At 38.0% G+C, this 123,281-nt stretch overlaps 2 protein-coding genes across 3 annotated transcripts; both read right to left on the bottom strand.

Moving 5' to 3' along the window:
- Positions 1-18,506: 18,506 nt before the first annotated feature.
- On the bottom strand, positions 18,507-44,026 carry LOC145775474 (atrial natriuretic peptide receptor 3-like). Its single transcript, XM_082586768.1, has 10 exons — positions 43,757-44,026; positions 33,118-33,344; positions 31,948-32,091; positions 30,731-30,930; positions 26,766-26,957; positions 25,340-25,547; positions 23,856-24,024; positions 21,237-21,378; positions 20,852-20,924; positions 18,507-18,652 (listed from the first exon to the last, which is right to left on the bottom strand). Exons 1-10 carry the CDS (start codon positions 44,024-44,026, stop codon positions 18,637-18,639), a joined length of 1,641 nt encoding a protein of 546 aa, XP_082442894.1. The 3' UTR covers positions 18,507-18,636.
- Positions 44,027-60,524: 16,498 nt separating this feature from the next.
- On the bottom strand, positions 60,525-92,747 carry LOC145775913 (atrial natriuretic peptide receptor 3-like). 2 transcript variants are annotated; one of them, XM_082587315.1, is made up of 9 exons: positions 92,669-92,747; positions 91,461-91,609; positions 88,624-88,823; positions 80,856-81,047; positions 73,251-73,458; positions 67,454-67,622; positions 64,458-64,599; positions 64,083-64,155; positions 60,525-62,171 (listed from the first exon to the last, which is right to left on the bottom strand). In XM_082587315.1, the coding sequence occupies exons 2-9, from the start codon at positions 91,574-91,576 to the stop codon at positions 62,156-62,158; spliced, it is 1,116 nt and encodes a 371-aa protein (XP_082443441.1). In that variant the 5' UTR covers positions 91,577-91,609; positions 92,669-92,747; the 3' UTR covers positions 60,525-62,155. The 2 variants fall into 2 exon arrangements, with proteins under 2 accessions (XP_082443441.1, XP_082443442.1); XM_082587316.1 differs by having other exon boundaries at positions 91,466-91,609.
- Positions 92,748-123,281: the final 30,534 nt, after the last annotated feature.

Here is a 123,281-nt window from a genome sequence, read left to right as displayed (position 1 = left end):
ATTATTGTTTTTTATATTACCGGTTGTGGTTTCATATTTTAATTGGGCCCCCTCATGGGTATGCCCTTTTTCAAAACTACAAAATTTTCAATTTTTTTAGTTCAAAGGGCCCGACAAAATGTTTTAATTTGCATGCTCAGGTCGATTTTGTATAATATAGCCTATTTTTTTTATATTAGCGGTATTTTCATATTTCGATTGGGCCCCCTCATGGGTATGAATGAATATTTTAGTTTATTTCAGTGTTAGTGTTTTAATTTCAGTGTTAGTCTGGGTGTTTTAATGTGAATATTTGGGTACGTGTACGGCATGTTTTAATAAGCAATTGATTGATCAGGTTAGGTTAGTCATACAGAAGGTATTCTATGCATTTGCTGACATCTTGTCAATTTATGACACAAGCAAGCAGTGACTGTTATGTGTAGGCTGATCATGTTGAACTGGTACAATTTTAGTTGTATATATAATCTTGTTTAGCGTGATATTTTAAGAGTTCAGAAAATAGTAAAAAGTATTGAAATATTGTTAAAATACTTAGCAAGAAGTCGTTACTGTCACTTTTTCAGTACAGAAATGCTCAAGTATTTTTTGTTTTGGATATGATACTAATTACATGTACTGAAATCATGGAACTTGTCTAATATAGCCTGAGACAATTACAGTATTTTTGAGTTTTTAGGACTTGTTGAATGATTTTGCTATATTGGAATGCAAGCAAGTTTCATGGAGGCAGTGCTGGAAAATAATTTTGTCCTTGTAGCAGGGCCAAATGTCATAACAGTCTAACAAAATTCGAAAAAAAGTTAAAAGATTAGTGGAAGTGTGATTTTTTGAGTAAAAATCATAGATCTTTACTTCTGTTGAAGTGCAGTTTCTTTCAACTATAGACAGAATCAGAAGTGTCCTAATTGCAATGCAGCTTACTTTTTCCAGCACTGCAGAAAGGTGTTGATTTTCAAAACTAATGATTAGTATATAAACAAACATTTGTTTCGAAGAAGTTTTGCTTTTCGTTTGTTTTCACTATTTATTTTTTTAGCAGTCTTCTCCAGCCAGGCCAAGCCAATCTTACTCTTGAATTTCAGGAACAGTGTCAATATTGACTCAAAACAGCCATTCTGTCATTATGCAGCGTATTTGTAAAGGTCTCGATACATAGTATAGTGATAGATGTAGGTGCATTTATATTGATAGGACTTAAAAATAGAAATATATTCAACTTTGGTTTCTCCTGACCACTTGCTGTAGAAATGAAGAGAAAGTGACCCTCAATCATGCGTGAATGCAGTTTCACTCAAACAAGCAAAGAAAACTAAAGGAGTAAAAATAAGAAGCTGCCTATTGATCCTGAAATAAAGTTGGTATTTCTTAATGTCATGAACAATAGCAATGCATTCATCCAAGTTTGGTCTCCTAGTCTTTGCTGATTTTAAGGTCAGAAATGATATTGTACGGTATGTTAATGTAAAGGTGTATGCACACAAGTACACATATGCAATGCTACTTGTATGTCAGCCATGCCGGATAGTGTTGCCATTTTTATCTTCAAAGTGGCTATTTTTACCCACTTTTTGCCATGGTTACAATCAGGTGTTGCCAGAGTTAGGATTAAAGTTAGGAAGGGGTAAGGGTTAGAGTTAGGAATAAGGTTAGGGTTTTGATCTTTGACCATGACTAAACATTTTTTCCAAAATACAAGTTTTTGTTTTCAACAGCTATAAACATTTCCTCAAATTAAAGCAGAATTCCTTATCTGGCAACGCTATTGAGGCTATAGTTACACTACATAGTGTAACTATAGCCACAGCCTTTTATCTTTGTATAACTAGTGTGTATCGGTGAATTTAAAGTCATAAACACCACTACAATACTGCATTCTTTGTGAAATAGTGGAGTGGTAATACTTTAACCTAATGTATTCTTTGTAGTATTTTTAAATAGGTCTGGTTTTAAAATAAAAACACTGTGCGGAACACCATGTATGCATTGGCCTTGTGGATTAACGCGCACCGCAAATTTTGCTTGTGATTTGTGAGATATCACGCGACATGTTGCGCTGGGGGGCCCGGCAGCAAGATCTGCACCGGGGCCCGGCAGGGCTCTTGGAGGCCCTGCCTGTAAGTCGATAAATGAACTCTTCCAGTCCAGAGACCAAGAGTTGCAACAAACGCCTGGCCATGGGTACCGTATCTGGAGGTATCACAACCACTGTTGCCACTCTCTTGTCATGGAAAAGTACTAGATTTGACTGAAAAAAAACACTACATTAACAAAAAAAACACTAGTATCATAAATACACGATCATTTACATGCATAATGTACAAAAATGAGAGCCAATGGCGTTAGTGAGTGTTAAAAGTCCTTAAAATTTCAAAGTAGAACTGAATTTCCTTGAAAGTGAGAGCCTGAAGTCATAGCCGTAGGAAAGTAAAACATTTTGGGGGGGCAAACAAAATTTTCCAAAAATTGGCCTTTGCAAATATATTGTCAAAAACGCCATATTACTCACAATCATCTCTGAAGTAGTATAGTCTAAGAACTCCACACTCATCAAATGTAAGCTGACAAAATGTTTGTTTGTTTGTTTATCTTTATCCTGCATTGCGGGAAAGCGGACATGAGCGCTATGCATCGGTGTACGCCTTCCGACATACACCTGACCCACGCTGCAGCCGACTGCAATGTCTGTTTCCGGTTGTCTACTCTACTTATGACTTAAATTTGGTACTACCCATTACTCGAAATCGATCACTGGGTAGAGGCAATTATCGTAAAGTTTCTTGCCCAGAGAAACAACAGCGGGTGGCTGGAGTCGAACATGCAGGCCCTCGACTGCGAGCCCAACGCGCTAACCACTCGGCCACGGCTGCCGACTAATGTAGCCTAAGCCTCCGGTACCATATGGTAGGCTACGCTACCTACTTTAGTCTACTTTGAACACTTTTTACAGTCATTTGTGTGTATTTTTTAAAGTATATATTTATGCTAAATATCTCAAATTTGGTCATTATTGGGTGTAACTAGACAAAAAACTCGAGTCCACTTTGAAAAGCACTACAAACACATTGATGCAGCCAAACAAAAATAGGTGGGGCTACTTTGAACACTGTCCAAACTTATGCACACCAACATAGCGGTAAATCGCTAAAAAAACACTAGATAACAAAAAAAACAATAGAAAACTAGATGCAACCCAAAAACACTAGATCTAGTGGAAAAACACTAGGAGTGGCAACACTGATCACAACAAACTGAAGCGTCGTCGTAACAACCTGTGTTGCCAAATAAAAAATAAACCATTAAAATTAAAATAAACACAAAATTCAATTTAATTACAGTAGAATTCGCATATAGTGACACCTGAAGGGACCGCGGAAAATTTGTCACTATAAGCGAAGTGTCACTATAGACCAGGGGTCACCAAACTACGGCCCGCGGGCCAGAACCGGCCCGCGAACTGATTTCATCCGGCCCGCCACGTGCTGCGGAAATTACAACTGCACTACAATTCTGTACATGTGTTTCCCTTGGCATTAGCAACCGTCTTTGGCTTTGCCTTTTTGTGTAATAGAGACTTCTTTGTTAAAATTGTTCGTTCTTGTAGGCTGGTTTATTGTTGTAACCTATGTTGAATTTGTACATTTTTCCACCAGGCAGCCTACATGTTGGTGTTCTGTTTTTATTATTAGGCCACCACAAATGGGCAGGGTATGGGATGGAATGGAAGACGTTTTTTTCCATTTTCCATCCTGAGATTTTCTTCCATTCCATCTTAGAAATCTTGTATTCCATCTCAGAAATCTCTTCCATCTTCACATTTTGTGATCTCCACGTTGAATACCGGTATGCCACAAATAAACGTAAAAACCACGGCTACATTTAAGCTAAAAATTTAACAGCAGTATTTTCCTAAGGATTACTTAACCGTTTGGTGTTAGGCGTTGGTTTAATACGAACCGAAAATCGAATTATTTCAGCAAGCAACATAATATTTTGCATGTCTTGATAAAGCGTTAGAAAGTTAATGATGGAATTGGGATGAAATGATAGAAGATTGTCTTCCATCCCATCATCAAGATCTTCCTTTCCATCATTGACATTTTCCATCCCAAAATCTGTCTTCCATTCCATCTCATTCCCTGCAAATGGGGATAGCCTGGGCCAAATTTGGAAAGATGTAATGTTTTTTCAAGAGCACGATGCCCTGTACTGTATCAAAGCAGGGAATAACTTTTCCAGCAACCTTTCGATTTTTATCACAACTTTGCTATTCTACCGCTGACTTTGTTATTTATTGTTCTCAATTCAGATCAATGGAGATTCTAAATAGTTGTATATCTTTTCGCAATTTGCGTCCGGCCCGCAGCTGTTAATTTCGCAGCAATCCGGCCCTCAGAGAAAAAAGTTTGGTGACCCCTGCTATAGACGAATGATGACGTCGTTGATAACGTCACTTGTGCAGTATCTGCGCATGCGCATCCCATGTTGGTTTAATTCAAACCCAGTCAGCAAATCAATCCTTTATGGTTCAACCTCAGCATACGTTAAATCAATGTAAAAAGATGGATTTGCTGGCTGGGAACTGGCGAATGCTGATAGGCTAAGGACAAAATATGATTCCAACTTAAACTGGAAATACACCGTAAAGTGTCCTTATGCGAAAATTTTTGAGCCCAAGGGACAGAAATGTGGTGTCACTGTAAGCAAAGTGTTCTTATACACGAAGTCTCTATAGGCGAAGTCATTTCTATGCAAAACATATGGTTTGCAAACGGGACTTTGCAACAGGTGTCACTATAGCCAAAGTCACTATAGGCGAATCACTTCAATATCATGTTCAATCAATAATTAAAGTATATTCCTGAACCCATCAGTTATCGATTGATATATTAAAACTGCGCCACTGTCGTTGCTGCGAACACTTCACTTCATTTTATTTAAACACGAAACACTGTAGGCTACATACTTTTTGTGCAGTGACGATCGGTGAGGGAAAGCAAGGAAAGCAGTGCTTACCTGAGCGAAAACTATGCAAAATATAATGACTGAATTCTAAGTTTAACTTCTTATTATTGTTATCACGTCTATTTTAACTTGAAAATTACTGTATTCGTGACTAGAATTACTCGTAACGCTTGTGAGTAGTTTAAGTCCTCACCAAACCGCATGTCTTGCCTATAAATGCCAATTAACGCAAATGCTTCTGTCAGAAACAACCACTGAGGCTTCAGGGAAGTAACTATCAAAGTTGTTTTCCCCAGGTTCAAAAATGCCAAAAAACGCCTTCGTTTTATCCAATCCTCACCCGTTTTGCAAAACGTCACCAGCTGCTTAGCCAATCAGATGTGTTATGATTAGAGTTGCTTTCCCAGTGACGTCAATGCGTACATTCGCTAGAGCGGCTAGACTAACTCGTCAGAATGGTCTCTCGTCACGGTAACACAGCACAGCATCATAACGCCGAAAAGATTGTTGCTGTTTTTTTATGTCTCCTCGCCATGTACTTTAGCGTACTACTGTGGCCTACTAGCTTTCATATTCATGCCTTTGCCCTTTTTACAGCGTTGATATAACGTTACTTCGCCAATGAACGTTCAGGTGCGGATGCAATATTTAGTTCGTTAAGCTTCTATACGCAGGAGGCAAACTTATCCAGCTTTTTGTACAAATTGCTTGCGGTTGTAATGTTTAGGCCTAAGTGTTAGTTTTTGTAGTGTAGGCCTAACTGAATATCTGAGAATGAACATTCATGACAAATTAAATATTTAGGCAACTATTAAGTTATTCCATGTCTAACACTGAATTTTGGTCCTGCAATGTTAAAATTAAGATTGTTCATGACTTCTAAACATTAAATGGATGTATGATCACAACATGGGCGAAGCACAATTTGACAGATTTTTATTTTTGATTTGTTTTGGAAATGCTCTCAGAGCGCACCAAATTGGAAGTGTTTTTTATAAAAAATTTGCGGGAGGCCCCCCAGACCCCCCGCTGGAAGTGTTGCCTTCGTGCCTTCTACCTTGCTGCAGCATATTTCCAAATTGCTTTCCCAACGGTAAGCCACCGAACGTCACTGTTTTTGTGTAATAAGCTCACCGTACGTTTATTCTTAAATGTTCGTGTTTTTGATTTTTCTTTTTTTTGTAACTTATTGGTTGTAAAGTTCAGTCGTCGCCGCATGGCTTCATCAACTGTTAGAACTCCAGTTGCTTTAGGTATGTGGAGGCAACTGATTCTTTCAACTAATTCATCTATTTTAAACTGTTATATTTGGTGGCCCTGCTTAAATTTACTTTCATCGACGTATCCTTTAAATTTACATCGCATGCAGATGCACGTTTTAAACTTCTTTGGTTTTGTCGCCGTTTCTTTTGTTGGTTTTATTCCCGTAAACTATTGGTAACTTTATCATTGCTGTTGTTTTCCGACAAAAAAAATAAATTGAATTGAATTCTTAACTAATTCATCTCTTGTTTAAAGTATCAGGTTTGGTGGCGGTGCCTAACTATATTTATCGATGCATATAGGCTAGGCTACCGTAGAATTAGTTCTTTTCATACACAATAAAAACAATTGAACTGAACTGTTTTGCCACCTTTTTCTTTTGTTGGTTTTGTTACTGTATTTCTTTTCCACAATATCATTTCTTCTGTATTCTGACAAAGAAACATAAATTGAATTGTGTCAGAGCTGCATTTGCTTGTAATTGGATGCTTCTTCAACCGATCAAGATCTTTCGATTATCAGCTTCCCTCTATTTATTCTTGTTAATTAGCCAAATAGCCTAAAGCCTATCATTGATGAATTTGAGAGTGGCTGCTTGACTTGAATGATCACTTCACAGCCTCTTGTTGCTGTGATGCTAATTATTGTGCAATAAAATTTTAAAATTTGTGATCTTCTCTGCTGTTAGCCTACGGTAGGTTACCTATATTGTGTTTTGATTTAATAGTAGACTCATATCATATCATTTTATTTTTCGTCATATACTCGTCTGGACAAAAAAGATATATAAGCAATATAGGCCAAGCATGGAGGAACCATTTTAAAAGTAGGTCAAAGTCAAACCAACTTCTGGGGGGCACAGCCGCCCAGACCCCCGAAATATTTTGCATTCTTTATGCTTTAAATCGTTTATACATTGTGTTTTCATGATTGTCTTTCGTGCCAACAAGCGGAAATTTTCTATTTTTGGGTCTAATTTGGCCAAAAAAATTTACAAAATTGTTAAATTGGCTCTATTGCGCTGTAGCCTACACACAAATAAAAAGGCAACAATACACACACAGTTATGATATCACCTGAGAGTAATGATCTATAGCATTATACAGTACGTGCACAGTGTTGTACGTTGACGCCGTCAATTTGACGGCGTCATTTGACGGCGTCAACTTTTTGTTGACGCTGAGGCTAGCGCCGTCAATTTATTTTTCAGTTGACGGAAGTGATAGCGCCGTCAACTATTTTGCTGATTTTAAGCGTCAAGCGCTAAGCGTCATTTTTTGTTTTCATGGAAAATCTCGTTTCACAATAAGAGTTTCACAATGTATTCTGGCCAGCGCGACTCATCCGAATTACCGGCTTTTGCGTTGGTTAGAATGGCTCCCTGGAATACATGCGGAAGAAGTTCGCTAAATGGTGATCACCCTTGTATTGAGAACGAGGGATCAGAGACAGAAAGCGAAAAATCCATGAATGGCATCGTGGACGTTGAATATACTTTATTTCAAGAGCTCTATGCCCCTGAAAAGAGCGATGTTGGTGCAGTGGACCTCGTTAAAAGAGTTATTCATGCTAAACTATCACAGCACGCTTGGAACAGTGATACCTTTCCGACTAAACGTTTTCAACTTGTTTTTGAAATACAACACACCAATACCAACCAGCGCTGCTGTGGAACGCATGTTTTCACTTGGAAAGGACAATATGCGCAGGGGCGCCGGAAGCGGGGGGGAGCAGGGGAAGCGGATGCCCCCTGCCCTCAAATTTCTGTGGATGGGAAGGGAAGAGGGGGCAATGGTGCCCTTTTAAGGTCATGTAAGCTACTGCACACTTTGCAATATAACAATTTATGCTATTCGCTTTTAGCCTAATTATAATAGGCCTATTCTACTTTTGCCTCAAAATAATATTCACGACACAAAATTCTCCATCACAGTAAGTTATATTACATCATTATAAAATAGCATGATGCCCTTCCGTGCCATTGTTCTTTGTACAGCGGACACTTGTATCATTACTCGATAATGAGCTGATAGATGAGCATTATCGCTATATCTTATCTTAAAACTTACAAAAAAATTGGCCTTTCAGCAACAAAAGTGCTCTTTTTTCATTCTCCTGCCCATCCAGTCAAAAATCGCTCCGGCGCCCCTGAATATGCGTCCCAAACGCAGCAGATTGTCAGACAAACGTTTTGAAATGCTTGTTTTTCTGCAAGGAAATAACTAATAGGCTGAGCAGCTAATTACAATACAGTCTTAAAACATAATCATCATCATCATCATTTTCAGCCTGTGAGAGCCCACTGCAGAGCGTAAGCCTTCCTCTTTTCATGCCAATTTACACGATTATGTGCTAGTTGGTACCAATTGGTTGTATTGCATTGTTTGTCAATGTCGTCCCTCCATCTCACTTTTGGTTTTCCTTTCTTTCTTTTGGTTTCTCGTGGTGTCCATGTTGTTAATTTTTTAGTCCATCTATTGTCCTGATATCTTGCTATATGACCTGCCCAGGACCATTTTAGTTTCTTGATTGTGCTTAATAGGCTATATCTCCCCGCACAGCAAACAATGTCGGCTGATCGTTGGCCAACGGTCGCGAACGTCGCGGTCGGCTTTTCGCCGCAAAACAACCATTTGCCAACTAACATTATTTCTTTAACTGGACAAAGAATCAGTAAAAAAGGGTACAACATGTTATAATTTGGTGATATAAACCACATAAAACATTTTTTTTACCAAATATATATTGTGTAAAACTTGGTTGTGGACACAATGCTAAGACAATGGTGGGCCAACGTCGCATTTGTCGTCGTGGGCATTCAGTTGAAAACCAACCTCCAGCCACCGATTGTTTATTTTGATATTCCGGGTAAAATAATCTTACATAATGAAAAGTACCCATTACAATTCTGTGAATTGAAGCTTTTATAAATTTTTATTTCAACAAACGTCAATATCATAAATAGGTTGTTAACACAACGTTGAACCAACGAAGAACCAACGTCACGTACGTCACCATGGGCATTCGGTTGTCAGCCAACCTTTTGAGAATAAATCTCAATTTTGGTGTTTCTGGCAAACGAATTAAGAGATATGGCAAGTATGTATTATAATTCTGTGAAATGAAGAATTTTTTAAGTTCATTTCAACAAAAATTTAATATGACTAATATAGTTGTTGACGCGACGTTGTGGCAATGGTGGCCCCACAGCGCGTTCGTCGCCGTGGGCATTCGGTTGTGAACCAACCTTTCTACAACAAATATCATTTTTCGTATTCACAACAAAATAATTCGAAGTATTGGCCAGTATATGTTACAATTTGACGAAATTAAAGTGAACAAAGGTTTATTCTAACAAAAACGCTATATAAAAAATATTTTGTTGACGCGACGTTGAGCCAATGGTGGGCCCCACAGCGCGTTCGTCGCCGTGGGCATTCGGTTGTGAATCAACCTTTCTACAACAAATATCATTTTTCGTATTCACAACAAAATAATTCGAAGTATTGGCCAGTATATGCTACAATTTGACGAAATTAAAGTGAACAAAGGTTTATTCTAACAAAAACGCTATGTAAAAAATAGTTTGTTGACGCGACGTTGAGCCAATGGTGGGCCCCACAGCGCGTTCGTCGCCGTGGGCATTCGGTTGTGAACCAACCTTTCTACAACAAATATCATTTTTCGTATTCACAACAAAATAATTCAAAGTATTGGCCAGTATATGCTACAATTTGACAAAATTAAAGTGAACAAAGGTTTATTCTAACAAAAATGCTATGTAAAAAATAGTTTGTTGACGCGACGTTGAGCCAATGGTGGGCCCCACAGCGCGTTCGTCGCCGTGGGCATTCGGTTGTGAATCAACCTTTCTACAACAAATATCATTTTTCGTATTCACAACAAAATAATTCGAAGCATTGGCCAGTATATGCTACAATTTGACGAAATTAAAGTGAACAAAGGTTTATTCTAAAAAAAACGCTATGTAAAAAATAGTTTGTTGACGCGACGTTGAGCCAATGGTGGCCCCACAGCGCGTTCGTCGCCGTGGGCATTCGGTTGTGAACCAACCTTTCTACAACAAATATCATTTTTCGTATTCACAACAAAATAATTCGAAGTATTGGCCAGTATATGTTACAATTTGACGAAATTAAAGTGAACAAAGGTTTATTCTAACAAAAACGCTATATAAAAAATATTTTGTTGAAGTGACGTTGAGCCAATGGTGGGCCCCACAGCGCGTTCGTCGCCGTGGGCATTCGGTTGTGAATCAACCTTTCTACAACAAATATCATTTTTCGTATTCACAACAAAATAATTCGAAGTATTGGCCAGTATATGCTACAATTTGACGAAATTAAAGTGAACAAAGGTTTATTCTAACAAAAACGCTATGTAAAAAATAGTTTGTTGACGCGACGTTGAGCCAATGGTGGGCCCCACAGCGCGTTCGTCGCCGTGGGCATTCGGTTGTGAATCAACCTTTCTACAACAAATATCATTTTTCGTATTCACAACAAAATAATTCGAAGCATTGGCCAGTATATGCTACAATTTGACGAAATTAAAGTGAACAAAGGTTTATTCTAACAAAAACGCTATGTAAAAAATAGTTTGTTGACGCGACGTTGAGCCAATGGTGGCCCCACGGCGCGTTCGTCGCCGTGGGCATTCGGTTGTGAACCAACCTTTCTACAACAAATATCATTTTTTGTATTCACAACAAAATAATTCGAAGTATTGGCCAGTATATGTTACAATTTGACGAAATTAAAGTGAACAAAGGTTTATTCTAACAAAAACGCTATATAAAAAATATTTTGTTGAAGTGACGTTGAGCCAATGGTGGGCCCCACAGCGCGTTCGTCGCCGTGGGCATTCGGTTGTGAATCAACCTTTCTACGACAAATATCATTTTTCGTATTCACAACAAAATAATTCGAAGCATTGGCCAGTATATGCCACAATTTGACGAAATTAAAGTAAACAAAGGTTTATTCTAACAAAAACGCTATATAAAAATAGTTTGTTGACGCGACGTTGAGCCAATGGTGGGCCCCACAGCGCGTTCGTCGCCGTGGGCATTCGGTTGTGAGCAAACCTTTTGCCAAAAAATCTTAATTTTATTTTATTTATTTATTTGCAATCAGACTCAAAGTCCATAGAATTCAAAATGCTTAGCCTACGCAATTGAATCAAATAGTTTTCAATTAGAGAAAACACAAGTCTCACGAAACAAAGTGTTACAATTACTCATACAAATAGCCTATATTAAAATGTTGCATGACCAAATGCTGCATAAATTTGATTAAAGAAATTCATCTTTTGATAAACGTTTTTACAGCTTTTCAATAGTTTATAAGTCAGTAAATCGGTTGGATATCGGAAATTTTTGAAAATGAAATATAAGCCGTCGACAAAAATTCATATAAAAATAATATTTTGTTGAAAATACAACCAAGAAAACTCAAAATGCAAAAATTTTGTCTTGTTTGAGGATAAGGATTTTCGTTAGCCTACATCTGCCGTATTTAACGTTTGACTAGAATTAACTACATCAAAATAAAATAATTTAATTTGGACCAAAAAAATGATTTCATCATGTTTTTACAGTAACCGCAAATATTCCCCATAAAGTAGCCTACAAATGATCATATGAATGTTTGTGGTGGGCAAAACTATTTCTCAACCATTCAGACTTTCGAGTGTTCAATACAAATTACTTCCTTTAGCCACAAAACTTGTTGTTCTCATCTCGTTTGCTTCGAATTTTCGAAGTATTTCGTTTCGACCTAAAAGTTTCTATTGAAAAGCAAAGTCCAATTTTTTCACATTCATCCAATGTTTGAAGATGTTGAATCAATGTAAAATGCCTGATTTTGTTCGCCAGTGATTTAACCCAAATAGAATTGTGGTTTAATTAAATCCAAAGTTTGATTGAATTGAATTAAGTTTAACTACTAGATTCACCCGGACAACAGAGCAGAAATTGATTTTCATTGATTCAACGTTCACAGATGTTCATACAAAAGCATGCTTTGCTGGCTGGCAATAAACAGCTCTTTGTTAATTAGGTCATGCATTGGTGTTAATTAGGTCATTCTCTTCTTTTTTGATTTTTTTCCCATGCTGCCCTGCTTTCAAATTTATTCACAGTGAGTTGTGACGGCTTGAGGGCTTGTACGAATTACAAAGATAATATTGCGGTGCTTTGGTATGTCAGCAAGGTCCAACCAATGAAATTGCGAAAGATTTTAAGCCTACAAGCTCCAGCCTCGAATACTATCATTAGTCGCCTGGAAAAGCATTGGTGAGTGTATACTAGGTACTGCATATCGCTGTTTTTATTGTTGTTAGCATTTTTGATAAAGCATGAGATGGTTCAATTAGTTCAATGTAGTAGCCTACTATAATTAATTATAATGCAATACCGATACATAATTATTCATAAATTTAGATTTTAGGACACACCTGGGTGACCTGGGTGTGTACTGTGCAGTGCATTGATTTTTGTGTTAGTTTCGATAATACTAAATAGCTTATCTGTTTTTTCGATGAAGTCAACTTTTTGTAGCAAGCTTGCGCGGTGCGTTTTTTGTAAGGATTCTGAAAGTAACGAAAAGGTTCCAGATGCTTGTTTAATAGATCAATGAAAAGTCAATTCAATACCATTACTTATTTTAAGTCAGTTTGTTTTAAATGGACACTGGTAAGCAAAATGTTTCCTCCTACATTGATAAAAAAAGCTCACCCTCAATAATTTGTTTATTTTTATGTCGCCAGTTTTGTGGCTCAGACTACTGTCTTGTTTCGCAATTTTGCAACTTTGGTACGATCTAATTGATTAAAAGCAATTAGTTTTAACATAAAATCTAAAAAAACACTAAATTATTGGGTCAAGTTTTTGTTAGGTCATTAAGGTCATTTTCACATTTTAAAGTAAATTGTTTTGAATATTCAGGTCGATGAAAACTTGCTCTATTTGTGAGGAATAGGCTGATGATGATGGATGATGGTGATGACGGATGATGATGATGCTACATCAGATTTCGATAATCCTTTTTCACTACAAGCACAAGCATGGTCAGCTTAAGCATTTACCCCTTTACCTTATGTTTCTTTTTCAACAAACTCTCAGTTTTTAATGAATAATAACTACAGACAAAGCTTCTATAGTTAATTTAATGCAAGGTTGCATGAAAAAGGTGTTTATTACAGTGACGAAAAATCATAATTTTGTATTTGTAATAGAAGTAATTCGCAAAATCTTTGAAGAAATGATTTCAAAGTTTATTTGTAGCAGGATAATTCTCATTTTCTTTTCCAGACTGTTGTAATCAATGTAATTCTGAGTTTATCCATGGGAGATACTTTCAGAACTTTTTCAGTGTGATTAGTTCATTGCTTTATGGGAAAAAGTTGCTTGTTAGAGTTAGTTACGCGGCTTCAGCAACCAACCTTTTCCACTAGACATATTGGTTTGGACCAGCTATTGGCAATTTATCCCAATGACATTATTATTTTTAGATGGAGTACGAAGAACCCATAACTTGTCCACAGCAACAAATTCAAATATCCATGCCGCTATTTCAGACTGGCTGAAATACGCAAAAGATAAGGACTGAGAAGTTTGAGAAGAGGAAGACAGGAAATTTGATTTAATTTGCCTCATGCCCTTTTCTAGACCGCTGTTATATTTAGCATGTTCTTTGTTTTTGCTGTGATGGTTAGAAATAAAAACAAACTTAACTGCCATCTGTCCTACTCTTTGCTTGTATAAATGTATGAGTGCCTTTTCTAGCAATGTTGTACCGAGTGGAATGCTAGTATGGTAAGTGATAAGGTTTACTGCGAATTGAGGCCTCGATCCCACGTCTTTGTGGTCATCATTTTCAGCACAGATTAACTCGAAAAAAGTGAGTTAACAACACGCCACCATGTGGTCAAAGTTAAGAAACGTTTTCGGTTTGGTGAGGTCGTAATGTCTAACCCTTGTCAGAGCAAAACGTGAGCGTTTGGTCGTAGATTAGCAAATGATGGCCAACGCTAGGCCCACGAGTAACCAAATCGTTTTCGCCAGAGGGGATGATAGTAAATTGCGTCTTCCACGTCGACCCAACGAAAGCGTTTGGTCGTAGGTTGGCCAACAGTGCACTATCGTTGGTTCTACGATTAAACAACTCTTTTTTGCCACAGTGAGGATAGTTGTAGGCTAAATTGCGTCGTGGATCCCACGTCGAACCAACGAAAGCGTTTGGTCGTCAGGTTGGCCAACAGTGCACCAAAGTTGGGTCTACGATTAGCCAAGCATTTTTTCGCCATAGTGAGGATAGTTGTAAATTGCGTCATGGATTCCACGTCGAACCGACGAAAGCGTTTGATCGTAGGTGGCAAATGGTCGGGAAAGGGTTGGCCAACAGTGCATCAACGTTGGGTCTACGATTAGCCAAGCCTTTTTTCGCCATAGTGAGGATAGTTGTAAATTGCGTCGTGGATTCCACGTCGAACCGACGAAAGCGTTTGGTCGTCAGGTTGGTCGCAGGTGGCAAATGGTCGGGAAAGGGTTGGCCAACAGTGCATCAACGTTGGGTCTACGATTAGCCAAGCCTTTTTTCGCCACAGTGAGGACAGTTGTAAATTGCGTCGTGGATCCCACGTCGAATCAACGAAAGCGTTTGGTCGCAGGTTGGTCGCAGGTGGCAAATGGTCGGGAAAGGGTTGGCCAACAGTGTGCCACCGGGGGATCGACGTTTAACCAACCGATTTTTGTGACTGACGATTCGCCCAAGGTGGCCCGCTGGCCAAATTTGTTACGCGCCAACGTCGGAAACCAACGGAGGGCCCACGGGACGTTTCCGATGGTCTAACGTTGGACCAACGACACGTTGTTGTGCGGGATCGTAATTTCGTTTGGTTTCTGATCCATTCGGCAAAACATAATACCTGCTCTTTATTTATAGCTATTGTTAGCCTGAACTTGGTTGAAATATTTCCGTTTTATGAGACGCTGGCAAAAAATAGCGCTAGAAATTAGCGCTGACGCTGACGCCGTCAATTTCTTTAAGAGCTTACGCAGTCCTTTACGCCGTAAAGTTTTTAGGCAATTCGCGCTGACGCTGACGCCGTCAAATTATTTCAATGACGCGTACAACACTGTACGTGCATAATGCATAATTATGTAATGATATGATTGTTTTAACCATGCAGAATAATTAGATTCCTCCACCAACTACACTCACACGTGCTGCCCATCAACAGTGGGCTTAACAGAAAAGTTTAAAGATTGGATTTCATCATTGAGCTATCAAAGATATCATCGAACTAGTGTGTATCAAATGAGTGAAGAACTTTTTTGAAACTTCTTCTCTGATTTTCCGTTTTCGCTACCGTTTCAAAAAAATGTGGCTTTCTAAAGTGGGTGGGCCAGGCCCACCCAGAAATTGTAGTATAGGTGGGCCAGGCCCACGTGGTTCCTCCATGCCTGATATAGGTCAATGATGACCAGCACGTCAATGAACGGGAAAAGTTTTAGGTTTCTTTACTTTTAATTTACTCGCAGCAACCAACAAATAGCCTACCCATCTATCTACATAACTGCACAAACTTGCTTACGATACCTATACCTGTGTGGTTATATTTTATTTAGGTTATTTAAGTATAAGTTTAAGTATGAGAATAGTTTGTTTATGTCTTGAATTAATATTAAGGCTGTCTAACTGCTTGGTGAAATTTCTATCTATCTAATTTATCTAGTTTGGCTATCTGACTCCATGAACTGATTTCCACACAATTGTTATTCGAATTATAATTTTAAGTTATCAGAAGGTGTTCATATAATATTGTAGGTCTCTAACACAATTTGAATTTATACATTACAGAATAGTGAAATTACAGAACAGGGAAACATTATTGTAATTACGGAACAGGGAAACATTATTACAAATCATTACATTTTTAACTAAACAATCAATTTAATGTTTTCTGAGAGCTGAACTGGTCTAACTGAGCTGGTTTGATGTGAGCTAGTCCGATTTGATAGAGCTGGTCCGATTTGATAGAGCTGGTCCGATTTGATAGAGCTCTTTGTCTAATTGAGCTGGTTTGATGTGATAGAGCTCGTCCGATTTGATAGAGCTGATAGATTGTGATAGAGCTCTCGTCAAAGGACGAATAAACCATTTTATTGTGTGCGCCCTTTTTTCTATTTTCTTTGGCAGCAGTTGCATGGAAAATTACAGAAACTTTAGTAAAAGGCAGGAAAACTTATATGTTGAAATAATGGATCGCTACACCTGCAGGGCCGTAGCAACAAAGTACTTGGCTCCCTTCGAACATAAGTCCGGGGGCCCTTGCAACGCAGAAACTAGAATGCGGTATTTATTTTACACAACATGCAGGGTTCATGTTATGTATATATACAAAGTAGAGGGTACAATTCTGCTAACCGCTAATTAGCGAAGCTAACGCTTTGGTTAGCGGATCAGCAGTTTCGCTAATATGTAGAAATTTTAGCGGACTCGTTAGCGAAAGTAAATTTATTGGGAATCCGCTAACTTCTTTGTTGAAAGCTAACTTTTTCGTTAACCGTGTTTAAAAATTTACGAGCCACTTCAAATAAAGCAGCACAACCCTAATCTAAACAAGCAATTATTCGCTATAGTGTGTCATCTTTCTTGTTAAATTTGTACTAAATTAAGTTTGTTTTATGTTGTTTTATCTTGTCTTGTGACCACACTCCCAGAACGTTAACACCTTTTGTGTTTGTTCTTCAGTTGTGTTTGTACCTAGCTCCGAAAACGTTTGAATTTATGTAGTTATCTTTTATTTTATGTATTGTTTTTGAATTCAATTCAATCCTATAAAGTTGCAATCAATTACCCACAACTTTATCCCAAAAAGTCCAAACTTTTGTCCAAGACGACACTGCTTGCATGCTTCAGTGCTCATAGTAGAATACACTAACCCGGAAAATGGAAAGTTATTTTGAACGACAAAACATTAAAAAAACGACATAATTGATGATGCTACATTTTGATTTTATTTACTTCGAAAGACATGTACTAGCCTACATTACACCTTAATTGTCTAAACAAATTGGTTTGATTAAACCAGAATTCGAAAAGTTATTGTAAAACTAGCTCTTCACAAAGTGTTTAAAGTAACCCTGGTTTACGCATCGAAACAAAGCTTTATGTTTTCCTTAACTTCGATGACAAAAGCATTACTAATTTTGTGCTATCAAAGAAAAATACATAGACTACATGACAAGTTGTATAACTAGCTCTTCACAAAGTGTTTAAAGTAACCCTGGTTTACGCATCAAAACAAAGCTTTATGTTTTCCTTAACTTCGATGACAAAAGCATTACTAATTTTGTGCTATCAAAGAAAAATACATAGGCTACATGACATAGGCTACATGACTACTTGTATAAAAGCCATAATAGCAATACAACGAAAGAAAAGTTCCAATATCACCCTCAATGGGTGGGGTTGAGTCTAAAACTAACGAGGATTAAGATTTTAGTGATGCAGAAGCTTATAAAATAACTTTTTTCTTCAAATTAGCAAAGTAGACACATCCCCAAACAATTAAACATCTCCTCAACTGCTTTTGTACTAAATGACTTCAGCTTACATCTAAAAGACAAAATACGAAAAAAAAAACTTTGATGTGACGAAAAGACGATAATGATGATGTCATACATGCGTTTGTAAATACTTTATTGTAACAATGCTTTTAAAAATATCAACTTTATTTATTATTGTTATTACTTGTTGTGTATTAGTGACCTATACTTGGAATATCACTGTTATATGAAAAACAGAAAAGTTTGAAATACATGAATTGCGCGATTAAAGTGACCAGGACCTCCTACCCCATGGTACTTCGACAGTTCAGGAAATTATCATACCAACCTAATAAAAACATCTTTGAAATAATAATAAAACATTTACTACAACTTCAAAAGGATTGGAGGGCATGTATTGTACCCCCACCGTGTACCATTGACGCTATGATAGGCCTACTGGCTCCAACTGTAATCGAATTTCTGCGGTCAATCACTTTATTCAAAATACAGAGCAGTGACTTAACATTGTACAACATTGGATCAACGTCAATATCAAACACTATGCAAACAAACTTGTGCCAAAAGAGGAGTCTCATAATCGAAATTGAAAATAACTTAATATTTACGATGTGTTTATGAGATAAATAAAGCAGCAGATATAAGATCAGGCTCATTCTCAACTGATATTGATCTATTTCTTCTTGCGGTACCAGCTCACGATAAATTCAGTTCTATGCAACATCAGAGCGGTTTCCAGTTTTGCATCACAGAAACCACTGTTACCCGTTGGTTGTAGAGAGATGCTAACTTGTCTTTGTGACTTGACCAACTTAACAAACTTGAAGTCTAAAAATGTGAACAAGTTTTTAGGAGATAGATTAGAGCAGCCTTCTGTAAAACTTAATAATCGTTGCAGGAAAATGGCAGGAAACATGGAGTTCATAAATCTAATTAGTATACTTCAATCAACCTTCCCATAATTAATTTTCACAACCTAATTCTGTACTCAAGCTACATTATAAGTGGGCATTCCGAAAAATGCAGAGGATTTCCTGGACTGACAGAAAAAGCAACCAAACTGTTTTAAATCAAGTCAAACAAACAAAGAATCTACTAAAACATATCAAAAAAAATCAACTTCAATTTTTAGGACACGTGCTGCGAAAAAGAAAGTTAGAACCTCTCTCTCTCTCTCTCAGGAAAAATTGAAGGGAAGCGTGCCCAAGGCAGACAAAGATTAACCTACTTAAACCAACAAACCGACACAACTAACACCAACATACACCTAATACACAAAGCAAACAACAGAGAATCTTGGAAACTTTTCATGCAAGAGGCAGTCAATGCTTGGAATCAAGTGCGACAATAAAAAGAAGCGAGCAGCGGAAGCGCTGCTCTTCTGGCATATTATAGCGATAACGCGCTGCTTTAATGTATCGTATGCCCACCTCTGATAATACTATTGAGGCCTTGCCATAAAATTGATGTAGCATTAAGTTTAAGGATGTTTATACCAACGAAAAAGTTAGTTTAGAACACCGATTCCAAAGCGATAATAGTTTAAACCAGGGCTTCCCAAACTGGGGGTCGCGACCTCGCAGAGAGTGTGCCGATTTTGCTCAAAGTACTGCACATTAACACTTCTGTGCAAGTTATCAACTGTAACCAAACACGTTGAAAGTAACGCACCCAGTAGGCTACGCGTATTTTCGCAAATTGGTATGGTAAAACGGAATCGGAATTCAAAACCCTTTTATTGCAATGTGAAGTGAAATGGCTTTCAAAAGTTGAAGCTAAAAAGGTAACCGGTAATATAGCCTACTGTTGAAAATTGAAGTCGTGATTTTTCTTACGAAAAAAAATGCAGACTTTGCCCACCATTTTCGCAATGACATCTGGTTCTTGAAATACGCTATTTATCAGATTTTCTTAGAAAAAACAGAACAAACTTAATTTGTCTCTCCATTGAGAAAATATCTATGTTTTTACATTTGTATTACGGTACATTGAAATCTAAAGTTAAAGCGTTCATCAAGAAGTTCAAAATGATTCATTTGAAATGTTTTCATTTACTGAAAAGTTTTTGGTTAACAATAATGTGATATCAAATGTTATTAAACGTTTGTCAAATCTGTTGACAGTTTCAGAAGTATTTTTTTTCCAGAATTGGACAATACCAAATTATATTGAATCCAAAACCTAGTTGCAACGCAAGAAAGAAATTACTGATCTATCTTCTGACTTCAAGTTTAAATTTTGTGGAAATTTATAAATTTTATGCAAAAAACCTTCACACTTTTTGGCTTAACGTTAGAACGGAATATCTGCTATTACCTGATTCAGCAGTAGACCTAACCGCACTCCTGTCGTTTGTTTTGACGTATTTGTCTTGAAAATTTCTAGCAGAGTAAACTGGAGCAAATGCTGGGTACTTGTTGAGAAGATCGTCTCACCAATGACGCAATTACAAAGATCAGTCAAAGTCTCCCTCGACCCAGCAAACATTGATCTAGAATCGTGGGAGCCACATCCGACCGGAAATAAAACCAATGCTCGGACACGAGCTGGAGCCTACGATGCGAGTCAGCGTTTTTAACGTTGATGAACAGACATCATCAAAACCAAGCAACATTGAAACCACCTTGAGCCACGGCTGGAGTTGCTTTAATTGTAGCAAAAAACGGTCGCATCCATCACACTCATATCCATCTGAATAAATGTGTTTGGTTCTTTGTTTCGTTTCCAGTAGGCTACGTGTAAACTGTCAAGTAGCAGTCTTTGAGTACCGTTAGCTTGTTTTAAGTTTTCATTTGAAAACCTTTCCATCAATATCACAAATGTAGGCTATATTTCGCACTGTTTATTATTTTAACCGTGAGGGGGCCGCGAAAATTTTTAGGAGATTAAAAGGGGTCGCGAGCAAAAAAGTTTGGGAAGCCCTGGTTTAAACCATGATTTTTATAATGCTGGTTACTGGTTAGTGCGACATATCCAACGTAGCCTCATAATATTGTGTAGCTTCGACTGGCTTCAAAAAAAACGTACTTGTACATGATGAATATAGCGGCACAGCCTACAAGAAGAAGCCCTGCACACCCTCCAAGAACATAGTAAACAGCTGTAAATACATTCAAGTGTGACTGCTCATTCATTGTCTACAGCTCATCCAGCTTATTTCAATAGAACGTTGTTTTACTTACAACATAAAAAATTACCGGTTGCTTAAATTAACACTTTATTACTTCTAACGATATCATATTAAATCAAATTGAAATAAAAGTAGGTCAACTTAGAATTAAGTACCAAATTATACCAAAAGTTTTTTTGCTGGTTCATTTCCTGAATAATTGCTGTTATATATCGTTTGTTTCTTTCATACATTTCGGACAATGAAAAATAAATTGAATTGAATGAACATTACATCGCTTACTTCTATCAGGCTCAATGACCACCTGGCAATGTTCATTTTCATATCCACACAAAGGCACATTCAAAGGTACCACGCTTCCAGGCCAATCGATGCTCCCAAGCTCATCAAACGTCCCAGAGCTGCCATGATAAGTCAACACAATCTGCAACAGACGAGTGCTATGACATGAAGTCAACAAGAATTTGTCTGAGTCGTTGAATGCATCACTCGGTACCATTGAGAAAGTCGTGGAATCAAGCCCAGCATAGTTCATGCAGTGATTGGAATGTCCTTCTTTCGGTAGCCGGTAGACATGAACGTCGGTAGACATGAGTTCTATAACGGGTCGAGTCATACCAAAAAGCCATAGGCAAATAACTGCCTGTTGAGAAACGGATGATTATGTTTGATACTTAACCGTATCTGTTACTGGCGTAGACCCTATGGTCTCGCCTTCTGCTAATTCAGCAATTTCACATAGAAGCTGTGAAGCTAAAAACCTGAGATTTCTTTACTTACTTTTTTTTCTTGCCCCAAATTTTAATCCCGATTATGTTGGTATCGGATAATTGTGAAGTTCACAATAAACCTTTTGTCACAGCCAGTTATAAAATGCAAGAAATTTGCTGATATTCAATAGCTATGATTGACAGTTTACTATTAGCTTGCGGTTTCATTTTGTGTTAATGCGACGGCGCTAAAATTCCAGGCAGCAAAATCCGTCATTTTACATTGATTCAACAACGATTTTGCTGTCTGGGTAGGGAGTCGGTCTCTGACGCAATATGACTCATTCTTTGCTGGCAGACAATAATTAGGAAGGTAATTTGTTATTTCCGCAAATTGCTTTGTAGTGCAAAAGTGCAGGTAATATTGTTTGCACAGAAACGGAAAAACAAAATTGATAAAATTCTGTGTTCAATGCAAGAGGACTTTCAAAATGAAATGTCAACTGAAAAACTTGATCAAGAAATGGCGAAAATAGGTCTAAAACCGAGTCTTTATCACCTTTTCTACCTAAAATACACAATCACGAATATATTTTGCGAAATAAATTGATTGAATTGGTAGATAAGGCTTTTGACCAACGGCATACTTTTTCCCGGTGTTATTTGATATAAGCCGACGGAGTAATTAGCAATAAGAGAGACATAGACCTGATGGTCTCGGCCAGTAACTCTTGCCGCCAAAAGGAAGCAGTGACAGATACGGTTAAGACTTCCATGATCTCAGTCTCTAATTCAGATCTGCCTCGAGAGATGGTCTTAACCCTGTCTACCGTGGGGTCCAATGGACCCCAAAACAAATTTTGCTCTGCGATTTCTCAGAACATATAGCAGATGCAATATTGATATATCTTGACTTTTCACAGCTTTACTTGATCTTTAGGACAATATAATAATTATTGATCTCAAACAAAATTTGGTAGCATAGAAAAAAATAATAGCATCTTTTACCGTGGGGTAAAAGATGTATGGTAATGGTCCCCAAGCCTGCATCACTCGAAGTAATCTTGTATTACAACAGCACTAAAACAGGAGTCGACACTATTGACACAATGGTTAGGAAGTACACTCCCAAATAAATGACGAGAAGATGGCCGATAGCTCTACTTTACAATATGATCGATGTCACTGCTGTCAATGCTTTTGTGATATGGCACCATTTGCAATGCGAAAATAGCAGCACAACATTCAGCATGAAAGAGAAGAAAATTTTAGACCCAAGTAGGAAAAGAGCTTGCTGGATTACTAGCTTCGACTTCAATATTAACAAAATATCTAAATCTGCAACAAAATAAAAAAACAGCTGTTGAAGATCAGGCGCCAAAATCAAAGAAGGCTAGATGCTATCTTTGCGAAAGACACAAACACCAAAAATGCAGACAATTCTGTACAAGTTGAAAACTCAACGTTTGCCAAGAACATTCGCAAATCATTTGCAATGAATGCGATAATATACTGTATAAACTCACAATATTTCTTGTGAACTAATATGTAGGCCTAATATGCGTTTTTTAGCTAAATCTCGCAATAGTTTGACCATTGCTCAAGAATAGATCAATTTCGTATTAGTTTGGTTTGTGCATGGGCTACTGTATGTCTTTTTTGTTAAATTTCGAGTATGTTTGGTTTTTCTGCAGTGTTTATAAGTTATGATTTTTGTAGTCTGTTACATCCTTTCCCATTGAGTTTTAATTTCATCATCGGAGCTGATTTTTTTTTGTCCAAAACAAGTACTTTGCAATTTGGGGTGCAATGGACCCCAACGGTAAAACTTGCATATTTTTTTTCGGTAGACAGAGGGTTAAATTGGTCAATCGAGACATTGTCAGTGCACGTTTCACAAGAAGCGATGTGCTCTTTAATTGCACTTTTGGTTGTTAAGTTTGGCTGTGCTCCCCGGCCCTTGTGAACAAATGTCTGGTTAACATACCAATGCATGTCTGGTTTGCGTCACGCAAACAACTAAATTTTTACACAACATTCGAAGAAAGAGCAAAGGGGGTAGGCAACTTCAGTTGAAAAGATTGGTGCACATTTCATTTGTTTGAAAACACTCTACTGCGATGACACAATAGACATAAGATATGAAGGAATTTATTCTATGGCACTGAAATTGAGAAATAAAATCACTTACCTCAAATTTCTTTGTTTCGTTATTCATATCCAAGACGGAGTAGTCCATTTCTTGATCTCCTCTCTTTGATATCGTTATATTTCTTCCGAGACTTTCATACTCAATTCCCCACAAACGGCTGATAAATTCTTCTCCGTTGTCAAACCGGTTCGATCCGTTGCAAATTGTTCTGCAACAAAACGCATTTGTTGACAATTGAAATATAAAAATTAAAATGTAGATCTACTGGACTGCTCCTAAGAATGCACTCTAAGTTATCGAGAATCACCGGTCAAGGCACTCAAAACTAGTCAATTGTTTGATAATAACGTCGACTTTTAAATTCTGCTTATCGATTCAATATGATTTCAAACAGCCTAGTTATTCTAAATCATCATCTTTTACCAGTTGCAGCTACTCAAGTCTTGTTAAATTACTTTACCCTTCACTGCGGTTTTCAAAACAGAAATCAACATTTAATGTCAGTATTTAATTTTAATTTCCCTATTTATCTCACTTGCAGTATGTCATAATTATCGAATGGGCTTCTTGATTTTTAAACTCAACTCATTCAAACCCGTGTATCGGTATCTCAGAAATTAAGTTACTAAAAAACACCTCATCAAATTATTTTAAATGGAAGATCTCTTCCTTAGATTTCCAAACATAGACAAAAATTGACTGACACCGAGTCCTTCCAGACGCTACCGTAGGTTGCGTTCTATTCATTCATTATCTCCTTTACGAAATTAAATAAAGACATCTACAATATCTTTCACAAGAATTAAAATTTATACTAAGTTTTCAAAGAAAATGAAGGTGTGTACCAGCAAGCATCTATAGGATTGACCCATGATACAAGAGAGGATCCACAGAGGATACAAACTGATATGCCATAAATCAACAAGTGAATAAAAAACTATCATTATAATAAAAAACTCTCAAGTACATGTAGCTCCACACAAAGTGAAAATTACATGGCTTTTAGCTTTTTTATTTCATGTTTAAATAGACATTGTAAACTGACACTGTTCATTTCAACTTATCATCCTTTAAAGAAATACAAAAGGGTAAAAAGTCATGCAATTTTCACTTAGTAAGTAGCTACATGTACTTGAGAGGTTATTGACATTTTTTTATTCATTTTTAGATACAACTATTTAACAGATCCACTCAATCAAAGAATGAGCAAGTGTTTATCGAATTTTTTTCACCCTAAGCATTTTGTCAAGTAAATTATTTTTTAAATCTTTAGTAGAGAGTTTGCTTTGTTGAACCATAGAGAAATAAAACATTGTAACTTTAGCGGGTTTAGCATACTTTATTTCACACAAAATATAACATAATTAAATAAAATAACGTCGAAAACGTTTGAGTTTATTTTATTTTAATTATGTTATTTTTTGTGTGAAATGAAGTATGCTAAACCCGCTAAAGTTACAATGTTTTAAATTATTTTTCATTTCAAACTGCTTTGTTTGATGTCGTATAATTCAAAAGTTTACCTCAATAACCCGAAAATGAATAGTCGCATGGAATCGTAGTAATAACTAATAAATGGATTGACATATTCATTGTATTCCATTACAGTTCCATTGCTTGTGCTGTTAAGCTCCTGCTTCACCGAATCAGAAAATTGTTTGTATTCTGCGTTGGTTGGTGTGTGTAGGGTAACAACAGTCAAGGCACGGAGGTACTCGTCAGTATGTGGATCTGTATGAGGGTAACAAATAATAAAACGGAATTTAGTGCAAACAGACTTTGCATCACACGAAACATGACGGGTATCCTGTCATTGTACTTGATGGCACTGCTAATGGCAGTGGCGCTGTTGTGGTAATGAGTGAGCACTACGGCGTCAAAACAGATTACAGAAGAAAACAAGTCATCAAAACAGAATCTGTTTATAGGTGACAAATGATAAAATGAACAAAGGTTTTATGTAAACAAACTTTATAGTATAGCGAGAAGTATTTCCAATTGGGGTTTACCCGAACCTGAAACCCGTTTTTTTTGCCTATTTTTCATTATTCGAAACCAGTGTTGTAAAAATAAGACCCGGGTTTTCCAGATTAAATATAAAAAAAATTTTGATCTAGAAAAGTTTCAAATCATTCAATTAAACATTTAAGCAATTATTTCAAATCATGTACAGTTTCTGCCATGTTGGCACAAAAAGTTCCAAGCCAACCTTCTAAGAAGAAGCGGAAGATGCTCTACGTTGAACAATAACTACGCTTGAAGGACATTTGCGTAGAGTACATTGCGGGATGCAAGACAATGGCCATAATTGAGGTAGGTCTGGTGTCGGTCACAGTATTCTCCTTGGAGATGCCTAGGAGAACGTTCAAGTATTACGTAACGCCTTCGAGGGAGAGGGGGGGTTTATGCAAAGCGTTACGTTAGCGTCACATCGGGGGGGAGGGGGTTCAAGCAAAACGTTATGTAACGCTTTCGAATACGTAATGGTAGTTTTTTGTGCTGAATTCGTAGTGAAAAAGCGTTACATTGGGGAGGGGGGGATTGAAAAAAGCGTTGCGTTGGCGTTACATGGGGGAGGGGGGGTCAAAAATTCGGAAAAAAAGCGTTACGTAATATTTGAACGTTCCCTAGTATAAATTATGTGAAAAGTATCTCTTTGAACTCCAAATTCAGCAAGGAAAGGTCATTGTGTCATTTTTTTCAGTAGCCTACCATTTTCTCCGGTGACATTTTTTCAGTGCACCGTTTGTCATAGCCAATGCATTTTATTAGTCAAACAAAGCTTAAAGGTTGTAAACATTTGCTTGAAAAACTCACGGTTTGCATCTCACTTTGAGAAAAGCCAGTCTCAAAAATGCGGTTTGTTTTTCTCATCATCCTAAACTGGATTCATAATGTATAGTGAATAACGTTTACTAAGCTGCATACATTTCAGCCTTCATACTGTACCTGTGAAGTTAGAATCATCTGTGTTTGAAGTATCGAACTCTAACGTATCGTCATCGTCAGTCCAAAAGTAACTGGTATTGGTGTTGTACAAATCCATGTAAATGAAAACGTATTCTCCATTCGTCATGTTCAGTTTGTCTGCCGCAAGCATAATTTTGCGCATTGCCCGACGTCCAATACACCAAATCGACACTAAAATTTCGATAGTAGTTTGAAATTAATTTTAAACTGAATTTTAAGCCATAAGACAACCCAGTCATCAACTTTTTTTTGCATTGCTTTAACCACGACGACCTATAGGCTATGTGACACAATTACACATGCCATGCCAACGTACCGCTTCAAGTTTGACCGCAGGCCGATCAGCTAGTAGCCAAAATCGCCAGTATAAGTTAATAGTTTGAGTAGTAATTAATAAATATCGTCCTTGTGTATACTTTGTAATTTTGAGCTACGTTTGTGCAATTGTTACCATACAGATAATGGACTAGATTTTGCCACTTCTTCTGAAAATCATCTGACAACACTGGTGTTAGGAAATTATTTGTCATTTTTTAACGTAATAGGCTATTAAAAGTTTTGCAGTGATGTGAGATTCAGTGACCACACTATAACAATTTGGATTCTCAAAAGTATCATTTCAAAAGGATAAAAAGTAAATTTAGCTGAGAGTTCTAAATCAAAAGTAGCCTACATCGGCTCCAGTTCACACATGCCTATATAGTTCATGCAAGGCACGTGTAGCCTATACAGCTTAATCGCTACCACATTGTTTCAAGGTACAGCATTAAAACGATGTAAAATACAAATTTTAATGGCTGAAAGGTTATAAATAATGGAGGTCTACTTGTTTTATTATTCATGATTAGAGGTAAGCAGAAGCCCACTAATTTAGCAGCACCACTAGGCTATTTTGTTTGTAACAATAGCTGGAGCGGCGCTACATTTTTGTGAGAGTAGAGGCTGCAGTAGAAACACTATTTTTCCCGCGGTAGCGGATAGGTGCTGCATTTGCTTTAGTTGTACTTCCGCTATCCGTTATTTTTCAATTTAAAGTGGAAAAAATGAATCATTTTCATAAATCTTTGACAAGTTCAATACTTTTTGATGGTATAGCCTAGAAGATGCATAAAAATAAACTTTTACCTTCAACGTTTTTTTCCAACGATTTTGAAATGGATGGCTAGTGTAAGCGAATGCTGTAGTGTAGGCTACTGAAACATGATACCATTCGTTTTCAAAATCATTTTGACCACAAGATGGTTGAATAGACCTTTCTAGTGTCAGCTCAAGACAGAGGTAACGCGTAGAAGCAGGGAGCGCGTGCTACTTTTGATCTGGATAACGGGAGCGGTAACTTTTCATCGACTGATAGCGAGTCGCGTAAGCGCCGCTTTTTTGCATATAGTAGCTGTAACGATTGCGCACTACTTTTAAAGTAGCGGATGCCCCTCTCTTCATAATTAACTGTGAGCTGTCAAAGTTATATGTATAATGGTGTTCCATGTAGCCTAGTTGCTGAAGTCCGTCGTTCAGTTTAGCAAGCCATAGCCCTAAGAAGGTCGTACGTATTTTACTCTAAAACAGCGTACTGAGAAAGCAAGGACTCTAGTCGAAGAGGCGCCACCCCGTTAGGTTTAAGTGTCTTGCCAAACACAGTGCATGCTCTTGAGAGGCGTCGAACTAAGGCTCTCACCACTCTGCTATACAGCCACCTGTAAAGTAGGTTCACTGATATTTCCATAACACACATTATTATTGCATTGAATTGTGTGGACATTTAACATAAGTTACAATAGAGGGCTAGCATTTTTATGTTTTGTAGAAAGTGAGTATTGCTTAAATAAGGTATTGTCTTGTGAAAATGACTCAACCAAATTTACCTTTTATTGACATGAAACAGAAAGGGTAATCTAAATCAGGGGTCCGCAAATAGTGGGTCGCGACTCGAATTTGGGTCGCAAAATGGTTTAAACTTACTATAAATATAAGTTGCATGGCATAAATAAATACAATCATATACTCTTTCATGTGCTGAGCTTCGTACAAGTTTGTACAAGAAAATCTATACTTTCGCTTGTAGTACAGTAGTCCCCGCTTTATTAAACCTACGGTAATAAAGCCTAGAAGACACCTTGAGCCAGGACATGAAAACTCTCTCAGCTTATCTCCAGAACTGGCAACTGAAAGTCAGCGAAACCAAAACTGAGGCAGCAGCTTTCCACAAGATGTGAACTAGCTTGTTCCATGATTGCCTCTGACAAAATAACTGTGACGCCGATTGGGAGCACTTTACCAGTGTTGCTCTACATTCTACTGTACATCACAGGATATGCGGGAAAAACGTTTCAGCAATATTCGCATGTTCACGATGTAAGCAATCGGTTGGTGGCAAAACAGGCCTTTGGACATTGAGGTTGATAACGCAGTCGATCACCATCAACTGCTAGACCGCGAACTGATCTCAAGTCAATCGCGTGATATAAAAATCAAATGTTTTTTCCTACAGTGGCTTCCAATTAATTGTCTGGCGTATTGAATAGGCCTACATCGGCGGGCTCAATGCATTGACTGTAAAGCTAGCTACCAGGTAAGGATAAAAGTGCAGTCAACATGGTGAGTTTCTTGAACATGTTTCAAAGTAAGCTGCAGCTGATGTCAAGCAGGCTGCAGCATTGCAAACTACACAACTTCCCTCACACGCAAGCAAAAGTACAACGTCAAGACAAAGGTGTGACACAGCTTGACAGTGCACGCTGTGATGAGCAAGTGCAGAGCATGTTATTGGAGTTAGAAAAGTGTTTACTGACTTTTAGGCTGTGTGTTATCCATTCACATTGGTGCAAGTAGGTTATTGATGTTGGTGACATTGCTGCCAAAATCACACTACTTTTCGATTTGAACATTCGTCCTAGACTCCTAGAGCATGAGATTCTGAATTTGAAAAATTACAATGGCAGATCAACATTCTTTCAACGTGGAGCGCATGTGGTGTTATCAAAACTAGTGTTGGAGAAGTATCCAAATTGCAGATGCGCCTTCAACCTGAGAGCTCTTTCGAATCGAATTATTTGTGCGAGTCTACTTTTCGAAGATGAATATCATCCAGTCCAAGTACAGATCAACAATGATTGATGGCAACCTTGCAGCCTGCCTACGCCTTTCAATTAGCTTCTACACTCCTGATACGAGAACGTTGCCTTTTCGTCTTAGATTTTGCACTAACGCAGGAAACGATATCCCTTTTTCAAAACTCAAAGATTTATTTTATTTATTTTTTCTCTTTCTATCCTGCCACAGGAGATACCTGCAAGTCCTGCATAACCGAGTGGTGAGTGCCATGGTTCGACGTTCGAAACAGCGCCGGTTCAACATCACTTAAAACATGTGCAATTGTGCATGTGTGTTTGGCAGGACACTTAAAGGCATGCCAGAAAGCGAACGCCAAGATTGGCTTCCCTGCTTTCCCATCCACTTAATCTAAATCTTTAACTGCCAGGCGTAAGCCTGGATACGAAAAAAAAAGAACATTTGCCAGAAAAATTAAGTTTCGTTCAAATGCGCATGTACGACACTGCTGTGGTGTCGACTTCACTGGTTAGTTTTTGGTGAAGCTAAACAACTGGCATGTTGGTATTCGTTTAATTGCATATACCTAAAGAGTTTTCTTGTAGGCTACATATAATCTACTGTATATTACTGGTTTTAGTTTTGCTAAAGAGAAGCAGGTAATCTAATCTTCCCGAATCTTCAATAGATGTAGGTTAGCATATTAAATTATGGTTATCGCTCATGTTGATGATTGTTAACGAGCTGTACGAATTTGCGATGTTGACGCTAATCTGATAAATCTCAGGGGGGTGATTAGGCTACTTACAAAGTACATCTTAGGTCAAAAAAGTTGGCCACCCCTGTTCTAAACCAACCAATCAAACAAAAAATGATAAAAAGGCTTATAGCTTTACCTCGAGCTGACTTCTGTACTTCTTTCAAAACTTCCTCGGCAGAGTTTTCCATGGTGGCGTCTGCACCATGAAAGATAATCTTATAATCTCCTCTAGTGCTTTTCCAACCCGCGGCAATGAAAGCGTTAGTTATTCCTTTCAGTAACGTACCACAGTCGGTATTTAGGTTAAAGTTCAATGACGCTCCGTGTCCGTTAAAGCTACAAAAAGTATGAAAAGTTATTGAAATATATTAGAACTACTCAATAATCTAGTCTGTTGCTGGAAACATGGGGGGACTATTTAATTTTGGTTGAGTAATCATGAAAATGACTTGAACTGAGCCTCCATTAATTTCAATTCTTAAACGTTGCGTTGATGAATATGGCCAAATATAAACAATAGGTTTTAAAACAGAGCTCAGTTGGGCTAAAAATACACAATTACGAAAACTAGGTAAAGGTTGTTTTGCATACGATTACGGATCTTAGCTTCTTTGAATAGAAACTTTTACATTTATCTATCCTTGCAATGGAAACGCAAGAATGGTTACTACATTTGATGTAATTCGCTCTGCTTGGCTTTATGCTAGGCATTGAGCAATTTTTTGTAGCAGCCTATTCATAGTATTTATTGTTCACAAAGTTTCGCAATTTATCTAAAAGCAAATCATGAATTAAAATAGCGCTAAGTGGTTTATTTAGCCACAAAGTAATCTGTATTTATTTCATGACAAATACAAAACAATTTCAAAACATTAATGGTGGTCGCGAGTCATCGTATCATCAATTAGGGGTGCAATGCTACTGAGGGTAGACTGTGCACTGAAGTATCTGTACAGTGTACAACGCTCTCAAAACTTGTGATACTTCACTGCCGAGTACAAACGTACTCGCAGTAAACTTCGATGACGTTTCATTACGTAAGAAATTAGCTATGAACTAATTAAAGATTTGAGTAAAAAAGCAACTTCAACCTCAAAACAGATCCACGTAAAAGATGGAGGTTGAAACTTTAAAACCTAAAACAAGCAAATATCAAACGATGCTGTACAGTTTAGCTTGGTGTGACCAAGTTGATTCGTTTACTTGACACATTATAATTTTAGGCTACATAGGAAGATGATTTCATCATTAAACTGCGCAATTTTGAAATCAACGCGAAGTTTAAAATGGAGGCATAGTGTTTAAACTTGAACTTTCAATTATAGCCTTAGCCTGAAAACGATGAGACCTTACTAAGTGTAAAGTATGACCGAGGTATTCCAATTGTATCTTTTGAACAAAGAACGGATGAAACTCCCGAAGTCTGCTGCGGTGATTCCAGGTCTGACCATTGTGGAACAACATAGCAATCCTTTCTTTTTATCATAAGTGGCTGTCCTGCAGGAAGTACAAAAGCATGAGCTTGGCTGTATAAAAAATACCGTTGTGTGGTGGCATAGAGTAATCGTTGAATTAACGAGCAAATACTTTTTCTACACGTTTAATGACAGATATGTTGCATAATCATAGATGGCTATAATAAACGAAAACTTAGAGAAAATAGCAATTTAAAAAAGTAGATCTATTTCTTCTACTCTTTTAACTATATGCTGCTTATTTGAGATAATTACCCAGACAGAAAATGTGTCATTTTTACATTGATTTTTTACTCAATTTTATTATTTATTAACATTTTGAAAATAGTTGTTTCCGAAAGATTATGTGGCCAATGTGTGAGTTTGGAAGATGGTGATAAATAACGTGTTTACTTCACAACCCATGCACCTGCAACAACCAATGTCGTGTCAATTGTTGCTTACAGCTGAATAAATTATACCCATTGCGCTGAATGACTACCACAGGTTACAGAATTTTGAATAAAATGATTATCCGGCCCACGAGGATATTTTCTTATAGTAACCTGGTCCTTTCTCAAAACGCTTGGTGACCTCTGGACTAGATTAAAAATGACCAGGGAGAGTTCTCAGTTAACAAAATAGTTTTGAAAGTTAAACCCAGCAATAAAAACAGTTTTTACTTTGATTTAACGCCTGCATATGTTGAACCATAGCAAAGAAGATTTAATTTGCTGTCTGGGAATAGATATAATTAATTGTTTAAGTAAATTTATCAAAATTATAAAACGTTTACAAAATATATAATGCAAAACTACTATTAGTTGCAAATACGTAAATTAAAAAAACAAAAACAAGAAAAAATTTGATAGCAGATAAAGCTTGTTGATGCATTTAACGCCATTATATCATGGTTACCATTAAGTTGTCAAGGATTGGAGGCAATGAAGCTGCAGGTTTCTCTGTTGCGAGATGTTTGGATTATTGTATAATAGAGGCAAATGTTTTTGAACTTAAAAATTCGCCATCTTTATGACCTTGTAATTAATTTTATCGTGAAGTAAACTACCTGACACCGGGATATATTAGAGGCCAGCTCCAATGATTTGCTAAAGGAGCCACTCGGCCAGAGGTGAAGTCACATGTCAGGCCAATGATGGCGTCGATATCCAATGTGCTATTTCCAGTGACGTTCCACTGAGCCAACAAGCTTACATCATGAATGTCTGACGCTGCCAGGGGTGCCCAGTCCGGATCACATTTGGTGTCTTGGTAGACAACGTTGATAGCTGATTTCTGTATGTAAGCATAACAAGAAATTATAAAGTTTAATTGTGAATACTAACATGGAGCTGCTCCTATGGGCATGAGTAGAAAACATTTTTCTCTAAATAACTTGCAAACTAACAACTCTATAAACAATTACACAGAAAACAGCCATAAAAGTACAGGTGAAAGGGCATTTAAACCATAATGATAGGGTTTATCTTTTATTTCTGTTTCTGTGCAAGGGGTCGTTTGGTTATGTCTTGCAGCAAAGAGCTGTGATTGTGGCAAAGTCTGGTTAGATTACCAAATTTATATTTCTCGCTTTGTAGTGTAGCTGTGTGGATCGCACATCAGAGAAGACGGCAAAGCGTTGGGAGGTCTGGGTTCGAAGCCCCCAGCTCTTTGGATAATCACAAAAATTGCTTTTCCTTAATGGAAATCTGTTTAAAAAGGCCCTAAAATGTGACAATTAAGTTATTCTTCCAGAACCACGAGGTCCACCTTCAGCACCCAGAAGGTCCGGATTCGGACCGCGGTCCGCCAGTTGAGTAGCCCTGATCTAGACGTAACTTTGTGACCTTTCTTCCAGCATTTTCAAAATTTCTGAAATCCTTGACTGATGAAATTCTTATCGGTCAAGGATTTCAGAATTTTCTTCAGAAACCTTCTGTCCCGAACCAAGGTATCTTGGAGTGACACTAGACAGATCGCTCACATACCATCAACATTTGGTGTCACTGCGCAAGAAACTGACATCCTACGCTACGCTACTGGCAGGCTCCAGCTGGGGAGCGAGAGCTGACACTTTGCGTATAGCAGCCTTAGCCCTTGTCTACTCTTCAGCAAAGTACTGTGCACTTGTTTGGTGCCGCAGTGCTTACTGCCACAACATCGACACTGCCATAAACAACGCCCTACGCACAGTGTCCGGATGCCTGCGTCCCACACCATTGGACAATTTTCCCGTTCTCGCTGGCATCCAACCTGTTGAGCTTTGTCGCGAAGAAGCCACTCTGTCTCTCGGCCGACGGGCACTGGGGTCTAACAATCTTCTCCATCACAAGATCTCTGCTCCTCCAAACAAGCACTCCCATCGACTGAAATCAAGACACCCATTCGTGCCAACCGCTCAACTTCTGATGAACGAAGCTGATGAACAAAACATCTCAGCGGCTGCTTGGGTGGACCATAAATGGAATTCTGAATAGAAGTCAAACACCACCATACTCCATTCGTTCATATCCGACGCCGACACATGCCCCATCGGCCTGACACTACAAAGACAGGCATGGGTGCGCCTCAACCTTCTTCGTAAGGGCTTTTCCGGTCAACCATGCACCAATGCGGAATGGCCTCTTCCTCCTCCTATGAATGTGGTGCCGAGGAACAGACCGCAGACCACATTATCAATGACTGTACCATCTTCAAGCCACCTAACAGAGTGGAAGGTCTACGCGTCATGAATGATGAAATCAAAGACTGGCTGCTATCTAGTAGCCTTCCAGTGTAGTCCGGGAACATCGTGAGTCTGGGGTGGTAAAAGGATAGACCCCTCTGCTCAGGACGACGAAGTCCCACGATTAATAGGTCCCTCCGCTTATTAAGCCCAATTTTGTCCATTCCGGAATTACTGAAGGTATAGAAGTGGTAGAAAATTGTCCCCGGCTTAAACTGCCTCTGACAGGTAAATAAATTGGCTAAATTTAACTAAGACACCAAAAAGATGACACTAACAAACTTGCCTGACTAGCAAATCGAAAAAATACGAACAGGCTACTAAGTTACACGCTTGCAGACTTTCGTTCACTATCGGCGAATCTGGCACTCATTCAATTGCGAAAATAAAAACGACAACACCGCTGCGACGTTGTTACGGACAATTTTCAAATCAAACGTCACATAGAACCGTTGTCTACTGAACCTGACGTCTTACGTCATGGACTGTTGCTAGAAATAAGCAAAGATTGCATCACCTTTGTCACACCTGTTGAAACATTACATCATCGTTAAATCTTGAATTACGAGATATGGTGTAAGCCAGATTTAACAGGTGCTTGAATAGCTTCATAATGCTTATCATTATTACGTCACAGTAGCTGCTTACGTGCGTTTGAAATATTGCAATCTATTCTCTCATTCTTAAAGTTGTTGCTTGAAGAGTTAGTCGCATATTTAACTATTTTGCTTAGTGCTTACCAGCTGGACGAAATTTCCGTCTTTTTCTCAGTAATTTGTATTGTAGTGACAATTTTTAGTGGCGTACGGTGTTGCGTCCCAATTTCGACAGCCTTGAGGCTATTTTTACAGAAATACAATTCTTGAATAGACGTTTTCAGAAGAGTGTTTCTTTCGGTCATTGCATACAGACGAACGGATCCGGGAATTTTATGTTACAATTTTCCCACGAAGAGATTATGGTTTACCGTTGTGACCATAAATAATTAAGACGTTTTGTTGTTGGTTGGTAGGCTACAGAAGCACAAGAAACAATAAAGACGATCTTGTTGGTTGCTAGGCTACAGAAGAACTTAAAGCACAAAGAAAAAATAAAGACGTGTTGTTGTCAGTTGGGACAGAAGCACAAAAGAAAATTAAAGACGTTTCTTCTCAGTTGGTACTGAAGAACTTCAAGCTGAAAATTAAAGACGTTTCTTTGTTGGTTACCAAGAAAAACAACATTAACGTCCATTGGCAAGAAAAAAGATTAAAGACAATCGATCTGTGCTTGAAGATTCAAGTGGACGAATCCAAGCAAGTTTTGTGGAACTTTCAATAGCCTAGATTGGAAGTCTCCGGAAGTGGTAGGACTTCATATACCCTTACAACTACGATATTGTTCATTTGTTTTTTTACGGTCTTTGCAGTTAAGTTTTTTATAACTACTGTAATATTTTGTGTGTTTGTGTAACTTAATTTTTTAATGTGAAGAGAGGGGCGTTCTTCCCGGCTATCAGCACAAGGCTGAGCACTCGCTAGTACAGCGAGCAGCTGCGATTCGCTAACCATAACGGTGTAGCTTCCACGCAAGCCATTCAGACTTTCCAATCAACGATATGTGGCGACAAGGACTCGACCGCCGTCGACTCGACTGAGTTTAAGCCTGATGACGTTCTTTGCGGTCAGGCAGGCCATTCTGGGGAGGGACCCAGTAATGATGAAGCTAAGTTAGTTAGAGAGGCCCGGTATCTTGGAAGGGATACTTTGACTCAAATTGGAAAGCTTTCTGTAGCCCTAGGTTCTTTAGGTGATAAGCGGGAATTGTTAATTTTTAGATCTAAGTTTTCTACTTTGAAAAAGGATTTACGCATTTCCATGCACTTTTGAGTGAAATTTTTAACTCTGCAATTTTGGTAGAACTTCGTGATAGGGTAGATCCCGAATTTAACTTGTTAAAAAATAACTTTGAACAAAAAGAAAGTGAGTTCTCAGATATGTTGGATGCTGACATACATCCTGAGGATAGCGCCTCAAATGTAAACACTAGGATGTCTAGGAGTTCGTCTCGGATAGTGGCACAAAATAACCTACAGCTAAGACGAGAGGAGCTCCAGATACAAAGCGAGGCCGAAGCGAGAGCTGCTGAGGCCGCCGTCAGAGCTGAGACCATACGAGCTGAAGCTGCCGTGAGAGCTGAGGCCAAAGCGAGAACTGCTGAGGCCGCCGCAAGAGCTGAAGCCATACGAGCTGAGGCTGCCGCGAGAGCTGAGGCCGAAGCAAGAGCTGCTGAGTTCGCACTCAAAGACGCCCATTTGAGGGCTGAAAAACGTAACGAGGTAGCTTTAGCTGAATATCGATCAGAGGTGGGTTCCTGGCGTAGCTGTAAAAAGGGATCTTCTAGGCATTCCAGAAGTGAACATCAATCGCGGTTAAATTAACATAACCTTTTCCAGACGCCTGTTCAACCTGTAAGTGGACCAGTACAATCCACATGTTTTCAAGCTGTTTCAGCAGGTCTCCGGGCCGCAGCTAAGGATCTTCCGAAGGATCTAAAGCCAAGGCCAGCGAATTTTAGCCGAACTCCTCCCCTAAAGCGTACAGGTCACGGGCCGCTATTAGAAGTAATGTTTTGCCCCCTTCACAGTTTTCTGCGCCGCTAGTTTTTGATCGCCCAGCTACACGTAATTTGAGTGATTTCGAGAGGCGTGTCGCGTCTACTGATTTTAACGTGTGTGAGGATCGTGACGGTGCTGTGCACGTGACTAAGCCCCCTCAGCCCCTTAAGGGATATAGCTTGTCTTCTCCTGCTAAATCGAGTTCTCAGCAGCAGGATTGCTTTTTTGAATACCAAAATAGTAGGACGTTTTTCGATAAGGCGGCCTTGATTGGTTACGATGGTAATAATATGCCATTTGTCTTCTTTAAAAATGGTGTTACGGCCTTGATGGCAGCTTCGCCCTTTAAAGGAACTCGTTTGACTTTGTTACAAGCAGCTTGTGTTAGGACAGCTGCTCAAACGATTGCTAATTTGGTTTCTGACACTCCTGGATTGTCAGAGGAAGACAGGATAGAAATGTCGTTAGATCGCTTGTCCCAACGTTTTGGAGTTCGTGGAGGTCTTTTTGCCGAACCGGAAATTAGGAAGTATGGTAGCAAATTGACTTCGATCTCTTCTAGTGATTTAAAAGAGTTTAAAGATGAATTGTCGCAGTGTCTGCTTTACGCGCAAGCTTATGGTCAGCGTGATAAATTGGAAGGACGTTTTGTTTTGGATTTAGTTAAGCCACTCCCGTTTGACGCTAAGCAGCGTTATCTTGACTTTTTAGGTGACCAGTATGGTAGCACTAATGAGTCTACTTGTCAGAGTTTGTTCGATTTTGTAGTATGGGAGGAAACGCGTAAGTCGACTGATTTTAGCATTATGCTAATGGGCGTTTCTGGTGAGTCGCAGCATTTAAAAAAGTTTGGCAAAGGAAAATTGCTTTCATGTCCGGTTAGGCAGACGTCGGTAAAACCCCATGATAATGTGATGTCGGGGAGTTCGCAGTACTCAACTGCTTTTGGTGGTGTGGCCAGACGCGCGGTGGTGTGGCCAGACGTAGAGACCTAACGGCATGCATTTATTGTTCGTCACGGGGTCAAGTCGAATATCATTTTTTGTCTAACTGTAAAGAATTTTTGCGCTTGACACCTAAAGATCGGAGAGAACTTATTGTAAAAACTGGCAAATGTTTGAATTGTTTGCGCCAGCAAATGGTTAGGGACTGTAATCATGCAAACAACTGTCGTCAATGTGGGCCTAACAACGATAGGAAACACTGTTTTCTTCTGCATGATTTTTATGTGACGTCACGTGATTATCTGGATTCGGTCGGCAAAAATGATCTACTTGTGCCAGAGTTCCTGTGCGTAATGTTAAGATTGGAAATGTTAAAGCAGCCTTTAACCGCATTACTGCTGCTCGTGTTTTGAATCCAATAACTGGCAAATCGAAGTTGGTGTATTGTCAGCATGATCTCCTGGTTCGCAGTTGACATTTGTTTCAAGTGACTTGGTGTGCGAACTTGGCGTTAAACCGTATGATAAAGCGTCGTTTAGAATGAATACTCTGGCTGGTCAGAAAGCTACTTGTGCTGACCTTGTTAAACTCAACATCAACATCCAGAGACGGATGAACTGTTTTGTGATATAACTTCGGTTGTTCACCCAGCTTGGTCTGACAATGTTAAAACTTTACCGTATAAGCAGGATTTAAGTGGTTTCCGTCATTTTCATGACGTGAATATGTTTTATTTGAATGATTGTAGTACTGTAGATGTACTAATTGGCAACGACAACGCTTATTTGATGTGGGCTAAAGAAGAGCGTGTTGGTAAAAATCGTAGTGAACCACATGCTTCACTCACTCCTCTCGGTTGGTTGGCTTGTGGTGGTAAGTCACCTTTAGATGAAATCGTTGCTAACGTGTGCAGAGTGCAGACGTCTTCAGGGTCTGATGTCATCTCTGGCCTTTAACCCTTAGAAGGTTGGGCTCTCTGGAGGCTTGCTCAGTTTGGGGGGGGGGGGGCTGTCGATTCTTCTTATGCTTTAGGAGTGATATCTCTGTTATTTTTTAAAGCACGGTTTCAAAACTTGGGATTCACTTTGTAAAACTATTCACGCTGAGCATATCCGAAAATTAAAACTATGTGAGTTTTAGAATTGCTCATATACGTTGAAATGTTGAGGTGACTTATGACGTTTGGGTTATTTGGTATTTTTTGGTAGAGTAATGAAAAACATGCATTGCAATGTTGTGATTAAATTTTTTTTACATAATCTCAATTTGAATCATTTGATTAACGAATCATTTGATTAACGAGGCCAAATTAATTACTTTCATCCAGCTGGTGGGAAAATTTTGATCAATAGAATATGAAATATTTCAGAGGATGTGCTGAGAAATGCCTTATATCTCTCAATTTATAACCTTTATTCGCTCAAAATTTCAGCTCAATAGAGGTGAATAAAAGTTAGGAAAAGTCAAGAAGTCTCATAGTCGCAGCCTCAGTGGTTTTGGAGATACAAATGTAGATACAAAAAAGTTGAATTGACAGCCCCCCCCCAACCTTCAAAGGGTTAACGTAAAATTGAGTCTCGTGATATGGAAATAGCAGACCTGAACAAAGACATTCAGGATTTATCCTTGCAAAATGAAACCTGTGAATTGTCTCGCAATGACATTTTGGCTAGAAAGCTTGTTGAACCGAATATTGAGTTGAAAGATGGTCGATTTGAGATACCTGTACCGTTGAAGGAAGATATTGATCTACCTAACAATTTTGTGTGGGCGTCAGATAGAGCTGCTGCTTTAAGAAAGAAGGCTTTGCAAAAGCAGGAAATGTAAAGGGATTTGAGTGGTATTTACCATACTTTGTGACGTCTCAATTAAAACAGCGCATTGTTTACGATGGCAAGTCTGAATTTCGAGGAACTTGTATTAATGATGTAATGTTTTCGTGTCCTGATTTCTCTCTGGCAGATCTCTTGGCTAGATTTCGGTTTAGTAGATTTGGTTTCGTGGCCGATATGACCAAGTAGCCTACCTTTTTCACATTTTGGACACTTCAATATGCAAGCCCAATTTCATTGAATTGCTTACGTACACGAGCAGTGCTGTTCGGATCGTGAACGAACAGCCTTTGGTACCTTTGAGTGACGACTCTAAGAATTTTACTGTCATCACTCCTGCCTCACTGTTGACCCCATATTTAGACCCATACTGTGCTGTTGGGCAATCACATGATCGTGACCAGCTAAGAAGGGATTATCGGTTCAATTAGGCACTTTCTCAGCAGTTTTGGAGTAAATGGATAGATTTTGACTTGCCAGGGCTTCAGGGCCGGAAAAAATGATTAAAAATGGCCGAGAATTTGGAGCCTGGTCAACTTGTAGTGGTGGGTTCTCTCCAAGACATTGGTAAACGTGGGAAGCATCAACTTGGGAGGGTACATGAGGTAGTCCTACAAATTAGGAAAGGGAAGCCTGTGGTTCGTGGAGCTAAAGTTGCCGTTTGCAACGATGATGACAGTACGGGGGAAGTGAAAGTAGACTATGTGTTGAGGGATATTTCGAGCCTCGCCACGGTAAAGAACACTTAAGTGTTAGGGTTTGAGCCTGGTTCTGTCTGCGGTGGTCGACCCTTGTCTGAGCCCAGAACAGTCGGTTATTATCGCAACCATTGTATATAGCGTCATTTTAGCGTGTACCTAGGGTACCAATTTCATGTATCGTCGCGTATTATTCTTATTGTTGTTCATTCTTTGCATGCCCTTTGTATTTGCGTATTAACTTAAACGTGAGTGATTCAAACAATTTGTGTATCGTGTGTTTTTATTTATTGGCTCATGATTGTCCTTAAAATCTTTTTTAGTATGCCATGTTAGACTGTCATAACTAGGGGTCGCTATGTTACGGACAATTTTCAAATCAAACGTCACATAGAACCATTTGTTGTCTACTGAACCTCACGTCTTACGTCATGGACTGTTGCTAGAAATAAGCAAAGATTGCATCACCTTTGTCACACCTGTTGAAACATTACATCATCGTTAAATCTTGAATTACGAGATATGGTGTGAGCCAGATTTAACAGGTGCTTGAATAGCTTCATAATACTTATCATTATTAAGTCACAGAAGCTGCTTACGTGCGTTTGAAATATTGCAATCAATTCTCTCATTCTTAAAATTGTTGCTTGAAGAGTTGGTTGCATATTTAACTATTTTGCTTAGTGCTTACCAGCTGGACGCATTTTCCGTCTTTATCTCAGTAATTTGTATTGTAATGACAAGTTTTAGTGGCGTACGGTGTTGCGTCTCAATTTCGACAGCTTTGAGGCTATTTTTACAAAATAACAATTCTTGAATAGACGTTTTCAGAAGAGTGTTTCTTTCGGTCATTGCATACAGACGAACGGATCCGGAATCTTATGTTACAATTTTCCCACGAAGAGATTATGGTTTACCGTTGTGACCAGACGTCACAGTAAGTGGGAAGGATACATTCTTTCTCTGTGGTGATTTGGTAAGGTATCGTACGACTACTGCAAAACTTGAATGTGTGGGACTCTGTAGGTCTAAAGTATGCGCAAAATAAGAAATACCGAAATGAAAGAGTGAACTTATTATTACTATCAGGTTTTGATCAAATAGGTTGAGTTTATTTTTATCAAACAGCATCTCAATTCAATTGAAATTGCAGTTTCTCAGGGCTACAATTTTGATAATTTTTTATTTGTCTTGATCTGGCTATAGCCATTTGCAGTGTAACAAGAGTATCTCACAAAAGATGTTCAGATGTCAGTTATGAAGATTTTGCTGAACTTGCTTCTTACCTTTTTGACCCAGAGTATTCAGAAGAAGAAATCTTGCTACGTAATACCGTGCAGGTAGCTACCATATCCTATTAAACATTTTGAAAAGCTATGTCACTGTGACATGTTTGAATAACTGATAATTTTGTTTGCAGAGTCACCACCAACCCGATATGGATCTTCCCAGCAATGAGTGGCGTGCTGGAAACTCTAGGTGGTGCGTTTGCCACAAGTGCCAGTCTATGCTCCAGCCCAGGGGTCACCAAATTTTTTTCTCTGAGGACCGGATTGCTGCGAGATTAACAGCTGCGGGCCGGATGCAAATTGCGAAAAGATATACAACTATTTAGAATCTCCATTGACTTAAATTGAGCACAATAAGTAACAAAGTCAGCGGTGGAATAGCAAAGTTGTGATGAAAATCGAAAGGTTACTTGAAAAGTTATCCCCTGCTGTGATACACTACAGGGCATCGTGCTTTTGAATAAACATTACACTGATGAAACATTGGTGTTTTGAACAACAAAGTTTGTGATGTCATAAGAAGAAACAATATGGAACAATCATTAGCAGGTTGCGTATAGCTCAACAGCAACGTCAGTCCTTTACAAAAAGTGTGGTAGCTTTTTTCCTTAACAGTTGTATTGCAGTTGTTATTTCCGCAGCACGTGGCGGGCCGGATGAAATCAGTTCTCGGGCCGGGTCATGCCCGCGGGCCGTAGTTTGGTGACCCCTGCCCCAGCCCAATAAATGTGTATGTTGCCATGAAGTGCCACAGACGAAAGAACTTTTGAAGAAAGACGCATCTAGTTGTGTTGCAAATTCGACCGATTTTGAGGCACACTTAGCCTACATCCTGCAGTTCTGATGATTTTTTTTTATGAGGAGCAGGAAGAACTGGAGAAAAAACAATAAATCGAAAGGAGAAAACGGAGACCTATCAAACGAGTAAGGATGCTACATTAGGCTAAAATACCCTAAACGCTAAAGAATGCACACTAAAAGAAGTGATTTTATTTCCTTGTAGGCAGTTGCCTACAGGCATGTGTTGGAGTGAATACTACAAGGTGATGCTTTCGGAAGCAACAATCGGATTGTGCTGCCGTCATGCATTGTTTGGCAAATCCGAAACAATTTTCCAAGTCCAGATGGCCGTTACACCGGATTTCAATGGCCAACTGTAGGCACATTAGTAGAGAGAAAGAAATTTTATTTATTTATGAATAGTGATGCATGATGATGACTTAAGTATAATGATGATTCGTGCGATTTCTTCATTTTTCACTTCAAGTATATTTTAGGTTTTGTAGGAACGTATCCAGTACAGTTTTATTAAACTGCAAAAAACAATAAATGTTTGAAAAAAGCAACCGCTTGTATCGACGCGTTAGCAACTCAAGCTTTGAATTCTACGCATAAAAATACATACAAAAAAGTCTTCCTTATTTTTTCTAATAAAAATGTCATTAAACGCGTTTAACTCCTAGACTCTTCTATAGGTACGCACTTAAGTTTTGTTGTATCTCATTTCAAAAGAGCATGATAAGATATTTCATGATACCTTTATGTGAATCAGGAAAGCTAATCAACGAAATCCTTTATGCATTTTAGGGTTCACTATCCAGGTAATAATTATACAGAGTCTTACGTCAAACAAAGCTGAGATGTTCCAGTTATGGACCTGAGATGCATCATTCCAAGAATCATTCAAGGCTCTTTCAATTGCTGGCTTTATTCGTGGTTGAGAGAACTTGTAGAAACTTTCAAACGGGACCAGAATCCATACATTGAACTTGTACGTGAAAGGACTGGCTTGAACAGACTGACAGTTTTCAAACAAGTGAGAATTTTTGCTCAAAGTCGACGCAGATGCCGTCCAACAGACACAAACAAACGTTAGACCTAAACCCAATTGCATTTCATCACTGTATTTGCACAGGTTTCAAGGCTTATATCAGGCTAAGTATATTCATAAAAGCAAGCGATAAAACGTTTTTATATGCCAACTTACATTGCAAATTGTACAAACTGAAGTTGTAACAAGCTGACATTATTATTATTATACAGTATACTGCCGGAACGAGGTATAACGTTTTTTTGATTTTCCAATAAGAATAATTATTTTTATATGCGTGTTTTTACATAGCGCTGAACCCACTGCAGAATGCGTTGCTCATCAGCGCTTTAAAAAACAGACAGTATCAATACACTGAATACAGCAGTAGCCTACCAATTTTAAAATGTTTTTAGTATGACCGATATCGAACACATGTCTACCGATTCAGAGGCGGATATTTATTTTATTTTAATTCGTATCAGCAGCGTGCAGATTGGCACTGAGCCAAGAGTGTGGATGATAGTTCCGTTTCTTTATTGTAGTCTTATAAAATGGCGTCAAGTGTCAATTTCCAGTCCAAAAATGGATAGGCAAAACTCATATGAATTAGCCTAAAATTTAAGGTAGCCTACGGCTTTTAAGTTATAGCCTACTGTGTACTCATGTACTGTATATTGTTACATTGTATGTGGCCGTTTTCTAGACCTCTGCTATGTTTGGCATAATTGTTTTTTTTGCGATGATAAGAAATAAAAACAAACTAAACTGAACAGTAACTGGTGATGTACCCTTTGAAAGCCAAACGGAGCCTTGGCTCGAAAAGCTTGCGTTTTTTCTGGTGCGATGTCTCGTTTGTGTGTATGCTTGCATGTCTGTCGAACATTTGTATATATTGATGTTTTTGCGCACCAAAATTAATCTTTATGACTTTAAATACTACGTCCAACAAAGCGATCACATTAATGTGTGACATCAATTCTCTCTATTCCTCAGTTTCAGTTTGAAATTCACCCAATTTCACTATGTGCTAGGAGTAGGACAGAACCGAAACGTACAAAAAATCCAGCAATCAACGCCCGTGTACCTACACCGTATTCTTGTTTTGCAAAATTGAGCCTACGAATTATTTTGAAGTGAAATATTTCGCACTTACCGAATCATCAAAAAACGAAGTTTTGTTTTGTTTCATCACAAAATTAATTTTGCCACAGTGTTGTATTTTTCAAGGGTTGCCAGTTCTGTTGTTTTCCAGCAGAATTTGGCTTGATTGGTTTCAAAATTGCGAGAAAATTTTAGCAGTCACGGATTTTTTGTTGGTTGGTTTCGTTTAATTTCAAACAAAAATTTACAAAATATATACCATTTCACCCATTTGGTGCTACTGTAGAATCGGCCGCCTTGGTCAGTGACGTCATGACAAAGTGTGACGTCATGCAAAAAACCGCAAATACAGTAGAATTCGCCTATAAGGGATTTGCAAAAACTGACGTTATAGCCGAATTGACGTTATAGAGTAGACGAACTACCGCAAAGTATTCCACAACTGTCTTTTGATTAAAGAAAGAGGTGTATAATCCAATCAGGGTTACTGTGTACCACCAAACTGACAAAAGGCACGTAGAAAATACAGTAAACAAAGAAATTGTTTTAAAAAAAATAACCTACAGCGAAAAGTAGGCTACAGGAAATTTGCGCAATACAGCTCGTTACATACAGTAGTAGAGAAGTTCATTGTTTATTAGCAAAAAAGGCATTGATCTTGAGTTGTTTCGGATTTGACACAGCTGTAGAGCTGCTTTTTACACGTGATAGTTTTTCACGCGGGAAAAAAAAGTTAATTAATTTATACAGTAGCCTACTCGCAGGGCTTCTCAAACGTTTTTGTTCTGCGACCCCATTTTGAAAAATATATTTCTATGCGACCCCATTTATGTATTTATTTATTTACATCAGACTCAACATGGTCCATTTTACAATCAAACATAAAATGTAGAAACAAAGCAGATACTCAACTCCGAAGAGCTGAGTTGCATTGTACCACATACAAAGATTGATAGTAACAGTCTGTTGGCATTATTTCATAAATTTATTGATTGGAAAACAAGTTACATCGTGTTACAAACTGGTATAATTTTTTACGAATGAGAGCTTGAAAAGTTGTGGTATTGTTATCAACGAATGCAGAGGTGATGCTTCGTCGTCTCTGCAGATTAAACAACATTCTGCAACAATTATTGTATCCAACACGTAAGCGATTATTACTGGATGAAAGATAGTTGCACCATAGTTGACAGGCATAAAAAGGCATACAATAGGAACGAAACAACACATTTTTAACAGCAATCGAACATTTGGAAAACCTTGCTTTTAACATGTTTCCAGCACAATACAACGACCGTAATTGCCGTTTCGTGTCTTCATCATCGGATAGCAAGTCGTTAATTATTACTCCTAAATATTTCACTAGGTCTCAAAGCAGATACGTTTTTCATTTAAATATATGATCGGATTAAAGTCAAGTTTCAACATCTTGGATTTAAATAAAACACCAACAGTTTTGTTGCAATTAAAGTTTTGTTGCATTATGGGGACATCCACGTTAATGACATTAAAACGGATCATTTTGATCATTATATTTTCTTTTTCTTTCTGACTTATCAATTGTTTTCTTTGTGCTTGCAATTGTTACCGCATGAATCTACGGAACCTAACTACTGATCCATAGTCAATTAATCTTGTAACTGCTTTAAACTTTAGTCTACGTTCCTTCAGAAACTAGTTGATAAGCTACTCTGAAATCATAATGCGAGCGGTAAGGTTACTTTTGGTCAGCACATTACAGCAATGATAGCGTAACAATGCATCAATTGTTGCGATTGATTATATTTTATCGTTCGACAGTTCGCACCGACGGTTGCGGTCAATTGACATCATGGCAAGACTACAACCCACCGGCACTAGAATTTCATTACGACCCCAAAATTTCATTGTTTGACGAAGTTTGAGACCCATAGTTTGAGAAGCCCTGCCCTACTGCACGTACAACTGTTGCTTTGAGTTGTTTAAAGGTCAGCTGTAGAGCTGCTTTTTACACGTGATAGTTTTTCACGCGGGGAAAAAATTAATTTAGTTAAAGTCCCTGCTGAAAACGACGTAGCAAAATAAAGAGAAGACATTTTGCAAGCAGCAGCGCTAACTGGATTAAAAGACCGTTCGTGGTGAAGGTGATGGCTTAAAGTGACGTTATAAACGAACAAAAGACGTCTGGGGACCAATGAAGGGTGCTGTTACATGCGAATTGACGTTATAGGCAATGCTGTTGTAGCCGAACTACAATGTACGTAAAAGATAGGAATTTTGCCGGGACCGAGCGAAATGTGACGTAATAGGCGAATTGACGCTATAAACGAAGCCGTTATAGGCGAATTCTACTGTACTTTTTGGAAGGGTACAAAACCACGGAATAGAGGTGAAAGCGGAATGGATATTGATTTTTCGGGTAGATGCAGTATCGTGCTTTCCAACGATGGTAAAATTGCTCAAATCCGAGCAGAAATGAGAAAGCTACAGCACATTTGGTGGAGGCAGTATTCACTGATCACATCGAACTGTGGGCGGTGTTTAATGAACACTCGAAATTGATCGCTTTGTTTGCATTGTTTTGGTAAAAAGCTTTGTCGAGCGGTTACGTTTGAAAAACGATTTCTCGTTTTGTAGATAATATATAAACGTAAAAGTTTTTAGGTAAATAAAACAAGACATACTCTTCTAATTTGTGTTGATTTGCTATTTTTATTGTAAAAAATGAATTGCTGAGAATTGGTACAAAATAGTAAAGTTTAAGTTAGTGCTACATAAATATAATGCATACTTTGGACTGGCAATTAATTCATTCGGGTAGATGAGGCATCATGCTATACAACGATAGTAAGATTGTTACAATCCAAGCAGAAAAGCGAAAGCTACAGCATATTTGGTGGAGGCACTATTCACCGATCACAGCAAACGGGGGGCGGCTTATGATGAACAATAATCGAATCGCCTTTAAGTATGCATTGGAAAAAAGCTTCGTTTGAATCGTCTTTTACTTTGTGTTGGTTTAGTATTTTGGACTGGTAATTAATTCATTCGGGTAGACGAAGCATCGTGCTTTCCAACGATGGTAAAATTGTTAAAATCTAAGCAGAAATGAGAAAGCTAAGGAACTATTCACCACAAATATTGAAAAATCAATATCTATTCCGCTTTCACTTCTATTCCATATTTTTGCACCCTTCCCAAAAGTAGTTGCGTTTTTTTTTGCATGACGTCACACTTTGTCGTGACGTCACTAACCAAGGCGACCAATTCTATCGCAGCACCTACCATTTTTAATCAAAAAATTTTTGTTGAATTTACTTTGTACAAACTTATAAATTTTGGACTAATTTTGGGCTTCTAACTTGTAAATGATTTGATTCCTTTTTAGTGGTAATTGGACTAGAAATATAAAAACTATCTGACAACCTTATATTTTATCAAGTTTTGATATAGGTTTAAACGTTTTTGTGAAAAGTTTCATGTTCTTGTTCATAGAACAGGATTTCATTTTGCTACACCGTAAGAAAACGAGTTTCTAATACTTTGATAGTTGCAACCTTTCAACATTACACTGATACATAGAGTTTGTTTTTTATTTGAGACAACCACTAACCAGGAGCCTTCCCTAACTATTTCCTTTCAGTGTTACCATAAGTGCTTGTTTACATTCAAACATTGAGCTATTTGGTAAACTGCTCATTCATTGAGCCAGCTGCTCTCTGATCAACTTACTTTTTATGAGCATTTCATTTAGATAACAACAATCGTTGTTAAACAGTGACCACTGAAATACTCCAGACCTAGCCTATAAATGAACTTGTTTTATGTAGGCCTATAAATGGACTCTTCCGGTCTTGAGATTCTTGAAACCAGGTAAGGACAGAAGGTTTTGTAAAAAAGCTGAAGAATCGTTGCAACAATCAGAGTTGCCAAATAAAAATAGTTTATTTTACACCAGTTCAATTCAATTTATTTTTTGCTGCTGGCGCAAACATGTACAAACGGCAAAGTAAGCATACGAATTTGACACCAACAAAAGGGAAAGATGGCAAAACCCAAAAGTTTAAAATATACATCGATAAAACAGTGTTACCACTATCTTAAAATTGCACAGCCACCAAACCTAGAAGCGAAATAGAAAAAAAAACTTTATTTTTTGGGAAAATAGTCCTACAAGTTAGGTGCAGTCAATAACAAGCATCAATAAAAAGTCTCAGACAACTTTCGTAGTTCTTCCGGCTGTGCCAGAGATCAAATTTTTCACTTGAAAGTTTGTGTTCGTCTTCCTTGGTTTCCTTTTCTTTTGATCAGATTTGATGATAAGAGAGTTTCATTATACAGTAAACTAAGTTTAGTGGATATTGCATTCGTAGCTTTATGTAAGCTACCAAAATCTTTAGGCGATCAAAACAAAAAAATTGCACAAATGTGCGCAAATTTATTGAAATTTTCCAAATACATATCGAAATCGGGGACTTTAAAAAAGGCTAGCCTATCGACTGAGATTAAGAGCATGCATATTACAAATGCAAGTGGGGCCATTGCGAAACTGGCTACCATCATTGCCGTAGAACAGTAAAACATTTAGGGGGGCAAACAAAATTTTCCCAAATTTTGTCTTTGCAAATATACTGTACTTTCAAAAACGCAATATTACTCACAATCTCTGAAGAGGTGTATAGTTTAATACAGGGGTCGGAAACCCTTGTTGGTCAAAGAACCATAAAAGCTATATTTTTGGAAATGCATTTTCGTAATAGGCTATAACAGGGTTGCCAGGTTGGTTTTTTTGGGGCCAACTTTCAGAAATTTGGCCTTTTTGAAAGCCAGCTGGCTCCCAAATTTTGTGTTGATTCTTTGGCCCTTTTTAAAAACCAGTTGGTTCCTTAAATTTTATTTTGGCCCTTTAGCCTTTTTTAGCCCCTGTTTGGCCTTTTTCAAAGTATATGTATAAAATTTTTGCTTTTAAAATTTTAAAACTCGAATTTCCAGATTTTTTTGAAACGCTTGGTGTCCGAACTACGAATCCTTGTGAAATGAGAATAGATTAATCATTCACGTAATATGATGCTGTGAGACCTGGTAGCCAGTGATTTTTTTTGTCTTGTCTTTTGGAGAAGGTGGTAACCCAATAACACCAATATTGGTACACTATTTTATTTCAATTGTGTTTGTTGACCTTGATCCAGAAAGATTAGGATTCCAAAAAAGTGGAAAGCAGGATATGAGAGCAGTAAGAAATATAATGGTAATTTAGTAGTAATTTGGAAAAAACTTTGGGTAAAAAGAGCTCCAGGTGCAGCAGAAGAATATTTCTGTAAGTTATGCCATTGCACTATTGTTCCAAAGGTCGCTAATTTAGAAAGGAATGAGAAAACTGATAAGCACAACTTTGTAAATATAACTTAAAGTGCCTCTGACAGAAAAATAAATTTGCGAAATTTACCTAAGATATCAAAAAGGTGACACTAACAAACTTCCCTGACCAGAAAATTGTAAAAAATATCAACAGGCTACTAAGTTACACGCTTGCAAACTTTCGTTGACATCGGCGAATCTGACACTCATTCTATTGCAAAAATAAAAACGGCAACATCTCTGTGACGTCACCGTAAGCTGGAAGGATACAATCTGTGGTGACTGGTGACTTGGTCAGAGTACGGCTACTGCAAAACGTGAATGTGTGGGGCTCTGTTGGTCTAAAGCATGTGCAAATTAAGAATTACCGAAATAGAAAAGTGAACTTACTATTACTACCAGGTTTTGATCAAATAGGTTGAGTTTATTTTTATCAAACAGCATCTCAATTCAATTGAAATTGCAGTTTCATAGGGCTACAATTTTGATACTTTTTTATTTGTCCTAATCTGGCTATAGCCATTTGCAGTGTAACAACAGTATCTCACAAACAGTAGGCTACCTTTAATTTATGGTTGAGGCAATGCTTAAAAATTGCTGTTCATGTGTATTGTTGTATTTAAAAATATCTATCCCAAATTTCCTTGCCAACTGAAAGTATTAAATGCAATAATTCTCATTGTTCAGATGCTTCTCATGTTGCCTCAATAGACTCTTTCTATAATATTATAACTGATGCTCTCAAAGCAGCTTCTGATAAAATCTTTGTTGGTGTAAAGAAGAAATGTAACATATTTTCTGTTCCTGGTTGGAATAATCATGTTAAGCAAGCTCATGCTACTGCCAGAGAAAGTTACATCATGTAGGTGAAAAATGGGAAACAGTGAAATGGTTAACTATATGAGTTGATGCAGAGCAAACGAAAGGAGTTTAAAAAAGCCTTTCGCTGTTGTAATCATGCCTCTGAACAACATAGAGCAAATGTGCTTGCCTCAGCACTCAACTTGGACAGCTCACATAAGTCATTTTGGCAGAAAGTAAAAAAGTCTACTTGCAAAAAGAGTTCTCTTCCTGTAAATGTTGGTGGAGCACAAGGTCCTGAAGCAATTGCTGAGATGTGAAAACATCATTACAGCTCCTTGCTAAATTCTAGCAAAACCAACACTGAAAAAGAATTTGTTAACTCATGTATTTCTTCTAGGGATAAATATTACAACTTTTGTTGCAACATGGACACAATTGGTTCCTTGCTTGTCAAACTGCCATAAACCGCGCTGCTGGTGCTGACAAAATTTCAGCTGAACATATTGTTTATGCTGATTATTTGTTTTTATATTAGTGTACTTTTTAATATATATGTGTCTTAGTCATGGCACTGTACCAAATTCTTGCTTGAACACTGTCTTAGTCCCGATTGTAAAGAATTTGAATGGCGACATTCAAGATTCAGGTAACTATAGACTTATTGCTCTAGCCACAGTAATCTCAAAACTGTTTGAACGTTTTATGTGAATCATCTATTGCCTTTCTGGAATACCAGTGACAATCAATTTGGGTTTAAGTCTGGTCATAGTACTGAAACGAGTGTTTTTTAATAAAACAACCAGTGTCCTCTTATATCAGTCATGACATTCCTGTATATTCTGTCTTTTTGGATGCTTCAAAAGCCTTCGACAAAGTCAATCATCATTTATTGTTTAAAACGCTTATCACACGTAACGTGCCTACTGCCTATCTATTTTGTTCGCTTATTGGAATACTGGTGACCTTTGTGCCTTTATAGTAAAAAAACCATGCAAGTGAGGTGGGAAGGTCACCTGTGCCAATCATTTACTGTGTCCAGCGGAGTCTGACAAGGTGGGGTGTTAAGCCCCTATCTTTTTGCCGTATATATATATTGATCAGCTTTCTTATCTCAATAAAACAAAAGTTGGTTGCTATGTTGGCAACTCTTGTCTAAATGATATTATGTTTCCTGATGACATTTGCTGCATCTCGCCTAGTTTGTGTGGCTTACAAAATTTGTTAGATGTTTGCCACAAGTATGCTGTTGAACATGAAATTACTTTCAATTCTAAAAAGTCATTTGGTATGTTATTCTCCCCAAAAAACTTTTATCTTTTACGTGCTCCTCTGCTACATGTAGGTAAATCTGAAATTGTGTTCACAGACTCTGTAAAATATCTGGGTGTATTTATTGATAGTTCTCAGATGAAAATTATATTTCAAGGCAAGTACGCTCTCAGTACTGTGCTGCAAATAATGCAAAATCTCAATTTTTCTAAATGCTCACCCGCTGTAAAAAAACAGTTTATTTCGTTCTTATTGTATGTCGTTTTACTTATCCCAGTTGTGGAACAAGTTTAGATCTTCTAGTTGTTCCCGACAATTTTCACCAAATCAAACGTCATATAAAAACCGTTCAAGTCTACTGAATATTACGTCATGGAAATTCCTAAAGCATGTGCCAAAATTGCACCAGCGTTCATAAGAATTGTGTCAAACCTGTTTGGGCTTGTTTGGGCCTGTTTAAACAGGAAATATTACATCAGCTTTAAACACCTGTTGGAATGACTTCATAATTGCCTTTCATTATTGCGTCACAGTACTGCATACGTGAATTTGAGATATTGCTATCTATTCTGGTCATTCGTAAAATGATTGTTTGAAAGTTGGCCGCACATTTAACTGTTGGCTTAGTGCTTGCTAGCTGGACAAAGGTTCCGTCTTTTATCCAAGTAATCTGTTCTGTAGTGACAGTTTTCAGTGGTGTACGCGTTGCACCCCCTCGTTTTCGGTAGCCGTGGGCTAATTTTTATAGAAATACACTTTTTGAAAAGAAGTTCAAGTGTGTGTTTCTTCGGTCATTATATGCAGACGAAAGGATCCGGGAACTTTAAGTTACAATTTTCCCACGAAGAAATTATGGTTTACCGCTGTGACCACTAGTATAAAACGATTACGTGTTGCTTACAATGACTCTTTCAGAATATTGCACAATTTGCCTCGTTAGGTCAGTGCCCGTGAATATCAAGTAATGAATAATGTAACTACGTTTGATGCTTTATTGAGGAAAAAACATGTTTTCGTTTATTAACCGATTGCATACACTCCTCAAATCGCTTTATATCAGACATGATGTCATCTGATTATTTTTATCGTTCTGAATGCTTTCAATTCTTCCAACGCTCATTATATGTAAATTTGTGACAGTAGATAGCCTATTTAGTGAGCTTTTAAACCGACGGCATCCAAGGTGGCTCTCTGTGATCTTTGTGCATTTTCAGTTTGTGTATTACAGTATTTCGTTGTTTTGTTTTCGATGTGGACAGCTTTGTCTGACGCAAATAAATAATAAATAAATATGTGACAGTGTCAGTGACAAAGACCGTGTGGTTTCTTTTTACGCTTTCCCACAAAACAAGGTGCTGAGAAGAAAATGGTAGAAGTTTTCTTCAAGTGTTCGAAAGTAGGATGGGCCATACAAAACTAGTCATATATGTTCTCTTCACTTCACTGAAGATGATTTTGTTAATACCACTCAAGTAAAAATGGGCTTGAGCAAACTTTACATTTTGAAGGAATTTGCCATAGGCTACCATCTATAACAGCAAAGATGCAACCAGTTGCTGATGATGATTTCAGCACTTCTAAACAACAACGTTTACAAAAACGTACCCTTGTACAGGTAAACTAGGCTTTTACATGTATAGACTCTGCTATGTACGTACTGAGGGCACATTATGAGAGAGAGAGAGAGAACTTTTATTTATTATGAATAGTGATGATGAATTAAATATGAAAGATGATTCGTACAATTTCTTCATTTTTCACTTCAAGTATATTTTAGGTTTTGTAGGAACGTATCCAGTACAGTTTTATTAAACTGTAAAAAACAACAGATCTTTGAAAAAAGCAACCGCTTGTACCAACTCCGACTAAACTGTGATCCAGCAATCACATCTAGGAAACGTATGTTTCATCCGTCGCTAAGAACGCCGACTTACAATGACGTAATACCACCAAAGTCGTCCCAGAGCAGTGAAATATGGAGTTTCGCCTGTGGTGGCGCTGCGGAGCCGTCGTTTGATGTAAATTACGCCCTAACCAGTCGAGCTACGAGGTTAAGGTTAAAAAGTTTGCTAAGTATGATTCTGCGCAAGGAAATGCTTTAAAAAGTTACTATACTTGGATCCAACCTGTCAGGGGCACTTTAACTTACTTCATTTTTGTGTTTTTACTTGGACTTTTTCACAACTACTTTATCTTGCAAATCTAGTTAGTTGACAACATGAAAAAAGCCATTTCACCCGTTTACACACAAACGTGCATTTTTAAATATCAATAACCTTCAATTTTATCAAAGAAAAAAATTAAAACTTCAGTGATTTTTTTTGTACGACAATAGCAATCAACCTAAAAATTATTTTTTTGCAAGATTTGATATCTGGCTAAATGTATTTATTTTTCATATTGTTATGCCACGACTTTGAGTTTGTCACGCAGAACGGGAGTTCCATTTGGCAATGTACAAACGACCTTCTCTATAACCTACCAATACGATTTGACTAAACGATTATGATCACTACACTGTATCAAAACTGTTTGCAAAATGATTTCATTCAAAGTAATCATTGTTGGTAAGTATGGAAACAGAGCACTTTTGTAATGCATCGTGAGTCGTGACATAGTTTACCATTCAGGAGTTCCAGACGCTTTTTGTTTTTGGAGTGCATGCTGAAGGCCTAAGTTGGAATGAGTTCCTATCGAAGCAAGTGACTACCTTTGGATAGGTTGTTCAAATACCATGTGACACCATTACCTCACTTTTCTGTAATCAACCGCTAGCTAGACAGCAAATCAGATACTTTTTACATCGATTCAACGTCTCTAGACGATTCAATCGTCTCTAGACGTTCTCAACGTCTCTAGACGTTGAAACAATGTTAAAAACAAATAAATAGTTTCCTGGGATGTGCTGCGAAATACAAAAGGTTCCAAGCTCATTGCTTGATTTAGTTATAAAATCAAGTGATGACAGTACGTTCGAAAAAATGTAGACTATAACATGTGGCTCAAAAATAACTTGAAACAGTTTTTTTGCGGTGATTTTATCTTATTCTCTGCAAGCGTGAAGCGTCCAGACAAAGCAAAAGATTTTTAAAATGCCTCGGGCAAAACAACAAGAAACGCAAGTCAGACGCAAATTACGATTTCATTGAAGTGTGGTCGACGTCCACGCGTAAAAGAATTAATATTCAACACAAAAGAATTGTCCCGTCACACTCAATTATAAGGTAATTAAGAAGCGATTTCTCAAGCCAAATAAAAAAAAATATGACCAACCATCAAATTAATTGATTTTTCAAGTTACGTTGTTAAACAAATTGCAACAAATTTCGATGCTGTGTTGTCAGATAAATTATCTGCATCATGTGAAAATTTGATTAATCTGTCTTATGTAGTTTTTGAGTAACACGAGCTCAAAGTGCTGGTGTCAAACCGACCCCCCGTCCTCAGGTCAACTGGCCAAAAAACGTCACAGGAAATAGGGTTAATGGATGGATAATTCGTTACTGGACATTTACCACCTGTACATTTTCGGTGTTAGGGATAGGTTAGGACTCCGGGTGGGAAAGTTGAGAGTGGTAATTGGTAAATGATGCCCAGAACTACAGGTGGTAAATGTCCAGAACCGACTAACTGAAGCAGTTTTTGGCTGAACAGTGAACAAAGGAAGTAAACCATGTTATTTTAAAAAAACGTTCTGCTTTTGTGTAGCCTACTGTTCTAATAAAACAACGTTGCATCAACATACCGGTGCTACTGAAAAAAATTGAGATTAATATAACTTTAACTGAGATTAGCCTATAATAATTTTAAAGTTGTATTGGCACCTTTTTTAACTTAATAACGTCAAAAATAACCTCGCCTATGAAAGAAATTTTAAAGAATTTTTGACTGAGAAAAAAGAGATTTTTCAGGACAAAAAAGGAAACTAAAGAGGATTTATCAATTGTCAGAAGTGGAAGCACTGGTTGTAGATACTGTGGTAAAGTCCACGCACCTACACAATGCCCTGCCTATGGTAAAACATGCCTCAACTGTGGTGCGCGTAATCATTTTAAATCTGTGTGTCGAAAGCCACCTACGAAGCCGATGCATGACATCAAAGCCAAAGAATCAGAACCAACGTTTCTACAAGTTTCTACCATTGATGAACAAGAAAGCAGCACGAAAATGCGAACTCGCCTGCTTATTGGTGATTTTGATGGTCGCAAATATTCTGTATTGTGTAAGCTTGACACTGCTGCAGCTGCAAATGTTATTCCTTACAATTTTTTTGCGCAAATCTCCGGTCTTGAATTATAGCAGACGAGTACCAAGCTTTGTGGTTTTGGTAATAGCATTGTTAAGCAGCATTGCACCACCGTAATCAAATGCTATGATAAAAGCGAAAATTGTTTTGACTTGTTATTTTACCTAACTGATGTTATTGATATTGCTATTCTTGGTGAACATGCAAGTGCTATTTTTATACCTTGTTAAACGTGTCGATGCATGCACACAAAATGGCGCTGGTAGCCTACTATTGCAAATATTACCCATAAATATGCTGATATTTCTTCTGATATTGGAGCTTATGATAAAGAATACCACATAATGCTCAAGCCTGATGCCAAAGCTGTAATCTAGCACCCCAGAAAAATCCCTTATGCTATAATATCACACTTGCAAGAGCATCTTTAAAAACTTGAAACACAAAAAATCATTGCTGATGTTGATACGTCAACTGATTGAGTAAATAACCTTGTTGTAGTTGAAAAGAAAGACAAATCGTGGCGCATTTGTTTAGACCCAAAACCATTGAATACTTTTATTAAGCGTGAACGTCATAATATTCCAACACCAGCAGATGTCCAATCCCAACTGTCCTGAAAGAATTTATTTACTGTAATTGACATGAAAGGTGCTTAGGCTACTGGTATGTAAAGTTGAGGGAAGAATCCTCGTACCTCACTACGTTTCACACCCCTTGGGGTAGAAAATGGTTTCTTCGAATGCCTTTTGTAGCCTACTGTCGTCCGCGTCTGAAACAATGCAAAAACGAAATGAAGAGACATTTGGTGACATTTCCAATGTGCATGTAATAGCTGATGACATCATCATAGCAACATCTTCTGCAAAAGAACATGATGAAATTCTCAAAGCTGTGCTAGACAGAGCTCGTCAAAAAGGAGTGAAGTTTAACAAAAAAAAAATTCAACTCATAGTGAAAACTGTTGAATATATGGGCAATATTGTGTCACAAGATGGTCTGAAGCCGGATGAAAGGAAAATTGACGCTATTGTGAACATGCCAAAGCCCACAGATGTCCGTTCTTTGCAACGATTGCTGGGAATGACAAAGTTCTTATCTCAATATATACCTAATGAATCTTCCATTACCGCGCCTTTACGTGATCTGTTAAAGAAAGGAGTTGAATGGAAGTGGTCTGATGCTCATGACGAAGCATTAACTCATCTTAAATTACTATTGACAAGTAACCCAGTTTTATCGTTCTACGATGTCATGAAGCCTGTAACAATCTAGTCCGACGCTTCTCAAAAAGGACACGGAGCGTGCTTACTTCAAGATGGAAAACCGATTGCCTATGCTTTTAGGTCCATGACTTTTGCTGAACAAAACTATGCACAAATAGAAAAAGAAATGCTATCTATCGTTTTGGTACGACCCAAAAAGCAATCGTTTGAAGTCTTCGTGACCCAAACGTTTCGGAAGCACATAATTTTGCGCAAAACACTTTGCAAATTAATATCAATTCCAATACGGTCGTCCCCACTTATTAAGGCCACATCGGGACCGGACGATTTTGACGGCTGGAGACAATTTTCTACCACTCCTATACCTTCAGTAATTCCGGAATGGACCAAATTGGGCTTTATAAGCGGGTGGACCTATTAACCGTGCGCTTCGTCGTCGTGCAAGCCTCTGGGGCCGAGGGTCTACTCTATCCTTTTACCAGCCCAGACTCAAGATGTTCCCGGACTACACTAGAAGACTACTAGAGAGCAGCCAGTATTTAGTTTCATCATCCATGACACGCAGACCTTCCACTCCGTTAGGTGGCTTGAAGATGGTACAGTTATTGATGATGTAGTATGCAGTCTGTTTCTCGGCACCACATTCACAGGAGGAGGAAGAGGCCAATTCCCCAATGGCGCATGGTTGACCGGAAAAGCCCGACGCCCGTACGAAGACGGTTGAGGCGCACCCATGCTTGTATTTGTAGTGTCAGGCCGATGGGGCATGTGTCGGCGTTGGGGATGAACGAATGAAGTCCGGTGGTACTTGACTTCCTTTCAGAATTCCATTTATAGTCTGCCCAAGTAGCCGCAGAGATGAAGTTCATCTGCTGCGTTGATCAGAAGTTGAGCGGCTGGCATGAATGGTTGTCTTGACTTCAGTCGACTGGGGTGCTGGTTTGGGGAAGCAGAGATCTTGTGGTGGAGTAGATGGTTAAGCTTTAGTGCCCGTCGGCCAAGAAACAGAGTGGCTTCTTCGCGACGAAGCTCAGAAGATTGGATGCCAGCGAGAATGGCAAAATTATCCAATGGTGTTGGACGCAGGCATCCGGTAACTGTGCGCAGGGCGCTGTTTATGGCAGTGTGCACTGCAGTACCAAACAAGTGCACAGCAGTACTCTGCTGAAGAGTAGACAAGGGCTAAGGCTGCTATACGCAAAGTGTCAGCCCTCGCCCCCCCAGCTGTGGCCTGCCAGGCGCTTGAGTAGTGCAGCGTGGGATGTCATTTTCTTGCGCAGTGACACCAAATGGTGGCGGTATGTGTAAGATCTATCTAGTGTCACCCCAAGATATTCTGGTTCGGGGCAGAAGGTCAGAGGTTTTCCGTTGTTCTAAACATGTAGCTCACGATCAGCTTCCCGATTGTATAGGTGGAAAGCTGCCGCCAAAGTTTTGTTTTCGCTAAGTTTCAGTCGCCAGTTCTGGAGATAAGCTGAGAAAGTTTTCATGCCTGGCTCAAGCTGTCTTCCAGGCTATTTATATAACTGTGCGCTTAACTACTGTACTACAATCGAAAGTATAAATTTTCTTGTAGCCTACCAAATTGTACGAAACTCAGCACATCAAAGACTATATGATTGTATTTATTTTTGCCATACAAGTTATATTTATGGTAATTTTAAACGTTTTGCGACCCACTGCGAAAGGTCTCGCGACCCAAATTTGGGTCGCGACCCACTATTTGCGGACACCTGTGTTAGAGTACCGTGATACACCCATTACTGGTCTTGGTTACTCACCTGCTCAAATTTTGATGAGTCGTCGTCTTCGCAGTAAATTGCCTATTGCTAACACTTTACTTGTGCCTGAAGTTGTTGATTTGTATGCTGATTTACGCAAACGTCAAAATCGCCAGAAGTCTTATTTTGATCGTCATACAAAACCCTTACCTACTTTGCAGAAAGGAGATAAAGTACGTTATAAAACACGTAATTATTGGAATAATGCTGTTGTTTCGAATGTATGCAATGAACCTCGATCTTACATTGTTCGTAATGAACATGGACCTTTTCGACGTAATCGTAGACATCTACTGCAAATGCCCGCTGATCCGTATTGACAGTGATTTCAATTTTGATCCTGATGAAAACTGTATAGCAAATAATCATGACTTGACTCAAAATGTACCTGATGTTCGAAATGAATCAAGTATGTACTTCTCGACTTGAAAATAGGACAACCCGATCTAGCAGACAAGTTGTCAGTTTGTCACCTGTCACGGTTTCTTTATCTCTTACCAGGAAAGACACTTGGAAAGGTTCAATGACGTAGTCTAATGGGATATTACCGAAAGGCAGTCAATTAAATGTCGAATAGTTCTACTTGTGAAATGATATATGAAAATTCTTGAAGGACTTTAACGAACGGCTCAACACAGCTTCTCATGTAACTCTAATTTCGATCACAATTTATATCAGCACCAACTCTCATCTACTTGTATTCAATTACTTCAAATCTCAATCAACAATAATTTCTGCACTTATTACCTACTATAAACAACAATCTACAACTCATAATAATCATAATACAAATTACACCACTATTTATAGCAGGTTCTTCGGTCTAGTAACTTCGAAAAGGTTACGTAATGTTACATCATAAGAACTCATTGTTCTGTCAAGTTGCACTACACGTAAACAAGCAAGTTAAAGAAGCTTCCAGATTTGCACGAAGGGTAAAATGTTCTAGAAATACGTCACATGGTAAAGATTTCCCAATCAGAGGTTACTACAGGATAGTAACCGATAATAACATATAACATAAGATGTCAACAATAAAAAGAACAGCACGTTCGGTCAAGATACAAAGCAGCCCGTCGCGAGACCTCGCATATTGATTGCGACATCACCTCAAAAAGATATCGTAATTGATTTATTCACTGACTTGTGACTTACAAGCATTTGTGTTACTGTTTATATCTCACGAGTGTATTTTTATGCTGTGTAAATAATGTTGGCTAATTTGAAGAAGGAAGATGTAACAGATTGAACGATTAGGCCTATAGCGCCACCTACCATCTGTATATATGTGCGGTTACCATCGCTATGACGAAATATACATTCTCACGAGTTACTGATGTATGCGCAAGACGCTAGTTTGATGAAGCTATAATTCAGTATAAGAATCAATATATCTTGAGAGATCAAGACGTTACAAAAACATTAATAATTTTGTGCTATTAAACAAAAATAAATGTATAACAATAAGAAAGCCATACTAGCAATACAACGAAAAAAAGTCCCAATATCACCCTCAATGGATGTGGTTGAGTCTAAAACTAATGAGGATAAAGATTTTAGTAATGCAGAAGCTTATAAAAATAACTTTTTCCTTAAAATTAGCAAAGTAGACACATTACACATCCCCAAACAATTAAACATCTCCTCAACTGCTTTTGTACTTAATGACTTCAGCTTACATCTAAAAGACAAAATACGAAAAAAAAAACTTTGATGTGACGAAAAGGCGATAATGATGATGTCATACATACGTTTGTAAATAGCGTACTTTATTGTAACAATGCTTTTAAAAATATCAACTTTACTTATTATTGTTATTACTTGTTGTGTATCAGTGACCTATACTTGGAATATCACTGTTACCTATATGCAAAACAGAAAAGTTTGAAATGCATGAATTGCGCGATTAAAGTGACCAGGACCTCCTACCCCATGATACTTTGATAGTTCAGGAAATTCTCAAACCAACCTAATAAAAACATCTTTGAAATAATAATAAAACATTCACTACAACTTCAAAAGGATTGGGGTTATGTACTATACCCCCACCGTGTCCAATTGACGCTCTGATACTGGCTCCAACTGTAATCGAATTTCTGTGGTCAATCATTTTATTCAGGAGACAGAGCAGTGACTTAATATTGTACAACATTGGTTCCACATCAATATCAAACACTATGCAAACAAATTTGCGCCATAGGAGGAGTCTCATAATTGAAATTGAAAATAACTGAATGTTTACGGTGTATTTATGAGATAAATAAAGCAGCAGATATAAGATCAGGCTCATTCTCAACTGATATTGAACTATTTCTTTTTGCGGTACCAGCTCACGATAAATTCAGTTCTACGCAACATTAAAGCGGTTTCCAATTTTGCATCACAGAGACCACTGTTACCCGTTGGTTGTAGAGAGATGCTAACTTGTCTTTGTGACTTGACCAACTTAACAAACTTGAAGTCTAAAAATGTGAACACGATTTTAGGAGATAGATTAGAGCAGCCTTCTGTAAAACTTAATAATCGTTGCAGGAAAATGGCAGGAAACATGGAGTTCATAAATCTAATTAGTAAACTTCAATCAACCTTCACATAATTAAATTTCACAACCTAATTCTGTACTCAAGCTACATTATAAGTTGGTGTGGGCAATGTGGGCATTCCAAAAAATCTTCACAGTGTAGATTCAAACGATCTGTTATAGCCTGATGCTGCGGGTTCTTTTTGGCAATATCAAATTACACTAGCTTTCGGAACACAGTTCCCTAGTCTCATTCAACTACATTCCAAAAAATGCAGAGGATTTCCTGGACTGGCAGAAAAAGCAACCAAACGGTTTTAAATCAAGTCAAACAAAGAATCTACTAAAAAATATCAAAGAAAATCAACTTCAATTTTTCGGACACGTGCTGCGAAAAGGAAAGTTAGGACATCTCTCTCTCTCTCACAGGCAAATTGAAGGGAAGCGTGCCCAAGGCTGATAAAGATTAACCTACTTAAACCAACAAACCGACACAACTATCACCAACATACAACTAATACACAAAGCAAACAACAGAGAATCTTGGAAACTTTTCATGGAAGAGGCAGTCAATGCTTAGAATCAAGTACGACAATAAAAGAAGAAGCGAACAGCGGAAGCGCTGCTCTTCTGGCATATTATAGCGATAGCGCGCTGCTTTAATGTATCGTATGCCCACCTCTGAAAATACTATTGAGGCCTTGCCATAAAATTGATGTAGCATTAAGTTTAAGGATGTTTACACCAACGAAAAAGTTAGTTTAGAACACCGATTCCAAAGCGATAGTAATTTAAACCAGCGTGGTCCAACTGCAGGCCTGCGGGCCAAACTTGGCCCGCAGTAGGCCTAATTGACAAAAAAAAAATGTGAATGATCCTTTGTGATGCAAAACAATACCACTTTGTTCAAAAAATTTCCCCATGGGCGTGAGAGTTAGTACACAGCCCTCAGAGCTTCAACTCCAATTATGTGAACTTCAGAAAGATTCGTTTTTGCTGTCAAAAAAAAAAAAAGAAAAATCCTACAAGCTTTTGGAAGTTAGTGTCAAAGGATTTGGTTTATCCCTTTTAAAAGATGCTGCCCTAAACCTGTAGGCCACTCGATGTTTGGAAGTACATAGTACATTTGCGAATGTACGTTTTCGGCAATGGTTTGGTTTGGTTTTAAATCTTTATCCTCGGACTGGCAAAGCCTTGATAGGTTATTCCTGATATTTTCGCATACTTGCAGAGGCTCTTAACGCAGGGTCGGTTACCGAGATTGGAAGAGTGAAGTTTTTCGATTGTTGAAGTGTTGTTGCCAGGGAATTATTCCATTCACTAGGTGCTGCTGAATGGAGAGCAGTCCTGAAATGCGTTGCTCAAGCGCACACTTCGAGAATCGAACCAGTGCCGCATGATCTTGAGCCAGGCGCGTAACCACTGAGCTAAGGGGGCGGACGAATGAAACAATGAACAATATTAAAACCAAAAAATGAAATCAACTTGGAAACGAGGCTCTTTGCATGGCCACAACTACGATTCTCGTGGATACCAACGCTATTGTCTAAAATTAAAACCTAAAGTTGATAAAGTTAAAGATGATCCCCCTTTTAGGGCGAAACAAGATATAAAGGTTTTAGAGAGTAGTAACTATATGCCATAGGATATGCATAATTTGCCAGCAATAAGCATATGAATCGCTATTTAAAAACATTGGCCCGTAAGATAAAAAAAAGTTTTTGGCCCGCGATGAATTGGACCACGCTGGTTTAAACCATGATTTTTATAATGCTGGTTACTGGTTAGTGCGACATATCCAACGTAGCCTAATAAGAATGTGTAGCTTCGACTGACTTCAAAAATAACGTACTTGTACATGATGAATATAACGGCACAGCCTGCAAGTAGAAGCCCTGCACACCCTCCAAGAACATAGTAAACAGCTGTAAATACATTCAAGTGTGACTGCTTATTCATTGTCTACAGCTCATCCAGCTTATTTCAATAAAACGTTGTTTTACTTACATAAAAAATACCGATTGCTTAAATTAATCTGATTACTTCTAAGTATATCATATTAAATCAAATTTAAACTACAGCAGGTCAACTTAGAATTAAGTACCAAATTATACCAAAAAGTTTTTTTGCTGGTTCATTTCCTGATTTATTGCTGTTATATATCGTTTGTTTCTTTCATACATTTCGGACAATGAAAAATAAATTGAATCAAGATTACATCGCTTACTTCTATCAGGCTCAATGACCACCTGGCAATGTTCGTTTTCATATCCACACAAAGGCACATTCAAAGGTACCACACTTCCAGGCCAGTCGATGCTCCCAAGCTCTTCAAACGTCCCAGTGCTGCTATGATAAGTCAACACAATCTGTAACAGAGGAGTGCTATGAAGTCAACAAGGATTCGTCTGAATCGTTGATGCATCACTCGGTACCACTGAAAAAGTTATGGAATCAAGCCCAACTTACTTCATGCAGTGGTTGGAATGTCCTTCTTAGTCCGTAGACATGAGTTCTATAACAGGTCGAGTCATACCAAAGGCTTTTTAAAATTAGTACTTCAATCTTTCTTGGGATGGCTCATCAAAGTAATGAGTTTATGGCACAGCCATGAGTTTATGGCACAGTTTATGGCACCACATATACTGTAAATATACACATTATCATTATTATGAAAAAAGCAAAAGTCAAAAAGGTCAAGTTACAATTAGAACTCTGAAGGGGGTGCTTCCAGCAGATGATATTGAAAGTTTTACTTTTTTTTATCGCAAAGCAATAAATTTTACCCAAGTGATGTAGCATGGAACCGACCAAGTGTCGTCACTTGTCCATCTTGAGATTCTTGGAACTAACAAGTAATTGTTCTGTAAAATGATGTGAGCAATCCCAAAACAATATAAGCCGACCTTTAGGAGATACAGCAGTTTTTTGTAGCCTATGCAAAATGGAAAATCTTTTACATTGAATTTTGTTGTTTAGTGATGCACCGGAGGCAACATTTTGGTTGGAGCTTCTGGTTTTAGGTAAGATCTACTTCATATACAATATAGGCCTTACCAATGTTCCAACGGAACAGTTGCATTCCACTCACACCAAGTGCTCTTTGACTTTTGACTTTTGCTTTTGCTAATGTTTTTAATAGGTGATGTTTTTAATTTGCTAATGTTTTAATAGGTGACTTTTGCTAATGTTTAAGGTCCTTTGAAGGATCCATTTAGATTTTAGAAGTAAATTTTTGGTAAATTTCAAATTTGGTATTGTTTTCTATCCACCCGATGGGATAGGCTACTGTCTTTAAGATATTGAAGATTTCCGAATGACTTCCTTGAACCTGTTTTCAATCTTACATTCCCCATAGCGCCCTACGTTCCACATATGCAACAAAGATTTTTGGGAAGTAAAGCAAAAAAATAATTTCATTTGATTCTTTATAGCTCATTGTTGCAAATTTGCATCACGTTGTAGCCTACTGTTCTTTGTACTACGTTGTTGATTGTACGTGGTTTAACATTTAAAATCTATTTTTTTTGCATTGCTGCAGTAACTTACTACAATGATGAGAAAATGTTAGATTTATCCAAGATCATGAACCTGGCCACAGTCACGTACAATACTTACGCATACACCTCCGGTCAAAAGTTAAAAAAATTGGCCGGAGTTTGTGTTATATTTGTAGTGGTAGTGATTGAAACAATTGGCTAAACTATCCGCTTGTGAAGTCGTTTACTGACTTAGCCGGAATGTGACAACAAAAATATCTTAAAAAACATTTCATTTGGTTGGCATCAGACATAAAGCGTCGGACGAGAAACTTGACATGGTCTTAGTATCGTCATCGATGGGTATATCTGTCTTTCGCTTTATTGATGCTACCAGTTGTTCTACATTGCATTTTACATCGTCCAGTTTTTCTTTGTTTGGCAGGATGTGGAGGACTAAGCCGTAACGTAAAAATACTTTCATGTAGGGCTCCTCCTGTTCTAGGCTTCAGACTTTTCTGCTTAGATTGATAATGCAGTTTGGGCTTTTTTTGTCTTTGTTGTCATAAATTTGTGAGTTCTTGTGATGCTTTTGAAAGGTTTGTGTCACCACCTGCTTGTAGTGATGGGTAAGCAGAGAGATCAGACAAGTTCTTTCCAGAAGAGAGAGAAGTGAAAGAGTTCGTTTTTTCATATCTTGGTAACCCATTTCAACAGTACCCAGATCTTTATTAACTTCTTGCAACTTTTTCTGAGGACCAGTTGGAAAATGTCGTCAGATTTCTTGTACACCGTTAGATTAGGTATAATTTACATCACAAAAATTAAATTCGGGGCAGATGTTCAGATATCGTCTATCCAGTCTCAGTTTTGAGACTTTCACAAATTTTCTAGTTTTGCTAATTGACTGAATAAATTCTTCTCTTGTTACTGATGGAAAGGTAAAGCATTGGTAGAGAGTTTGTTTTGTTGAACCATGGACAAAAAAAAACAAAGTAACCTTACAGCGAGTTTAAAATGTTTTGTTACACAGACATACATAATTAAAAAAGAATCAACTCAAACGTTTTCGACACGTACGTGTCCTTGTCAGGAACTACTAACATCTGCAAGATACATAAAATGATAATTGTAAGGTTTGACTGTGCACTATAACTGCAACGACACTCCGGACTGAAAAGCACAAACTGAACAAGTGATACAAGAATGATTTCGAGATTCGAGTAAATTATGCGGCAGGAAACAGATCACATGGGGTGTAAACTACATAGTACAGACATGTGACAAACAATTAGAACACACACAAAAGGAACGATGAACCACAGGCAAATAACTGCCTGTTGAGAGACGGATTATTACGTTTGATTCTTAAAGCTTCCATGATCTCAGTCTGAAATTCAGATCTGCCTCGAGAGATGAGACATTGTCAGTGCACGATTCACAAGAAGCGATGTGCTCTTTAATTGCACTTTTGGTTGTTAAGTTTGGGTTTAAGTGCTCCCCGGCCCTTGTCAACAAATGTCTGGTTGACATACCAATGTATGTCTGGTTTGCGTCACGCAAACAACTAAATTTATACACAACATTCGAAGAAAAAGCGAAGGGGGTAGGCAACTTCAGTTGAAAATACTGGTGCACATTTCATTTGTTTGAAGACATTCTACTGCGATAAAACAATAGACATAAGATATGGAGCAATTTATTCCAAAGCACTGAAACTGAGAAATAAAATCACCTAGGCTACCTCAAATTTCTTTGTTTCGTTATTCATATCCAAGACGGAGTAATCCATTTCTTGATCTCCATGGTCTGATATTGTTATATTTCTTCCGAGACTTTCATACTCAATTCCCCACAAACGGCTGATAAATTCTTCTCCATTGTCAAACCGGTTCGATCCGTTGCAAATTGTTCTGCAACAAAACGCATTATGTTGACAATGAAAATATAAAACATAGACCTACTGGACTGCTCCTAAGAATGCACTCTATTAGTGATCGAGAATCACCGGTCAAGACACTAAAAACTAGTCAATTGATTGATAATAACGTCGACTTTTAAATTCTGCTGATCGATTCTATATGATTTCAAACACCCTTGTTATTCTAAATCATCATCTTTTACCAGTTGCTCAAGTCTTGTTAAATTAATTTACCCTTCACTGCGGTTTTCAAAGCATAGATCAACATTCAATGTCAGCATTTATATTTAATTTCCCCATTTATCCCAATTACAGTATGGCATAGTTGTCAAGTGGGCTTCTTGATTTTTAAACTCAACTCATCCAAACCCGTGTAACGGTATCTCAGAAACTAAGTTTCTAAAAAACACCTGATCAAATTATTTTAAATGGAAGATCTCTTCCTTAGATTTCCAAACATAAACACACATTCACTGAAGCTGAGTCCTTCCAGACGCTACCGTAGGTTGCGTTCTATTCATTCATTATCTCCTTTTCGAAACTAAATAAAGACATCTACAATATCTTTCGCAAGAATCAAAATTTAGACTAAGTTCTCAAAGAAAATGAAGGGGTGTATCAGCAAGCATCAATAGGATTGACCTATGATACAAGAAAAAGATCCACAGAGGATACAAACTGATATGCCATATATCAACAAGTGCAACCATGCAACACATCCATGCAACATATAATAGAAACATTTGGTCTAATTATTATTCATCTGAGGTCGTCGATACCTGGTTCAGGCAAGGCAATTAAAGAAGAAAAAGATTATCCTCTCAAGTACATGTAGCTCCACACAAAGTGAAAATTACATGACTTTTAACTCTTTTTTATTTCATGTCTAAAGAGACATTGTTAACTGACACTGTTCATTTTAACTAGACATTGCTTATCATCCTTTAAAGAAATACAAAAGGGATAAAAGTCATGTAATTTTCAGTTTGTATGGATCTACATGTACTTGAGAGGTTAATGACATTTTATTGAAATTTCCCAAAAAGTTAGAGCATAACCATTTAACCCTTTGTCCTGTGGGGGGGGGGGTCGGGTGGGACTTGGCGCTTTTCAAAGCAATATCACTAAAGAACTACGCAATCCACACCTTTGAAATTTTTTGACTTTTCCTAAAAATTATTCAAGTATTTATTCCGCTTGAAATGGCATTGCTATTGTCTATAGTTTTAGAGATATGACATGATTTTCATAACATACTCGGATATTTTAGCCTGCTACTAGCTAGTCCTTTTGTTTTCTAATTATACGGATTAATAGGATTACTGAGCGCCGTCGTGCGTGGAACTGCGACGCAGATATCTCGTGAGTTGGCTTTGTTGTAAAGCATTCGACCGTAATGATTCCGCCTTTTGTTTGCAAACTCGAGTTTTGAGTTGCTTTGATTAATCTTTTAATTAGATCTGGGTTTCTTTGAAATTATATCAGAGAGTAAGTATACGATAAGCCATGCTGAAAAAGATGTAATTTTACATAGTTTTCTATGGCCAATACCTTTTGTTTCTAACTTATAACAAGAAGCCGTACGAAAATTTCTTGACAAAACTCAGTCTATCTCACAAAACAAACAAAATGATGTGGGAAGTTTTTTGTTGATTTCTTGTCGGAAAGCAACAAGGAGTGAGTTTTTGACCCGCCAATAAACTTCTGCATGTACCTGTACACTTATATTCACATAAATATTTATGGATGTTGTTAAAACGTTTTTATAAAAACGAGAGATTGAAGGATACTGAAAAGAACTTGACATCGTCTATCTAAACTGCTCTGCTTTTGTGGAAAAACACGCGCAGCGAAATTGTTGTGCTTTGACAAACATTGCACATACTGTATTGTCAGCAATGAATCTTTACCTAAATGGTAATTTTGCAGTTGCTTGAGAGATTACAAAATTATTTTTTCTCTACGAGGATTGAAAAGTTTTGATATATCTCAGCAGAAACACTATTAGGACCAACTCAATAATTTCAAACTTTGTTTTCAAATGTTGATCTTCAAAAGCTTATTTTCACAAAAGCTTACCTCAAAAAGGTGTAGGCATATATCATTTTCCCAATAAATTTGGATGTTTATGTCATTTGGAGCAAAGTTGTTTGCTTGGTTGAAAGAATCTGAAATCAATGCCTTGTTTTTGTAACGTATCGCAACGTAACCTATCAGTCAGCCGCTTTTGAGCCTTTTTGTTTTCGAATACATTTCCGTGACAAAAGATTGGCTTTTGTAATAACGCCATCAACCGCGAAGTTGCATTCTCTGACTGCATCTAAAACGCGATACCATACTCAGCAATTTTTCTAAAAAATTGTTGCACGAAATACATATCTGACAAAATAAGGGAAATATGTTGAATTGAATTATTTTTTATACGAATTGTTTTCCTTGTCTCCTAAAAGTAACTAAAAAAAAATAAAAACGATTTTTATCGTTTGGCATAAAAATATGATATTGAGGTTCACCTTGGTTTGCATGATGAAAAATGAAAATCATAACAAACAATTGCTCGAAGTGATTTTCACAGCTATTTGATCCTTCGCGATGATATCAATTGTAGTTTCTATTACATGAAACCTGTTCAAACTAATTTTTTTTAAAACTGTGGTTGATTCAAGAATATAATACTTTGTAAATATAACTTACTTCATTTTTGTGTTTTTACTTCGACTTTTTCACAAGCAAGACTTTACACAAAACAACTTCAGTGTGAGCCTACCCAATAATGTCGATAAGTTATTTGCAACGTGAGTCGATTGACCAGAGTAGCCTCAGTGGACCAGAAAGCTGTGGCCAAAACTTGATTACTTTTATCAAAAGGTTTGCACATAGGGAACAGCAATCACTTTGTTTCAAATCAGCAGATCACTTTTTGTCACTGGTTCAACGTCTGAACTAATATACAACAAAATTGGTTTTCTGGGTCTTTGGTTCGGAAAAACATCATTATGATGTATTGTTACGTGGTCTATCAGCCAGCAGTAGTTGATGCGCCTTTTGTTTTTGGTTATGTATCAATTACAAAAGATGGCTTTTGCAGTAATGCCGTCAACCGCAAACTGCATCTACAAAGTTATTTCAAAATTTGAAGAGAAAGAAATCTTCTAATGCGTAAGAAATAGCTTGATACAAAATGCATGTCCAACAAATTAGAAAAACATGTAGAAAACCTTATCTTGCAAATCTAGTTGACAACATAAAAAAGCCGTTTCAATCGCTTAGACATAAACGTGCATTTTCAAAATATCAAAAACCTTCAATTTTGCCGAAGAAAAAAGTCAAAATTTTAGTGATTTTTTTGTATGATAATAACAATCAGCCTAAAAAAGATTTTTTTTGCAAGATTTGATATCTTGCTAAATGTATTTATTTTTCCTATCGTTATGCCACGACTTTGAGTTTGTCACGCAGAACGGGAGTTCCCTTTGGCAATGTACAAACGACCTTTTCTATAGCCTACCAATACGATTTGACTAAACGATTATTATCACTTCACTTTATCAAAATTGTTGCAAAATTATTTCATTCAAAGTGATCATTGTTGGTAGGTATGGAAACAAATCAGTTTTGTAATGCATCGTGACATAGTTTATCAGTCAGGAGTTCTAGACACTTTTTGTTTTTAAAGTGCATGAAGGTCCAAGTTGGAACGAGCTCCTATCGAAGCAAGTAACTACCTTTGGATAGGTTGTGGTTCAAACACCATGTGACACCAATAGGCTACCTTTCTTTTCTGTATCAACCGCTAGCTAGAAAGCAAATCAGATACTTTTACATCGATTCAACGTCTCTAGACGTTGAAACAATGTTAAAAACAAATAAATAGCTCCCTGGGATGTGCTGTAAACTGCAAAGTGTTTCTTGATCATGTATAACCAAATTGGACAGTATGAGTGTGAAAAGAAAACTGAACTGAACACAATTGTTACAAATAAAATGTTTACTAAAGCTCATTGCTTGATTTAGTTTTAATATCAAGCGATGACAGTACATTTGAAAATGTGTAGACTATAACATATGGCTCAAAAATGACTTGAAACAGTTTATTTTGCCGTGATTTTGTCTCATTCTCTGCAAATGTTGAGACAAAGCGAAAGATTTTTGCAATGCCTCGGGCAAAACAACAAGCAAACGCAAGTCAGACGCCAATTACGATTTCATTGAAGCGTGGACAACGTCCACGCGTAAGAGATTAAAATCCAACACAATGGAATTATCCCGTCACACTCAATTATAAAGTAATTAAGAAACGATTTCTCAAGTCAAATAAAAAAATATGACCAACCATCAAATTATTTGATTTTTCAAGTTACGCTGTTGAACAAATTGCAAAAGATTTTCGATGCTATGTTGTCAGATAAATTATCTGCATCATGTGAAAATTTGATTGATCTATTTTGCGTAGTTTTTGAGTTACACGAGCTGAAAGTGATAGTGTCGCACCGACCCCCCCCCTCCGCAAGTCAACTGGCCAAAATACGTCACAGGAAATAGGGTTAAAGGATTGCCATGCTCGACATTCTGATGAAGTGAGTGATTTTTCAAAGTCAGTGTCTTTTAAAACTTCTCGAATCTGTGGACCAATAAATATTCCTTCTTTAAGCTTTGCATGACTTAGTTTTGGAAATTTCTTACAGAGGTACAGAAAACCGTTTGAATTTGATTTGCCCATTGCTTTCACAAAATTCTTCATCAAGCCGAGTTTGATATCTAACGGCGGCAAAAGAATTTTGTCAGGATTAACTAGCGGGACATTTTGGACACTCTCTCTTCCAGGATTGTAGGAGCTTCTTGTTGGCCAATCCTTTTTCTGGTAGTGCTCAGTAGTAGCGCGACTATCCCACAGACACAAGAAACAACAGTACTTTGTAAATCCCCCTTGCATCCCCATTAAGATTCCAATCATTTTCAGATCTCCACAAATACTCCACTCATAATCCCTGTAATTAATAGCATTGAGAAGAATTTCGATGTTTTCATAAGATTCCTTTAGGTGCACCGAGTGTGCTATGGGAATGGATGGCTTTTCATTTCCGTTATGTAAAAGAACAGCTTTCAGGCTTCTTTTCGAGGAATCGATGAAAAATCGCCACTCATGAGGATTGTGAACTTCTCCCAATTTGTGAAAAAGTTCTTCAATATCATGACAAAAGCACAGGGGACCATCAACTTCAAGTAGTTCACAGGGGGCCATCAACTTCATCAACATGCAATGATTCATGCAATGATTCATCGATTCATGCAATGTTCATATACGAAGCCGTAAAATTGTACGGCTCCAGCTCATCAATTGTACGGCTTATCATTGTTTTATTATGACGTCACACTTAATTTGCGAATAAAAAAACTGCTTTACTTGCCTGTAAATGTGGCGTGTCTTCAAAATTTTAAAATGGGAATATCTAGAAAACATGATGTGCTAGGAAAAAAATAAAGACATTTTTGAAATCAGCGCACAAAATGCTTCTAGAATCAATCAATCACGAGCTCGATTAAAGTTTGCTGTTGACCAGTGATAATTCATCTTTTATTTTGAAATGCATTGTTTGATGTCGTATGATTCAAAATTTACCTCAGTAACCCGAAAATGAACAGTCTCATGGAATCGTAGTAATAACTAATAAATGGATTGACATATTCATTGTATTCCATTACAGTTCCATTGCTTGTGCTGTTAAGCTCCTGCTTCACCGAATCAGAAAACTGTTTGTATTCTGCGTTGGTTGGGGTGTGTAGGCTGACAACTGTCAAGGCACGGAGGTACTCGTCAGTATGTGGATCTGTATGAGGGTAACAAATAATAAAACGGGATTTAGTGCAAACAGACTTTGCATCACACGAAACAAGACGAGTATCCTGTCATTGTACTTCATAGCGCTGCTAATGGCTGTGGCGCTGCTGTGATAATGAGTGAGCACTGTGGCGTCAAAACAGGTTACAAAAGAAAACAAGTCATCAAAACAGAATCTGTTTATAGAATGCAAAATCGGGTAGGTTCAATTTTACGATTTAAACTTTACAGTGTTGAAAAAGTGGAAAAGGACACCCATTTGCAATTACACATTAGCCTGTGAGATTAAGATAATAGTTGTAAAATTGCGCATGACAATGAAGCTGTTCTAAACATATGCGGTGCGTAATGATGACAATTTACCTCAAAACATCGCTTCCTTCGAAAAAAAATTAGGACTTAGGCTACTTCCTTAATATCAAGACTCAGAGGAATAGTTTTTTCAAGCTGCTTTTCCATTTCTAATAGTAGTAGCGACGGTAAGACTGGAGCGAGGTTTCCGATGGTGAATGCGAGACGATCAAAGAGCTTTGTAAAGTTTTGTTGATGACTGATATAGAAATTGAAGTCGAATACCTTTTACATATAGAAAATGTTGACCTACATCGGAAAAAAGTGGTTACGTTTACTCTAAAGCTGGAAAACTTAGACACAAAGATCAGTGAATATCTGCAAGACAGGTTGGAAAAACGTGTGGAACAGGAAATATGAAACTGATTCACTTATTCAAAGTCTCGCAGCTATACATGGACGGGTAGGCTGCTATGACCAAATTGGACACAAAACAAAAAGCCCAAAATTGCATTCTTAGGAAAAATTTTGTGGAAAGTGTCAACAAAGCACTGATAGTTATGTGGAAGAAGATCGCGAAAGTATTGAGCGTAAACTCATCAAAAGGTCTAAGCAGGGCCGGATCTACCAATAGGCTAGGCAGGCTGAAGCCTAGGGCCTCAACGTCCCGGGGCCTCGAAATTTGATTTCGAAGTTTGTAAATCTTTTAAAAACTAGACAAGTTTAAACCCTACCTAAAGTAGCTAACTGCTCTAGGCTGCTGCTGAGCTGAGTCGGAGTCTGGAGAAGCCATCCGAATGCGTCTTCTGAATGAGTGCCATGAACATTACATTCCAGCTTGTCAAGACTCAAAGAAAAAGCTACTAGGTCAGATTTCCCTATCGCGATGACAAATGACATGATTGGAATTGCTTCAACTTGGACTGACAGACTTAGGCCACCAAAACCTCAAAAGAAAAACAGCAAGACTGTGTGGGCTACTGCTTTCCCAGCTTTATTGAAAATGAGTGAAAAAGAAAAAGAGCTTAAACCTGATGTCATGGTCACAAACACAAGGCCAAAAACAATTGGAAATTATCTTACAAACTACAAAAATCTATCAAAAAAAAATCCAATCTTCTGTTCTTCAAAGAGGTTATTCTGCCCCTTGTGGTCGCTGTGCGTTGTGTGGTAACCATGGTCATCATCGCTTGTCAATGGTTTCACATACAACGACTTTGAGCACTCCACAAAGACTTTTTAGGTTAAAAGAGGAACTCAATTGCAGCAAATATGGGATTTATGTAGCAACATGTTTACTTTGCCATGAACAATATGTTGGACAAACTGTTAATAAATTTTCGGTTTGCTGGTCAGGCCATCGTGCAACTTGGAACACTTTCGATTTTTCTTCTAATAATGACAGGGCCGCGTTATTAAAACATTTTGCTGTATTTCATGATCTAAGAACTGAACCACAACTTTCCCAATGCTACAATGTCACATTTGTTGAACAACTCAATATTGATAATCTAGATCAGTGCTCTTCAACCGGGTATACTGTATACCCAAGTGTATACCAGATCAAAACTAGGGTATACAGCTGGAGAAGGGTATACGAAGGGTGTACAGCTTAGATCTGTGATAGTGGAGGTCACGGAAGTCACAGCAGAGACAGCAATTGGCATATTTGCAAACTTTTAACTGGACCTGCTGGTGTGCGGTTATTACTCGCTAACCTGTTTTGTGCTTTTGAAACAGATGCACTCATTTTGGATGCGTGTGGTTCGCATTTGACATTGGGATTGTTGCGTCATTAATGCGCAAGTACGGGCGTGTGTCCGCCTATTGTCAGACATTTTTCTTTTTACTTGGAAATATTGCTAGTTTCGCTGAGATGAAGCGCTTGAGTGAGTGAGAATTAGTATGGTAGCTTGCTTCTATTGCAATCTACAGCAGCTACTGCTACTTAGCACGATTTCAGCTGTGGCTAATTAGTGGCTAGTAGGCCTACTAATTGATTAGCGGTGGACTGGTTGGTCTTACAGTTGAAGTCGTGGTGGATTCTTGAGCAGTTCTCAGCATTTAACCAGGTGAGTGATACCAGTACGAAAGATAAAGCTATGCAAGGCTCACAGAAGGGTGTGGTTAAGAGAATCCAATGACTGTCACCCAAATGCGTAGGAATTCATTGTATTCTTCACCGCGAAGCATTGGTTACGAAGAAACTCAATCTGAATCCAGGTGAGGTTGGTGGTCAAGAACATGAATTAAAGGATGTTCTACTGGAAGTTGTGGCTATTGTAAATGCCATTCGAAAAAGTGCAAAGCAACAGAGGCTTTTTTCAAAACTTTGTGATGAAATGACCTCCTCTTCTAAAAAACTTATTCTGCACTCAAAGGTACGGTGGCTATCGCGAGGGAAAGTTCTTTCCCGTGTGTATGAACTTCGCGAACAATTAGGGGCATTTTACACTGAACACGGAGACCCAATAAGGCCTTCCAAGTTTCGTGACATATTCTGGATTGCAAAATTGGCATACTTGGCGTCAATTTTTGATCGTTTGAACCAAGTGAACATCATTCTTCAAGGGAGAGGGGGTGATATATTTCGGTCGACTAGCAAGATTAATGCGCTGAAGATGAAAATTGCACTCTGGAAAGAGAATGCTTTGTCGAGGAACTTCAATGACTTTCCTGTATTAAGTCAATATGTGAAAGAGTCTAGCTGGGAGTTTGAGGACGTTTCTACTGAAGATAACTTGTCTGCCCTTTTTGTTGGTCACCTGAAATTACTTGCCGACAATTTGACTACGTATTTTCCTGAAGATAACGACCAATGTCTGGAAGCAAACTCGTGGATTATCCAACCATTTAATGAAGAACCAACGGAGGATGACGAATTATTGAAACTACGGGCTGATTTAAATCAAAAATACTCATTCTGAGAAGTGGATTACACAGAATGTTGGGTTTCTCTTATTGAATTTCCCGAATACAAAAATCTCGCGCAAAAAACCATTGATGTCTTGGTGCAGATGCCTACCACTTATTTGTGTGATAAAGGATTTTCCAGCCTTGTTGAGATCAAGTCAAACAAACGAAACTCGATAGTTGACATTGATTCTTTAATGCGGGGAGGAACAGAGAAAGATCTAACACCACGTTATGTCCAACTTGCCGAAACAATGCAACACCAAGCTAGCCATTAAATCAACTTCAATTTTGACGTTTTTTGCACTTTTGCATGCGTAGTTTCTTGTGCCCAGTTTAAGACTACTATAATCACTTTAACAAACAATTAATTAATTATTAATTTTATTACTTCCTATGCACAATTAAACATTGCTATTTGTGAGGTATACAAATTATTAAAATTGAAAAAAGATGTACCACGGACAAAAAGGTTGAAGAGCACTGATCTAGATCAGTGGTTCTTAATCTTGTTTGTATGTTTTACCCTTTTAACAAAGATGAATAAAAGATTTATCCCCAATATATAAAATGATGCTCATTTATTAAAAAATGAAAGTAAAAACTTTCAGTTATATTCAATGCGACGGCTACCCTCGCTTTTTGGCAACGAGTTGTTCAATGTCTGGTAAAGTAGTAGATAATGCACAACAAATATCGGATTCAACATGAAGTTGGTTTCGTGCTTTAGATTTGATAGTAGGCAATGCAGAGAAGCCGCATCTGCATAGGTAAGTTTGAGAAAACTTAAGGAGAATATTCAGAGCTTGAATACCATACCTATCCTTGGATAGCAATTTTATATTTTAACCCAAAACTTTTCTAAGTTGCAAAAGTGAAACTCATCTTTTGCAAAAAAATCGTTTGTTGATTAGCCTATAATATATAAATTTTTCTATGATTGCTTCAGGAACATCTTTCACTTTACACACAAAAGGATTTTTCGCTACTTTCATCAAAATGCTGCTATATTTATCTTGGGAAAATATCGTTCAAACTCCTCCTGCAAGTTTTGAAGATAGCTGATGATGTCATCCTTCAAGTTTTCATTGAGATCATCTCCAGTTATCTGCGTCAAGCGGTGAAATGATATCTACAATACCAATACCTAAAGCAGACTCAATTTTTCTGTCCCATCAACTGATGTGGATATTTTGATTGATAGCTCATATACCCTCCAAAATGAGGAAATATACCCCCAGGGTATATTTACTGTATTTACTCCAGTTTAAGTTTTACTCCATATTTACTCCAGTTTAAGAAATGCTGATCTAGATGCTTGTGAAGATAAATGGATACATAGGATACATGCCAAAATAAATATCCAAAAATTAATTCTGCCACAAGTTTAATTTTTTGACGCTCCTACATTTTTGGTATTTTTTCAATATTTTACTGCCTTATTATTCACTGTCGTCTTTGCCTACTCTTTTTTCCACAACGCTACATTTTGTGTTTGCCATGACGCTACATTTAATTATTTATCGCTGTGCTTAGTTTGCTTATCACTGCCTTTGACTGCCGTGTTTCGCATATAATTTATTTTCTTAGCTGTATTTTGCCACGACGCTACATTTGCAGGCTTTGCTCACCGCTCTTTCATCAATTCTCGTTTATGTATTTGATACGTACTTTACTTTACTGCCGGCTTGGTTTAGGTTTCATTCAGCATTTTTTCAATATTTACGTTGTGACATTATTGCGTCACTGTATAGTATTTTAAAACATTACTTGTAGGCTTTAACTGCCCTTATCAGAACTGACGATGCACTGACATAGTGCAAAATATATTTTCTGTTACATCTACTGACTACTGATCTCTGTTACCTTAGCAATTGAGGTTTTAGCTACCTAAAGTATATATATAATATATCAAGCTTTTCAGAGTAGAAAAGTCTATACACAACTGGTTTGAAAGACTTTCTAAGCGAAATTAGAGATGAGTTTGATCAGCAAGCAAAAGCAACCTTGCCGAATATTAACTACAGAGCTGTCACTAGGAGACAAAGAAATGCACCTGACGCTTTAAGTGAACTCTCTTCAAAGGAAAGGTTTAAAATAAATTCTTTTATCCTTATGCTCGACGCACTGGATGCCAATTTAAGAAGAAGAGCTAATGCGTAGGCCTACAGTGACATTGCAGAAATGTTCCTCTTTCTTGCTAATCTGAAAGCAACTAAGGTAAAAATTGTACGAGGCGTAGAACTTTTAAAGGAAGCGTATCCGGAAGATGTTGACCCGAAACTTACTGATGAACTTCTACATTTTCATTTGTAGCCTACGTAAAACAAACACAAAACCAAGGGGTTACCGGTACAGAAGAGCAATCTTTTTCCTTGTCTCATGGAGACCTTTATGAAATTATGTGCAAGGAAAAAATTAACACTCCCTTTCCTAATGTGGAAGCAATGTTAAGAATGTTTCTAAGCTCAAAAGAGAGATCTTTCTCAAGGCTTAAAAGCATCTAAAATAAACTGAGATAGACAATGTCTCAAGAAAGGTTGTCCGCATTGAGCATTCTGTGCATTGAGAGTGACAAACTTAAACAGATAAATTTTGATGAACTTTTGCATGATCTTGCTTTGACAAAAGCTAGAAAAAAAATATTGGTAGCCTAGTCTCTTACTTTAATTGATGGCTGTAACTATTCCTTATGTCCTCGTAAATAAACTTTACAATTATTGTAACGGTTGTTTCATCAAAGAAATTAAAATTAAAGCAAAACTGCCTTAACTAAATTTTTTATTCTTTTAATCAAAAATTTGCACCCATAAATGTGGAAAATGAAAAGAACGAAGAGTTTACTGCACTCATATATTTAACATTAAGCAATGACATTTGATGTGTTTTGAGAGAAATTCTGAGCTTAAAAATAGGGAGGGGGATCACAAATGGAATAGCCTAGGGCCTCTCATGGTCTAAATCGGGCCCTGGGTCTAAGGTTAAAACTCTTAGAGTCTTTCAGAGGAATTCGTTTCATTTATGGAAAGTGAAAATCAAGACTGCGAAATTGTGAAAATGGAAATGAGTATTTTTCGAGCTACAAACAAAGCACCTAGAAATCTTGAAAGCCCCTATCATACCTTGCTTACAAACAGACCCATGCCAGTGGTGCCCGAAAGAGCTTATATTCACCTATTGGACTATTTGTCACAAAATTGAGAAACAGACTGATGAAAGTTTCAACGCTTTGTTTTTCGTGTAGTAGTATTTTAAAAATCGCTTGAAAGCAACGTGTCGTAGCGATAAACTTTATGTTGTGAACTAACCTACTCTTTGTGTCTTTGTATACGGAAAGAAAATTATGTTTAATATGGGGCCAAATTGATGTTTATTTAAAACCCGAAAAAAAAACGGGTTTCCACGGGTGTTTGTTTTTTAAATACCCAAAGCATGGGTGTTGAAATTTTGTCCGAAATTAGAAACACTAATAGCGAGGTGAGTTTTCTTGCTAATTTTCCTCTTTCTAGCAATTCATGACTTTAAGAAAAAAATGGCACAAGGACATTTCTTTGCTGCATATGGAGTGAAGACTTCAGACAATTCTGTGCTGAGAAGAATGTCGGCACAATCTAGAATCTAAATCAGGGATGGCGAACTACTGACTGGCTGTTCACGAAGTGGCACACCACTGACATTTCAGTGACCCACTTAAAGTTTCAAAAATAGTAGGCCAACCTTTTAAGAAGAAGAGGAAGATGCTCTACGTTGAACAACAGCAACGCTTGAAGAACTTCTGCCAAGACTACATTGCGGGGTGCAAGACAATGGCACAGTTGAGATCTGGTATCGGTCATAGTATTCTCCTTGGAGATGCCTAGTGTAAATTATGTGAAAAGTATCTCCTTGAACTCCAAATTCAGCAAGGAAAGGTCATTGTGCCATTTTTTCCTGTAGCCTACCATTTTCTCCGGTGCCATTTTTTCAGTACATCGTTTGTCATAGCCAATGCATTTTATAAAATAGTTAAACAAAGCTTGAAGGTTGTAAACATTTGCTTGAAAAATTCACGGTTTGCATCTCACTTTGAGAAAAGCCAGTCTCAAAAATGCGGTTTGTTTTTCTCATCATCCTAACCTGGATTCATAATGCATAGTGAATAACGTTTACTAAGCTGCATACAATTCAGCCTTCATACTGTACCTGTGAAGTCAGAATCATCTGGGTATGAAGTATCGTACTGTATCATATCGTCTTCGTCAGTCCAAAAGTAACTGGTGTTGGAGTTGTATAAATCCATGTAAATGAAAACGTATTCCCCATTTGTCATGTTCAGTTTGTCTGCCACGAGCATAACCTTGCGCATTGCACGACGTCCAATACACCAAATCGACACTAAAATATGGATAATAGTTTGAAATTGATTTTAAACGGTATTTTAAGGCATAAGACAACCCAGCAGTCATCAACGTTATTTTTACATTGTTTCAACCAGGGCTTTGGAGTAGGCGTAAATGTTACATTGCTCCAGCTCCGAAGCTCACTTTTATCATAAATTAGCTCCAGCTCCTGCTCCGGAGCTCATTGATACCACTGTTCCGGCTCCAACAGTATAAACTAAACAAAGGCAATGTCCACAACTTTCCTGCTGCATCACTGGCTGCAGGAACTACAGTACTTATAAAGCATAGCTTACACCATTTAAAGTCAATTTAAATACATGATTGAAAACTATCAAATGGTTCATTCAGTAGGCTACTATCAGTTGTAGATATGAACGATTGAACGTGTGACTACTCTGCTGTCAAATCCCTAACAACTTGGTAAGTTACAAAAGGCGGCGCTAAAAAGGCAACAATTCTTAATTTTGTGAAGGGTTGCTGTTGAATTATGTGAATTCAGCCAATAGTAGCAGCATCTTATGAAATGCATCGGAGCCGGAGCTATCTTTCAAACAACTGGCTCCAGCTTCTGCTCCACTTGAATTTCATGTAGAGCTCCGGCTCCAGCTCCGTTGAAAATGCACGGCTCCGGCTTGCAACTTTCCAAAAGGTACCATTAAAAAATTCCCTTCGAAGTTTGTTTGGTAATTGCAGAAGAAAAAAGAGCAATTACACTGGTGGGAATCAAACCCACATCGATGAATGACTATCTGTATCACCGCCCTAACCCTCTGCGCTAAGTCAGCCGATGGAAAACAGATGACTTAATTTAGCTATTATTTGCGTTTTTCTCTTGTTGCTCAAAGGGGATTTTTTAATAGTACCAAAAATATATATATTCAGAATTAAAGGCATACTAAAGGAAAATTTCAAACCGGAATTAAGCATTAAAATGAGTAAACTGAACATTCAAGAATACATTTCAAAAACAATTACCCAAAAAAATTTGTTTTCAATGGCGCTGGCAAGGCCCAAAGTCCAGTGTTTCATTTATTTTCATTTTTTTCAAAATGACCAAAACGTGCAAACACAGCTCAAGAATACGTCATAAAGTCCAGCAATAACAAAAGCCACGTTACCAACCTGATGTTTTGAGCAAACTGTCTGCTGTTTTGATGTTAAAATGTGCTGTTTTGATGTAAATACATACATAGCCTACAGTCAAATCGCCCGCAGTAACAATTATTGCGTGATCGGTTGATTGCTAGACTTTATGACGTAGACTTTATGACGTTCTTTACAGTCGCACGCTTCGTTGCTCAGGCCAATCTCGTTTTGAAAGCTCAGACAAAAGCACGCGCACAATGGTGGTCAGACCGCAATGGGGCAAAATTTTATTGAAAATCGTTTTATGGTAGCATGTTAAACACAAAGAACGTGGAAAATCGCCAAGTCAGGTTTTTCCTTTAATACCCCTTTAAAAAGTGGGTAAAAAAAATGTTTCGTGTTTATGAAAAATAATTTGTGGATAGAGAAATCTCTATAAATAGGTTGTCATTTTAGTTTTTTTCAATGCAAATTTATAAATACTGAGTCTTTGGACTATCTTCATAATGATAAGATTGAACTACTTTTGGTCTGGCCTTTTATTTTAAAGTAGCGCGCTACTCGCTACCGCTACTTGGACCAAAATAGCGCGCGCTACCGCTACCCGCCACCAATTTACAAAAGTAGCTCGCTACCTGCTACCGCTACTCCAACCAAAGTAGCGCGCGCTACCGCTACTTCTTCCGCTACTTTTGTCTAAAATGACACTAGGAAACACTCTTCAAGTCCCTAATGACACAAAAACGACCTTGAAAACGAATGTTATCATTCGTTTACACTGTCATTTTAACGTCGCTATAGAAAACACATTCTAAGGGAAATTTATTGTTACGCATCTTTCAAAAACACAAGCATTTCAAAATGAGAGTCACTAAGTCCTGCCCGCTTTGGCTTAAGCACATCTTTTCCAACAGAGAAAAGTCTCTCCAGCGCAGCATGGGAAGGAATGGGGATGTTGTATCTAATGAACAGATGTTTTAACTCGGTATTCGAAAAGCTCAAGGACTTGCTCCTGTCCGAAAAAAGGCGTCCACAATTGCTGTTACCTTCTGCACCGACGCTTCACGGGATGGCGCCAAAAGCCGCCAACACACCAAAAATTCATCTTCGGAGTCGTGACTGGTGTTGGTGTCACTCTTCTCGGTATCAACCTGGCTTAATGTGTCCCGCAACAGTCGAATTACATCTGTCTTGACTTTTCTCGCAGTGCGTCAGCATCATCCGCAGAAACGTAGTGCAGAAATTGTAGCCACGACGTCTTGAAGGAGGGATGAAGACATGATGCAATAACGCATTTCATGTCGTTGAAGCACTTGTTGAATCGTTTCTTCACCCCTTCAAGGACTTTCACTCTCAACTCCTTACAGGTCACAAGATCACTGATCTCGGTTAACTTCTTCACGCAAATTGTAAATTAACTTCTTTACGGTTGAAAGCAAGACTCTGTAATACGCCTTGGGTAATGTTTAAAGCCTGGCAGATAGGCTTCATCACACGAAGATATTCGTTGAAGAAGTTGACGTTAGCTAGAAATAATTGAGCTGTTTAGAAATAAGATAAACTATACGATAAAACCTTATTTTTGGTCATCTTAGCATAGGTGATGACTGATGAGGAAATGCTCACTGCATGTAGTCTATATTCTATAAATCATATACAACTTAACTTCGGCTAATATTAAAATTAAAATGAACATTATCGATTTCATACCTTGATCGCAGGATTGCAGCTCCACACCAGAAAACGAGATTCCCAAAAGACCGAAACTTTGCAACCAAACCGATTATATAGGCTACCGTATATAATATAGCTGCTTGACCACGCCAGTGTTGCAAAAACAACGAGTATTTTTTTCACTTTAAATTAAAAAGTAGCGGGTAGCGGGAGTGCAACTGAAAAAAAGTAGCGCCTCTCTCGCTACCGCTACTTTGGAAAAAAATAGCGCCGCTCCTGCAGCCGCTACTCCAACTAAAAAGTAGCGCCGCTACTTTTGCCAAAAAAGTAGCGCGCTACTGCCCACCTCTGCTGAGTCTTTGGACTATCTTCATAATGATAAGATTGAACTACTTTTGGTCTGGCCTTTGATTGAAGTTTTTCAAATAGTCTGGCGACATAGATATTCAGCAATTGTTATTCAGTTATTGCTGAAGTCTCAGTTCAAATTGTTGTTGAATCCAGTTAGGCTTAATATATATGTTTTTGTGCCACACAAGAGTGTTTCAATTTGATGGTTTATTTAATTGGGACATAGACACTAGACAGGTCTAAATGCAGGTTAAATTTAAGTTAGCCTTGTTTTGCTGCTGTACGTTTTGTTTCCTTTGTTTTCGTACACGGCCAAGTAGACGACTGTAGAATTATTATTAGACTGCACTACCTCAGAGGTTGCGAGTAGTTTTGCGTTTTTGAAAATATATTTGCAAAGACAAAGCTTGGGCAAACTTTGAAAATTTCGGGCAAATCTTGTTAGTCCCCCAAAATGTTTTACACAAATATAGACGGTGTGTATACTTTGTAATTTGGAGCTACCTTTGTGCTTACCCATCTATAACTTCAACCTTTGGGTTTCCATTCAAGAATTTGTTGAAAGTGAGGGGAAGCTCAAAATTAATTCCTTGTTTCAGCTTCATTCTTTTATCAGAGGCAATCTTGTTACAGCTAATCTCTCTGAGTTTTCAGATGCTCCACAACTGTAACAAAGCTGTGAACTAGCTTGGTTCCATGATTACCTCTGACAAAATAACTGTGACGCCGGATTGGAGCACTTTACTAGTGTTGCTCTACAATCTACAGTACATCACAGGATATGCTGGTAAAAACGTTTCAGCAATATTCGCATGCACGATGTAAGCAATTGATTGGTGGCAAAAACAGGCCTATGGACAATTGGACATTGAGGTTGATGACACTTTGTAACAAAATATTTTGATATTCTCAACAGAGGTTGCTTAACGTATCCATTAGCATCTCTGATATACATCTTCCAAGCTACTTGCAGTGGTTTAGTGTTTGCATTTCTCAAGAATTTGAACATTAATTTTTAAACTGACGAGTCCAAAATGCACCTTCTTGACCATCAACAAAAACTACTGGCAGAATTGTGAATTTCAAACTTTATATGAAGCTGACAGACAACCTCCTGCATGAATATGTTTAAATATTTTTATCACCGTTTTGCTGCAAAACTGCACAAATCAAAAACGATAAAATCCAGTGTTTGGCTGTTTTCTCTCAACAAGCAGCTAAGTCTTAATTTGGTCCAAAACAATATTTGCATTAAGCTACTTGGATGACTCTGAGCTGATAGTTACAAATAGACCATAGGCCTACAGTTAAATGCATATAAATCAATTTTAGGGGTTTTCATCAACCATAGTGTTTTTAGTTGCCTCCATTGTGACCTCACTATTGTATTTGGAAAGCTACATGTAAGGGTGACAAGGTTCTGATTTCATCCTCAATTTTGTGTGGCCACAAAATAGCCTAGTTGTGACACAACGTTGCCTGCTATTCTCTGGAACTGCTATCAACACGAGTTACCTCAAAGAGTAAATTCTATTACACAATGAAGTGTTATTGATTATATTTTAATTATTTTGTTGAGCTTGATTAAATGTTTATGCTGACTAATGTGAGCATGTGCCATTGTGCCTGCTACGTAGGCTACAGTTTTGTATCACTCAAATTTTTAACCCAGCCCCAGCCGTTTCAAAAATGCATGTTTGCTGTGCATTGTAACTAACCCACCAGCACATTGTCATTGCATAAACAAATTTTGAAAAAAGAACATTACTTCTAGAGTTGGCAGATGTCAATGCGAAACACGCAAATTGTTTATAAGCCGCTGAACGTATCGCAAGTTGGTTGGTTTGGTTTGGAATCTTTATCCTCGGACTGACAAAGCCTTGATAGGTTATTCCCGGTAGTTTCGCATACTTGTAGAAGCTTTTGACAAAGGGCAGGTTACCGAGATTGACAGAGTGAAATTTCCGATCGTTAAAGTCTTGTTGCCGGGAAATTATTTCATCCATTACTTAGGTGCCGTTGAGTGGAGAGCAGTCCTTAAAATGCATTGTTCAAGCGCACACCCCAAAAGTCGAACCAATTCAGTTTGATCTTGAAGCTTCATCGTTCACGAAGTCACGCGCTAACCAACTGAAGTATCGGGGCGGACGACTGAGCTATCAGGGCGGACAAGTTTGCCCCAGCCTCCAGTAGGCCTACCACCATTGTGAAATCGCTTCAAAAATTCGCTTCGAGTTAAAGAATGTCTTGATGGAACTAATTAAATTAGCGTTTGCACAAATGTAAAACAATCATATGTCACGCTTGTCATGCAGAAGGTTCGTCACAACATTTTCAAAGGTGATGATACAGACCAGGGGTAACCAACCAGTCGATCACCATCTACTCGTGACCACGAACTGATCTCAAGTCAATCGCGTGATATCTTGCAAAAATCAAACGTTTTTTCCTACAGTGGCTTCCAATTAATTGTCTGGCGTATTGAATACGTAGGCGGGCTCAATTAGGGACAGTAGATTACCGGGATGCGTAACTACATCCGCTTTTTTGTTCATCCGCAACATTAGAAGGGTAATTTTTTTTTTATTTACAAAATAATGTATTTTTTATGGGTTATATAAAAAGAGTGAAGTTGGTTTTGAAGTAATTTAAACTATTTAGTTGAAAGCAAGCCAGCAGCAAAGCGGCCAGTGTTTCGATCTTCCGATCTCTTCAGCGTAGTAAAATGAAAGTGAAAAGTTGTCTTGAGAAGATGGTTTCTGAGAGTGATATAATAAGCCAATGAGAATTGATTTAATTTTTGATTTCAGACTCCAGCGAAACGTAATTTTACTGCCAATCATCAGCATAACACAAGATATCAAACAAGCAACAACTACAGTATTTTATAAATAGATTAAACACAGAATTTGGCAAAAAGTCCATGCAGGTATTGGGACCAATTGTAGAAACGATTTATGCGATCCCTTTCTTATTTTTTGAATGTTCTTGTTTTGCGTTCACGCTTCAGTGACCTCCACTTGAATGAGTTTGAATTAGTGTTTCATTTATCGAAAAGTGCTTTTTTTGTGTTTCGACTTGAGCGGTGGACGGTCACATTTTTCAATAACTTCTTTCTGATGATGGTTGGCTTGTGTGCGTGGATTACAAGTAAGTGTTTTTGTGTACTTGGATAAAAATAGGTCAGCTTGAGTCAGAAGTGATGAATTGAGACCTAAATGGTAGCCGTTCTTGTCAGGCGAAAAGCACAGTCGTTGGATGCAAGGTCAGTTTATGATCTTGCAGAATTCGATTGTTACACCAATGGTCTGGTCAGAGGTTCCAAGTAGGCTAAAAAACTTATCACTTCATTGTTTCAAAAAACAGATCAAAACGTTAAATTTACAAAGCTACAGTGCATCGTAAGTGATATGGTATGGAAACCAACTTGCCAGTTTCATAATTATGCAATAGGCCTATAACATGTTCAGTCGGAAACTTGATTAATCTCTGCTTGCTTCTTGAAATTTTGTGTTTAGGCCTACGTTATCTTAAATATGTTTTTTTTTTTGGTGCGTATGTTGAAGCGCGGAAATGTTTTAACGTTTTATTCTATTTTTCTCTTGTAAGCTTACTTTAAATGGCAAAATCGTCATTTTCGTAGGGTGGCAATTGACTATAGTAGACCGTATGGTCGTCTAGACCGTATCCCGTAAGAGATAAAAAGAAATCGTGAAACTAATGCGAGAACGTTGCCTTTTCGTCTCAGATTTTGCACTGACGCAGGAAATGATATCACTTTCTGCATAACTCAAACATTTACCTGTTTTTTTTTTTTTACTTTCTATCCTGCCACAGGAGATAGCCTACCTGCAAGTTCTGCATAACCGAATGGTGAGTGCCATGTTTCGAAGTTCGAAAAAGCGCCGGTTCGACACCGCTTAAAACATGTGCCTGTGTGTTTGGCAAGACACTTAAAAGCATGCCTGTAAGCGAACACGAAGATTAGCTTCCTTGCCCTCCCATCCACTTAATCCAAATCTTCAACTGCCAGAAAAATTAAGGTTCGTTCAAATGCGCATGTACGACACTTCTGTAGTGTCGACTTCACTGGTTAGGTTTTGGTGAAGCTAAACAACTGGCAAGTTTAGTATTTGTTGAACTGCATATAGGCCTACCTAAAGAGTTTTCCTGTAGGCTACATATAATCTATTTTACAAGTTTTAGTTTTGCTAAAGAGAAGCAGGTAAGCTAATCTTCCTGAATCTTCAATAGATGTAGGTTGACATATTAAATTATGGTTACGCTCATGTTGATGATTGATAACGATCTGTACGAATTTGCGATGTTGACGCTAATCTGATAAATCTCAGGGGGGTGATTACTTACAAAGTACATCTTAGGTCAAAAAAGTTGGCCACCCCTGTTCTAAACTAAATAATCAACCAAAAAAATGTTAAAAAGGCTTATAGCTTTACCTCGCGCCACCTTCCGTATTTGGTCTTTTAAGATTTCCTCGGCAGAATTTTCCATGAGGGCGTCTGTATTACGAAAAATAATCCAATATCTTCTAGAGCTTCTCCAACCCACGGCCTTGAAAGTGTCAGTTACTCCTCTCAATAACGTACCACAGTCGGTATTTCGTTTAAATTCCAATGACGCTCCGTGTCCGTTAAAGCTACAAAAAGTATAAAAAGTTATTGAAATTTAGAACTACTCAAAAATCTAGTCTGTTGCTGGAAACATAGGGGGACTACTTAATTTTGGTTTAAGAGTAACAGCATATTTGCAAAGTAACTGAATCAGTCAGGAGCAGTTGGTCTCGTTCTACCGACTTGAGAAAAAACAAGTTATTTCTCTTAATTTTTGTAAACTTTCTCTCTTCCCTCTCTTCACTGTATTATATTACCCGTGCGGGCTTAGGGTATGCTACTTGTATTTCAAAAATCAACAAATGTGTAGAAATGCGGACGTAATGTCCTCAAAACACAAACAAATGCAGTTATTCCATGCAAAAAAAGATAGATAGGCCGTGCATGTGTCTCGTCACTCTAGTGTCTCACTTTAATCTATTTGTGTTTACCTTCTTCTAATTAACATAAAGACTGCTCAAAACTTTTGTAGTAATCAAGAAAATAACTTGAACTGAGCCTCCATTAATTTCAATTCTTAAACGTTGATAAATATGGTCAAATATAAACAGTAGGTTTTAAAAAAGAGCTCAGTTGGGCTGAAAACAGTGGCATAGCCAAGGGGGGGGGGGGGGCGGGGTTTTGGGGGTTACAACCTCCCCTTTGGCACGCGTGTGACGTCACGATATTGAGAATGATGCTTTCAGTCTAAAAAAATTGCCTAATTTTAAACAAAATTGCATTAAAAAAGCAAATTTTGCCAATACCAAACATCTCAGCCAGGAATTAGTAACAAGAAAACATAGAGACTTAGCTTTATTTTCGAAAAATAAAGAAGAAAACATGATCTTATACTTTTGCTATGCCACCAGACACCACCATTTTACAGGAATATTTATAACCACATTTTTGTTGAAAATGCTCTCAGAATGCACCAAATTCAAAGCAATTTTTTAAAATTTTCTGTGGGAGGTTACTGGCTGAAAATCCTAGCTACGCTACTGGCTGAAAATACACAAATACGAAAACGAGATAAAGTTTATTTTCCATGCTGGTTTTAGCTTCTTTGAATAGAAACTTTTACATTTATCTATCCTTACAATGGAAACGCAAGAATGGCAACTACATTTGATGTAATTCGCTCTGCTTGGCTTTATGCTGGCATTGAGCAATTTTTTGTCGTATTCATAGTAACTTATTTATTGTTTACAAAGTTTCGCAATTTATCTAAAAGCAAATCATCAATTAACATAGCGCTGAGTGGTTTATTTAGCCACAAAGTAACCTGTATTTATTTCATGACAAATACAAAACAATTTCAAAACACTAATGGTGGTCGCGAGTCATTGTAGCATCAATTAGGGGCAGGGCCGTTGACAGGATTTCTCGGGCCCGGTACCAATTTATTTTCGGGCCTCTTTCATCGACAATGTTATGAATATAAAGGTTGCTCTTAAAATAGTGATGGCACATGCCGTTCAAAGTAGAAAATTAATAGGAATAGATCAAACCCGATATGTCAAAAACATGTTTGTTTAACAGATCTTGCGCAAACTTAAAATTTTTCGAACCGCGAAACTTGCTATCTCTATTTATAGCGATTGTTTTTTGAACTTTTATTTCTCACATGGCGTTAGATTATTACTTCCCGTTCCATTGATGTTTCACTAGTCATTCTAGGCTCATCAGAAGACAATTTACAGCAAAGTTAGTGCAGACAGTCAGAAAGTTTTCAATTTGATTTGGGAAAGGTTGGGCCTAACTCAAACATTTGATGATTGTTGCAATCTGAAAAGCGGTTTTGGTCTAATTTTTAGTCAAGAAATAGGGAAAATCTTCTTACCTGTGCCATTTCAGTTTTTGAGTTTAAACAAACATTAGCTTGTGTATTTTGAAATTCGTGTTTCGGGTTAATATTATTCGTGGTTAGGGAAATCACTATACAGTACTAGACTAAACTAAATTCTTATTTTACTGTTTGGTGGCTGAAGTGGCTATTTTAGCACCACAAACCTGAAGCAGGCCTGGTACCCAGAAGGGGGCCCGGTATACTTCACCATCTGACGGCTTAAGGGGCTGTTTTAACCTCTGATGGCAATTCCTTTACATCTGATTATATTAAGATCTTGATAATGTTTGAAGTCGCGGCAAATCTTTCAAATCCGGGCCCCTTAAATATTCCGGGCCCGGGTCCAAAAGTACCACCTAGACCCCCTGTCAACGCCCCTGATTAGGGGTGCAATGCTACTGAGGATAGACTATACTGAAGTATCTGTACAGTGTAGGCTACAACGCTCTCAAAACTTGTGATACTTCACTGCCGAGCACAAACTTCACTGCCGAACACTCGCAGTAAACTTCGATGACGATTCATTGCGTAAGAAATTAGCTATAAACTAATTAAAGATTTGAGTAAAAAAACAACTTTAACCTCAAAACAGATCCACGTAAAAGATGGAGGTTGAAACTTTAAAATCTAAAACAAGCAAATATTAAACAATACTGTACAGTTTAGCTTGGTGTGATCAAATTGATTCGTTTACTTTACACATTATAATTTTAGGCTACATAGGAAGATGATTTCATCATTAAACTGCGCAATTTTAAAATCAACGCGAAGTAATGGAGGCATAGTTTTTAAACTTGAACTTTCAATTTGAGCCTTAGCCTGAAAACGATGAGACCTTACTAAGTGAAAACTATGGCCGAGGTATTCCAATCGTATCTTTTGAACAAAGAAAGCATGAAACTCCCGAAGTCTGCTGCGGTGATTCCAGGTCTGACCATTGTGGAACAACATAGGAATCCTTTCTTTCTATCATAAGTTACTCTCCTGCAGGAAGTACAAAAGCATGAGCTTGGCTGTACAAAATACTGTTGTGTGGTGGCATAAACTAATCGATGAATCAACGAGCAAATACTTTTTCTAGACGTTTAATGACAGATTTTTTTCAAAAATGCAATAATTATGTTGCATAATCATAGATGGCTATAATAAACGAAAACTTAGAGAAAATAGCAATTTAAAAAAAGTAGGCCTATTCCTTCTACTCGTTTAACTATATGCTTTGTCACGATTTCTTTCTATCTCTTACCAGGAAAAAGACTTGGAAATGTTCAATGACGTAGTTTAATGGGTCAAACCGAAAAGCAGTCAATTAAATGTCGAATGATTCTACTAGTGAAATGATAATTAATCTAACTTCTTGAAGGACTTCATTACACCTTCATACACTTCATACTTCACTTCATACTTCACTTCATACTTACACTTCATACACTTCATATAAATTACACCACTATTTATAGAAGGTTTCTCGGTATAGCAACTTCGAGAAGGTTACGTAATGTCACACCACTCATTGTTCTGTCAAGTTGCATTAAATGTAAACAACAGAAGCTCAAAGAAGTTTAAAGAATATCACGTGGTGTAGAAGATTCTTACATAATAAATATTTCGCAATCGGACATTTACTGATAAACAACCTTATGACGTCATGACAAACGACGCTCAGAAATCATGAAAACAACAGTACATTCCAGAGTTGCATACTTACAGACGATTCTAGAAATACGTTACATAATACAGATTTCTCATTCGAAGGTTACTTCAGGTCATAACCGATAATAACACATCGCACCAGAATTCTACAACCAAAACAACACGCTCGTTGAAGATACAAAGCAAGCCATCGTGAGGCATTGCACCTTGATTGTGACATACGCCCCCCCTTAGAATATTGTTGCAAACAATATAACATCACAATCAATACAATACACATTACAAAACAATTAGTTACTTGATAAATCAATTCTCATAATTATGTTCAACGACTCATTAGCCATCGTTGCATGAACTACCAAGGACGGCGTTTTTCAAAACAATAATTACGTTTTCTGCGAAAGTTTCCATCGTCCTCAATGTCTTCAGTGCACCGGCGAGCGAGATGACCCATCTTCTTACATCTGAAACACCTCCTCTCTGGACAGTCCTTGGCCAGATGACCCTCTCTGTGACAGTTGTAGCAAGCCTTTTCATCAAAAGGGCAGCTCCTGGCTATGTCCAATCTCCCCACATCGGTAGCAGTGGTTGTCACGGCAACGTCTGTTTTCCGAATGTCCGCCGTCAGCAACGCACTCCCTGGCGAAGTGTCCGCGTTTACCGCATCTATAGCAAACTCCAAATGGTCGTCGCCTGCCTCCTTTCCTCGATTCTTCGCGCTCGTTGTATCCGTGGTCGTGAGATTGTCGCTGATTATCTGCAGAACAATCTCGAGCAAAGTGACTATTCTTGCCACAAGAATAACAAATAACTTCAGAATCTCTCTCAGTATCATTTCCGATTATAAGATCAACTAAAGGGTTTTGTAAACATAACGCTTTCACAGTCCCACTACAATACGGACTTTCGATATATATCCTTGCTAACGGTCCTTGAATTGAAGTGTTATTAATCGACATCACAATGCCAGTTTTTACCGTTAATTGACTTTCTTTAACCAAATCTCTCCTCACTATTATACCCGTAGAACCAGAATCACGTAAAACTTTTACCTTTTCGTTTCCAACTGTTCCATCCACTACTGGCAGGTAATCTTCAGGTATTATTTCTTCGTAAGCATCTTCTTTTGTCTTCTTTCCCGTTTTCTTCTCCAACTGATCTTCTTCATCCAATCTCTCATTCCCGAGCGTGGGTTAATTCACGCAGGCAGGAATCATTAACGCACAACCGCATTGATGAACGTCTGTGTTTTTCCCATTCTTTCCAGACTGATTGGAAAGAGAAAACGATTTGTCCTTGCATTCCTTCGCTTCGTGTCCTTGCCTATTGCAACGATTGCACCACTTCCTTGAATCTTGATGATTTCTGTTAGTCTTACTCCGGCAGTTAACGTGCCTATGACCTAAGCCATTACAGTTAAAACAACGTACTTCTCTTGGAACCGCACCTCCTTTAAAATTATTTGTTTGCTCCTCGTCATTATCGCATGACAGCGTTTCTTCAGTCGACAACTTCTCATCATGAGCAACTAAATACTGTTCCGCCACACTGGCTATGTCTTCTAGATTCTTCGGACTTCTCTCCATTAAATAAACAGACAGATCTTTTGAACATAAATCTGTGAATTGTTCCTTAACTATAAGGTTTGCCAATCCGTCTAATGATTGCTCAGCCCCCGAAAGTTCAAACCATTTTAACAAAAGGTTTCTTAAACGTTCAATAAATTGAACTGGGCTTTCGTGTCGTTCAGGCTTTGCCTCACGGAATCTTTGGCGGTATCCATGCTCGGTAAAATTGTATCGCTTTAACTGAGCTAACTTCAATCTGTCGTAGTTCATGGCTTCTTCTTGTGAAAGTCTTGAATATACATCAAGAGCTTGTCCCGATAATAACATGCTTAGCTGGGTAGCCCACGTCGACTTCTCCAATTTGGCTATTGTAGCATATCTTTCAAATCTTAACAAATAACTATCCAACTCATCTTTTTCTTCAACAAATGATGGCAAATCTGGACGTCTAACTTGCGCCACAATAACATCTCGAGCATTATCATTAGTAGAATTAGATCGCTCACCAATAACCAGCTTTTGTCTTTCTAAATCAAGTCTTATCTTTTCCAATTCATATTGCGCTCTTCTTTCTTCAGCTTCTGCTTCGTACTGCCGTTGTGCACGTTTTTCTTCAGCTTCAGCTTCACGCTGTGCTCGTTTTTCTTCAGCTTCTGCTTCGCGTTGTGCCCGCTTCTCTTCAGCTTCAAGTTGTACTCGCTTCTCTTCAGCTTCAAGTAGTGCTCGCTTCTCTTCAGCTTCTGCTTCGCGTTGTACCCGCTTCTCTTCAGCTTCAAGTTCTGCTTTCCTTATTTCACGAGCAGCTCTTCTATCTTCTCTTTCGTCAGCTTCTTGCTGAGCTTTTTGGGCCATTATCTTGTGATACTCTTCCATCACAAACTGAGACTTTTCATTGTCACTCAGCCCCATTCGTTCAGCCATGCTCCGTAAGTCTTTAATCATCTCATGTTTGACGGTATCCGCCATTTTGACAGCTTGTTGTTAATTTATTATTCTTTCAATAAATCTTTCGGTATTCTTCGGTTATTCGGTTAATTCTTCGGTTAATCCCGGACGAGCCCCCAGAATGTCACGATTTCTTTCTATCTCTTACCAGGAAAAAGACTTGGAAATGTTCAATGACGTAGTTTAATGGGTCAAACCGAAAAGCAGTCAATTAAATGTTAAATGATTCTACTAGTGAAATGATAATCTAACTTCTTGAAGGACTTTAACGAACAGCTTCTCAAATAACTCTAATTTCGAACACAATTTATATCAGCACCAATTCTCATTTACTTGTATTCGATTACTTCAACTCTCAATCAACAATAAATTCTGCACCAACTACCAATCCACAACTCATAACACAACTCTCATAATCAACTCATAATAATCATCATAATAAATTACACCACTATTTATAGAAGGTTTCTCGGTATAGCAACTTCGAGAAGGTTACGTAATGTCACACCACTCATTGTTCTGTCAAGTTGCATTAAATGTAAACAACAGAAGCTCAAAGAAGTTTAAAGAATATCACGTGGTGTAGAAGATTCTTACATAATAAATATTTCGCAATCGGACATTTACTGATAAACAACCTTATGACGTCATGACAAACGACGCTCAGAAATCATGAAAACAACAGTACATTCCAGAGTTGCATACTTACAGACGATTCTAGAAATACGTTACATAATACAGATTTCTCATTCAAAGGTTACTTCAGGTCATAACCGATAATAACACATCGCACCAGAATTCTACAACCAAAACAACACGCTCGTTGAAGATACAAAGCAAGCCATCGTGAGGCATTGCACCTTGATTGTGACATGCTTCTTATTTGAGATAATAACCCAGATAGAAAAATCTGTCATTTTTACATTGATTTTTTACTCAATTTTATTATTTATTAAAACGTTTTCAAAATAGTTGGTTCCAAAAGATTATATAGCCAATGTGTGAGTTTGGGAGATCGTGATAAATAATGTGTTTGCTTGACAACCCATGCACCTGCAACAACCGAATGCTGTGTCAATTGTTGCTTACAGCTGAATAAATTACACCTATTGTGCTTAATGACTACCACAGGTTACAGAACTTTGAATAAAATGATTATCCGGCCCACGAGGATATTTTCTTATAGTAACCGGATCCTTTCTCAAAACGCTTGGTGACCTCTAGACTAGATTAAAAATGACCACAGGAGAGTTCTCAGTTAACAAAATAGTTTTGAAAGTTAAACCCTGCAATAAAATCAGTTTTTACTTTGATTTAACGCCATGTTGAAACATTGTAAACAAGAATTAGTTTGTTGTCTAGAAATAGATAATAATTAATTGTTAAGGTAAATCTATCAAAATTATAAAACGTTTACAGAATAATGAAAAACTACTATTAGTTGCAAATACACAACTTAAAAAAACAAAAACAAGAAAAAATTTGATAGCAGATAAAGCTTACTGGTGCATTTAACGCTTTTATATCATAGTCACCATTAAGTTTCTTCCTCTTGTCAAGGATTGGAGGCAATGAAGCTGCAGGTTTCTCTGTTGCGAGATGTTTCGGCTATTGTATAATGGAACCTAATGTTTTTCAACTTTCGCCAACTTCATGATATTGTAATTAATTTTATCGTGAAGTAAACTACCTGACACCGGGGTAGATTAGAGGCCAGCTCCAATGATTTGCTAAAGGGGCAACTCGGAGAGAGGTGATGTCACTTGTCAGGCCAATGATGGCGTCGATATCCAACGTACTATTTCCAGTGACGTTGCAATGTTCCAACAAACTGACTTCATGAATGTCTGTCGCTACCAGGGGTGCCCAGTCCGGATCACATTTTGTGTCTTCGTAGACAACGTTGATAGCTGATTTCTGTATGTAAGCATGACATGAAGTTATAAAGTTTAAGTGTGAATACTATCATGGAGCTGCCACTGGTCATGAGTAGAAAACATTTTTCTCTAAATAACTTGAAAACTAACAACTCTATTGAGTAATAGACGATTACTCTGTAGACAACACAGTATACACCACAGCAACGTAAAAAGGCATTTAGGCTAAATCATAATGATCTAGCGCAGCGGTTCTCAACCAGTGGGCCATGGCTCACTGGTTGGCCATAGAAGCATTTTGAGGTGGGCCACAGACATATTTAAAAAATTGAAAGATTTAGGCCTATGGAAACATTTCGTTTCATTTTTGTCAATATAGTTAATTTTACACTTATGTGTTTGTTGAGTTATGTTTTAGTCACAATGAATGTTGATGCAGTTTTTAGGTACAAAGTGGCAATCATCATTCTAATTATTGCAACATACAGTTTTACATCAACTAAATTTTTACAACGCTTTATGATGTAATAGACTAGTTTGTGGTTACAATTAAGCCATCTTTATAAGCGGTAGCTTTGTTGAACTTCTGCAGATCCGCTTTTTAGTAGGTGCAGCATTTTATTTTGTGGATTATTTTGGAGAGGAATTGACAATGCTTGAAGCTTTAAGTTTGATGAAAATTACATTCAGTATGTACATCAATTTTTGATAACAGAGAAGAAAAAGGACAATGTGTATTATGTTATAAAGTTCTTAGTCATCATCCATTGAGGCCATCAAAACTGAAACTTTACCTGGAAAGAGTTCATTCAAATTACAAGGATGAAGATGTGAATTCTTTTTAACGAAAAAAAGACAGTGTACTGTGAAGCGTCACGGCCTGGATTCAACAAGGGATTCAACTTTTTGTTTATAAACCTTTATTGTAATTTTTTTCCTACATAAAAACTAAATGGGCCACAGAACTTTTATGCAAACAAAAATGGGCCACGAAAGAAAAAAGGTTGAGAACCACTGATCTAGCATTTATATTTTATCTCTGTTTCTGTGCAAAGAGTCGTTTGGTTATGTCTTGCAGCAAAGAGCAGTGATTGTGGCAAAGTCTGGTTAGATTAACAAATTTATAGTTCTTGCTTTTGAGTGCATAGTTTTGAATAATACACTTAACGACAAACTACCTCATATACGGGAAGTGAAAGCGCTCGACTATTTCGTAAATAGTAACTTAGGCTAAGTGAATCTCAAAGTTACTTGAGCAAAGGCTTGAATTAAACCGCAAACGTTCAACTGTTAAAACCGTTCGCAAGATTATGTAAAAGATATTGTTATAATGCTCAGCCCTGTTGTATTGTCTTATTCATACCTAACCTGTAAGCAAAAGGTACAAATGAGAAGCATACAAAAACATCATTTTTAGTGGCAGATTAGAGGGGGGCTTGATCCCCCTTAGCCCCATGCTGGGTGCGCTACAGTGTGAAAGCAAAGCAATAAGTTAAAGTAAAACTGTTAAAGCCACCTATGACAGCGGATCTGATGAATGATGGTGCTGTGGCACTAAGCAGCTAAATCCGTTTTTGGGATTTTGCTTTGCTTCGTTACGTATCACAAACCTAAGTTATTTCTGGAAGAACATAAGGGTCGACTTGCCTTCGCTAGACACCCCAACATTAGGAGGTCACTTCTCGCATGTAAGGCATCGGGTGTATGGACTAGCGATCCTCCCCTGCTGTGAAACGCAACCACCTGAGTGGCAGGCCGGTTCTTTAAAGTCTATGACCTGGCTATGTTTATTGTGTTCTTCTCGCCGTGTCAATTATTTTGTACTCGTGCGTTGTTGATCAAAATAAAACAGTTCATCACCTTGTGTACATGCAGTTCTACAAATATACCTACGGTGGGAAAGATGCCATAACCCAGCGCTGTGAAAGATAAGCATTGCCATCCGCTTCGACGATGTTTACAAAGTTACCAATGGTAGAATCAAACCTGCAAAGCATCTGCTGATTGGGATAACTCTGAAATTGGTGAAGACCTCCAAAAATGTCGTTAAACTTCTTAACCATTTTGGACACGTGTCCAGGCTACACTTTGTGTGAGGGGTATGAAACAGAAATCTTGCTACAGGCTTTGGAGATGAAAAGAGCTACTCCAGAGGGAACAATTGCAGAAAAGGTTTAGCAATTGCGACTGCTTAGGACAACTATGATGAGAATAAAGATACTCTTTCAGGCAGTGGCACCCTCCATGATACACAAGCAATATGCTTCCAAAATATGACAACAGAGTTAGACGGATCAAATGAACAAACCCTATCACAAAGTCATAGTACCAATGCTAATTTGTCTTGGATTAGAAAAAGGAGTTTCAAAATCCCTAACACTGAGCTAGAGAACCTGCAACATAAAAGCCGAAAAAGGTAGTTTCTGTCAATCCAAAACTTTCTATATGCCTTCTGAAAATCTACAAAATGTGACAAAAAGGGATGTGATGTGGTCATTCACCATTGCTGGCTTTAACACTTTGCTCCTCAAAGGGAGGCCAGATTTGCCCCCTTCATATTTCCTTTGATTACTTGAAGCACAGTAACGCCATGCACTTGGTTTTTCTTGACTTTTCCTAAAATTGCCAGGCGGATCTGTTGATATTAAATTTGATGCTAAAAGTTGTGTAGTTTTCTTGTAAATTCAAGATTTTGGTGAATTTTTGCTATTTCTAGCTAACTTCCAGCAAAGCGTGAAATGGATTACATTGCGATAACAAGCCATAAGCTCATAATTGCTTCGTGCATCGATATGCGCGAGCAGAGAGAAACATCCTCTTGTTTTCCTTTGCTTGGTTTGACCTCAATAATACAAAGAGCGTTATTTCTTATGCTGCAAAAGAAAAGCCAGTGATCACAAAGCTGTTAATTAGACAGTATAATAGCAAACGTTTTTTCGTTATCAGCTCTACGAAGAATAGCAATCCACGATCAAAATAGTAGGCTATGTAGGCCACAAACTATTCAAAACACTTGTTACAAGCAGATAATATTCATTGACGAATAAAAAACGTTACAATAAGAAATCTTTCCTTGGGTAAAGACACGAAAAACCTGGTTTCGAAATAAACCTTCTATGGAAATGCTCTCATTGACAAAACTTGCAATTGATGAAATGTATCACTACAAATGCTTTTGGAAGAAGCCGGAGAAATAGCGTTTTTGCAAACAGTAATTGTGAGATACACTCAAAATTATGAGATAGGCTCCATTTACATGTAGCAGCTAACTCGATGGCTACATGTTCCATCTCTGCTTTATGTCGCCTACTTGTTGTTATGTCCTGCATTTTTGTTTTACAATGCACTGTGTGTTGTTCCAAAGAGGGCAAAATAAAGATGATAATGCCTCGTCTACATTACAAAATATAAAGCTAGGCGTCACATCACATCCCGTCACATCCCGAAAGCAGAATTTGCTTGACTTCGGCATGAATTTAGTCAGACATCTAATAATTCCGCACATACAGTAACGGCCACTCAACGGCTGTAAGATATATAATCAACCTGGTTCTGGGCGGTTTGTGTAACAGTTTAGGGGAAGACACTACTTGAAATGATACACCACACAAAAGATTTTCAATGAAGACTAGTCTAAAAACCGATGAGGATTGTGCTGCACAATAACTTCAAGTTTAGGACAGAAAAGACACAAAAATATCACGATAAAATTAAAGACTTTGTGGGAAAGTTTGGAGAATCATAACACTCTGCAAATACCATAAACGCGTAGTTTGCATGCTGCTCTAAGCTGGCCAGCAACCACAAAGGTAGACAATACAGGCAGTTTATAATTCGATAACAGCGCAATAAACATTATAAATGCATAACCGACAATTTTCTTTTACAAGCGTTTTACGTCTAATAGTAAAATTTCCCCATCAATTTTTTGTAAAGCGTTTGCAAACCACGGTTTTCTAAATTAATTCATGATAAATAACTAATAATAATAAAATAGTAAATAACTCATCACCCTCCCAAGTTGATACTTCCCACATTTACCCATATACTTGTCCTTAAATTCTTTTTTTTTTAGTTATGCCATGTTAGACTGTCATAACTAGGGGCCGCTATGTTCCAGACAAGTGTTCACCAAATCAAACGTCATATAAAACCGTTCAGGTCTACCGAATCTTAGCGTATTACGTAATGAAATATTTCTAAAACTGAGCAGATTGCAAGACCTGTAAGACATTGCAGCTGCAGCATAACATTACATCATCGTTAAATCTTTAATTACTTGAACATGTGTCAGCCAAAGTTGAACAGGTGTAAGCCAAACTTGGGCAGGCGCCTGAATGGCTTGTCATTGCTTGTCATTATTACGTCACAGTAGCTGCATACGTGCGTTTGAGATATTGCAATGCAGTCTCGTCACTCTTAAAATTGTTGCTTGAAGAGTGGTCGAATATTTAACTGTCTGCTTAGTGCTTGCCAGCTGGACGAAATTTCCGTCTTTATCCAAGTAATTTGCATTGTAGTGACAAGTTTTAGTGGCGTATCGTGTTGCGTCCCAATTTCGACAGCTTTGAGGCTATTTTTACAGAAATGCAATTCTTGAATAGACGTTTTCAAAAGAGTGTTTCTCTCGGTCATTACATACAGATGAACGGATCCGAGAATCTTATGTTACAATTTTCCCACGAAGAGATTATGGTTTACCGCTGTGACCACTTTTATGTGAATCAGGAAAGCTAATCAACGAAATCCTTCATGTATTTTAGGGTTCACTATCAAGATAATAACTATGCAAATTCTTACGTCAAACAAAGCTGAGATGTTCCAGTTCTGGACCTGAGATGCATCATTCCAAAAATCATTCAAGGCTCTCTCAATTGCTGGCTTTACTCGTTGGTGAGCGAACTTGTATCTACTTTCAAACGGGACCAGAATCCATACATTGAACTTGTACGTGAAAGGATTGACTTGAACAGACTGACAGTTGTCAAACAGGTGAGAATTTTTGCTCAAAGTAGACGCAGATGCCGTCCAACACACACAAACAAACGTTAGAACAAAACCTAATTGCATTTCATCACTGTATTTGCACAGGTTTCAAAACTTATATCAGGCTAAGTATAATCATAAAAGCAAGCGATAAAACGTTTTTATATGCCAACTTACATTGCAAATTGTACAAACTAAAGTTCTAACAAGCTGAAATTATTATTTTTGCCGGGACGAAGCATATATAAATCTTTTTTTTATTCTATAATAATAATACTTGTTTTCAAATAGCGCTGAATCCATTGCAGAATGAGCTGCTCCTCAGCGCTTTAAAAAGCAGACAGTATCAATACACTGAATACAGCAGTATAGAGGAACAACTGAGTACGAACATTTTGACCCGAGTCTATTCCATTGCTACGTGCCAAGTAGGAATGAGACTCAGTACCAATTTTAAAACGTCTTTAGTATGACCGATATCGAACACATGTCTACCGATTCAGAGGCAGATATTTATTTTATTTTAATTCGTATCAGCGGCGTGCAGATTGACATTGAGCCAAGAGTGTGGATGATAGTTCTGTTTCTTTATTGTAGTCTCATAAAATGGCGTCAAGTGTCAATTTCCAGTCCAAAAATCGATAGGCAAAACTTATGTGAATTAGTCTAAAATTTAAGGTAGCCTACGGCTTTTAAGTTATAGCCTACTGTGTAGGCTACTGTATATTGTCACATTATATGTGGCCGTTTTCTAGACCTCTGCTATGTTTGGCATAATTGTTTTTTTTGCGATGGTAAAAAATAAAAACAAACTAAACTGAACAGTAACTGGTGATGTACCCTTTGAAAGCCAAAGGGAGTCTTGGCTCGAAAAGCTTGCGTTTTTTCTGCTGCGATGTCTCGTTTGTGTGTATACTTGCATGTCTGTCGAACATTTGTGTATATTGATGTTTTTGCGCACCAAAATTATTCTTTATGACTTTAAATACTACGTCCAACAAAGCGACCACATTAATGTGTGACATAAATTCTCTCTATTCCTCAGTTTCAGTTTGAAATTCACCCAATTTCACTATGTGCTAGGACAGAACCGAAACGCACAAAAAAACCAGCAATCAACGCCCGCGGACCTACACCGTATTCTTGTTCTGCAAAATTGAGCCTACGAATTATTTTGAAGTGAAATATTTCGCACTTTCCGAATCATAAAAAAACGAAGTTTTGTTTTGTTTCGTCACAAAATTAATTTTGCCACAGGGTTGTATTTTTCAAGGGTTGCCAGTTCTGTTGTTTTCCAGCAGAATTTGGCTTGATTGGTTTCAAAATTGCGAGAAAATCTTAGCAGTCGCGGATTTTTTGATGGTTGGTTTCGTTTAATTTTAAACAAAAATTTACAAAACATTTACCATTTCACCCATTTGGTGCTACTATAGAATCGGCCGCCTTGGTCAGTGACGTCATGACAAAGTGTGACGTCATGACAAAGTGTGACGTCATGCAAAAAACCGCAACTACTTTTTGGAAGGGTGCAAAAACACGGAATAGAAGTAAAAGCGGAACGGATATTGATTTTTCGGGTAGATGCAGTATCGTGCTTTTTAACGATGGTAAAATTGCTCAAATCCGAGCAGAAATGAGAAAGCTACAGCACATTTGGTGGAGGCAGTATTCACTGATCACATCGAACCGTGGGCGGCTTTAATGAACACTCGAAATTGATCGCTTTGTATTTGCATTGTTTTGGTAAAAAGCTTCGTCGAGCGGTTACGTTTGAAAAACGATTTCTCGTTTTGTAGATAACATTTAACCTGAAAGTTTTTAGGTAAATAAAGCAAGACATACTTGTTCCAGACAATTGTTCACCTAATCAAACGTCATATAAAAACCGTTCAAGTCTACTGAATATTACGTCATGGAAGTTGCTAGAAAATGTGCCAAAATTGCACCATCGTTCATAAGACTTGTGTCAAACCTGTTTCAGTTTGAAACCTGTTTAAACATGAAACATTGGATCACCAGCTTGAACACCTGTTTTGAATTGCGTGACAATGTCTTTCACTATTGCGTCACAGTACTGCATACGTGAATTTGAGATATTGATATCTATTCTGGTCATTCGTGAAATGGTTGCTTGAGAGTTAGTCGCACATTTAACTGTTTGCTTAGTGCTTGCTAGCTGGACAAAAATTCCGTCTTTATCTAAGTAGTTTGTATTGTAGTGACAGTTTTTAGAGGTGTACGGCGTTGCATCCCGATTTCGATAGCCGCGGGCTAATTTTACAGGAATACATTTTTTGAATAGACGTTTCAAAGAGTGTTTCTTTTTCGGTCATTGCATACAGACGAACGGATTTGGGAATCTTACGTTACAATTTTCCCACGAAGAGATTATGGTTTACCACTGTGACCAATACTCTTTTAAGTTGTGTTCATTTGGTATTTTTATTGCAAAAAAAAATATGCTGAGAATTGGTACAAAATAGTAAAGTTTAAGTTAGCACTACATAAATATAATGCATACTTTCGATTGGCAATTAATCGCATTCGGGTAGATGAGGCATCATGCTTTCCAACGATAGTAAAATTGTTAAAATCCGAGCAGAAATGAGAAAGCTACAGCATACTTGGTGGAGGCAGTATTCACCGATCACAGCAAACGGGGGGCGGCTTATGATGAACAATGATCGAATCGCCTTTAAGAATGCATTGGAAAAAAGCTTCGTTTGAATCGTCTTTTAATTTGTGTTGGTTTGGTATTTTGGACTTGCAATTAATTCATTCGGGTAGATGAAGCATCGTGCTTTCCAACGATGGTAAAATTGTTAAAATCTAAGCAGAAATGAGAAAGCTAAGGCACTATTCACCACAAATATTGAAAAATCAATATCCATTCGGCTTTTACTTCTATTCTATTCCGTGTGTTTGCACCCTTCCCAAAAGTAGTTGCGTTTTTTTGCATGACGTCACACCTTTTCATGACGTCACTGACCAAGGCGGCCGATTCTATAGTAGCACCTACCATTTTTAATCAAAAATTTTTTGTTGAATTTACTTTGTACAAACTTTTAAATTTTGGACTAATTTTGGGCTTCTAACTTGTAAATGATTTCGTTCCTTTTTAGTGGTAATTGGACTAGAAATATAAAAACTATCTGACAGCCTTATATTTTATCAAGTTTCGATATAGGCCTAGGTCTAAACGTTCTTGTGAAAAGTTTCATGTTCTTGTTCATAGAACAGGATTTCATTTTGCTTCACCCTAAGAAAACGAGTTTCTAATACTTTGATAGTTGCAACCTTTCAACATTACACTGATACATAGAGTTTGTTTTTTATTTAAGATAACCACTAACCAGGAGCCTTCTCTAACTGTTTCCTTTCAGTGTTACCATAAGCGCTTGTTTACATTCAAACATTGAGATATTTGGTAAACTCCTCATTCATTGAGCCAACTGCTCTCTGATCAACTTACTTTTTATGAGCATTTCATTTAGATAACAACAATCGTTGTTAAACAGTGACCACTGAAATACTCTAGACCTAGCCTATAAATGAACTTGTTTTATGTAGGCCGATAAATGGACTCTTCCAGTCTTGAGATTCTTGAGACCAGGTAAGGACCAGGGATGCCAGCGACAGATGTCCAATAAACTTAGATTGTGTGCTGAAAAAAACCCAGATGAGGTAAAAAAAAACCAGGTCCAGAAAATATGTAGTAAAGCGGTTAAAAAAGCCTGATGTGCTTTTAGCACCACTTGCGTTTCATTATTTCATATCTATTTTTTGCAATCGCACTATCAGGAAATGCTTTCCTATAAACATCAACAAGATGATTAATGTGAGTGAATGGTACATGATGCTCAGAAAAATAACCTGCAAGCAATGCTTCTGCTTTAGCAATTTGATCTGACTGGGTGGCTAAATTTTGTGTTAAAAAGGTACCGTATTGATTTTCACATGAGACTTAGCAGCACTGTAGTTTTGTTTGTGTTTTTCAGTCTTGCTGTGAGCTAACAACATTGATTTATTAGCATTTTTCAGTATAGCTTTGCAATATTTACAATAACTGTTGTTTTTATTGGAAGCATCTTCTTTCATTTGCAACCAATCTTTGAATTCAGGAACTTTTAGCCAGTCCTTTTCGAATGATTGTCCATACCACAATTTTTGCTTCGTTTTGGGTTTTTTATTTTTATCACTCGTTTTTGTAAGAACACCGTTACTGCAGAAGAGTTCAGTTAAGTTTATAACATTAGATCTACACTAACAGTCGTATTTGAGTCTTATAGCTTAGGCAGCCTAATACCAATACCCCTGAGAAGCGTAATAAATGATGACAAATATATGTATCAATTAAAACCTGTTCACAACAACTCGCTAGACTACTGTATACCAGCTGTACCTCACTGACTACAGTAATTGATGCAAAAAACATTACCTTAAAATCATTTGTGTTGCAGTGTGGACCATTTACCGAGGATCCCAGTGCCTTAATACCGTGCAAGCTCTGTACAAAGTTAAAAACAAAAAAAAACTAGATTCACCTAAATTTGAAAAAAAAAAACTTAAAACCCAGATGTGGTCAAAAAAACCCAGATCTAGGTGGAAAAACCAAGCTCTGGCATCCTTGGTAAGGACAGAAGGTTTTGTAAAAAAGCTGAAGAATCGTTGCAACAATCAGAGTTGCCAAATAAAAATAGTTTATTTTACACCAGTTGGGTGCAGTCAATAACAAGCGTCAATAAAAAGTCTCAGACAACTTTCGTAGTTCTTCCCGCTGTGCCAGAGATCAATTTTTTCTCTTGAAAGTTTGTGTTCGTCTTCCTTGGTTTCCTTTTCTTTTGATCAGATTTGATGATAGGAGAGTTTCATTATAAACTGAGTTTATTGGATATTGCATTCGTAGCTTTATGTAAGCTACCAAATTCTTTAGGCGATCAAAACAAAAAAATTGCACAAATGTGCGCAAATTTATTGAAATTTCCCAAATACATATCGAAATCGGGGACTTTAAAAAAGGCTAGCCTATCGACTGAGATTAAGAGCATGCATATTACAAATGCAAATGGGGCCATTGCGAAACTGGCTACCATCATAGCCGTAGAACAGTAAAACATTTAGGGGGGCAAACAACATTTTCCCAAATTTTGTCTTTGCAAATATACTTTCACAAACGCAATATTACTCACAATCTCTGAAGAGGTGTATAGTTTAACCCTTTAATGCCCGGACTACTTTCTACAAACGAAAAAATTTTTTTTTTTGTTTTTTAGTGACATTTGTGACCCAATAAATCCATTTTTATCAAAAATTTTATTTTTTGTGTTTTAAATAAAAAAATTAAAAATGTTGCCAAATGGCTACATTGGGCATACAGAGTGCGCAAATATGAAAATTCGTAGATGCAAATTATCCTGTAAATTCGATCGCTGAAGGTCAAAAACCGAAGAAGAAATGTTATATGCATTTTACAAAGAGTAACCAGAAAACTAAAATGGCTTTAAGATTCTTTGGCAGGCTATTTGCAATTTATATTATATTCCTCCGGAGGAATTTGCTGACATTTCGATTACAGATGCTCTATCAAGGGATTCACTTCGATTGTCATAGCCTTCCTCGTCTCTTTTCTTCATATCTGTGTTATCATTGAAGTGCATGCAACAGCGTTTCAAATCTGTTGCGTGGCATTCAGTCAGCTATTAGAGAGTATCTCGTTCGTCTTTCCCATTACATCCTTCTCGAAGGCATCTTTACAATACTGATGTGTAGGAGGAGCACTCCTATAAGCTTTTCATTTCAGCAATAGATGTAGTCAAGACATGTCCGTCTTTTTGATGAGCGTAGAGTTTTGATTCACGGACAATATTTCCAAACAGCTCGTCATCAAAAAACTCTAAAAAATACTCCAAAGAGGTTTCATATTCAGATAGAGTATACCCTTGATCCTCCCACTGAACATCCAAACTGGGTTTAAATACCTCTTTCTTCCACGTACTCTGGCGTTTTGTGGTTTTACTGGTTGAGCGTTTTGTCGGTTGAACCTCTTTCACACTTTTCTCAACCACTTCAACTTGTGGCTGTCTTGTAGTAGAAGGCGCCGAAGATAACCTTGATGAAGAACTGAAGAAGTAGGCATTCCGCATCTTCATCGGACTCATCCTCTTACTCTGAAATGTCACCAGCGGGCACAACTATCGCAATATCCCATTCAACACCAAATCTACATTATTTTCATCAATTGTAGATAATTCAGGCAGCGTTACAGTAAAGAATGTATCTGCATAAAAAGTAAAAAAAAATCAGAAATTTATTCTATTCCATCGAATTTGGACTCTTTCTACGCCCAATGTAGCCATTTGGCTACATCAAAATTTCGGGTAACATAACTAAGATTAAAAACATTAACTTCAAAATTAAAGTATTTAGTCTAGTTATTTGTTGATATGACTTTGTGAAAACACACAAAAGTGCAATAATTTCTTCAAATAAACAAATCTGCAGTGCTCTGAAGCTGCCTCATTTTCTGACTATTTCAACTTTTCAATGGTCACCTCATCACCATGCTTTCTTCGGAAGGGAATTGTGGGTAATTAGTGTTTCCAATAAATTTCTTTGCTATTATTGTCTTCACAAGAGATAGAATGGTGGATTAAACCATGACAAGGAAACTTATTTGTTTTTAAAAAAGTTACAGGGGCCCCTCAATTAAGATGTGCCAATTGGCTACACTGGGCATTAAAGGGTTCGGGGTCGGAAACCCTTGTAGGTCAAAGAACCATAAAAGCTATATTTTTGGAAATGCATTTTCGTAGCCTAATAGGCTATAATCAGTGGCGTACGCAGGGGGGGGCATTGGGCCATGTTCCCCCACCTTAAGAATGTTTTAGTAGTTAACGACGTAGATTAAGGCATTTAATATGTTTTGCATTGCTCTGTCAAAGCAATTACTGTAACAATGTTGTTTTATAGACTAAGCCAATACGAAATACATGGCCTAATCCACCTACCCCACCCCAGGTATGCCTATGTAGCATAGTGTTCTGTAAGCCTATTATAGTGATTAGTGAGAGAGAAATGGATGAAGTCTAAACTAAAACCATACTGGGATATCATGAAGACGTCTGGGATATCAATGGCCAGTGGCATAGCCAAAATGGGGTGGGGGGTTGGGCCTTGGGAGTTACAACCCCACTTTAGCACGCGTGTGACGTCACGATATTGAGAATGATGCTTTCAGTTTCTTTATGCTTGGGAATGATGGTTTCAGTCTAAAAAAAACATGCTTAATTTTAAACAAAACTCCATTAAAAGAGCGAGTTTTGTCAATACCAAACATTCAAACATCTCAGCCAGGAATTAACAACAAGAAAACATGGAGACTTAACTTTATTTCCGAAAAATGCCGAACAAAACATGATCTTATCCTTTTGCTATGCCACCAGACAGCACCATTTTACAGGAGTATTCATATCCACATTTTTGTTGAAAATGCTCTCACAATGCACCAAATTCAAAGAAATTTTTCAAAATTTTTTGGGGGAGGCCCCCCAGACTTCCCGCTGCTGGGTGTCGTCTTAAGCGAAAACGCCGTCAAAACCCCCCCTTTACAAATTCCTGGCTACGCTACTCTCAATGCCCCCCCTTAAGAAAATCCTGCGTACGCCACAGGCTATAATGCTTTAACAGTTAATAACAACAAGAATATATACAACTAACGTAGTGGCTGATGGTCTGTAAAAATGATGGCCATGTGTTCACCAAAGATGAAAAAAGCACCGGAAGGTTTGAGGGGCCTCAACCAAAAAGTTTGAAAAAATGTATTCAATTTTGTGCATTCTAAACGTATTTTCAGCTTTAACCGTTTGTCCTGTGATGGAGGGGGGGGGGGTGGGGGTCGGGTGGAATTTGATACTTTTCAAAGCAATATTAGGCTACTAAAGAACTACGCAATCCACACCTTTGAAATTTTTAAAAAATTACTCAGGATATTATTACGATTTAAATGGCGTTGCTATTGTCTATACTTTTAGAGATATAACATGATTTTCATAACATACTCTGCCTCTGGTATTTTAGCCTGTTACTAGCTAGTCTTTTTATTTTCAAATTATACGGATTAATAGGATTACTGAACGCCGACGTGCATGGAACTGCGACGCAGCTATCTCATGAGTTGACTTTGTTGTAAAGCATTCAATCGTAATAATTCTGCCTTTTGTTTGCAAGCTAGAGTTTTGAGTTGCTTTGGTTAATCTTTTAATTACATCTGAGTTTTTTGACAAGTTATTATCAGAGAGCATACGATAAGCCGTCGTTAAAAAGATGTCATTTTACATTGTTTTCTGCGGCCATAATGCAATACATTTTGTTCCCAACTTATAAAAAGCAGTGAGTTCTTGACTTGCCAATAAACTTCTGCATGTAGGCTACCGGTAGCCTACACATAGGCTAGATTCACGTAAATATTTATGGATGTTGTAGTGTATTGAAATGTGATTGTTATGTTATGCTTATGACCGGTTACCAGATTATCTTTTGGCAACCCTGGCAAGTATCCCGGAAGTACATTGTGTTGTCAGTAATTAATCAAAGTGGAAGTGTATGTTGTTTCTGTATATAATACACCAGTAAACAGACAGAATATGACATTTGGCGACGAGGAAAATATTTAAATCTGTAGCCTATTAGTTCAAGAGGTCCAAGCAGACAGTGAATTGTTCTTATCGTGTTGTCCAAACTACTAGTGAGCATCATGAATGGAGCTGCAGTTACCTGCGAGGTGTCAGCTGTATTACCCTTTGATGTCAATGGTGATGCACAAAGCCAGGGACAACGTTGGAAGCGATGGAAACGGGCGTTTTCATTGTATATCACTGGAAAAGGTGTCACCAGTGATGAACAAAAACAGGCTCTGCTGCTGCACACTGCTGGTGTGGATGTGCAAGAAATTTATTTTTCTTTGGTTCCAGACAATGAAGGTAAAACTCTTCAAGAGACTTTAACATTGTTGGATGATCATTTTCTTCCTAAGGCTAATGTACCTTTTGAATGCCATGTTTTTAGGCAATTGATGCAAAAACATGATGAACCGGTGAATAAATTTGTTTGCAGACTGCGACAACAGGCAGCTATGTGTGAATCAGGGATACCTAGACACTAACGGGATGCGAAACTCAAAATTCGTCCGTCCAACTGAAGGGCTAACCATGTCGCCTACAATGAATTGCACAATGCGGTGTTACTACACAAGAAAATGTTTGTTTTGCACTGGCTGTTTTATTCGTCGTTTTACAAAAGTTGTATCTGTACATTATTGTCAATCTTATGTTGATGACAAAATTATTAATATTGTAACTTATAACCAATTGATTAAGCTACATGTAGAATCCACAAAAGAAAAAAAAAACGACTAATGACTTATTGTTCATAAACTTGGCTACTAGGCTATGTACACAAACAAAAATAATACCAATAAATATCACTGGACAATCAGATATCATAACTTTACACTTGGTCACAGCGGTAAACCATAATCTCTTCGTGGGAAAATTGTAACGTAAGATTCCCAAATCCGTTCGTCTGCATGCAATGACCCAAAAATAAACACACTTTCGAAACGTCTATTCAAAGTGTATTCCAGTAAAATTAGCCCGCGGCTATCGAAATGACTGGTGCAACGCCGTACACCTAAAAACTGTCACTACAATACAAATTACTTGGATAAAAGACGGAGAATTTGTCCAGCTAGCAAGCACCAAATAAACCAGTTAAATGTGCGACCGACTTCCAACAAACAACTTCGAGAATGAATCAGAAAAATTTGTGATAACTCAAAGGCACGTGAGCAGTTCGTGACGCAATATTTTCATGTTTAAACAGGTTTCAAACTGAAACAGGCCCAAACAGGTTTGACACGAGTCTTACGGACGATGGTGCAATTTTGGCTCATGTTTTAGGAATTTCCATGACGTAATATTCAGTAGACCCGAACGGTTTCTACATGACGTTTGACCAGGCGAACAACCGTCTGAAACATAGCGGCCCCTAGTTATGACAGTCTGACATGGCATAACTAAAAAAGAATTGACGACAATTGTGAGCCAATGAATGAAAACACATGATACACAAATTGTTTGAATCACTCACGTTTAAGTTAATACGCAACTACAAAGGGCATGCAAAGAATGAACAGCAATAAGAATAAACACGACGATACATGAAATTGGTACCATAGGTATTAGGTACACGCAAAAAATGACGCTATATACCATGGTTGCGATAATAACCGACTGTTCTGGGCTCAGACAAGTGTCGGCCACCGCAGACAAAACCAGGCTCAAACCCTAACACTTAGGTGTTCTTTACGGGGGCGAGGCACGAAATATCCCTCAACACATAGTCTACTTTCACTTTCCCCGTACTCTCATCATAGTTGCAGACGGCAACTTTAGCTCTACGAACCACAGGCTTCCCTTTCCTAATTTGTGGAACTACCTCATGCACCCTCCCAAGTTGATACTTCCCACGTTTACCAATGTCCTGGAGAGAACCTACCACTACAAGTTGACCAGGCTCCAAATTCTCGGCCATTTTTAGCCATTTTTTCCGGCCCTGAAGACCTGGCAAGTAAAAATTGATCCATTTACTCCAAAACTGCTGAGAAAGTGACAAATTGAACCGATAATCCCTTCTTAGTTGGTCACGATCATGTGGTTGCCCAACAGCACAGTATGGGTCTAAGTATGGGGTCAAAAGTGAGGCAGGGGTGATGACAGTAAAATCCCTAGGGTCGTCACTCAAAGGTACCAAAGGGCGTTCGTTCACGATCCGAACGGCACTGCCTGTGTACGTAAGCAGTTCAATAAAATTGGGCTTACGAATTGAAGAGTCCAAAATGTGAAAAAATGCGATTTTAAATTGTTTAACCATTGCCTCCCAGGCGCCACCTTGCGCCGGAGCATACGGAGGTATAAATTCCCAGTTTATCTCTCTCTGTCTCAGGGCGTTGTGAAATTCAGCTGATTCTATCAACTCGGGTAACTTTATTTGAAAGAAGCATCTAGTCACATCAGCCATGAGACCAAATCTACCAAGCCGAAATCTAGCCAAGACATCTACCAGAGGGTTTAACAAGTCAGGACCCGAAAACATTACATCATTAACACAAGTTCCTCGAAATTCAGACTTGCCATCGTAAACAATGCGCTTTTTTAATTGTGACGTAACAAAGTATGGTAAATACCATTCAAATCCCTTGACATTTCCTGCTTCACCAGTACGCTCAATATAGCCATTTGATTTAAGATCTTTCATGGTGTCAGTAAGGAAATCACGAAGTTCAGGTTGTTTTAAAGCTTTCTTTCTTAAAGCAGCAGCTCTATCTGACGCCAACACAAAATTGTTAGGTAGATCAATATCTTCCTTCAACGGAACAGGTATCTCAAATCGACCATCTTTCAACTCAATATTCGGTTCAACAAGTTCTCTAGCCAACTTATCATTGCGAGACAATTCACAGGTTTCATTTTGCAACGTCAAATCCTGAATGACTTTATTCAGGTCTGCTATTTCCATATCACGAGACTCAATTTTACGCTGAAAGCCAGAGATGACATCCGACTCTGAAGACGTCTGCACTCTGCACACTTTAGCAACGCTTTCATCTAAGGGTGAATTACCACCACAAGCCAACCAACCGAGAGGAGTGAGCAAAGCATGTGGTTCACTACGATTTTCACCAACACGCTCTTTTTTTGCACACATCAAATAAGCGTTGTCATTGCCAATCAGTACATCTACAGTACTACAATCATTCAAATGAAACATATTCACGTCATGAAAATGACGGAAACCATTTAAATCTTGTTTATGCGGTAAAGTTTTAACATCGTCAGCCCAAGCTGGGTTAACCACCGAAGTTATATCACAAAACAGTTCATCTGTCTCTAACGACTGGATGTTGAGTTTGACAAGGTCAGCACAAGTAGCTTTCTGACCAGCCAGGGTATCCATTTTAAACGACGCTTTATCGTACGGTTTAAGATCAAGTTCACACACCAAATCACTCGAAACAAACGTCAACTGCGAACCAGGATCATGCTGACAATACACCAACTTCGATTTGCCAGTCATTGGATTCAAAACACGAGCAGCAGTAACGCGGTTAAAGGCTGCTTTAACATTTCCAATCTTAACATTACGCACAGGAACTCTGGCACGAGCATCATCTTTCCCAACCGAATCCAGAGAATCACGTGACGTCACATAAAAATCATGCAGAAGAAAATAGTGTTTCCTATCGTTGTTAGGCCCACACTTACGACAGTTATTTGCATGAACGCAATCCCTAACCATATGCTGGCGCAAACAATTCAAGCATTTGCCAGCTTTCACAATGACATCTCTCCGATCTTTAGGTGTCAAGCGCAAAAATTCTTTACAATTAGACAAAAAAATGATATTCAACTTGACCACGTGACGAACAACAAATGCATGCCGGTAGGTTTTTATGTCTGGCTTCACCACCGCGCGGTGCGCCAACAACAGTCGAGTACTGCGAACTCCCTGACATCACATCATCATGGGGTTTTACGGACGTCTGCCTAACCGGACATGAAAGCAATTTTCCTTTGCCAAACTTTTTAAATTGCTGCGACTCACCAGAATCGCCCATTAGCATAATGCTAAAATCAGTCGACTTACGTGTTTCCTCTCGTACAACAAAATCGAACAAACTCTGAAAGGTAGGCTCATTAGTGCCACCATACTGATCACCTAAAAAGTCAAGATAACGCTGCTTAGCGTCAAACGGGAGTCGCTTAGCCAAATCCAAAACAAAACGTCCTTCTAATTTATCACGCTGACCATAAGCTTGCGCGTAAAGCAAACACTGCGATAATTCATCTTTAAACTCTTTCAGATCACTGGAAGAGGTCGAAGTCAATTTGCTACCATAGCGATACTTTCTAATTTCCGGTTCTGCAAAAAGACCTCCACGAACCCCAAAACGCTGGGACAAGCGAGCTAACGACATTTCTATCCTGTCTTCCTCTGACAAGCCAGGGGTATCAGAAACCAAATTAGCAATCGTTTGCGCAGCTGTCCTAACACAAGCTGCTTGTAACAAAGTCAAACGAGTCCCCTTAAAGGGCGAAGCTGCCATTAAGGCCGTAACACGATTTTTAAAGAAGATAAATGGCATATTATTACCATCGTAATCAATCAAGACCGCCTTATCGAAAAACGTCCTACTATTTTGGTATTCAAAAAAGCAATCCTGCTGTTGAGAACTCGATTTAGCGGGAGAAGACAAGCTATATCCCTTAAGGGGCTGAGTGGGCTCAGTCACATGCACAGCCCGATCACGATCCTCACACACGTTAAAATCAGGAGACGCGATACGCCTCTCACAACCACCCAAATTACGTGTAGCTGGGCGATCAAAACCTAGCGGCGCAGAAAACTGTGAAGGGGGCAAAGCATTACTGCTAATGGCGGCCCCGTGACCTGTACGCTCTGGGGGAGGAGTTCGGTTGCAATTCACAGACCTTGGCTCTACAGCATTCGGAAGACCCTTAGCCGCGGCCCCAAGACCTCCTGAAACAGCTGGAAAACGTGTGGATTGCCCTGGTCCACTCACAGGTTGAACGGGCGTTTGGAAAAGGTTATGTAAATTAAACTGCGATTGATGTTCATTTCTGGAATGCCTAGAAGAGCTCTTCTTAGAGCTACGCCGGGAGCCCGCCTCTGATCGATATTCAGCTAAAACTACCTCTTTACGTTGTTCAGTCCTCAACTGAGCGTCTTTGAGTGCGAACTCAGCAGCTCTAGATTCGGCTCTCGCGGCGGCCTCAGCTGCTCTCGCTTCGGTCTCAGCTCTCGCGGCAGCCTCAGCTCGAATGGCCTCAGCAGCTCTCACGGCAGCCTCAGCTCGTATGGCCTCAGCTCTCGCGATGGCCTCAGCAGCTCTTGCTTCGGCCTCAGCTTGGATTTGGAGCTCCTCTCGTCTTAGCTGTAGGTTAATTTGTGCAACTATCCGAGACGAACTCTTAGACATCCTAGTGCTTACATTTGAGGCACTATCCTCAGGATGTATGTCAGCATCCAACATATCTGTGAACTCACTTTCTTTTTGTTCAAAGTTATTTTTTAACGAGTTAAATTCGGGATCTACCCTATCACGAAGTTCTGCCAAGATTGCAGAGTTAAAGATTTTAGTCAAAAGAGCATGGAAATGCAGCAATTCCTCTTCTAAAGTAGAGAACTTAGATCTAAAAATTAACAGTTCCTGCTTATCACTCAAAGAACCTAGGGCTACAGAAAGTTCCCCAATTTGAGTCAAAATATCCCGTCTAAGATGCCGGGCCTCTCGAACTGACTTAGCCTCATCGTTAATGGGTCCCTCCCCAGAATGGCCTGCCCGACCGCAAAGAACATCATCAGGCTTAAACTCAGTCGAGTCTACGGCGGTCGAGTCCTTGTCGCCACCGAGTGTAGACATATTAAATGTTGGGGCTAAATTTAACAATTAAAAAATGAAGTTACACAAACACACAAAATTATTAGGCTACAGTAGTTATAAAAAACTTAACTGCAAAGACCGTAAAAATACAAAAAAGAATTTAAATGCACGATACCGTAGCTGTACGGGTATGAAGTCCTAAAGTCCACAAAACTTGCTTGGATTCTTCCACTTGAATCTACAAGCACAGATGGATTGTCTTTTAATCTTCTTTCTTGCCAATGAATGTCAAAGTTATTTTTCTTCTGTACCAAACTGAGAAGAATTGTCTTTACTTTTCTTTGCTTCTGTAAGAGTGTAGACTACCAACCAACAAATCTTCTTTTATTATTTCTTGTACTTCTAAGTAGTTCTTCTGCACTAGCTGACAACAAACACGTCGTTTATTTTTATGCCTTCAAGTGTTTCTTGGCCTACCAGCTAACAAATTCGTTTTTTATTTTTCTTGCTTTAATTTCTTCTTGACCTACCAACTGACAAGAACTCGTCTTTTATTTTTTGCTTCTAAGTGCTTCTGTGCCAAACACTAGACAGAGAATCGTCTTTTATTTTTTATGGTCACAGCGGTAAACCATAATCTCTTCGTGGGAAAATTGTAACGTAAGATTCCCAAATCCGTTCGTCTGCATGCAATGACCCAAAAATAAACACACTTTCGAAACGTCTATTCAAAGTGTATTCCAGTAAAATTAGCCCGCGGCTATCGAAATGACTGGTGCAACGCCGTACACCTAAAAACTGTCACTACAATACAAATTACTTGGATAAAAGACGGAGAATTTGTCCAGCTAGCAAGCACCAAATAAACCAGTTAAATGTGCGACCGACCTCCAACAAACAACTTCGAGAATGAATCAGAAAAATTTGTGATAACTCAAAGGCACGTGAGCAGTTCGTGACGCAATATTTTCATGTTTAAACAGGTTTCAAACTGAAACAGGCCCAAACAGGTTTGACACGAGTCTTACGGACGATGGTGCAATTTTGGCTCATGTTTTAGGAATTTCCATGACGTAATATTCAGTAGACCCGAACGGTTTCTACATGACGTTTGACCAGGCGAACAACCGTCTGAAACAACACTGTAACAACAATTAGGCAATGACATAAATTCAAGTATTTGCAGTCTTGCGTGAACCACCACTCGTAAGCTTGCGTACTGTTCGAGCCATCTTCGCGGGTTCCTCGCGCCTGGGAGCGTTCAAACGTTTTAGTTCATTTTTGGCAAAACAATTAAACGAAGTTTTTCCAATCAACTCGAAATTGCAGTGGCCTTTTGAACAAGCCACATCAGCCTGCAAACCGAATGACGTCTCTGCTGCATTTTTAACGGCTCGAATAAAAGCAGAGCGTGAGTTTGGTAGAGTGAGCATTTTCTTTTTAGCAGAAGGATTGCTGAGTATGACATCGTAATACTGAACAGCCATTGTCGTTACAGCGAAGCACAACTCTGTTGGCACTGAAGAATGTACATCAATCCCAAACTGTCATGCAAATACTGAGCAAGTTCGGGCACTGCTGTCATCGTTTGAATGTATGCCAAGAATGTTTGCTCAGTGAGACCAGCATTTCCAGATTGTTGCCACTTCACAAATATATCAACTGCAGCTGCAAGGTAGCACATGATGGGAGGTTGATCCTCTCCTTCTTTAGGAAATTTCCTTGGCATGCACATGTCATCCGTTTTTGCTACACCTTCAAAACACACAATGCAGTGAGTTAAGTGAGCATTTCACAAACAAAAAAGAAAAAATGTCATCAATAACATTGCATTAATATGTAACCGTTTATAAGAGAGTGCGACGCCTGGAAAGTAACATGTCGAACCGCTATCAGCAGCAAATGTTTCCTCATGTAGTCTACAAGTCCTGAATTTGGCTATTAATGTGTTGGAATAGTTGCTGGTGATAGTGATTCTACCACTTGCTCATGATCTAATTTGATTGAAAAAAAAACAGAAAATCTTTACAAGTAATGTTGTGGACAGGAAGCATAATAAACTTTAGAACAGCTTTAGGGTCGTCGTATGCACCAATAAGATTGATCCAAATATGCTGGTTCACTGTTTTTAACTTCTTCCACTAACTTCTGTAAACTTTGCAGAAAAGCTGTTGCTTGCACGAAGTCTGCTTTATATATATGTAAAATTTGCGATATCAGTATAGTGACATGACATACCCTTAAATGGTGATTTAACGAACATGATTTTCCAAATTTTAGATATGAATTTCACAAATCTTGATGTTTCCAGGAACCCAGCATTGCTTTCAGCATACAACTCCAAGGCATGCGCACTGCGCAGTTGATTCACAGAACACACCTGAAAATATCAAAGGCCATCGTTGGCTTGCGGCTGGCAAAAATAGTTTTATTCAGTATTTTTTATTCTATGACTCTAAGTGTATGCATTACAAGGCAGTGAGTTCTATACTCAATTCACAGATGGGTCTGTGTCATTAATACCATATTTTACAACTTTACTTACTTAAAGCATGTTGCCAGGTGATGTACGTGCTATGCTGCTGGGATTTAGCGATGCTTTCCTCAGTGCAAATGCAGCCTTCAGAGGCTTGTGTTCCTCAAGAGCATACAAGCGTTTTATATGCTCAAAATGAGCAGTGCATTTTTCACCAAAGATGTGTCTATGATCTTCACCAACAGGGGGAAAGTGCATTCTTTTTCTATTCAGAAAATTATTGAAAATATTTTTAAAATTGTGTGTGAAGTCAAATAATTGGTACAAATGCTTTTCTTTCCTTGTAGGATGCACAATGCAACTTGACAATTTGTTGTTCCCGCACATATCCATGAACATTTTTCTAATTAAAAGAGTATGTGCATTGTTAGTTAATTTGAACTATGTGAAGCAAAGCATTACCACCAATAAAATTACACCTTTTGTCCAATAAATTTGTATATATATATACATTCAAACTGCATAAAAGTACACCCAACTTACAAGGGTCGACGTTTTTTAGGTGCAGACAGTTAGGCGCCGGTCAAATAGGGGCGCACATGCGCAAACCATTACCCTTTAACGGCACTGGGAACTACCCTGGGTCTAGTGACAAATTAAAGCATGTCAAAAATATCATTACCCAGCTCTCATCACAACCAATTCATGCAGAAATAAATACCTGTTGCAAACATGATTGTCAACGGAGACAGCAACAACAAAGAAGATTTCATCTAGTGCATTCATCACTTTTTTCAAATCATTAAACGAGTCTAAATTGTTCGTTTAGTTCTTAAATCATTTTCCTTTTTCAGTCTTGCAGACGCTGTAGATGTAGAAGTGGATCTTTTAGGTGGCGGTTGCTTTGTCAGATAACCATTAACCAGGTAAACCAGGAAATATTCTTGGTACAGCTGACGGCTTTAGGCGAAGCTTTTTCAGTTGCAACAATTCTCTTTTTGCAACTCTTCTTTCTCAGACATCGGTAGTACTTGTTATAAAGTCTGAATCATAAAAATGTTTTGCACAAACTCTACTGGAGGAAGTGACTGCATATTGTTCTCTAGGAATAGCTTTAATCCAAACTTGAATTGCATCTTGACTGCAAGGTAATCGAAAAAGTGACTCTTTTGGTCTATTACTTTAAGATAAACGATAACCAGTATTACAATTAGGAACGCAACAGGTAAACCCCATATTGCTAAACAATTTGAATGACCTATAACATTCAAGCACAAGTACTTAGTTTCAGATAGAAGCACAATGAGATATGAAAAAGACTTGGTAGCATTATATCATACATTGGCACGAGTAGAAATGATGTGTAATTGTGTATTGTTAGCCTACCTACCAATGTTGGGTCCACGTCTTTTAGGCGCAGACAGTTAGGCACCGGTCAAATAGACGCACACACTGTGGCGTCTGTATATTTAGGTGCGGAGCACTGTGGCGCCCGTTCATTTAGGTGCTATTTCTAGTAAAGTCTGCAGATTTTATCAGCTTGGCAGGTAGGGCAATGCTTTTCACACAAAATGTTATATTGAACAGAAAAATATGTAGTTTTATTAATGCGCGTGTGGATATGAGGTGCGAGACAACGCTCTACTACTCTTGATTTTAGCTCATCTCCACAGGACATTTGCTATTTATCCTGAACACATGTTGCAGCCAGATGGACCTTTACTTAATCTGTTATCTTTCGCAATTACTTCTGCTCAGATGGATTGGTCGTGTTGCAAGTACGTATGAGACAACGCTCTACTACATGAATACACTTCTATAGGGCATGTGAACCCTGGTTACAAGTTGCAAGCATAATGGTGCGACTTTGCTCGTTATTAAACCTAGTCAGGGTTTTGACAGAAAACTAAGTTACTCTTCACTCAAGCCTACCACCCGCTTGAATATAGGCTACGGTATATTTTTTACTGATGTTTAGTGTAGTTATTATTTGACTTAACTAAAAGTGAACTCAGTAATGTTCGAAAACTTGAATAATTTATTGATAAAAGGCAGTGGCTATTTGACCGGCTCCGGTCTTTGAATCTGAAACACTATTTGACCGGTCATGACGTCACTACATAAGCACTTTTTTCTTTTTCTCTTTCAAAGCAAAAGACGATAAGCGCATTAAGTTTTAAATTCAACACGTTTTCTTCAACTGAGTCCGTGGCACATACGTAACCTCTCGGGCTGCCATTCTAGAGGGAATAAGTTCGATACTATCCGGAAGCGTTCTTTTTTTTTTTAATTTTTAACTAAATTTTGACCCAAAGTGCATTTTTGTCGTCACTTTTTAATTTGAGTAGCCTACAGCCGATTTTTTTAAATCTTTCCAAATGTGAGTAATAAAGTTAAGTTTTTTTAATTTGTGAATAAAAGAATAGGCCTAACACTTAACCTCTCAAGTACATGTAGCTCCACACAGAGTGAAATTTACATGCCTTTTGACTCCTTTTTATTTCTTTAAAAGTAATATCTAAAAAGACATTATTGACCCAAAAAAAATGTCTAAAAAGACATTATGAAAAGCAACTACGGACAAAGGCCAGTGTTTCGATCTCCCGACCTCTTCAGCGTAGCGTAGTAAAGTGAAAGTGGAAAGTTGTCTTGAAGGGTTGGTTGAGATGATGATTTGAAACTTGACTGATTGTTGTGTGACAATGAGACTGGATTTAATTTTTAACTTCGGACTTCAACGAAACGTAATCTTACAGCCTATTAGAAGGTGTGATTTCTTCAGAGAATTTGTGCTAAGAAATGAAAGGAATTTGTTAAAAATAAAGACTAGAAAAAACTTTTTAATTCGTTTTGAAACTTTTTTATTTACTTGTTGATTCATTCGTATCAGTTTGTATCTTTTTGTAGTTAAAAAAAAAAAAAAAAAAAAGAACGCTTCCGGATAGTATCGAACTCATTCCATCTAGAATGGCAGCCCGAGACGTTACGTATGCGCCACGGACTCAGTTAAAGAAAACGTGTTGAATTTAAAACTTAAGGCGCTTATCGTCTTTTGCTTTGAAAGAAAAAAGTGCTTATGTAGTGACGTCATGGCCGGTCAAATAGTGTTTCAGATTCAAAGACCGGAGCCGGTCAAATAGCCACTGCCTTGATAAAACGTTCGCCGACGCAAACCTGGACTAACAACAAATAAATGCCGAACACACGCATTAAAATACAATATATTTTTCTGTTCAATATAACATTTTGTGGGAAAAGCAATGCCGGCATAAGCAGCTTCACTCACGGAAGCCATGACATACGGTATTTTTTTGTTCAATATAACATTTTTTGTGAAAAGCATTGCCCTACCTGCCAAGCTGATACAATCTGCAGACTTTACTAGGAATAGCACCAAAATAAACGGGCGCCACAGTGCTCCGCACCTAAATATCCAGACGCCACAGTGTGCGCGTCTATTTGACCGGCGCCTAACTGTCTGCGCCTAAAAGACTTGCTCCCCCAGTGTTAGCCTACTAATCTCGTTGGTCATTCGCTGCTTCCAGCTGATTAGTACTAAACTCAAGTATGTTTTTTTTATGAATAAACTTGGACCGTCAGTTTATAATGAAATTAACTAATTTCCCTCCAACATAGCCTACCGTACTGGTACCCTGAGGCCTAGAAAATGACCACTCCAGGCAATAGCAGATTGACACTTCATCCAATCAACAGAATTTTGAAAATTAAAAATCTGCTCGGTCTAGCCTATCTGACAGACTGACACTAGTCACAACCAGGGCCGGTTTTAGGCCGATTTGACCGATTAGATCAAATTGGGCCCCGCGCTAGTGGAAGAAGAAGAAGGCTTTAATGACGTTCTAATAGGTGCAAATGAATTGGCTGAATCGATTGAATTACCACCGGAGTCTAGAAAATTTCATGAAAAAAAGATAGGCTACGTCGAAGGAAGCGAATGTTTTTGTATGAAGCAGAGGATCAACCTAATGATGATCCAAAAGAAATGTACAGAGTTCAATGCTTCAACTTAGTCCTCGATCAAGCTATTCAGTCAATGGAAAGTAGATTTAAACAACTTAAAGATCATGCAAAATTATTTGGATTTATAAATAGCTTTCAAGATATGCGAAAGGAGGAAATAAGGGAGCACACATCAAACCTTGAAGCTGCTTTAACAATTACAAGAAGACAGGACGCTGAAGAAAAGATTGTTACAGAAAAAACAAAGATATTGATGGGTATATGCTATAGCTGAAGAACTTGAAGGTTTAAAAACTTTCCTTCAACCCAGAATTAAGCCGTATGCCCTCTTTGAACACTTGATAGAAAACAATAGATTTACAACATTTCCTAATGCTTTCATTGCATTGAGGATTTATTTGACGATGCCAATAACTGTTGCATCAGGGGAAAGAAGCTTTTCAAAGCTGAAACTAATTAAAACGTACTTGAGATCTACAATCGCGCAAGAAAGACTTAACAGTTTGTCAATGCTTTCTATAGAATGCGAGATTGCTAAAGCCATTGACTTTGAAGTTATTTTGAATGACTTTGCTAATAAAAAGGCAAGAAAAGTTTTTTTCTGAAAAACTAAAGGTTAATTGCCTAATTTTCCTTTTTTGCTATTAAAAGTAAAACAACATATCGTAAATAAACATCCACATTACCTTTAATTTGTTTTATAGCAAGT

Source organism: Aplidium turbinatum, chromosome 8 (assembly GCF_918807975.1).
Source record: "Aplidium turbinatum chromosome 8, kaAplTurb1.1, whole genome shotgun sequence".
Classification (NCBI taxonomy): Eukaryota; Metazoa; Chordata; class Ascidiacea; order Aplousobranchia; family Polyclinidae; genus Aplidium; species Aplidium turbinatum.
Note: the sequence above shows the minus strand (reverse complement) of the source record. Positions and strands in the feature narration are given on the sequence as shown.

Excerpts from the sequence above, each read along its gene's own strand:
- LOC145775474 (XM_082586768.1), bottom strand. The coding sequence starts at position 44,026 with ATGCAATTGGGTTTAGGTCTAACGTTTGTTTGTGTCTGTTGGACGGCA. Across the intron at positions 33,345-43,756 it reads ACATCTCAGCTTTGTTTGAC|AAATCAGCTATCAACGTTGT; the intron begins GTAAGACTCTGT and ends GCTTACATACAG. Across the intron at positions 25,548-26,765 it reads AGATGATTCTAACTTCACAG|ATCCACATACTGACGAGTAC; the intron begins GTACAGTATGAA and ends ACCCTCATACAG.
- LOC145775913 (XM_082587315.1), bottom strand. The coding sequence starts at position 91,576 with ATGTTGTTCCACAATGGTCAGACCTGGAATCACCGCAGCAGACTTCGG. Across the intron at positions 67,623-73,250 it reads TTCATTTTCGGGTTACTGAG|AACAATTTGCAACGGATCGA; the intron begins GTAAATTTTGAA and ends GTTTTGTTGCAG. Across the intron at positions 64,600-67,453 it reads ACGAAACAAAGAAATTTGAG|ATTGTGTTGACTTATCATAG; the intron begins GTAGCCTAGGTG and ends CCTCTGTTACAG.